Source organism: Cinclus cinclus, chromosome 14 (genome assembly GCF_963662255.1).
Source record: "Cinclus cinclus chromosome 14, bCinCin1.1, whole genome shotgun sequence".
Lineage (NCBI taxonomy): Eukaryota > Metazoa > Chordata > Aves > Passeriformes > Cinclidae > Cinclus > Cinclus cinclus.
Genome location: NC_085059.1, coordinates 21326960 through 21470234, shown reverse-complemented (window position 1 = coordinate 21470234; position 143275 = coordinate 21326960). Strand labels below are relative to the sequence as shown.

The 143275-nt window shown below is 43.9% G+C and overlaps 5 protein-coding genes and 2 long non-coding RNA genes across 13 annotated transcripts; 1 reads left to right on the top strand and 6 right to left on the bottom strand.

Moving 5' to 3' along the window:
• Positions 1-18343: 18343 nt before the first annotated feature.
• Positions 18344-24106, bottom strand: LOC134049572 (uncharacterized). Of its 3 annotated transcripts, XR_009933621.1 has the most exons (7): positions 23978-24106; positions 23319-23464; positions 22458-22592; positions 21852-21958; positions 19947-20165; positions 19100-19197; positions 18344-18673 (listed from the first exon to the last, which is right to left on the bottom strand). It is a non-coding gene; the product is annotated as an uncharacterized LOC134049572 (long non-coding RNA). The 3 variants fall into 3 exon arrangements; XR_009933622.1 differs by lacking the exon at positions 23978-24106 and having other exon boundaries at positions 22458-22585; positions 23319-23907; XR_009933620.1 differs by lacking the exons at positions 23319-23464; positions 23978-24106 and having other exon boundaries at positions 22458-23160.
• A 3170-nt stretch (positions 24107-27276) lies between these two features.
• On the bottom strand, positions 27277-30475 carry LOC134049583 (uncharacterized). The gene is made up of 3 exons (XR_009933623.1): positions 30343-30475; positions 29413-29557; positions 27277-27668 (listed from the first exon to the last, which is right to left on the bottom strand). It is a non-coding gene; the product is annotated as an uncharacterized LOC134049583 (long non-coding RNA).
• Positions 30476-32159: 1684 nt separating this feature from the next.
• On the bottom strand, positions 32160-35084 carry EGR1 (early growth response 1). The gene is made up of 2 exons (XM_062502049.1): positions 34800-35084; positions 32160-34492 (listed from the first exon to the last, which is right to left on the bottom strand). Exons 1-2 carry the CDS (start codon positions 35032-35034, stop codon positions 33195-33197), a joined length of 1533 nt encoding a protein of 510 aa, XP_062358033.1. The 5' UTR covers positions 35035-35084; the 3' UTR covers positions 32160-33194.
• An 8329-nt stretch (positions 35085-43413) lies between these two features.
• Positions 43414-62147, bottom strand: REEP2 (receptor accessory protein 2). 3 transcript variants are annotated; one of them, XM_062502590.1, is made up of 8 exons: positions 62116-62147; positions 61582-61654; positions 57525-57601; positions 55948-56068; positions 55276-55389; positions 54782-54929; positions 54339-54478; positions 43414-52390 (listed from the first exon to the last, which is right to left on the bottom strand). In XM_062502590.1, the coding sequence occupies exons 1-8, from the start codon at positions 62145-62147 to the stop codon at positions 52316-52318; spliced, it is 780 nt and encodes a 259-aa protein (XP_062358574.1). In that variant the 3' UTR covers positions 43414-52315. The 3 variants fall into 3 exon arrangements, with proteins under 3 accessions (XP_062358574.1, XP_062358575.1, XP_062358576.1); XM_062502591.1 differs by having other exon boundaries at positions 54782-54923; XM_062502592.1 differs by lacking the exons at positions 54339-54478; positions 54782-54929.
• A 4953-nt stretch (positions 62148-67100) lies between these two features.
• On the bottom strand, positions 67101-114323 carry KDM3B (lysine demethylase 3B). 2 transcript variants are annotated; one of them, XM_062502588.1, is made up of 24 exons: positions 114153-114323; positions 110454-110621; positions 107939-108052; positions 107379-107484; positions 105813-105937; positions 104397-104465; positions 102908-103486; positions 99234-100473; positions 98678-98879; positions 97151-97365; positions 95961-96113; positions 95434-95541; positions 90953-91080; positions 90024-90303; positions 88817-89073; positions 84992-85258; positions 76941-77112; positions 73798-73888; positions 73581-73711; positions 72184-72303; positions 71539-71678; positions 71028-71204; positions 70353-70487; positions 67101-68451 (listed from the first exon to the last, which is right to left on the bottom strand). In XM_062502588.1, exons 1-24 carry the CDS (start codon positions 114321-114323, stop codon positions 68371-68373), a joined length of 5229 nt encoding a protein of 1742 aa, XP_062358572.1. In that variant the 3' UTR covers positions 67101-68370. The 2 variants fall into 2 exon arrangements, with proteins under 2 accessions (XP_062358572.1, XP_062358573.1); XM_062502589.1 differs by lacking the exons at positions 95961-96113; positions 114153-114323 and having other exon boundaries at positions 110454-110828.
• A 1951-nt stretch (positions 114324-116274) lies between these two features.
• Positions 116275-127425, bottom strand: LOC134049446 (C-terminal-binding protein 2-like). Of its 2 annotated transcripts, XM_062501894.1 has the most exons (9): positions 127290-127425; positions 126582-126736; positions 126347-126491; positions 123736-123942; positions 122915-123129; positions 121960-122090; positions 121660-121787; positions 120936-121056; positions 116275-119921 (listed from the first exon to the last, which is right to left on the bottom strand). In XM_062501894.1, the coding sequence occupies exons 1-9, from the start codon at positions 127336-127338 to the stop codon at positions 119750-119752; spliced, it is 1323 nt and encodes a 440-aa protein (XP_062357878.1). In that variant the 5' UTR covers positions 127339-127425; the 3' UTR covers positions 116275-119749. The 2 variants fall into 2 exon arrangements, 1 of the variants encoding a protein (XP_062357878.1); XR_009933614.1 differs by lacking the exon at positions 116275-119921 and having other exon boundaries at positions 120948-121056; positions 121137-121787; positions 127290-127409.
• Positions 127426-134423: 6998 nt separating this feature from the next.
• Positions 134424-142699, top strand: GFRA3 (GDNF family receptor alpha 3). The gene is made up of 8 exons (XM_062502538.1): positions 134424-134466; positions 137889-138164; positions 138846-138938; positions 139366-139711; positions 139785-139894; positions 141030-141164; positions 142129-142259; positions 142565-142699. The coding sequence occupies exons 1-8, from the start codon at positions 134424-134426 to the stop codon at positions 142697-142699; spliced, it is 1269 nt and encodes a 422-aa protein (XP_062358522.1).
• The last annotated feature ends 576 nt before the right edge of the window (positions 142700-143275 follow it).

Genomic DNA, 143275 nt, shown 5'->3' with positions numbered 1-143275 from the left:
GGGTGCAGGATGAAATAAAAAAAAAAAAAAACAAAACAAACAAAAAGAAACAAAACCAGAAAACAAAAACACGGCCAGCGGGACAGAGGCTCACCAAGAGAGGGTACAGTCAGGGAGCAGCACTGGGCAGCAGTCAGACTGGACAGGGCTCCTTTTGGGCAAATATATTTACACGTAGGAGCCATTCCCTCCCTGGCATCTCATTTGTATTTAACCCCCACCCCGACCCCCCCCAGAAAAACCTGAATTCCTATCACAAGGAATGTGCAGTCCTGGCTTCTGCCCGCCCAGGATTTTGGACAGGGGACCTGGGCACAGCACCCACTAGTGAGTCAGTGGAACACATCCCAGGTGACACTTCAAGGGTTCTCCTTCTGGCACTGCATGTTTGCAGATCTGGACGGGCACGTTCAACTCCCCTCATGGCCACATTCAAGGACAAGTGACCACATTTGGCAGAGAATTCCCAAGAAAACTCACGTGCCATCAGTGAGCAGAAAATCCTTTGGGGTTTAGTTCCATCTCTCACCTGTTCCCAGTGGAGGGAAGATGGCCTTTTGTCACACATCACAGCAGCAGTGAGGGAGCGGGGCTTTTTTTCTTTTAATTAAATGAAGGGGTAACACATTCAAACCAGGTCTGATGGAAATACCTTTAACAATTTGTCTGGCACACCAACATAAACATAAGGAATCATCAACCCCCAAAGAAAGCAGAGGCAGAAGTATCCAGCTCCAGGCCAGCAGGCACCTGTAACTTTGAACACCACAACACCACGCTCACTGGAAACAAACTGGGGCTTCAGTAACCTCCCCCTCACTGCAGTTCACTCTCGGATCTGCTCCCCACCAAGATTCACACGAGTGAACGACATGGAGTTATTCCCTTTTGACTTTCTTAGACACCTGTTAACCCACAGACTGGTACGGCACGCAAGGTCTGATGGAAAAACAATCCTGCTTTTACACAGAACAGTCACTAGGACTGTAAGTCGCTGAACACTTTTTCCTTTGACGCTGATGTGAAGAGAGTGCCTCTCTCTCTCTCTCTCTCTCATCTGAGTCCTGCTGAATAAAAAGTACACTTAGGAAGAATGCAGGTGGGGAGAGATGAAAGATTAAACATTTTTTTCCAAGTACCTCTGCATCAACTAAGACCAGTTACAGACATCACACCTATATGCTGCATGCTGCAGACAAATGATTGATTTTCCAAGGTGTACTTTGAAACCTACTGTATCCTGCTTTGGAATCTCTACCGAAACTCAGAGTAGCTGTTCTGGATCCGGGAATTTTGACGTAACTGTAAAAAAAAAAAAAAAAAAAAAAAAAAAAAAAAAAAAAAAGCAGACACAAGAGAAATGAAACTGTTTTCCCTCTGGGAATGACACTGCTTTTATACCTTTTGTTCCACTTCAGTCCTTGAAAGGCAGCTTCTGGGCGAATATCATGCAGAGGCCCAGTGTAGGAATCGGACTGACTGACATGCCAAGCCAGACCAGTGTTTTGGGTGAGGAGTTGGCCCATGGCCCCAGACCTTGGAGGGCATTTGTTTAAGTTGAGAATAGCTCCTAAGAAGGTTGTCAAAGGTTTTAAAAATTCTTTATGGTAAAGCTTTAAGGTAAAGCTTTATAACCCTCATTACCCATTGGTTGCCTCTATTCCCAGTTATGTCATCCCTTGTCTCCTCCCAGCTCTGGAAAGTTCTTGTATCCCTGTACCCCCCCACATTGGTTTATGTTCACTGCACTGTTCCACCCGTCCTACCTTATCGGCCCCTGCCCTGTATTACTCCTCCCTTACACCACTTTTCCCTTTACCCACTGGATTCTCACCCTGGACCCACCTCTCATCATCCCTTATAAATACCCTGGATTTTCCCTCAGCCTTGTCTTGGACCCTGAACTCACACAGTGTATGCTCTCGCTGCAGGGGACTGTCAGGCCTGAATGGCTGGGAGTTCGTCCTCTTCTCCCTGGGCAAGCAGAAATTGGCATTCAGTACACCACAGAAATGCTTTCTGAAACCTTTCCCCTCCCCTGCCCTTGGCTGCTACATCTTCTCTCTCTGCCTCGGAACTGACAGCTGTATCCCTGATGTCATTTCCCCTGCCTGACTTCTGCGCAGCTCCAAGCTGGGACAAACTGGGATAACTTAGGGGGGACAGAGGTGAGACACTTATTTAGCAGGATTTTTCTCCGACTTCTAATTACAGCCAAAACCTTCTCCAATCCCCCACTGAGAAGAGCACAAACTCACAGCCATTCCGGGCTGAGGGAAATGTGACACAGTATCAATAAATAAGTGACCTTTCCTGGGAGCAGCCATCACCCCAGTCCTCCAGCCTCGGCGAGCTGCTGCAGTCAATGGACCCAACTTCCAAGGCTTAACCTACATTTCCGTCAGCTCTCGTTCGAAAGCTCCCGGACAGTAAATCACACGACAGAATTTTAAAATGGCACCAAGAATAACAGAGCCCAGGCCAAACCCAACCACCCCCATCGCTGCTCCACCCCGCTCTTGGCAGAAACAGTCATATCCTTTAGAAATCCTCTCCTTCCCCTGCTACTCAGTCCTTCGCTGCCCATCCCCAGAGAGGATTTATTCTGCCTTTGGCTCCCCGCAGCACCTCTCTCCCCAGCACAAATCCCACTTGGCACAGACACAGACGGAGCAGACCTAAGGCAATGGATCCAGCAGCAGCTGCGATTCCGAGCTCCCCGTTCCCCGCACGGCTCATCCATCCAAGCACTCCCGGCAATCTCACCTCAGCCCGGACTCTCTGTTCCTCAGAGGCAAACACGGCCTGATGGGGCACGGCTCTGGCACCCCATTTCCTCCGGCTCCTGCCGACCTGGAAAGCCACAGGGAAACGCAGTCCCCCGGAACCTCACGTCCCTGGATACCAGCAGAGCTGCAGTTTCACCCAGACCCCAGATTCCATAGACACTTCATCCCAGCGGGGAGGAAAAGGGGACCCCTGTGCGGTCAGGACCTGGAGCCCTCCAGTGCAGAGCCCTGGTGCTGAAGGCACCTTGGCTCTGGCTCCTCAAACACCACAGCTTTTGGCAAAGATGGGAGGTGTGGAACCATTTCTCCGGTCCTGGAAGAGAAGAAGAGGAAAAGAAAATGAAGTCCCTTGCAGAAATCAAAGGATCCCAGCTTTCACACTTCTGCTCCGGACTGCTCGCTGTGGGGCTGCATCCGAGACAGGCGACGGCTGCAGTACCGCGCTGTGCCCACAAGGCGGCAGCACTGCCGCCGAGCTCAGCCCGGGGCTGCGGCGCTTTGGGGACGGACGGACGGACAGACAGACAGACAGACAGACAAGGGATGGGGGGGGGGGGGGGGGGGGGGATGAAACAACGAGATCCATCCCTTCAGGAAATCCCCCTAAATGAATGCACCAAAATAAACCCCAGCCAAAACTAAAGAAAGCCTTCCTCTAACGAAATGAAAACAAACAAAAATTTTTCATGTATTCTACGGCCACCCCTCCCTGGGAATGTCCTGGCACCCGTGGGTCCCTCTGGGGAAGGGCACCCAGCACGGCCCCCCAACCCCCCCATTCGCCACTCCCCTGCTCCTGCCCCGCAGTGTGGCTCCCTCTGCCGGGGACCTCGGGCTGCCCCGAAACACATCGGAGCCCCCCGAGTCTCCACCCCGTCCCCCCCTCAGCCTTCTTTCCTCACCCCCAAAATGAAGGCACAGAACCGCTCCAGCTGCCCTGGACGGCAGCACGGCCCTTGATGGGAACCCTCCCCACGGGTCCATGCCCCCAAAAAGGGACCCTGCTGGCACAAGGAAAAGGGGGGGGGGGCAGCCCCCAGGAGGGCTGAAGTTCCTCCCCAGCCCCGCAGACACAGAGGACACGAGGCAGAGAGTGGCAGCAGAGAGGACACAGGAAAGAAAATGAAGATCGGGGTGCAGGATGAAATGGAGGAAAAAAAAATAGAAAACAAAACCACAAAAAAGGGATGCTAGATGGGCAGCACGAGAGAGGGATTAAAAAAGAACAGGGGCAGCGAACGGGACACAAGGATCCCGGGGGAAACAATGGCACGGGGAGCACCACAGAGCCACAGGGAACAGAACGGGAACACGAGTGAGGCACGGAGAAGGACAGACAAAAAGACGGAGTCCCAAACACACAGCAAGGACGTAGGGACACAGAGACAAAAAGGGAAACCAGGACCGGGAGACAGGAATCGACCACGCCACGTGCTCGGGAGGGTAAAGACGGGCACGGAGCGGCACGGGGACAGAAAAGGCACGGCCAGCAGGACAGAGGCTCACCAAGAGAGCGTGCAGTCAGGGAGCAGCACTGGGCAGCAGTCAGACTGGGCAGGGCTCCTCTAGGACAAAAATATTTACAGTTAGAAGCCATTCCCTCCCTGGCATCTCATTTGTGTTTAACCTCCCCAGAAGTGAATCCATATCACGAGCAATGTGCAGTCCTGGCTTCTGCCCGCCCAGGATTTGGACAGGGGACCTGGGCACAACACCCACTTGTGAGTCAGTGGAACACATCCCAGGTGACATTTCAAAGGTTCTCCTTCTGGCACTGCATGTTTGCAGATCTGGGCTGGCACGTTCGACTCCCCTCATGGCCACATTCAAGGACAAGTGACCACATTTGGCAGAGAATTCCCAAGAAAACTCACGTGCCATCAGTGAGCAGAAAATCCTTTGGGGTTTAGTTCCATCTCTCACCTGTTCCCAGTGGAGGGAAGATGGGCTTTAGTCACACATCACAGCCGCAGCGATGGAGCGGGGCTTTTTTATTCTAAAATGTAATGAGAGGTAATAAAAATAAACCAGGTCTGATAGAAATGCCCTTGAAAGCCATTAAAGCTTTTTAAAGCCAAGGAGACCATCCCCATGCCCGAGTTCAGTCTCCTATTCCTACTGGTTTTGGTATCAGCAAATCCATCAGGCTCTTTTCAGAACTAGTGCTTCATATCAACTAAACCTCTGGCTCCTCTTTATTTGCACTTACAGCCCCTTGTAGGAAGCTCTGCAGCCCTTCCCCCCCCCCATCCTGCATTGGAGAGAGGAGGGATATTAGTGACACACGTATGCACAAACAATCCTTCTGGCTCTTCAAAAAGTTCCAAACGCCTGTAATAAAATTGATATCAAGTAATATTGGGTCTCAGGCTGTTCAAGAAAAGGGAAAGTGGAGCTTTCATGTCCCACTGAGAGCTGTTGAATAAAATCTTCCCCATGAGCTTGCACACAGTAATAACATGTTTTGGACCAAAGCAAAGTAAGAATATTTTGACCAAACAACTTAGGTCTGTGTGAGCACACTTTTTCCTTTTATGCTGATGGGAACAGAGCTCCTCTCTCTCATCTGAATGCTGCTGAATAAAACGTACACCTAGGAAGAATGCAGGTGGGGAGGGATGAAAGAGTCAACTTGTTCCAAAGTACATCTAGCAGCACATAGGATAGAAGCACACACTACTGAAACACTGTATCCAGAATCACAGGAACAGCGGGCTCGGAATTCTCAGCAGCTGCTCCCTTTGGCTACTTCAAGGGCTCTCCCAGCCAGGGAACCCAGCCGGGGCACCCGGCTGGAAGGGGCACCTTTGCAACAAAATGCCATGGAAGCTTGCTCCAAACCAGCGCTGCAGCTGCTGCCACACGCAGAGGACACCGGGCTGCTGCCAGCTGCAAGGGGGGGGGAGCTGGAATTGTGCCTGGGAATTCTCCCGTGCCCGCTCTCCCACGCCGCCCCGTCCTTCCGCCCCTCTCACCTCTCCGGCAGAGAGAGCAGGTGCCTCCTCCTGCGGGCTGCTCCCGGCTGCGGGTAGGGCGATGGCTCCGGGAGCTGGGCGACCGTTCTTCCTTCGTCGATGCGTTCCCCGGGCGGGAGCGGACCCGGGCGGCGCGGAGACGTAGCGCGACGGGACGGGAGTCGCTCTCCGCGACGGCGGCCGTGGAAGGACCCCGGCAGAGAGAGGGGCGGACCCGCCGCTGCCTGTCGGCGCCCGCCGGGCTCCCGCGCGTCCGCGGCGCCGCTGAGCCCACAGCCCGTGTGGGCACGATGGGAAACGCCGCGCAAAATCGCGCCGGGGGGGGGGGGAATCGGCGTCGGCGTCGCGGGCAGGCAATGCAGTAGACACCCCGTGAGGGGTCCTCTTTTTCCCCGCCCCTTTTTTGCCGCCCTATGTAGAAGGTCGGGCGAGTGACGGTTGAGTCGCCATCTTGGGAAGGTCGAGACGCAATTTCCGCCCTCCCCTGCCGCCATCTTTGATACTGGCAGAAGCCATTTCCGGTGCCTCCGCCATCTTTGTTTCGGGAGGCAAAAAAGAAGGCCCCCTACATTGGCGACTATTGAACTCGCCTGCCTGAATCCGGCCCCGAAACCGATCCCGCGTTCTCGGCGCGATTTTCCGTCGCCTTTTACGCGGCGCGGACGGGCGCGGACTGGTCAGCGGTGCTGGAAATGGCTCGTGGAACAGGCGGCGGGAGAGCGCGCGATCGGCGTCGGGGGTCGGATTCAGGCAGGCGACTTCAACAGACACCATTATCTGGGGCTTTACAGTTACCACAACAACGGTGGCAACGCCACCGGAAGTGGCTTCTGCCAGGAACAAAGATGGCGCCAGGAAGGGCGGAAATTGCAGCGTGCCACTCCCAAGATGGCGACCTGGCCATCGCTCACCCGACCTTCTACATAGGACGGCAAAAAAAAGGGCGGGAAAAGAAGGACACACCCCCCCACACACACACACACACCCCAGCGTATCTCTGCCGGGGCCCTATTGCGTCCGCCGTCCCGAGCGTCGCATCAGTTCCAGTGGAACGGCATCGTCACCTTGGGCCATCCGCCATCTTGAGAAGGTCACACGCCCCCACCGCCCTGCCGCAGCAGCGCCGAGGAGGAGCCCGTCGCCGCTTCGGGGCACGGCTGCAGTACCGCGCTGTGTCCACAAGGCGGCAGCACTGCCCGGGCTCCGGCTCCGGGCACGGCTGCAGTACCGATCTCTTCCCACAAGGCGGCAGCACTGCGGCCGAGCTCAGCCCGGGGCTGCGGCTCTTTGAGGACACGGGGGACACAGACACAGAGACAGACACACACAGACACAGAGACAGACACACACAGACACAGAGACAGACACACACAGACACAGAGACAGACACACACAGACACAGAGACAGACACACACAGACACACACACACACACACAGACACACACACACACACACACAGACAAGGGGCCAAAAAACATCGAGGTCCCTCCCTTTAAAAAATCCTACTAAACGAATGCCCCCAAAAAAACCCCGACCCAAACTAAAAAATCCCTGCCATGAACAAATTAAAAAAACCCCAAACCCATTAGATATAGATATAAAAATATATGTTTGTTAATAATTAATTTATATTCATAACCAATACCTATTTTTGGATATTGAATTTAATGTATATTGGCATCAATTACAACATGGGTACAATATTATTTTTATTAAGAAATCTTTATATTACTAACATTTGTATTTTATGTGTGTGTATATATATGTATATACACACACACATTTATATATTCTATATCTTCACATTTTTATATCCTTTATGGAAAAGCCCGGCCTCTAACAAAACAGAAAATTAAAACCCCTTTATTTTAAAACTATATTTCAATTCATTTTTCTATTTATATTTGGCATACTTACGTGGAATTCATATATCCATATAGTCTACACATTATAAACCAGACACAGAGGACACGAGGCAGAAAGGGAGAGTGGCAGCAGAGACGACACGGGAAGAAAATGAAGATCGGGGTGCAGGATGAAATAAAAAAAAAAAAAAAAAAAAACAAACAAAAAGAAACAAAACCAGAAAACAAAAACACGGCCAGCGGGACAGAGGCTCACCAAGAGAGGGTACAGTCAGGGAGCAGCACTGGGCAGCAGTCAGACTGGACAGGGCTCCTTTTGGGCAAATATATTTACACGTAGGAGCCATTCCCTCCCTGGCATCTCATTTGTATTTAACCCCCACCCCGACCCCCCCCAGAACAACCTGAATTCCTATCACAAGGAATGTGCAGTCCTGGCTTCTGCCCGCCCAGGATTTTGGACAGGGGACCTGGGCACAGCACCCACTAGTGAGTCAGTGGAACACATCCCAGGTGACACTTCAAGGGTTCTCCTTCTGGCACTGCATGTTTGCAGATCTGGACGGGCACGTTCAACTCCCCTCATGGCCACATTCAAGGACAAGTGACCACATTTGGCAGAGAATTCCCAAGAAAACTCACGTGCCATCAGTGAGCAGAAAATCCTTTGGGGTTTAGTTCCATCTCTCACCTGTTCCCAGTGGAGGGAAGATGGCCTTTTGTCACACATCACAGCAGCAGTGAGGGAGCGGGGCTTTTTTTCTTTTAATTAAATGAAGGGGTAACACATTCAAACCAGGTCTGATGGAAATACCTTTAACAATTTGTCTGGCACACCAACATAAACATAAGGAATCATCAACCCCCAAAGAAAGCAGAGGCAGAAGTATCCAGCTCCAGGCCAGCAGGCACCTGTAACTTTGAACACCACAACACCACGCTCACTGGAAACAAACTGGGGCTTCAGTAACCTCCCCCTCACTGCAGTTCACTCTCGGATCTGCTCCCCACCAAGATTCACACGAGTGAACGACATGGAGTTATTCCCTTTTGACTTTCTTAGACACCTGTTAACCCACAGACTGGTACGGCACGCAAGGTCTGATGGAAAAACAATCCTGCTTTTACACAGAACAGTCACTAGGACTGTAAGTCGCTGAACACTTTTTCCTTTGACGCTGATGTGAAGAGAGTGCCTCTCTCTCTCTCTCTCTCTCATCTGAGTCCTGCTGAATAAAAAGTACACTTAGGAAGAATGCAGGTGGGGAGAGATGAAAGATTAAACATTTTTTTCCAAGTACCTCTGCATCAACTAAGACCAGTTACAGACATCACACCTATATGCTGCATGCTGCAGACAAATGATTGATTTTCCAAGGTGTACTTTGAAACCTACTGTATCCTGCTTTGGAATCTCTACCGAAACTCAGAGTAGCTGTTCTGGATCCGGGAATTTTGACGTAACTGTAAAAAAAAAAAAAAAAAAAAAAAAAAAAAAAAAAAAAAAAAGCAGACACAAGAGAAATGAAACTGTTTTCCCTCTGGGAATGACACTGCTTTTATACCTTTTGTTCCACTTCAGTCCTTGAAAGGCAGCTTCTGGGCGAATATCATGCAGAGGCCCAGTGTAGGAATCGGACTGACTGACATGCCAAGCCAGACCAGTGTTTTGGGTGAGGAGTTGGCCCATGGCCCCAGACCTTGGAGGGCATTTGTTTAAGTTGAGAATAGCTCCTAAGAAGGTTGTCAAAGGTTTTAAAAATTCTTTATGGTAAAGCTTTAAGGTAAAGCTTTATAACCCTCATTACCCATTGGTTGCCTCTATTCCCAGTTATGTCATCCCTTGTCTCCTCCCAGCTCTGGAAAGTTCTTGTATCCCTGTACCCCCCCACATTGGTTTATGTTCACTGCACTGTTCCACCCGTCCTACCTTATCGGCCCCTGCCCTGTATTACTCCTCCCTTACACCACTTTTCCCTTTACCCACTGGATTCTCACCCTGGACCCACCTCTCATCATCCCTTATAAATACCCTGGATTTTCCCTCAGCCTTGTCTTGGACCCTGAACTCACACAGTGTATGCTCTCGCTGCAGGGGACTGTCAGGCCTGAATGGCTGGGAGTTCGTCCTCTTCTCCCTGGGCAAGCAGAAATTGGCATTCAGTACACCACAGAAATGCTTTCTGAAACCTTTCCCCTCCCCTGCCCTTGGCTGCTACATCTTCTCTCTCTGCCTCGGAACTGACAGCTGTATCCCTGATGTCATTTCCCCTGCCTGACTTCTGCGCAGCTCCAAGCTGGGACAAACTGGGATAACTTAGGGGGGACAGAGGTGAGACACTTATTTAGCAGGATTTTTCTCCGACTTCTAATTACAGCCAAAACCTTCTCCAATCCCCCACTGAGAAGAGCACAAACTCACAGCCATTCCGGGCTGAGGGAAATGTGACACAGTATCAATAAATAAGTGACCTTTCCTGGGAGCAGCCATCACCCCAGTCCTCCAGCCTCGGCGAGCTGCTGCAGTCAATGGACCCAACTTCCAAGGCTTAACCTACATTTCCGTCAGCTCTCGTTCGAAAGCTCCCGGACAGTAAATCACACGACAGAATTTTAAAATGGCACCAAGAATAACAGAGCCCAGGCCAAACCCAACCACCCCCATCGCTGCTCCACCCCGCTCTTGGCAGAAACAGTCGTATCCTTTAGAAATCCTCTCCTTCCCCTGCTACTCAGTCCTTCGCTGCCCATCCCCAGAGAGGATTTATTCTGCCTTTGGCTCCCCGCAGCACCTCTCTCCCCAGCACAAATCCCACTTGGCACAGACACAGACGGAGCAGACCTAAGGCAATGGATCCAGCAGCAGCTGCGATTCCGAGCTCCCCGTTCCCCGCACGGCTCATCCATCCAAGCACTCCCGGCAATCTCACCTCAGCCCGGACTCTCTGTTCCTCAGAGGCAAACACGGCCTGATGGGGCACGGCTCTGGCACCCCATTTCCTCCGGCTCCTGCCGACCTGGAAAGCCACAGGGAAACGCAGTCCCCCGGAACCTCACGTCCCTGGATACCAGCAGAGCTGCAGTTTCACCCAGACCCCAGATTCCATAGACACTTCATCCCAGCAGGGAGGAAAAGGGGACCCCTGCGCGGTCAGGACCGGGAGCCCTCCAGTGCAGAGCCCTGGTGCTGAAGGCACCTTGGCTCTGGCTCCTCAAACACCACAGCTTTTGGCAAAGATGGGAGGTGTGGAACCATTTCTCCGGTCCTGGAAGAGAAGAAGAGGAAAAGAAAATGAAGTCCCTTGCAGAAATCAAAGGATCCCAGCTTTCACACTTCTGCTCCGGACTGCTCGCTGTGGGGCTGCATCCGAGACAGGCGACGGCTGCAGTACCGCGCTGTGCCCACAAGGCGGCAGCACTGCCGCCGAGCTCAGCCCGGGGCTGCGGCGCTTTGGGGACGGACGGACAGACAGACAGACAGACAAGGGATGGGGGGGGGGGGGGGGGAATGAAACAACGAGATCCATCCCTTCAGGAAATCCCCCTAAATGAATGCACCAAAATAAACCCCAGCCAAAACTAAAGAAAGCCTTCCTCTAACGAAATGAAAACAAACAAAAATTTTTCATGTATTCTACGGCCACCCCTCCCTGGGAATGTCCTGGCACCCGTGGGTCCCTCTGGGGAAGGGCACCCAGCACGGCCCCCCAACCCCCCCATTCGCCACTCCCCTGCTCCTGCCCCGCAGCGTGGCTCCCTCTGCCGGGGACCTCGGGCTGCCCCGAAACACATCGGAGCCCCCCGAGTCTCCACCCCGTCCCCCCCTCAGCCTTCTTTCCTCACCCCCAAAATGAAGGCACAGAACCGCTCCAGCTGCCCTGGACGGCAGCACGGCCCTTGATGGGAACCCTCCCCACGGGTCCATGCCCCCAAAAAGGGACCCTGCTGGCACAAGGAAAAGGGGGGGGGGGGGAGGGGGGGGGGGCAGCCCCCAGGAGGGCTGAAGTTCCTCCCCAGCCCCGCAGACACAGAGGACACGAGGCAGAGAGTGGCAGCAGAGAGGACACAGGAAAGAAAATGAAGATCGGGGTGCAGGATGAAATGGAGGAAAAAAAAATAGAAAACAAAACCACAAAAAAGGGATGCTAGATGGGCAGCACGAGAGAGGGATTAAAAAAGAACAGGGGCAGCGAACGGGACACAAGGATCCCGGGGGAAACAATGGCACGGGGAGCACCACAGAGCCACAGGGAACAGAACGGGAACACGAGTGAGGCACGGAGAAGGACAGACAAAAAGACGGAGTCCCAAACACACAGCAAGGACGTAGGGACACAGAGACAAAAAGGGAAACCAGGACCGGGAGACAGGAATCGACCACGCCACGTGCTCGGGAGGGTAAAGACGGGCACGGAGCGGCACGGGGACAGAAAAGGCACGGCCAGCAGGACAGAGGCTCACCAAGAGAGCGTGCAGTCAGGGAGCAGCACTGGGCAGCAGTCAGACTGGGCAGGGCTCCTCTAGGACAAAAATATTTACAGTTAGAAGCCATTCCCTCCCTGGCATCTCATTTGTGTTTAACCTCCCCAGAAGTGAATCCATATCACGAGCAATGTGCAGTCCTGGCTTCTGCCCGCCCAGGATTTGGACAGGGGACCTGGGCACAACACCCACTTGTGAGTCAGTGGAACACATCCCAGGTGACATTTCAAAGGTTCTCCTTCTGGCACTGCATGTTTGCAGATCTGGGCTGGCACGTTCGACTCCCCTCATGGCCACATTCAAGGACAAGTGACCACATTTGGCAGAGAATTCCCAAGAAAACTCACGTGCCATCAGTGAGCAGAAAATCCTTTGGGGTTTAGTTCCATCTCTCACCTGTTCCCAGTGGAGGGAAGATGGGCTTTAGTCACACATCACAGCCGCAGCGATGGAGCGGGGCTTTTTTATTCTAAAATGTAATGAGAGGTAATAAAAATAAACCAGGTCTGATAGAAATGCCCTTGAAAGCCATTAAAGCTTTTTAAAGCCAAGGAGACCATCCCCATGCCCGAGTTCAGTCTCCTATTCCTACTGGTTTTGGTATCAGCAAATCCATCAGGCTCTTTTCAGAACTAGTGCTTCATATCAACTAAACCTCTGGCTCCTCTTTATTTGCACTTACAGCCCCTTGTAGGAAGCTCTGCAGCCCTTCCCCCCCCCCATCCTGCATTGGAGAGAGGAGGGATATTAGTGACACACGTATGCACAAACAATCCTTCTGGCTCTTCAAAAAGTTCCAAACGCCTGTAATAAAATTGATATCAAGTAATATTGGGTCTCAGGCTGTTCAAGAAAAGGGAAAGTGGAGCTTTCATGTCCCACTGAGAGCTGTTGAATAAAATCTTCCCCATGAGCTTGCACACAGTAATAACATGTTTTGGACCAAAGCAAAGTAAGAATATTTTGACCAAACAACTTAGGTCTGTGTGAGCACACTTTTTCCTTTTATGCTGATGGGAACAGAGCTCCTCTCTCTCATCTGAATGCTGCTGAATAAAACGTACACCTAGGAAGAATGCAGGTGGGGAGGGATGAAAGAGTCAACTTGTTCCAAAGTACATCTAGCAGCACATAGGATAGAAGCACACACTACTGAAACACTGTATCCAGAATCACAGGAACAGCGGGCTCGGAATTCTCAGCAGCTGCTCCCTTTGGCTACTTCAAGGGCTCTCCCAGCCAGGGAACCCAGCCGGGGCACCCGGCTGGAAGGGGCACCTTTGCAACAAAATGCCATGGAAGCTTGCTCCAAACCAGCGCTGCAGCTGCTGCCACACGCAGAGGACACCGGGCTGCTGCCAGCTGCAAGGGGGGGGGAGCTGGAATTGTGCCTGGGAATTCTCCCGTGCCCGCTCTCCCACGCCGCCCCGTCCTTCCGCCCCTCTCACCTCTCCGGCAGAGAGAGCAGGTGCCTCCTCCTGCGGGCTGCTCCCGGCTGCGGGTAGGGCGATGGCTCCGGGAGCTGGGCGACCGTTCTTCCTTCGTCGATGCGTTCCCCGGGCGGGAGCGGACCCGGGCGGCGCGGAGACGTAGCGCGACGGGACGGGAGTCGCTCTCCGCGACGGCGGCCGTGGAAGGACCCCGGCAGAGAGAGGGGCGGACCCGCCGCTGCCTGTCGGCGCCCGCCGGGCTCCCGCGCGTCCGCGGCGCCGCTGAGCCCACAGCCCGTGTGGGCACGATGGGAAACGCCGCGCAAAATCGCGCCGGGGGGGGGGGGAATCGGCGTCGGCGTCGCGGGCAGGCAATGCAGTAGACACCCCGTGAGGGGTCCTCTTTTTCCCCGCCCCTTTTTTGCCGCCCTATGTAGAAGGTCGGGCGAGTGACGGTTGAGTCGCCATCTTGGGAAGGTCGAGACGCAATTTCCGCCCTCCCCTGCCGCCATCTTTGATACTGGCAGAAGCCATTTCCGGTGCCTCCGCCATCTTTGTTTCGGGAGGCAAAAAAGAAGGCCCCCTACATTGGCGACTATTGAACTCGCCTGCCTGAATCCGGCCCCGAAACCGATCCCGCGTTCTCGGCGCGATTTTCCGTCGCCTTTTACGCGGCGCGGACGGGCGCGGACTGGTCAGCGGTGCTGGAAATGGCTCGTGGAACAGGCGGCGGGAGAGCGCGCGATCGGCGTCGGGGGTCGGATTCAGGCAGGCGACTTCAACAGACACCATTATCTGGGGCTTTACAGTTACCACAGCAACGGTGGCAACGCCACCGGAAGTGGCTTCTGCCAGGAACAAAGATGGCGCCAGGAAGGGCGGAAATTGCAGCGTGCCACTCCCAAGATGGCGACCTGGCCATCGCTCACCCGACCTTCTACATAGGACGGCAAAAAAAAGGGCGGGAAAAGAAGGACACACCCCCCCACACACACACACACACCCCAGCGTATCTCTGCCGGGGCCCTATTGCGTCCGCCGTCCCGAGCGTCGCATCAGTTCCAGTGGAACGGCATCGTCACCTTGGGCCATCCGCCATCTTGAGAAGGTCACACGCCCCCACCGCCCTGCCGCAGCAGCGCCGAGGAGGAGCCCGTCGCCGCTTCGGGGCACGGCTGCAGTACCGCGCTGTGTCCACAAGGCGGCAGCACTGCCCGGGCTCCGGCTCCGGGCACGGCTGCAGTACCGATCTCTTCCCACAAGGCGGCAGCACTGCGGCCGAGCTCAGCCCGGGGCTGCGGCTCTTTGAGGACACGGGGGACACAGACACAGAGACAGACACACACAGACACAGAGACAGACACACACAGACACAGAGACAGACACACACAGACACAGAGACAGACACACACAGACACACACACACACACACAGACACACACACACACACACACAGACAAGGGGCCAAAAAACATCGAGGTCCCTCCCTTTAAAAAATCCTACTAAACGAATGCCCCCAAAAAAACCCCGACCCAAACTAAAAAATCCCTGCCATGAACAAATTAAAAAAACCCCAAACCCATTAGATATAGATATAAAAATATATGTTTGTTAATAATTAATTTATATTCATAACCAATACCTATTTTTGGATATTGAATTTAATGTATATTGGCATCAATTACAACATGGGTACAATATTATTTTTATTAAGAAATCTTTATATTACTAACATTTGTATTTTATGTGTGTGTATATATATGTATATACACACACACATTTATATATTCTATATCTTCACATTTTTATATCCTTTATGGAAAAGCCCGGCCTCTAACAAAACAGAAAATTAAAACCCCTTTATTTTAAAACTATATTTCAATTCATTTTTCTATTTATATTTGGCATACTTACGTGGAATTCATATATCCATATAGTCTACACATTATAAACCAGACACAGAGGACACGAGGCAGAAAGGGAGAGTGGCAGCAGAGACGACACGGGAAGAAAATGAAGATCGGGGTGCAGGATGAAATAAAAAAAAAAAAAAAAAAAACCAAACAAAAAGAAACAAAACCAGAAAACAAAAACACGGCCAGCGGGACAGAGGCTCACCAAGAGAGGGTACAGTCAGGGAGCAGGACTGGGCAGCAGTCAGACTGGACAGGGCTCCTTTTGGGCAAATATATTTACACGTAGGAGCCATTCCCTCCCTGGCATCTCATTTGTATTTAACCCCTACCCCGACCCCCCCCAGAACAACCTGAATTCCTATCACAAGGAATGTGCAGTCCTGGCTTCTGCCCGCCCAGGATTTTGGACAGGGGACCTGGGCACAGCACCCACTAGTGAGTCAGTGGAACACATCCCAGGTGACACTTCAAGGGTTCTCCTTCTGGCACTGCATGTTTGCAGATCTGGACGGGCACGTTCAACTCCCCTCATGGCCACATTCAAGGACAAGTGACCACATTTGGCAGAGAATTCCCAAGAAAACTCACGTGCCATCAGTGAGCAGAAAATCCTTTGGGGTTTAGTTCCATCTCTCACCTGTTCCCAGTGGAGGGAAGATGGCCTTTTGTCACACATCACAGCAGCAGTGAGGGAGCGGGGCTTTTTTTCTTTTAATTAAATGAAGGGGTAACACATTCAAACCAGGTCTGATGGAAATACCTTTAACAATTTGTCTGGCACACCAACATAAACATAAGGAATCATCAACCCCCAAAGAAAGCAGAGGCAGAAGTATCCAGCTCCAGGCCAGCAGGCACCTGTAACTTTGAACACCACAACACCACGCTCACTGGAAACAAACTGGGGCTTCAGTAACCTCCCCCTCACTGCAGTTCACTCTCGGATCTGCTCCCCACCAAGATTCACACGAGTGAACGACATGGAGTTATTCCCTTTTGACTTTCTTAGACACCTGTTAACCCACAGACTGGTACGGCACGCAAGGTCTGATGGAAAAACAATCCTGCTTTTACACAGAACAGTCACTAGGACTGTAAGTCGCTGAACACTTTTTCCTTTGACGCTGATGTGAAGAGAGTGCCTCTCTCTCTCTCTCTCTCTCATCTGAGTCCTGCTGAATAAAAAGTACACTTAGGAAGAATGCAGGTGGGGAGAGATGAAAGATTAAACATTTTTTTCCAAGTACCTCTGCATCAACTAAGACCAGTTACAGACATCACACCTATATGCTGCATGCTGCAGACAAATGATTGATTTTCCAAGGTGTACTTTGAAACCTACTGTATCCTGCTTTGGAATCTCTACCGAAACTCAGAGTAGCTGTTCTGGATCCGGGAATTTTGACGTAACTGTTAAAAAAAAAAAAAAAAAAAAAAAAAAAAAAAAAAAAAAAAAAAGCAGACACAAGAGAAATGAAACTGTTTTCCCTCTGGGAATGACACTGCTTTTATACCTTTTGTTCCACTTCAGTCCTTGAAAGGCAGCTTCTGGGCGAATATCATGCAGAGGCCCAGTGTAGGAATCGGACTGACTGACATGCCAAGCCAGACCAGTGTTTTGGGTGAGGAGTTGGCCCATGGCCCCAGACCTTGGAGGGCATTTGTTTAAGTTGAGAATAGCTCCTAAGAAGGTTGTCAAAGGTTTTAAAAATTCTTTATGGTAAAGCTTTAAGGTAAAGCTTTATAACCCTCATTACCCATTGGTTGCCTCTATTCCCAGTTATGTCATCCCTTGTCTCCTCCCAGCTCTGGAAAGTTCTTGTATCCCTGTACCCCCCCACATTGGTTTATGTTCACTGCACTGTTCCACCCGTCCTACCTTATCGGCCCCTGCCCTGTATTACTCCTCCCTTACACCACTTTTCCCTTTACCCACTGGATTCTCACCCTGGACCCACCTCTCATCATCCCTTATAAATACCCTGGATTTTCCCTCAGCCTTGTCTTGGACCCTGAACTCACACAGTGTATGCTCTCGCTGCAGGGGACTGTCAGGCCTGAATGGCTGGGAGTTCGTCCTCTTCTCCCTGGGCAAGCAGAAATTGGCATTCATTACACCACAGAAATGCTTTCTGAAACCTTTCCCCTCCCCTGCCCTTGGCTGCTACATCTTCTCTCTCTGCCTCGGAACTGACAGCTGTATCCCTGATGTCATTTCCCCTGCCTGACTTCTGCGCAGCTCCAAGCTGGGACAAACTGGGATAACTTAGGGGGGACAGAGGTGAGACACTTATTTAGCAGGATTTTTCTCCGACTTATAATTACAGCCAAAACCTTCTCCAATCCCCCACTGAGAAGAGCACAAACTCACAGCCATTCCGGGCTGAGGGAAATGTGACACAGTATCAATAAATAAGTGACCTTTCCTGGGAGCAGCCATCACCCCAGTCCTCCAGCCTCGGCGAGCTGCTGCAGTCAATGGACCCAACTTCCAAGGCTTAACCTACATTTCCGTCAGCTCTCGTTCGAAAGCTCCCGGACAGTAAATCACACGACAGAATTTTAAAATGGCACCAAGAATAACAGAGCCCAGGCCAAACCCAACCACCCCCATCGCTGCTCCACCCCGCTCTTGGCAGAAACAGTCGTATCCTTTAGAAATCCTCTCCTTCCCCTGCTACTCAGTCCTTCGCTGCCCATCCCCAGAGAGGATTTATTCTGCCTTTGGCTCCCCGCAGCACCTCTCTCCCCAGCACAAATCCCACTTGGCACAGACACAGACGGAGCAGACCTAAGGCAATGGATCCAGCAGCAGCTGCGATTCCGAGCTCCCCGTTCCCCGCACGGCTCATCCATCCAAGCACTCCCGGCAATCTCACCTCAGCCCGGACTCTCTGTTCCTCAGAGGCAAACACGGCCTGATGGGGCACGGCTCTGGCACCCCATTTCCTCCGGCTCCTGCCGACCTGGAAAGCCACAGGGAAACGCAGTCCCCCGGAACCTCACGTCCCTGGATACCAGCAGAGCTGCAGTTTCACCCAGACCCCAGATTCCATAGACACTTCATCCCAGCAGGGAGGAAAAGGGGACCCCTGCGCGGTCAGGACCGGGAGCCCTCCAGTGCAGAGCCCTGGTGCTGAAGGCACCTTGGCTCTGGCTCCTCAAACACCACAGCTTTTGGCAAAGATGGGAGGAGTGGAACCATTTCTCCGGTCCTGGAAGAGAAGAAGAGGAAAAGAAAATGAAGTCCCCTGCAGAAGTCAAAGGATCCCAGCTTTCACACTTCTGCTCTGATTGCTCACTGTGGGGCTTGATCCAAGACAGGTGACACCGATTCAAATATAAAAGTGCCCCTCTCCTGCATTCTTGCTCCTAACCCTTTCAGACATTACAAGGATGCTCGTTTTTCTTACTGCATTCTTTGCTCCATTTTAACAGATCCATTTTCATGCCAGACCCCACTTGTCACTCACTCAACCCTTCACCACTGGACTTTGCACAAAGGGACACCCAGGGTGCTGCATCACAAGAAATCCCAACGGAAACCCCTCCAAAACCTGACAGAGAAAGGTTTCAAGGCACTGCAGAACCCAGACAGCTGTTCATGCCTTCTCAGGGCACACCAATCCTGTCCCATCCACCTGAGCTGTGCAGGTGAGCTGTGCAAAGCCTCCCCTTCCTCCTAGGCAATCGCTGTCTGAGGCCACAGATGTCCATCCTGGGCAGCACCTGGAAACAACTTGGGAAAGACAAAATGAGAATGTTTTCTGTCAGAAAATGAGGAACAATGATAATAATAATCAGAACTTCTGGACAAATTTAGTAACATCATTTTCATATGATAAATACTGGCCATGCCCATCCTTCCAGCCCAGGTGAAAACAAGAAGGAGAACTACAGGAAAAGCACAGTCCCTTCTTTGGATGTCTTTCCTAAAGACTCTTCTGCACTGTATGCACTTTGTGTTCTTTAAATGAATGGATAGCTGCTAAAAAAATCTCAGGCCCATATTTTCTTGGCCACAGGCGGGACAAGGTGGGCTGCAGCTGCAGAGCCAGGGAGATGCAGGACCTTGGCACACCAGGGATAAGAGCAGGGGAAGCAGGGGGGAGAGCTGGACAAGTGAAGGAACAGGCATTTTGTTTACATTCATCCGTGCTGGGAACTTGGAAAACACGTGGTGCTGCGTGCATCCAGGACACAGTGCCCACGGTTTGGTTGTTTTCCCTCTGGTCATAATCCCTGCCTTCAGCCCCACTCCAGGAGAGCAGAGAATTCCTCCACGCTAAGGGTGAGTCTGGTCCCACACCAGGGATGGGTGCGGTAAAGGAGGGGAGCTGTTTACGGGAACTGACCGCAGAAATCAAACCCAACAAACACTGAAAGGGACTCTGTCGAGCTGCACCACCAAGTGCTGGCAGCAGGCAGAGACGTGAGGCGCACGCAGGACCAACAAGTACCACTTCACTTGTTTTTTTTTCTGCTTACCTGTATTGCAGTTCTGCTTCACTTCACAGCTGCTCTTCTGCCAAGGCCATTTCCATTTTCACAAGCCTGTGTCACGCGTGGTCAAGGCTGGAAATCCTCCCCTAGGATTTCCACGTCACATCTGGATTTGCGAGGAAGCATGCACACACACAGATGCCCGTTTCTGTGGCAGCTCAGTCAGAAATCACATAAGCCAGCAACTTGCTCCTCACTGCACCACTTGGAAATACATAAAAAAGCCAGAAGAAACAACAAGCAATCAACAACCCACAAATGACACAACTTAGTGCAGCTACATCCTAATATCCTTCGTGCCCAGTGATGGAGGGAAAGAAGGAGGAAAGCTGTTCTTCCAGTTCTCACAGTTCTGTACCAAGCAGCTGGAAACAGCCAACACTGCCCTCACCTGCAGCTGTGGCAGCTTCCCTCCTTCCTTCAGCCTCGCCCTGACTTGTGAGGGGCCAGAGGCACCACAGCACCCAAAAGTATGAGCACTCACAGCCTCTGCCAGTACGGACGTCGTCATGGTCAGTCTTTGGCCAAACAAACCTCGGGGATGGTTTTGCTTTCCTGACAGACTTGGCCAATCTCATTCCCATTTATCAAGGTAACGCACCTCTTGTCAGAGCCCCTCTGGAACAAGAACTCGAGAGAAGATTGGAGGGAAGAGTCCGACAGCAAAATGAACTCCCACATATGCAATGAAGGCCTGCTTCTGGCAGGTTCCTTGTGGCTTTTGGGACACAAGAAAAGCCTTCAGATCATAAAAGCATACGTGAAAACCCCACACCTTCATGTTACAGACACAGAATTGCTTTGGGATTTGGCATTTCCTGCACCCACACAAACACACTAAAAGAATTAAGCGCGGAGTCCTGAAGCTCGGTTCTTCCAATCTTATTTTGGTGGTGTCACTTGACGTACCAAAATCCAAAGCAATAATTCATAAAAATGAAAAGCAGCTCCCATCCCCTCCCCTCCCCATTCAGTTTTCCAGTTTAGGGCTCCTTTTAAGAACAAGTTAAAGAAAAGAAGAAAAGCCCAAGACCTACTATCAGCTAGTGTACCATCCCCCTGTTTTCCACAGATTCTCATTACGCCTGATGGCTTCTCTAAGAAAATCAATTTGTACATGTAAAAACCCGTCGAGCAGGGGCAGGGGTTTCTGAGCCCGCACTTCGCAGGTGAAGGATCGGGGGAAGAGCGGCACAGAGGGATCCCAAAGTGCCCAAGAGAGGGTCAAGTTCACTGTGTCGGGGCAGCAGTTTTTGAAACCAAAGTGCTCTGCAGCTGCCCCAAGCCTGGAGTTCACAGAAACAAAATGAGCTCCCCCTCCTGCCTCATTTTCTGCCTTCTCTCATCAAGTGACAATCACACCATGCGAAAGATAAGAGACAAGATGCTAACACCAGTCCAGTGCCCCCAGGATGGCCCCTGGCACCAGGGTTCATTCCCCCCTCTGGCTGACAGAACTTAAACCCAGCTGTTCTGGGATTTAAGGAGCAAAGCACAGCTTTGCCACTTGCTCTTCCACTCACTCCCACGTTTGCAGAGCGGGAAGATTGCTGGGTTCAGCACTGCATCTCAAAGCAGCAGCCCTGGGAGTGCTGCTGGAACCCAGAACATCCTCCCCATTCCCAGACACCAACCGAACCGGTCAGCCTCACAGTCCTCCAAAGGCAGAAGAACCACAAACCAGTAAAAAATGGCTATTTTACACAAAAATGGGACCCATTTCACGGGTCAAATATCCCACGCTGCGTCCCTGAGCGTTCCCAAAGCTTTGTGACAGGAAAGTGAAACTTCACACATGAAGCACCATTTCCCTTGGAACAACATCCTCCATAAAACTTGCCACATAAAAGCCCTGTGGAAACAGCACATCCCCTATGCCAACCGACTTACCTCAATCTCTGTGTTTGCTTTCCTTCAGATGCTCCTGGCAGACGGGTAAGGACAGGCTCCGCCTGTCCCCAGGGCACACCACTCACTTGATGCCTTTTTCCCTGGTCCTAGAAAGATGAGACAAACATGGTTAACCGATAAAAGGGATTGAACCGTGGTATTTAACAAGGATCCTCGGTGCAACAAGTGGTCAAGGAGGAATACACGAAATGCACACAGCCGGTGCACCGTGTGTACAACTGTACGGACCTTGCACGTCGGCACCACCGACCAAGATGGCCCAAAGAGAAGCTTCAGTGAGTGGCGTGACATCTCCCTATCTGAAAGTATTCCCCCCCAGGTGGGGCTTAATCCTGCTTTACAAAATACCCTCCCAAGGAGAGAACCTTGGTTTCTCAAGACAGTGTCAGGCTTTCCAGCCTCCAGCTGGGAGGCCTTTAGGATGCTTGATCTTCTTGCCTAGCAGAATACCAGGACTATGCTAATAGACCAGGTTTAAACAATTACAAGGATGCATGCTAAGGATACATAAAACGAATGTAAAGAGAAAAGGCAAAAAATCATCATGACATAGACTCCCAGCACGTACCACTGATAAAAACTCACCCAGTCCCTCACACTCCAAGCTCCAGCACCGCTTCCAACTGGGTGACTTGCACATCACAGGTTTCCCATCTGCTGTCACACCCGAACACCTTTGAGTCCTCAGGTACGGAGGGACTTGGAGCTCACACCTTGGAGCTTTAAAAGTTTTAGCTTTTATATTTTTCAGAATCTCTGCTGCTTAGTGTGTAACTTAGTGTGAACCTTCATATTAGGTGTTAGTAAGTTCTTTTTACAGGATAGTTAGACAAAACAATTCCTTTCTAGCTAGACAATCAAGGACAAGCGATACCCAAAAAAGCAAAAGCAACGGTGAGGGAAAGGGAGCAAGCCAGGGGGCTGAGAGTTCATAGCCTGAGGCTGTGGCTGGATAATAAACCCCAATATGGAGATGAACCAAAACTTATAAAAGTGTAAAGACTTGTTACTGGCATCCATGTGGAATCTGACTTGGGTGTAGTCCTGGCCGGGATGTCGCACTGCCCCAAAGTGTATCCTTTCAATAAATACCTCTTTTATTCCTTTTACTCTGTCAAGTCTCTGTTCCAGGTCGGCCTTTCCAGGCAACAGAGCAAAAACATTCCCAGCAATAACAGCAAAGGAACTTTACTTCGGGATTGTCTTGCTAAATCCTTGGTCAAAAAACAGTGTCAAATTGTTTAGGGCACAAAACCAAAATTAAAGAAACCGACTCTGGGAAAGCCGGCCGCAGCCATCCCTAAAACTCCCTTTGGAATCTTCCTTAGGCTGAGCCCTGAATACCTGCACCCCTGCTGACTGAAAAGCAAACCCTACACTAACAAGTCCCTTCCCTAACAAGGAAAATGCAGCAAAGATGCACATAACGGCACTGAATACAAATACCTGTGGGAAGGTCTCCCCTGAGCTACCATGTTCCAGTCCATCTTCTCCAGAAGATTAAAAGGTAAGCAGAAGATTTCTACAGAACTCACTGAATCCAATTTCTCTAAACATCTGCAAGCAGCACGGCTCCTGTGCCACAAGGACTTCTGTAATCATGTAATTAGAAAATATGTTACCATATGAAGGATAAGAAAGACGAATGAGCACACCAAGTAAAAAAAAAAAATGTATACAAGCCAGTACTGTGCAAAGAACGGACGAGTGAGTTTGTGGTGGAACAATCCCCCTCAATCGTGGCATTGAATAAACAAGTACCTGCGCTGTAAGCCTTACACTGCGGAGTAGTGTATTCTCACCTAGTTTTCAGGCATCAACCCAGCATAACTCTGATTTACAGAGATGCTTCCCAAGGCCACTGTGTCCCCAGGCAAGGAGCACCAACCACCACACTCCACCAGAACCACAGAAAATTCTGGCCAAGAGTGAAAACTGACACAGAATACCCAAAAAGCACAACCTCCCTATGAAAAACGGTCAGAAAGAAAAACTACAATTAGGGCAGCCCCTTGCTTTTAACTCTGCACAGAGAAAGGAAAGACTCTTCCATTCTGAGGCAAGCCCTGGGACAGCAAAGAGCAGCAGCCCCCCTGCAGGCTCACCTGGGGCGGCGGCGCGGGGGTGCGCGGCGATGCAGCCGGGCGGGCTGGGGCGGCGAGATGAGCCGGGGAAGCGGCCCTGGGTGGTGATGTGGAGCGGCAGCCCCGGATGATGATGCCGCGCGCCGGGTGGGCCGGGGCGATGATGCTGCCGGGCGGCGCGGGGCGATGACGCGGCACGGGGGGCGGTGGCCCGGGCGATGACGCGACACGGGGGGCGGTGGCCCGGGCGATGACGCGCACGGGGGGCGGTGGCCCGGGCGATGACGCGCACGGGTGGGCGGGCCGGGGCGATGACGCGGCACGGGTGGAGGGCGGACCGGCGCAGTCGGCACTGCCGCGAACTCGGGTTGAACGGAGGCTTGCCGAAAGAGGGTACAGTAAGTGACGAGCACTGGGCAGCAGGTGCACACAGCTACAGGCAAAGGGACAGAGAAAGGGACGAAAATACGGTCACGGTGCAGGACAAAGGGAAAAGGAGAGGAAGGAAGAATGAAAGAGAAATACACAGGCAGGCTGAGAGACAAGAAGCAGGATGGAACAGAGAGACACCAGAACTCAAAAACCCTCCTCCTCTGAAAACTGAAAAATCAACAAGAAAAAGCAGGCCTGCCGGGTCTGACAGGAAGTCCCCCCGAACCCCCCAGACCTGTCACCCGACAGCAGAGAGGAGGAAGGAGCAGGGCACGGGATCGGGGCACGGCTGCAGTACCGCGCTGTGCCCACAAGGCGGCAGCACTGCCGCCGAGCTCAGCCCGGGGTTGCGGCGCTTTGGGGACGGACAGACAGACAGACAAGGGATGGGGGGGAGGGGGGGGGAATGAAACAACGAGATCCATCCCTTCAGGAAATCCCCCTGAATGAATGCACCAAAAACAACAAAAAAAAAAAAAAAAAAAAACAACCAAAACTGAAAAAAGCTTTCCTCTAACGAAATGAAAACAAACAAAACCCTTTTGCTGTATATCTTAAAATTTAATTTATATTCATATTCATCATCTACACATTTTTATGTATACAACTTAATTTATATTGTAATACATTACAAAATATATACAATATAATTTTTTACTTTGTCTTATATATATCTTTATACTACTATTTCTTTTCCTTGCCAAATTCCCACTGTCAAAACCCAGCCTGAAGCTCAGCTCCCCATCCCCTCAATCTCTAAGGAATTGGGGTTGGATTTCCCAGTCCAGCAGAGCAGAAACGCTGTTGTCCTTATTGTATATCCTAAGTGCAGTAATTAATTAAAAATTAGCTGAAAGAAATTAAAGGAATGAGGAGAAATTCAGAGCTGCCTGCTTCAATCAAGGGATGCTCTTATGCAACCCCATATTAATGATTTGCTGAAATTAACCAACTCAAAGTAATTAATGCCACATTGACACAGTACAATTCTTTTTAATTGAATTATACATTGCAGGATGTAAAAACCTTTCTAAACCCAGGAACTCTTTTAAGAGATATACAGGGCACAGCTGCAGAGAGATTCTTGGGTTTCAGGAGAAAATACCCTAAGTTTTCAGTCGTTAGCATCTTGCACTGTGCAACCATTGACAGCAAACACAGCTTCAGCCCCAGGGAGACACAGACAGTCAGAGATTTTACAGATCCTGCTCTCACCTCAGCCTTTCAGCAGGTAGAATCCGCAGGGAGAGGAAAGAAAATGGAACAGGACAGCCTACTTACAGAAAACCATCATAATTCATAAAGCTTTAAGTAGAGCTGTAAGAACTTCCCCAAAGGTTAATTTCCCTGTGCACTGAGCCCCCCTGCTTCATCCTTTACCCCTTTTATAGCCACAGCCCCACCCAGGATACAAAAGGAATCTCCCAGGTGCCTCCTGATACCCAAATCATTCCAGGTGGGCTGGGAAGTTTTTCTCTTCAAGTTCTGAAATTCACGTGCTTGCCTGGAGAAAAGCAACCATTTCTCACATATGTACAGTTGTTTTTCCATGGACACAGGAGCTGTGTTGGGGACGCAGAACAGAGATGTCAGAAATGCACCCACACAAGTGTCAGAAGGAACTCAGCTGCTGAGTCTCTTTAGGGAGCCAGTTCTGAACCAGTCTGGTGCCCTCCATGTGCATGTTCACATCTAGAGGTGATGATTGTTGCCAGAAAATCTAGTCCTTCCTATCAAATGTAGAGTTAAACCATATATTTAATAACTGAACAAAGACAAGAACCCACCTTAAGACACCACCTCCGGCTTGATAAACATTGGGTTATTCAACCTCCCACCTAAAGCATGAGCCAATCTTAAACTAAAGGGCAGACCATGGCTCTCTCCTGCTATCCAGAATGAGGTCTATTGCTGTTGAGCAGCATTCAAAAACTTGTTACAGCAGAAACTGCCTCACAAATTACACTGGAGTAATGTGAGCTCCTGCGGCAGGTATGTCAAAGACAAAATGTTATAGTTACCTGAACAGAAAAAGATGAGAGACCCATCACTGCAGGCTAAACTGGAGCAGTACTTCAAAACGAGGCAGTGAGGGTGGAGGGTAGAAGCTTTGAAGCTTTTCTAAGAGTAACAGTGGCTACCAGTGTGGCAGAATGGGGAAATTAATTCCAAATTCTTGGAGAAAACTGTAACACTCACAGTTGTAAAGTTAAATACAGTAAAGTTAAATAGTGTTGGGAAAAACAAACAAAAAAGCCCCAACAAAACAAAACAAAAACAACAACAACAAAAGAAAAAAAACCACACCCAAAACCACCCACCAAACCCAAAATAAAACCCAAACCACTTTTTGGAAATATTCTTGCTTTATGCCACAATTGATTGCTTTTATTGAAAAAACACTAGGCAGAACACTCCTACTGTATGAGAAACACTGACAATTAGCCAAATGCACAGAAAACCCAACACAACTGAAATAGTAGCATTAACACAAAAAACCCATTCAGAATGAACTGCTCAAATATATGCCAAGCCTTCCTGAAAGGAGCGTCACCATCAGCCTGGTTTGGTTTCCTCCCCTTGAAATTGTAAAACAACTGACCTTCCACACTTCATGGAAAAGCATTTATCTAATGCTACAAAGAAAGCCTTTTCTTACACCATATTTTAGCCCTGAACTTGCAAAAAACCCCCACCAAAATAACAGTTCACCACATATAGCTATTGAGTCATTCCTGTCTTTGAGCAAAAGCAAAGATAAAGCTGTGGAGACAAGAAAAAGAAAAGTGACTTCATGCTGCTCCTCTGGAAATTACAGAATCACAGGCAGGTTTTTTATTAGCTTAGGAAGATGCACACCCAATTCAGTAGACAGTGAATGTCAGGGAGGACAGGAGATAAATGCTTTACTTTCAGAGACAAAAATTTAAATAAATATTGACATTAAACCATGAGTTTACAGATTGACTTGATCAGAAGTCCTTATTAGGAAAAAAGCCCCGGGGTGTCCTCTCGAGGCACGTAAGAAGAACTCCTCCTTGGCTGGGACACAGCCTGGGTCAGCACTGCTCCCCCACAGCTCAGGCCACCCGTGGCCTGCAGCCCTTGCACATCTTCGCAACGTCCCCACAGACCCCAGAGGATTCCAGGGCCAAGTTTCACCCCGGCCACTCTCCTGCAGTTCAACATGCATTTCCCGTCAGCCCAGCCTGTGCACAGCAGCCACACGTTGCTCAGTAGTGCTCAGTCTTGCCTCCAGAGCTCTGAGTATCGGATCAACCTGCAAAATAACCAGGGAAAGGTATTTGGTTACACACAGAATTTGACAACACAAAGAGCACGCGTGGACGTCCTGAGCTGGCAGGGTCCCACAGGGGCCATCCAGTCCAACCCCTGGCCCTGCACAGACACCCCGACAATCCCACCCTGGGCAGCCCCGGCAGCGCTGTCCAAACGCTCCTGGAGCTCTGCGGGGCCTTGCCCATTCCCTGGGGAGCCTGGGCAGTGCCCAGCACACTCTGGGGGAAGAGCCTTTCCCTGATATCCAACATAAGCCCCTCTAGACACAGCTCCAGCCGTCCCCTGGGTCCTGTCCCTGTCTCCCCCAGGGAGCAGAGTCTGGAGCTGCCTGTCGGGAGGAGCTGCAGCCCCGGGGAGCTCTGACCCCAGCCTCCCCTGGGCTCAACAGGCCAAGTGCCCTCAGCCATTCCTGCTGTGGCCCCTCCAGAGCCCAGTCCTTCCCATGCAGATACATTCAGGAATGTTTTTCAGCCCAGCTGTGCTCAGGAGTGCCCAGGAACAGTGCGCTGCTCTGAGAGAAGGGTTGGTGACCCAGCTGGCACTTATCCACCCTGTCCCTAGGGTACCGCACACCCATCTCAGTTTAAAACATGCTGAGGAGTAATGCAAGTGTCAGACAAGAACCGAGGATTCCATTTTTAGGGCTGTTCTTACATCTCTACCATACATTAATACTCACTGCCACTAGATGTTTTTAGTCCCAAGGCAATCCTTGAGCTTCTGGACTCCAGCATGATTGGCAGAGGCATCAACTGTGCAATTCTCTTTTTTCAGCTGGGACCCCCCCCAAACACCCTCACCTGAAAGGTCCCCCAGCATCTCAGCGAGCAGCCATCGGTCGATGTGCTGGTACATGATCCCACACACGTCCATGACCTATAAGGTCTCACTTGCCAAACTGGCAATGGAACTGAGCCTTAACTGGCTCTTCTCTCAAAAGCGAGTCCCTTCTAGATGGGAGTGGAAGGAAGCCAGGAAAAAATACACAGCCACTCTCATGCTGGGGTCATGGCTGCTCAGGGCAGCCACTGTGAGACCCAGGGCAAGGAAATGGCCTCATGTGATCCCAGGGGAAATTTAGGCTGGATATTAGGAAGTCTCATCATGGAAAGGCTGTCCATGCCTGGCACAGCTGCCCAGAAAAGTGGTGGAGGTCCCATCCCCAGAGGGACGGTAAGCCATGCAGACATGGCTCTCGGGGACAGGGGACAGCGGTGGCCTCACCACTGGGCACCATGAACTCAGAGGACTCCTCCCACCTGAAGGTTGCTCAGGATGCCCAGAGCCAGTGGTCGTTTCTCTTGGATTTCCTGCCAGCAGGCGTTTTAAGCCTGCTTTGCTTCACAGGTGCTTTTCTGCCAAGGCCATTCCCATCACTTCTGATCCTAATTCAAGGTTTGGAAAGCTGAATTTGATGAGAACTGGTTCATATTTTGATCTATCTTAACTTGGAGTTTCCCTTGGTGGCAAAATCAGGGGGTAAATTCAATGTGACCTTGAAGGGCCATAAGATCCCAGCTAGCCAATCCCCAGTTCCCTCAGGATTGGTTTGTCAAACCTTTTCAGGGCTCATTTAGCAAACTTAAGGGTTTGGTGATGTCATGATAAAAACAACAAGAAACCTGTGAAAAAGAAACTGAACTACAGCCAGCTAAAAGCAGTCCCTGCTGATGACTCAATTAAACAACTCAGCCAAAAGGAGGGAGGACTGATTTGATACTCACCAACCCATCTGGCCAAGGTCAGAGTTGTCCGCCCACTGAGGACACAGAAACCAGCAGGAACCTTTCTCACACTCTCCAGCACAGGCTTCCTCCCACAGCATGCAGGGAACCACGGCCACTCAGGGAACACCAACTTAGTCCTGGGCTGGCAACAGGAGAGGCACAAGAGATATTGGGAACTCATTCTGACCTCAATGTCATTCAAACCCCGGAGAAAGCACTTTCCACTACTCCTGGAATTGTCTTCCCTGTCCCTTCCAGCTTTGGAAGGATTCTGTGGGAGCTGCAATTATTGGTGCAGTTCAGAAGCTGCAGATCCCTAAAGCATTCCCATGGGAACACCAATCTTCCCTCGAGTATTTAATTTCTTTATCCCATATATTTTCCTCAATTTTCCACAATCGAGAAAGAAAATCCAATTAATTCTGACATAAGGAGTGTTGATTATCCCAACACACTTCCAGATGAAAAAATTTTTCTGCCCCTCTAACAGATCCACTTGATACTGTCAGAAATCAGTATTAATTATTTAGATTCTGTATGAAGAATCATAAGGACACAACGCTTGGAATTCTCAAAAAACGGCTCAGATTGGCTACTTCAAAGATGTTCCCACTCAGGGAACTTACGGGTCCCAGATTTGAACACCACATTTGATACAAATCTAACAGGAATTTGACTTGGCTGCCAGTATTAGAGCTGCTTCAAGTATGCTCGAACTTATTTTTAGCTCCTAATTTCTAAGGGGAAAGAAAATCGAAGAATCGTTTTTCTCTAGTGCAGTTAAAGCACAATTAAAGCCACCTAGTCGAGGACCATCCACACTTCCTCATGTGAACAGTCGCTTACGGAAAGAGTCTGCAGAGCAAAAGCCTGGTTGGACAAGGTCACTGGCCTCTGCAAAGTTCCCCAAGTTAGCCCGCATCCTACCTATTTCAGAGGCGTGTATAAAGAGCGACTCAGTCCCTATTAAAGAGAACAAGCAGTAACCAGCAGCGAGGAAGCGATTGTGGTCGGCCTGTGCTCTAGCGGCCTTCGGGACCCCACGGAGACCCGCGGCGGAGCTGAGCTTCGCTGCCCGGAGCCGCTGACCAACGGCGGGTGCGGGCCCGCGCTCCCGGTGAGCGCCTCCCGAGGGGCCGGGACGGGAGAGGCGGGGGAAAGAGGAGGGAGAGCGCGCTGCAGCACCCCGGCAGCTGCGCTACGCAACCCCGGAAGGTCTGAGCAGGAAATCCTTTTTTGGGCCACGGAAGTGCCAAAAAAGGTGTGGGGGAAATGCCAAATATGGTCGGCGCGGCTCCGGACTTGGCGGAGGCGGTGTTTGTGTTCAGCCGGGACCGCCCCCGCCGGCTGAGCTGGAGCCTGGGGGGGGGGGGGGGGGGGGTCTTTCTACAGTCGCTAGTGGCCAGATCTGAACCGGCCTTTAAATCACAAATGGCCGAAGTTTAGTTCCGAGAAAACGGGTCTTCTGCGCGTGAGCGAAAAGCGGGAAGTCTTCGCCTCCTTCCCCGCAGCTGCACCTCTTTCAGGGGGAGGGTTTTCCCGGCCAGTGACAACCCCGGCTGTTTCCTTGGGAACAACCTCCTTGAAATCGACTCATCCTACTAATTGGACTAGAATCAAACTTTTTAAGAATCATAAATCTTGTCTTCAGGACAACAGGAAATGAAAGATCTTGCAGAAAAAGTATGGGCAATGCTTTCTCATAAAGCATTTTTTCCCCCTGAAATCTGATTTTGATTTACGGGATGAAGGCCATGAAAATAGTGGATGCAGAAGACCTTATGCATTTGTTTATGTCACACTAGCAAGGGTGCACTGGCCTTCATTCCTGTATAGCTAAGCACTACTGCCTGACTTGAGCCACTTTTCACGCAAAGCACCAAAGAAAACCTATCACCTTTTGCCTTTGTAGGCAATGAAATTACCATCACTGCTCATTTCAAAGTGCTCTGGAGAATCTGGGGCATCCTCACGCTCATCAGGCATTGCTTGAGAGCCTACTCAGTCAGTTTTTAGCACTATCAAAATTCCGGAAATCTAGACCAGGAGTTAACAGAGATGAGCTTGAAAAGACATCAACATCTACATCTTTCTGAGGAAAAGTGGAGAGGATGGTGTGCTGATCTTCTCTGGGATATCCAGTGGCAGGATATAACACATAGAAGTAGCTCAAAGCTTCATTAGGAGATGTTCAGATTTCACGTTAGGGAACGTTTCTTTACTGAGGGGGCAGTCAAATGGAAAAGGGTTCCTAAAGAGGTGTTCAGTGGCTCAAGCCCATCTGTATTGAAGAGACATTTGTACATTGCATTTGTACAATATATATATCCTTAATAACAGTTGGACTTGATGTTCATTGCAGGCACCAAGTCCTTTTCAACTAAGCTACTCTATTCTATACATCTGAATAGAGCAGTTATTTTGTTCTTTGGGAAACAGATGTAGGCAAAAATTTTATCGTTGCCTGTACATAATGTTATTTGCCTCCTTCTTTGAAGCACCACATTTGGAGACCCTTCATTGTCTTGTCTCCCATAAGGGGAATTCTGTGACTTTTGATGTGAGTTATATAATCAGGTAGTCTGAAGCCATGTACTAAACTTGCCAGTCAACCTGCCTTGAACAGAGGCCTGGAAAAGCCCAGCACATGTGGCTTTGAAGCAACTGAAGGAGTCAGGATTACTGTGATGCAGTCTTTCTAAGCACTAATTTTAAGGAAAGTGTAAGCCTGCACAATTTGATGTTTTATTTATTTTTTTCTGAAGGGTATTGTACACCAAATATCCCAATGGCAGGAAAGCGCATTCAATGTGTTTAGAAGCCAAACAGTCACTTTCATTTTAACAAACACAATTACAAAGTAAAAATAAACCACAAAATAATGAACTGCATGTTCATAACATACAAAAATTGCTGCCTACTCAGTAGGTAACTACAACATTCCAACTCCTGAATATATATAAATTTACATTTTCGTAACAAAAATAGACTTTGAAAGGTGGGGGGGAGAGAGGATGGGGGGGTTTTTGTTTGGGTTTTGGGTTTTTTTGGTATTTTGTTTTGTGGGGTTTGATGTTTATTTTTTTGCTTACATTCCATCCCCTGGCCCTTTCTCTTGTTCCTCTCCCCACCCATTCCCTGTTCATCCTTACATTCTTTGAGTAACATCCCTTCCGCTTTAAGGCAAGATGCAAAGCATCCACTCACACAAACGCATGACGTCAGCAAGGCTTCACAAAAAGGCACCAAGACTTTAAACTTTTAAAACAAAACTTCTGCCACATGTGAGTGTCTCACCAGGTGATATTTACATAGCATCACTCCAACATGCTCAAATACAGTAAGTGCTGTTCCGAAAGAAGGTTGAAACGCATTATAGCATTGTCACTGAAATAGAATTAACACTTAAAAATATGGGCCTGCAAACTCCAAATTATACAATCTGAATATGCAAAGATTCTTTTCCCACATCAATAGTACCTAAAGGAAAGCAAAACCATGGCACATGTACAATTTACATCAGCTAGATACTTAATCAAAAGTCCTTTCTTCCTAATAAAAGACTACTGTTTACAGGGAAAATTATATTGAACTTATATCCACAGTCCATGCAAATTAAGTCATTCAATAGAGGTGGAAAACTTAAGCAGCAGTTGATTCAGGCAGCTGAAGTTTAAACTAAATTGCCTTGCAACGTATGGTGTTGTGGGAGTAATTGGAGACTCCATGTCTGATAATACCAATGGAAAAGGTGAATTCTCCTGTTCCAGAAGGTAGTCTCAGCAGATCTCAATTGTCCTTGGAGAAAAGGCTGAGTTCATGTCTGAAAGTGCTGAGGTCACCTGTGAACTGAAATTGTTGGCAACTCCTGGAGATGAGAAGGAGGTAGCCACTTGCGTCTGAAAAGTGGCAGTGCCAGAGGGGTAAGTGGTTGTTATAGAGGGTGATGGGAATGTGGTGTGTGCAGGGGAGGGATAGGAAGAGGGAGCAGGAGAAGAATACGCTGTGCGCACCGGGGAGGGATAAGTGGTGGTGATGGAGGAAGGGTAGGATGTAGTCACAGAGGATGAATAGGCAGGAACTGGGGAAGCAGTTGAGGCTGGAGCTGTCTTTTCCACTTTCTTGTCCTTCTGCCTAAGGTGGATTTTAGTGTGCCTCTTCCTTTCATCACTTCTGGCAAACTTTCTGCCACAAATGTCACAAGCAAATGGCTTCTCTCCTGTGTGTGTGCGGATGTGCGTAGTCAAGTGGTCACTCCTGCTGAAGTTCCGCATGCAAATGCGGCACTGGAAAGGTTTCTGTCCCGTGTGGATGCGTATGTGCCGCGTGAGCTCATCAGATCGTGAAAACCTCCGGTCACAGGACTCCACTGGGCAGGCATAGGGACGCTCATGAGGAGGCGTCTTGCTCGGACGGTTTGGGTATTTCCTCATCCTGCTGGGCTTGATCAGCTGGGACTGATAATTAGTGTTGAGGGTCTTCAACTCTTGGGAGCCAGTCTGCGTAGCAAATGCCTTAATAGTGGATAGTGGTGTGAGGGAAGGCTGCTGTGCTCTGGTCTCAAGGGCTGGGAAGGGCTTCTGATCGGCTGGAACAAGACTGAGCTCACCCTGTTGCTGAGGGAACAAGTAATCCGGGATCATTGGCACCTGAAAATTGGTTTTAGCAGTCGGATAAGCTGGAGGTGGGTACTGGATGGGGGCTCCAGAGGGGTTGGGGAAGGACTGGGTCTGGGATTCAGGGAAAATGTCAGAGCTGGAATTGGGAAATGTTGGTGCAGCTGAATAAATTGGATTGTTCTCGCTGGCTTGGACAGAACAACTCAGTGGGGAGCTCTGCGAGGAGGATGCTGGTGATGATGAAGTAGGCGTAGAGGTGGGAGGTGCATTAGCCATGCCCACCAGCCCACTGACGAGGCTGAAGAGGGGCTCTGGCCATAGGGGGTTGCTGCTGTTGGGGGCCGGCTCTAAGGAGAAGCGCCCCGTGTAGGTTATCGGTGGCAGTCGCGTCGTTTGGTTGGGATAGGTGGTTTCTGGCAGGGTTTTCTCGTTGTTCAGGGAGATTTCGGGAAAAGTGTCTGCAAAGAGATGAATAGCGATTAATTCCAGCAGCCACTGCAGCTACTGCCGCTGCTTCGCGAGCCATCCTCCCTCTCACAGCGCAGACCCAGATTCTGGTTAATTACTAATTGAACGTAGCATATTGCAGCGTCGCTGGCTGGTGTCCAGCCGCAGCTAGTCTGGAGCCGCTGACGCACACAGGAGAATCCCCCCGCGCGGCCGCCGGGACAGAGGCGACGCTGCAGCGCGGAATTCCCGCAGGCGTTGCTGCCCCCGCTGCAGACCGGGACTCCCCGCCCGCCTGGGCGAGGTCAGCGCTCTTACCTGCCGCGAGATGCTCGAAGTGCTGCTCTCCGGGCTCCCCGGCGGCGCCGAAGCCCGCACTCTCGGGTGCCCCGGGCGGGGCAAGGAACTGCGGGCCCCCGCCGCTGAGCAGCATCATCTCCTCCAGCTTGGGATAGTGAGTGTCCATGGCGGGGGGCGAGTGTGGGAAGGCGCCAAAGGGTTCGGAGATCTGCAGCGGGGGCAGGAGCTGCATCTCTGCCTTGGCCGCGGCCATGAGGGCGCCGGGCTCCGACTCTAACGGGTGATGGCGCTGCCGCCGCGGGCCCGGCGGACGGCCCGGCAGCGACGAGGCGGCCGTCGCCTGCTCTGCGCCGCTGTCGCCCTGGCGCTGCCCGCTGGAAGCGCTCGGCTCCCCGCCCGCCCGGGGCTCCCCCCGCCTCTGCCCGCTGGAAGCACTCGGCTCCCCGCCCGCTCCGGCACCGCCTCTATATATCGGGTCTCACCGGCCGCAGCCCGCCCCAGTCCTGACGTACATGGCCATATATGGAAAGCAGGAAGCCCTTATATGGATGCGGGCCGGAGGACCCCTCTTGGCGTCAGAGCCTGGCACCGGGGAAAGCCGGACCGGGGGTCCCCGCCCGCCCCAGGCTGAGGGTCCTACGCCCGGTGCAGGTCTGACCCCCGCCATGGGCAGCGCCGCCGCAGCGCTGCCGCCGCATCGCCGGTCCCGGGAGGTGGGGTCCCCGGCCCCTGTCGGCCCCGGCCAGCCCGCCGGAAGCGCCAGCCGCACTTTCCATATTAGGAAACAACCTTATAAGTCCCGATTCCGGCGGAGGCTTCCCGTTCCTTATATGGCGATTCCGGTCCCGGGTTGGGGGGGCGCAGAGCGAGCCTGCAGCCGGGCACGCGCCCGCCCCCAGGCAACAGGAGCGCGCGGAAGCCCCGGGCCGCGGGAGAGTGAGGCTGCTGCCCGAGCGGGTGGCGCAGGAACGTCGGAGAACTGCCGGCGGACCCCGGGGTCGCCGCCGTTTTCGCGGGCAGAGCTCGCCCCCACCCCGTTTGCTCAGCTCGCACTACTCGCCTCCCCTCCGTCTCCGCGGAGGAGTCAAGAGCCGGCGGCAGCCTCGATGTGGAGTTTTCTGGGTGGTGGCAGCGCGCCCAAGGCAGGAGCTGTCCGCTCCCGGAAAAGGGGGAATCTCCGGGATTCCAGCGGCCTGCCGGGATCGCCCTGCTCCGCCCGCTCTCGACGAGAGCGGCGGAGGTCTGCCCGTAGTGCCAGAGCGGGACAGACCCCGGCTCCGTGTGCCTCTTTCACGTAGCGGAGAACGGGACACTGACAGAGAGCCCCAGGTACTACATGGCCGCAGCCATCACTGACTTCAGCGCGATGGAAAGTGACAGCGCTCGGGACTCTGCTCTCGCGGACCTAGGACTGTCCCCTGACACGGCTACAGCTCTTTCCTGCCCTCCCCGTAAAGCGCTGGCTGCGCCCTGCACCGGTTCCGCATGGAACTCTCGGCTCGACACAAGGCGCACGCTGAGCAGCCGCAGAAGAACCCGTCTCCCCGGACCGGGGCAGCCTTCCGCGCTATAAATCGCCGCTCTCCGCGGCCGCCGCCCCGCCCCGCCCGGGAAGCGCCGCTCCCGGCGCGCGGGGCTCCCCTGGCGCCGGGCCAGAGGCTCCGGCGACGCAGTGCGTCCGCAGTGCGCGTGCGCGGCCGTGCAGGTCGGGGCTTCCCCGCAGTGTGCCGGGCTCCGGGGCCGGGGCGGGGCTGGCGCCTGCAGCTCGGTGCTTGGGCGGGCGCGGTGCCGGTGACAGGGCCTGAAGCTCAGCGGCGCACGCTCGCCCTATCGTCAGGTGCAGCGCCGGACTGAAGGCGGGGCCGGCTCGCCGCCGTCCGCGGCTCCGTGTTCTGCCGCGGCCGGCGCTCCCTCTTGTCGCACAGACGGAGCGTAACCGCAGGCGATGTCGCCACTCCTCTGGTCTAGGCTTGCCCGCTCGCTCAGGGCACCGCCCGCCTCCGGGAACGGCCCGCAACGCCACTCGAGGTCGGTTGCAGAGCTGGCTCTTCCTCGCGGAAATCCTGGCGGCGAGCCGGACCGGACCAGGCCACACAGCGCTTTATGCCAGGCGGCCTTTTGCCGTGCGAAGGCAGCTGCATAAACCACTAGGCTCTACCGCCTTTGTGATTCATATTCAAGTTGTGAACAACGGCAGGCCTCTGCCCGCTTTTATAGAATATTTAGACTTTTGCCATGTGTATGGCTATTAACTGAGTTGCTATATTTAGGATCGTGCCTTGCCAGTAACACTGTGCAAATGCCTCCCACACGGATCCCACACGGATGCATTTCCACCTTAAAATCAGTGATGGGCAGTAGCAACACAATGCCTCCAGGAAAAATGTAGTAGCTAGCTTCTGCTTATCTGCAGCTGGTATTACTTAATGACAGGTACTACACATCTGTTCTTTGGTACTTACTCTTTATGGAGAGAAATCATACTAGTTTTCAGTGCACCAGGTCAAACCTCTGTTTTGAAAATGTGATTTGGAATTTTTCCTTCTTTAACAGATACCTGTTGCAGATTTTGTGACGTCCCCTACATCATGATTTCAACTAGTCTTATTTTCCATCAGTAGGTCACAGTTCAGGGCTCTGTTAGAAACAGATGAGTAGCAGAACTTGACTGTTTCCACTAACACTGTTTGGCTTCTGAACATCTTACTGACATTGCATCTTCCTTGTCCTCCTTTTCAAGATCAGAAAGAGGTGCCTGATTCCTAGAGAATTTCATTCATACACTCTGTATGTTAGGCCCAATATTCCTTTACAGATATTGAAGCACATTATTCAGACAAATTTGGTTTTGTTTTTTTTTTTGTAAGAATCTGAAATCACATATGGAAAAATCTATTCCTATTTTTCTTTTTAACTACCTTCATTTTTATCGATGTAATTCTAATTTGATTTCTATAGAAGAAAAAGAGACTTGCTTTAAGACTTGCAGACAAAGCAGTATAATTAGCTAGCACTGCATATAACTTATAGTAATAAACACTATTATGCCATGCTACACCATTCTGGTGAGGCTTGGAAACTACCATCAGGGAACTACTGGAGAGGCCATGGATGACTAACAACCTGTGTACTGAGCTAGGCAATTGCCAGTTGTGATGAGTTTTCCAAACTTCTGTTCCGTGTTCCATTTTCTTTTTCTGAGTACAACACTAGGTATGTAGGAATTACATTAAAGGTGTTATATTTTTTACTATTGAGAACCAATATCTGTTTAGTTCATCTAGCCAGATATTTGGGTTTTTTTCCTAGGTAGTATGATTTGAATTTCCAAGGAATTTGCTACTACAGACCAGTATTTGAAATGTCTTTCAAAACTGGCAGTACTTTAATAAGTTTCTAACACTTCCTTCCCTTAATGTTCCTAGTGAAAGCACAGAAATATAAGACACTGCCACTGGATCAGTCACAATTTTACTTGAAAAATTTAACAGTTTTAGCTCTGATTGTCTGGTGAATAAACGTGTGCAGTACAGTGCGTCTCCTTGAAAGTCCATCATTATCAAATGTATTTGTTGCCTCTCAGCACATTTCAGTGAGAGGAATTCTATTCCCAGGACACAGAGTGTCCTTGAAATGCTATGGGGTCAGGGAATGAGAAGAGAGAATGGCTCCAAAGTTAAAAATTACCTGAGACAAATCCTTGGTTTTGTTTTACTTGCTTTATTAGCAGAGGCTGGTACAAACTATTTTATATTCAGCCTCAGCATAACTTTCAGTATTTAATTTTTTCACTGGTTTCTTTTTTTTTATTCTAACCAATCTGTTGTGCCAATAAAAGAATCACTGTGCCTTTATGAAATACGTTTCCACATGATTACAGCTTTATCTCTCAGTTTCTTTCTGTTTATTGCTGCTTTCATTGTGAGTTTACTTCCAGGTCTTTCCAAATTGTACTTTAAATTATGCAAGTCATTTGCGTTTGTTGTACACAATTTTCTAGGTAAGGAGACTGTATTTTTTGTCTGTAACTGTTCCTCAAATGTTCATGTGTCTTAAAACTTTTTATTTGAAAATACAGAACATGGGGGGGGGGGCAAAGAAATTCTCCTTAGGAAGGAAGCTATAGGGAAACTAAGCTTGCAATTGCTGTGAGTGTCAGTGCTGCTGCTGGCTCAGTATCCATGGATACTTGATTTCCCATCCTGCTGCAGGAATTAATTGAAGATCCCAACCCACTTGCTCAGGGAATCACTGTGATATTAACTCATCCTGCTGTAAGGCTCACATTATTATCTTAGATACTCTCTTCATCACAACAAAAAGGTTCAATTAACTTTCACCAACTTAAGGAGAAAAAAAAAAAAAAAAAAGGCCACCTAAATCTTTACTGCCTCAAAACCAGGGCAGAGAACATCTTGGAGATCTACATCTTTCAAACAGAACATGCCCGAAACGTCAATAGAAGAGGGAACAGTCAGGAATGCTCTATGCAAATCTCATGTCCAACATCATATAATTACCTCTATTTTTCATCTATGCCACTAGCTGTATTATGTTGGGGGGAAAAATTTACTGTCCATGCTTCAGTATCAGAACATAACTCTGTCTTCCACAGAACGTTCTTAAGATATAATGTGCAAAGCTCCAAAGAGAATAAGCCAAAAAGGACTTTTGCTAGGAAATTTTTTTTCCAGACTTCTCTTTCAAGCCTTTTCATTAATTACAAACATAAGTATGTCACGTTTCCTCAAGGTCTGCTTCTAGATCAAACCTCTCTGATTATCTATCTACCTACCTTTGAACTTTCTTTCCTCTTATTTCCTGTTGAATTCCCTAGTTACTAAAACCATTCTCTTTATTTTTTCCTGATCTCCAAGTCATCTTTTCTGCTCTGTGATCTCTTCTGTTTGGATCTTTTTGATACTTCCTCTTTGGCACCTGGTCCTTTTGTAACCATGACAACTACATCGTGATATCAACAAAGGATCTCACTATTATCTGAGGAACCAGATATTATTAAATGCCAGGGATGCTGCTTGAACTGATGGTTAGTGTCCTGTATGCAGGGGACAAGTTTTGTTTGGAGTTTTCTGCATTTTATATGTGAGCCAAGAAAGGCCAATTTCTTATGTTAACTGGTGTCCTTCACACAATTGTCTTCCATCTTTTTTTCCATGATTGAGACACAGAACCTTCCACAAATGTGGACCACTAAAGTAATGGTATCACAGGAAAGATGGCAAGGACATTATCATAGACTGAGCATAAAATCTTTGGATTAGATCAAAGAAGTTATGCTGTGTTGCTCTGTTATATCCCCAATGCTGACAGTTTATAAGAAACTGGTCACAAACTGTTAATTCCAGGTGCTGCAAAAATTGCATATACTTGTTACAGAATAGCTTAGGATGTGTGGACAACTAAACACTTCTTTTTTCTCTGAATGGTAAATGCAGGCAGGGGAAAAGTGAAAATAATATTTTGAACTGACTTGGTGGTAATTCAAGACATGTTAGATAAATAGTTAGGAGGATGAAGAAATTCCACAGACCAGAGAAGATTACTGAAGTACAAGGACTCCAGTATTCTTAAAGGAAATAATTTCCCATTTTAGCTGGACTTACAAATTACATTTTGTGTTGTATTGTTAATCATCCCCAAGACTGAGAACTCTATCTGTGGTTAATCACAATAACAATTCTATGAAATGCTGCAGAGTACAAATATGCAGCAATGCATCCATAGAGCACTATGCTGGATGCACGCTGCACCTGGCCCACAGCTCAGACCAGGTAATGTTGCTACTAGAAGTTTTGCATTTTCCAGGTAAGTAGAGATGGGAGGCAAGAGCAGTAGTTGCTGGGTTTTTTGGATTTTTTTTCTTTGTAATTTACTATAGTATTTTCAGTTACTGTGTACACTATGAAACAAATAAAATTGAATTGGAATCTAATAAACCCATTGATTTTAGACATCACAACAACGAATCCCACAAGCTAGCAATTACAGTGTTACAGACTTGTGTACTGGAGACAGACATTTGGCCCTTGCAATGAAAACAGGTCAATTCACTTTTTCTTATTCTCATACTAAGGAAGCCAAATGAATTGATTTTTATTAAATACAAGAATTTGACAACAAACACCTCCTCTTGTACTTCTTACATAAGAGGAAATACAATATGTCTATATTGAGCAAACTCTGTTAATGTTCCCATTTTCACTACCTTTTATTTTTAGATATTCAACTTCAGTGGTACATGAAGGTTTTTTTTTTGCATTATATTCAATAAACATTAAAACCTGTTACAAAAAAAAAAGTCCCAGTCACATTAACTACCTAATCTCCTGCCCCGCCTCTTCAGTAAGTCATTATTCCTGAATATATATATATATATTTTACCTTTTATTTTGCAAGGTTGATCTGTGACAAAAAATTCTAACTAAAGCACAGGTCTTGCTTCAAAGAAAATTTGAAGGCAAAATTTACTTCAGAGTATTGAAAGATAAACCAATGCTTAAGTATCTAGTAAGCTAAAATACACAATCTTCCAATAGGAAAAGTCTCATAGTAGTTACAATAGGGGTAGACTTACAAGGTTTTCTTCATCTTGACTGTAAAAGCTGAGGAAAGAAGTGTGATTGTAATAACACGATCACTAGAGGCAAGCTTCCACTTTGTGACTAAAATAGCCCAAATCTGGACTGTATCATTATCTTGATTTTGGATTTGCTTAAACAGTTCTATTATCGAATTCCAAGATTTTTTATTGGAAGCTGAGCAAGAACTTGAAAATCAGCATGACTGAAAACTCATTGCTACTTCCTCATTAATATGCCAGAACGACTGTCTGACATTTCTATGGAACGTCTGTGCTCTTGGGACTGATGATTCAGTGCAGAGCTGTTTGGAATTTATACAAAAATTCAGCCCTCCTCCCTTCTCAAATGGCTTCATTTTACCAATCTGTCAAGTAAAACTAAAAATAATGGATTTGTGTGCAATTACAAGGGGAAGGTTGGAAATTTCACTGCACAGTCTATTAGGTAACTCATGAGGAAGCAGAAGCTGCTTTTTCAAAAGCAGTGTGAAACATATCTCCCATGTTTATTTCTTTCTCCCCCTGTGGTTAGAAGAAACTATGCTAAAATTTTAAGGTTCATAGTAATACTCCAGCTGAAGCAGAATGAAATTAAGATTTCTGTGAGGTCAATTTAATGACGTGTTCTTTGCTTTTCTGAGTTTCATGAAAGATAAGGAAAAAACTGTTTAGGGCTAGCAACTCACAAATTCAGTGGTAATTTCCGCTGCAGACTGCTAGCCCAGGAGGAGAAAAGGCTCAGCTTCAAGGATTGCCCATGATTCTAATAAACAGGCAAACTCAAAGTCCAAACCCAGTGCAGCTCATTAACTGTTCCTGTAATCATTCTACGTACATCAACTGCTGTTGGAGAAAGTGGGGATATGAAGTGTCACAGACATATACAAAGACCTAACAAAATAACCACATCATTTTTACACATGCACAGAAATATAGTCCAACACTTCGCAATTACTATATAAACAGTCCAGCTTTCAACTGCTGAGTTTGGGAATGCCAATCTGAGCTGGCTGAAACATAAGAAAATCTGCTTCCTTCACGAGGACATCCACAGAGGTAGAAGGATGGCAGTAGGGGCTGTACTAGAAGATCTTTAAGGGTCTTTCCAACTCAGCCAATCTATGATTCTTTGATTCATCGCATTGGCAAAAAACTGACAGCAAGGGGCTAAAAAGAGAAAGGCTCCACCTACACAAGTGTACTTTTAGAGAGGAAAAAAAAAAAGAAAAGCTAGGCTGAATTTCAAAGCCAAAAAGGATATCAACTCAATCCAAAACAGAGGCTCAGTCCATTACTACTGTTACAAAGTTCCAGCTAAAGACCACAGTTCATCAGCTTCAGACTTGCGTTATCCAAAACACCAAGTGTAAGGATGCCACTAGAACCCTACTAGCTGACTTCCTCTCTTATCCCAGCCACTACAACTGCTAGCTCCCAGCTACCCACTTCACCTGCTAGCTGGGTCTGTGGAAAAGCAACTGTTACCGATAGCAACAGAAAATACTTCACAGTCCATTTTAACTTGTAATTTCATACACCCTCTGCCTGTTGCCAGTACCACAGGTTTTCCAGTAAGTAACTGAGTTCTTGCTACCTGCTCTGCAAGACAGTTATTTCCTGACCACTCTAATGTTTCATGCCTAGGTATAGTAGCTATGTAGTACTGGCTAAACATTTTTACTTCTGCACATGGACCCAGAAAAAGATAATCACCATTCCCTGGCTTTGCATATATGAATGCTTTCCAATCTCTGTGCTCCCCAAAAGTTACGTGCAATTACAATTCAGGTAGGTCTCCCAGATGCTTAACAGCCAGAGTATTTCATTCCAGGCAGAACAAAAGGGCCACCTAACAAACACACTTGTGATATGAATCCAAGCCCTCAGTTAACAACTGGGAAGCAGACACAACCTGAGAGTGAGGAACATTTACATGAGGAAACAATGCCAGTAAAAGCCAGATTCCCAAAAATTGCCGTATTTTGACATACCAGAAATAGCCGGACTCTGTATTCATTTTCATATCTTTATTCATTCAACAATGAAGAGGGGGAAAGGCAAAAGACTAAACATATAAGACATGAAGATAAACTAAAATGATTTAGGAGCACAGTTTGAGAAGATAACAAAACAGCATTTTTTAAAAATAATATCCACAGGCATCAGTATCAAGAAACTGGGGCATGAGGTGGGAGAAAGGTATGTAAACTCACTAGCAAAGAACAAAAAGCCATACCTTCAACTCATAAATCTATAAACGTATTCTAATGGCACATGTAGATTTAAATTCAAACTGAGACATTTATCTGTCAAAATAAACTGTAAGTAAGTGAATATATAATCTCCAGAACCTTTCCTCCCCACCCATATCAATAACCAAACCTTAACACAGCAACTTTTTCTTCAGAGGTGCCATCACGAACTTGTGATCAGTTGCGCTTGGAGCACCACTTACCAGAGAGACCCACATGAGACAGTAGCAGGAAGTAGTGTTCAAAATTTAGTCCTTACATGGTGCCTTTTTGGTCTCATCAGCAATCTTCAGCAAGTTGACACAGCCTGAATAGACATAGTATAATGAGCTTTTCCAAATACTCTTAACCCAAACTGAAGGGCTGTCTTTCCATGCTTACGACCCTGATGCCTCAGAAGGGAACTTAGCCAGGAAAACCACTTTTAGTGGAATTACCAAAGTAACTGAGAAGAGAAATAAGGCTTAGTTGCCATCCTGTGGAACAAGAGCACATCTGCATTGATATAACCTTTTGTATTACTCCAGATAGAAACGGAATATAAGCAATGGCCCCTTTAAAACAGATTCTTCAAAAAAGAGAATGTTAAAAGATACCTAAAATGAGTCTGGGTATTAAAGCAAGCACAACAAGAGACTTAGGTTTTGTACATTTAAGTAATTAGACTGTAGCAAGTGACCAAACTTAATGACTACAAAAAATTAGTGACAGAAATCAAACAACTCCCCCTCTCTGGAAAACTCCATTAATCCAGTCATTTAACACCAGTGTGCTTCAGCACACGGGTAAAAAAGTGATGGTGTCACAAGGAGGCGTTTTCCAATGTATGTTTAATTCCGAACTACCCTCTGGTCATCAAATAAACTGAGCAGCATCAGACAGGAGATTGCACTAACTGAACCAAGTCAGTTTGGCTTGGCCTTTTCTCTGCTTTCCCTTTTCAGAGGGAAACCTTCCCATGCTATGATGGCTCCATGCATCAGTTACCGTATTTTTGTGGTAAATACAGATTGGTCACAACAGCTGGCTTTTACAAAAATACTATTAAATGTTGCTTAACTCTACTTAATTCAATATATTCGTTGCCCCAAATAAGCAAGCAATAGCAGCCATGTTATAGTTTCTGTTCAGTTGCTAGATTTCCCAACAGAGCCTAGGGAAAAGGAAAAGCTTAGAAAAAACCTGTGATTTGGCTTTGGCTAAACTTACATCCACACACTTCCTATAAAAATGACATTAGTAGAGAGCCTTCATGTTAGCGCTATACTGGCAGAGATAAATACACTAAATACAAGGCTTAGCCACAAAAGCCCATTCCTACCTGGCTCAATAATAGTTAATTTCTTATAACTCTTTAAATCATTACTAAATGTTTCGCAGAATGTGGAACATGCTCTTGGGATGGGGCACGTCAGGGTAATCCACAACTCGTATCTGAAGTTTAGCACCTGCCCAAAAGCACTATGTTCTGATCAAATGATGGAAAAATAGAAATATATTAAATATATTTTATTCTTCTTGTTTTTTCCCCCTGAAGTCTGACATTGAAGAATCCCCAGGACTATTCTAGGTTCTATTTCTCTTTCCTACAAAAACCTTACATCCTGGATCCTCCTTCAGACTGCAAGTCCCCATCTATGCTGTTGCAAATAAAAGATTTAAAGAATCTCATACTGTTACATTATGTTCTAACATCAGCTTTTCTATGTAAGAATGGCAAAATCCCTTGGACCCGTATGATCTTGTACAGTTAACAAATATGAAACGTCAAGAGCTTTTTGTGAAATGCATGCACCATTAATTAGGTCGTTGACTTTAAAAACAAAAAGAAAAACCAACCAACCAGATCTGTCTATCTGTTCTTCAGAATGCTAATTCTCTGTTGCCATGGTCACAAATTACCATAGTAACGTTAGATAAATCTGTATTTTTAGATTAAAATTGCTTCTCTTTTCAGAGAAAATAGATCAAACTAAAATAAAATACTCATCCTTACCAGGAAATACCACTAAAATTCAGAGTATAAAGTCGAGCAACATACAGCGATCGGTTAATTACAAAAGCTGGGGGGAATCATAAATATTGCCATTTTCAGAGCTGCTTCCTACAGCTAGAAAATGGTTTGAATGTACCAACAACAGCAACAAAAAAGTGAGGACAGTTGTTCTATAATGCTACTGTCTCAGCAAGCCTCACTGGATAGTGGCTCAATTAGAATGCCCAGAATATTGCCTTTTCAGTCAGAGGTTAGCAGCGGTATTACTTCATATTTCTTCATTAGAGCCCCAGCTTGTTTTTCCCCTCATCCCCAAGGAGGACCTTCACTCACACCTAGGAAACATTGCTGTTCAACTGTCATAACTGAACTAACTGTTACGAGACGTGTCTCTGCTCATTCATGTTCAGTGATTTTGCTATTCTTATACCCTCTGGTGGACAAAAAGTAATTCACAATCCTCCCTGTGCCATACTGCCTTTAGATCAGCACTGTGCTAAGGGGGATTTTGACATTAAAATGATGAGTCAAACCCAAGCACCTCTAATTTGAGATTAATTTGAGAAATAATCCTACAGAGGAGCCAGAAATGAGGAGTCCATTAACGCAGTGCTTTCCCAAATAAGGCAACAGCATGAATACAGAATGTTTATATTCAATATTAGGTCTGATGATCAGGAAAATCTCTCTCCATTTTGTAGTCACCAAAATTTTTTGACTTCTTTTTGTTAAGTTACTAAGCATTACTTGTGATAAAAACTTAGTTCCCATAGTTCCCATATAAAGTTTATGTAAAACTTTATATGCTTGCCATCCAGACTGACTTTCCTCACAAACCTGCTACAAAGACCATGACTGGACTCCCTGCCTCTGTAAGTCAGTATAGCAATGCATTTCCACTGCTGCCAGAAATGCTTTAATGTTTTACATAGTCTCAGACAGTTATATATCACAGATGACTTGAACATTTGCTCCTTTTGTGTTCACTTATTTTTGCAGTATTCCCATAAATGTTACTTCTAACATTATCTGGTTAAATGCTGACAGAATGTTCTCCAAAGGGTCTGCAGTGAGCACACTTCAGCCAGAATCCAATGCAAGAAAAGTGAAATACATCAAACTACGCCATTTGTAATAGATGCTCATATTCCACCTGGGAATCCAGATTTAGGCCTTGTTGTACAAGTCACATGTATTAATCTAGGTCATAGGTTCATGATGAAAAAAGGCTAAATTGCAGCTCTAATACAGTATATTTCAAGTCTCCACAGTCAGTGAAATGGAAGCCAGCCCTTGCTTAATAAACAAAAAAACATTACCAATTCATAGAAAACCAGGAACTCTATGAAAGAGATCAAGAAAGTAGCAGATAGCTTGCAAGGGGCTTCAGGCAAAGATTTTAGGCATATAAATAGCAATGACCTAAATTTACCTGCAAAGTTAAAAAAAAAAAATCAACAAAAAAAACAACCAAACAAAACAACACAAAAAAACCCCAAAAAACCCCACAAACACAAAAAACTGAAACCACAAACCCAACTAAAAAACCCCACCAATTTGCCATTGTTTCTTTTCACTTAATATTCTTTTAATTCCTGTTATCATCAGAAATAGAGCACTGGAATTCTGACACTGAGTTTTGGGATTCCACAGGGAAATGCGTGTATGAGCATAGCTAAATCCAGAATTTGGTTCACCCAAAAATGCAGGCTTTGGCAAGGGGGCAGAGGGTAGAATTTCCCAGGCAAATATATCCTCTGAAGCTTCTTGCACAATACAGCTACAAAGTGATGAGAGATACTTGATATTCCTCTCTGCAGATAATTGCCTGCTGAGGTTAAAGTCAAACTTTATTATTCTGAAGGGATCAAAGTTTGAAGAATCTTGGTGAATGGAGCTCAAATCCAGTTTGGGGGGGGGGGGGGGGGGTGGGAGGGGGAAAGGAAAGGGTAAGGGAGAGAGGGAGACAGAGACTGACTCCAAGAGAGAAATCAGGCTCAAAAAAAAAAAAAAAAACCAAAAAAAAAACCCAAAAAAAACCCAAAAAAACAAAAACAAAAACACACAAACAAAACCCCCAACCTCTCATCTGTAAAATGCACAGTTTAAGTCTTGCTTGAGGCTCAGGAAGTTAGCAGTATTTACTGGACAACTCTGTACTATACACAGCTCATTTTCTACTCTAATTCTGTCTATCTCATGAGACAGATTCTTACCTGCTATGAAGTTATTTTGTCCATTTACTGTTAAGACCAACTGTTTTCACAACTTACTCTGCATACCTCTTAAGATCTTAAGAGCCAAATTCAAAATGAAATGTGACCAGGAAACATTTCTCCTCAGCAAAGCACATTCCCATACAGCACACACATTTCTACACATATTATCAGCTCTTAAACATTAAACTCAGTAGACTCCAGATGAGAAACAGCACACAGGAATCAGCAGTGGGTGGTCCAGACTGAGTTGCGAGGTTGAACCAGATGACCCCCAGAGACCCCTTTCCAACCCTGACACCTCTTTGGTTCTACAAGCTCATGCAACTTCAGAATACATTCCTGTTTTTTCACATATATGATTTCGCAAGCCAACTCCCAAAGCAGCACCACGAGATGCTTCAGCCAGACAGTGCATTACAAAATTCCTAGTGGCTAAAGCAAGAAAAGCTGTAGTACAGACCAGGTACATAAAGATGTCATTCAGCATCTTGCCAGCAAGCAGAAATGTGACAATACAGTGTCCCCATTAGAATACAACTTTTTTCCCTAGATTTCTCTCTTAGGGAACAATCCACACTTTCCAGCATTATATGCAACTTTGGAAGACAGAAAGGAAAAGTCAGCTCAATTCAACAGCTGCTCTCAAGCATACAATGACACTCCACAGTTTACTTGTGAGCCTCCTTAATACAACGCTATGTGTAGATCAGAGAACCAGCAGAGTTCTCCACAGATATCTTACTTTTCTCCTAAGGCACTAAATTTCCTGCTGATTAAGATGGCACAGAATAAATAACAATTTCTGAAAAGTTGTGGTTCTCTAGAGATCTTGCTTTCCAAGGAAGTATATTGTGAGCGAGTTGTATTTCCAAAAGGGATATATAAAAGAAAGCCCTGCACTGCAAAAGCACAATGAATGGAAATCAACTCACTAAAATGAGGGAAGGTAGAATTTCCCCAGGACAAGCTTTGCAATTTTAAGAACACCGGCATCCCTCTCTGTATATACGCTCTACCTATCAAGGAAATTTTCTAATCTAGAAGAAATCAGTCCCAGAAATGTAAAGCTGGAGAATCACAAACTTGAATTTTAAAAAGTAAATAATAAAGATGTTTAGATAAAGTGTAAGGGTTTAAAACCTGACAGTTATCTCCCCTATATTTTCCTATTTCTTACCCACCACAGAGGATTACTGCCAAACAAGAAAACAATTTTTCCCTTTTATGCAACAAAACATTAAGTTTCTCAGACAGGAAACCACATTTCACTATTTTCTTTTCCAACAGCAGAACACTGACTTATACCACTACAAAGCGTGAAAGTAAAACATTTCAAAAGGCAGTCATGGCTTCAACTTTGTATCTCATGGTACAGGTATTTTAGGATAACCTTTAGGCACATGAAGTTCAAAACACACATGCCACGCTCTTCAGGTATCATTTTCTCTCACTGCACTTTTCTCTGTGGCCAGGCTCTACACATTTACCAAACACAACAGGTTCTAATGCTAGGTGAAGATTTAACCATTCACTTAACTGCACAACGAAGCCCACAGATGATACTGAAAAGACACTACATTCCAGCATTTCCTGCTGAAAACACTGAACAGCAGTTGATAAAAGCATTTTATCAAAACAGCACATTCAGCATTCTCATTAACAAGAGAATTTCTATGCAAGACAGTGCCATCCAATGCACAACTGCATCTAGAAACTTGCTAAGAGGTCACGTGGGTGGTGGCAGATCTGCAGTGGCCTCGATCAAGCAAAGCACAATCCAGCAGTCACATTTGTACTAGAAGAAGAAAAGAGTATCCATGCTGAGACACTGCTCTTGCCCTGGGTGAGTTCTGCTGCTTGAGTTCTGCTTGCTGGGTGAGTTCTGCTTGCTCATCAGCTTCATACTGCACACCAGATAGTCCCTGACTCTACTGTAGACTCACTCTTGCAACCAAAAGCCAGTTCCCTTATATAAACAAAAGTCAGAGTAAAACTGACCCGTATTTACCCACAAGCTAATGACATCAAGTAGCAATGCTAAGTAAAAGCTATTTAGCACAGCTCAGGAGACAAAGGTAAATCCAAATACCAGAACAGAATCTTCAGAAATTCTTCCTGTGCTTCAAAGCAAAAAAGCCTCTACAAATAAACGGATTCTAGAGAAGATTCTGAGAAGTCACTCTATGGAAACATAATCGTAGACTATCACAGTACATGCACAAGCAAAGGACAAGATCAGCAAAAAGGGAGACTTGGCTTCCAAATGAAGTCCCTCACAATGATTTACATAAATAATTTGCTATGCAAAATTTTATTAAAAAAAAAAAAATCAAGTAACATGGTCATAGACATACTTGGTACATAGAGAACAATGGTTCTCTCTTGCTCAGAACAGGAAAGTTCTAGGGCAGCAACTCCTTACAACTGGATCTTCCACGTAACCATGAAAGATTTTTATCTATCTGGAGAGAGGAATTTCCTTTGGAAACAGAAAGTATTCCTGCTTCAGGACATGCATTTGAATGTGTAGTAAGACATGAAGTTTGCTAATAAACTAACAAAGAACAAAATAATTGGCGTTTTTTTCTGAAATTCAAAACCAAATCAAGAATTTTCTACTGACTTCTGAATAAAGTCTTGTGGATTATTTAGGACAAATATTTCTGACAAGATCCAAGTTTCTAACATGGTCAGTAAAGTTTAAATTTTTAAAAGCTACAAAAAATAGCAAACCCAACTTAAGTGGCTCCCTGAAATAACTGGTAAATTCAACAGCAAATAACTTGCCACCAAGACAATGGGAAACAAGAAAAAAATTCAGTCTTAGTCTTCAACTTCATAAATTTTTGAAAGGCTGTGCTCTAGAATACTGGGCCCTGTGAAGAATTCACTCTAATTTCAGAAATGTGACACCAGAAGTATGGGACACACCTGCATGTAGGAGCCAGGTTCTGTTGATAACTAATTTCAGTGAAAATTAAGACCACCAAGTATTCATTCAGACACCCATATCCATAATGGTGCACCTTCATTATGGATCTTGATAACAAGAACCCTACTCATAAATTTCAAAATTTTCACTGACTCAGCTACCATGTGTACAAGGGATCGCCCCTTAACAACCTTCAAGAGATTAGTATGGCTTGGCATGATGCAATTTTTCTCTGCAGCACTGCAATTTCACTCTCACAATATTCTACACTGCTTGTAGTTTTCTGTCCCATATATTAAGTGTTGCTCATGTCTCAGGACATTGATAAACATGACACATGTCAGACAGAAAATCTGTGCAAGAGCTGCACCAGGATAAAGCAAGAGGACTGATTAATCACAGTATTGTGCCCTAGTCCCTGCTTTTTATCCCCAACAAATGAAATTCTGAAGTTAGCAGAACTCAGCTGTTAATAAACCAACTGTTTCAGTTCTCATGTCCTGAGGATTGACTCTCACAAAGCTGAGAGGTAAGGGCTTCTGAAATTCTCAAGTATGCCCACAGACTATTTTGAGACAGATTTTCCCCAGACATCTACTAGAATAAAAGAATTTGTCTGAAGTAACAAGCAACACAACAACACCAGTTCAAACACTAAATGGCAAAGCAAGTACACTTGCCATGGAACTGCATGGAACCTACTGCATGGGACTCACCCCGTTCTGATGCTCTCATAGGAGTCAAAGTGGGCATTAGAACCTGAAATAAAACTCCAGCAGTTTCAAGAGGAGCCAAAATCTTAGAGATGCCAAACTTTCCTTCTCAACACTAACTCTTGCCTACTCCATCATATAACGTGCACATAATAGCACATTTTCTTTATTCGTTTTTCCAGTCATCTCCCTTTACCTTCCAGAAAAAATAAAATAAAAACCAATCTCTTCAGGTTCCAGTATGAGTAATGGGAATCCAGCATATACCTCCCATAAGCTAGTCCTTTATGCTCAACAGCACTCAGCATATATCACTTCAGTTACTTTCTCAAAGGCGATGGATATACCAGGTATGGTCCATTCTTAAGGAATACAATTCATGGTGGGCACTTCTTAACAACACACAGCTGCAGGAGAATACCCAGAGCAAGATAAGACATTTTAAAGAGCCACCCGCCCCATGGAACTCCTGTGCCTAGTATTTTTCCAGCTTCTGTGCAATGGATGTCTCTAACCCTAGTCAGTTTTTCCACCAGAGATTCTCAACTAGAGTTACACAGTGGGAATTCCAAAGCAAGTGGCTATGTACAGACATATCAGCATTCCCTCCAACAGAGAGATGAAAAGGAGAAAATTCCTGAGGATTTGTATCCTCTACTCCGCTTTCTGAATCCCAGCTTCCCCCTTGCCTTGGAATGAGCTCTGTAAAGCAGTATCGGTTATTTACAAGAATCTCAGCTCCCTTCCTTTGGAGAGTTTCCCCATGAAAGCAAAAGGCAAATCCCAGGACAGAAAAAGGTGCTGGGGGTGGGGAGGTTGCCTTAGGATGACTCGCCAGAAGCAAGAGAGCCAGTAGCTTTCTTCTTAGGACGGGCTTTTACACTTCTCACTGGAAGCTGAGGAGAAATAAAAAGAGGCATCTTAGGCTAGTTTATTTTAATACCTAAATGTCTAACAGACAGATGTAAGAATGCAGAGTGAAAATAGGACAAAACAACTACAACGTGACCCTATTAATGTCAATGTAATAATGTCATTATTACGTTGTCTCGAAAGTCTAGTTAGTCATTCTTTTTTTCATATAAACAAATCACTCAACATATCCATCAAATAGCAACCAGGAGAAGACTTTCTAAAACACGATATGTACACTAGTAAATTCAAAGCCAGCTGTCCAAACAAAAGGTTAAACACAGATATTTCTAACTGGTAACATCCATGTAACAGTTCACTGCTCTAACTTTTCTGCTTCTTAACTTCCATCACCAGTGCAGTTCTCCGAAAGCTGTAAAAACATCCTGAACAAATATCAGCACACTTTACTTCTGTGATTTTAATTCTAGATATTGGCAAGAAGGGCACATTTTTTCATCTGTGATGCATTCAGCCCTGGCTGGCAACCTCTGTGATCTCAGTCAAAGATCTACAAGTCCTGAATCTGACCCAAAGATCCAACAATCTGAGAACAAAAACCAATGTGCCTGCAAAGGGCTTTATTGGTATTTCTGTATTCACAATAAACAGCATAGAAGAGTTCTGTCTTTTCACAATTTCATTTTGAAAAATCCTCACTAGGAAGCTTTGACTCTAATGCTGAGCCTCTTATTTCCCTGCTCCTGTCTAATACAGTAGACAAGAAAGAAGAGGGGACAACTCATAAATAAGCCATAGAAAGATCCAAGTTAAATTAAAACACATCTTTGGACACAGATGTCCATCCCTGGAGAAAATCAAAAGCCACCTGGACCTTGTCCTGGGAACTAGCTCTACACGAGCAGTCAGTTTGAACCAGATGAATTCAGAGATCCCCTCCAACCTCAATTATTCTGTGATTCAATTACAAGGAGAATGTAAGCACATGCAATGGTTTCCCATACACTGTAAAATCAGGTTAATAGTACAACTTAAAAAAATCATGCTCTAAGCAATTACTTTCCTTCAAACTAATAAAAATTTAGCCTGAACAGCTTGACAATGTGAGTCAGTTATACAGCATTGTTTATCTTAGATAAAAACAGTAACAGAAGTCCCAGTCAAATCAAGCAAATAGGACACCAACTTCACAAAAAGGGAGAAGCGTTTTATCACGTATAAATGAAACCCTAAGAAACACTCAAGTAAGAGTCAAGACCTAGAAAGCTGCACCTCAAAAAGCATTTTCTACAAAACACACCTGAAAACACCTGAAAAAAAGACTGCTAAGCTTCAATTATTCTTGCACACAACTGCATCTACTTTCCTGTACAGTTTATTTTAATAGTAAGAAATCAGGCATCTCATGTCCCATTCTGAATGGCTGTAAATACCCTGGATCACCACGTGAACACAAGAAGACAACTGGACAATCACTAGTTATTCAAACTTTTAAAAAAATTTCCAGAAATGGGGTAGGTGGGGAGAGGTGTAATTCCCCATACCTAATATGTAAAAGTCAAGGGAGGCCTAAGATGGTACACAACTGCTGCATTTAGATGGAGAGAGAATGGCTGTCCAAGGCATAAACATCACTATTATATATTCAGACTGTAGCAGACAGGAGAGAGGGTAGCGACAACAAAACACGTTAAAAATACCTAATGCTCCACACTTCAACACAAAGCCCAAATGAAAGAAAAGCTGGGTTCTGGCTTATGACAGAGGCTTACAGGCATGATAAAAATGCAAAAGCTAGAGACAAGTATAGCAAGAAGATGATAAGTTCTCTGATGTAGGACTCAACTAGCAAAGCCAGTCCAACAAAATTTATATATACACCTTCTAAATGCTGAGACTATAAAGCTGGAGTCTTCCAAACAAGCTCACAAACCAATGTCAGTGCTGGAAATTATCTATACACCAACTCACTTCAGCTTTCATCACCTTTTTAGGAGTTTTGAGACTCTGGGTACGTTTAGGAAGTTTGTCTCCTGCATCTTCATCTGATGGATCTGTTCTGGTATCTGACGGAGTTCCATTAGACCGATGTGCCACACTGCTCTCCTCTCCTGAGGAATAACAGGAAGCTAAGAAACAAGAGCAAAAGTTTTAGCAAATACCTTTAAAGAATCTCATGAGGCTTAAAATGGCCCATCCTCAAAGAACACATGACAGAGAGATGTCAACCATTCTGAATAACGATAATGGGATAAGTACAGGGATATATTAAATGAGAAGGCTCTAGGGAAGACAATGCAACTTCTCCCAGGTAATTTACGATCTTGTACTCCTTTCTGAGACCCAAGGCTCAGGGAAGCCCTCCCGGCTCACCATCCAAGATCTCACACAGTGGCCCAGCAGGTGCTCTGTACCTGAGTCTTCAATAGTTTCCAGCAGACTCCCACCAGAGGGGTGCAGCTGTGGATCACAGGTTCGCATATGCACAGTATCTTCATCTCGGATCAGAGTGAGATCCTGCATGCTGAAACTTCGAAGTTTCTCAGACAAAACTCCCTGGCCCTATGAGGACATAAAATTAGGTTGAAAGGCTCATCACCAAGATCATCTCACATGGGATCATTCATTCAGAAGAGGAGCAAAGCTTTCCTATTCCCCACTACAGTACTCCAAAAAAAAAAAAAAAGGAAAGGGAAAATTCATGCTCCCAAGAACAACAACTAAGAGGTTAAAGCAAAATCCACTCGACTCCCCTCTACTTTTTTTAAGAGGAAGGCAGGATTCCAGGACGGAAGGATTGGTGCCAAACAAGTACTAGTATCCCTAACAGACCCACAGCACCTAATTTCTGGTACACAAAAATAAACTGCTGGAGAATTCTTGGATGTTACAGAAGGTATTGCATTACCTTTGCAGCTGCAGTAACTGCTGCATTGGCAGCAAGGTTTAGCCCTCTCTTGCCAACTCGCATCATAGTTTCATAGCTCTTGTCACAAGCCTGAGTAATGTATTCATCAATTTCCTAGGAATGCAACATGGAACATGGCAATTAGGTGCTTGTTACAAATATGATCAAAGTTTCCCCATCATCACCCTTAAAAACACAAAGCTCATCTGAACACTCTTTTTTCAGGCTGCTAGCATCAGGTGTCACTGATCACATAACTCAAGTTTCTCTGCTAATTACATGAAAGCATGTAAACACAACTTTAAATTACAGTACCCTATTTTCAAATTATAGCAACTGAAACAAAGCAGTTGCTTATATCAACAATGCTAAACAACAGACTGGCTACAGAACATGCTGCTCCTACTGTGATTCAAAAAGCTTAACTACTGACAGTGACTGTAAAGGCTCATGACACTGGGTTAGCCAAACATGCTTTCTAAGCATTAGGCAAACGACTGGCTACACTGCAATCTTCAGTAAGCTGCAGTGTGACATCATTGTCAGATGCAGAATCATTTTACATTCACTAAGGTCAGCACAAGCAAGATTCTAGTTTTTACTGTGACATAACTGAATTAGAAGTCGGTCAGTTCCCAGACAGGTCAGTATCTTCCATCAACAAGCAGGTACCTTCTCCTTATTGGAGAGCGTTGGGTGCACAAACTTCCTGTAGAGGACACTGGAGCCTTTCGTGTAAGGGGAGAGCAGCCAAATCACAAATGCGATTTTCAGCTCAAAATAAAAGGGAAACCTGAGAGAAAGAGGAAAGGAAAAAAAAAAAAAAAGAAGAGAGAGAAAGATGGAGAAATGGAATCAAGATCAGCACAGAGACAGATGGAAATAACTAGTAGAGAGCAGCACAGGCAGAAAGAGTGTAGGCAAAGTAAAGGCTCAGACACAAGAGAATCAATTATTCAGGTCAGAAAAGCAGAACCCTTTTTAGAATCCTAGGACATACCTTCTTGGAGTATCATTTAGTCTTTCATCCATAGCCATGAAAACTCCATAAACAGGGCATCTCTCAGCCCTGCAAACACACCAAATTACAGTCTGACAGCTACTCTCATCATTCTGACGTTTCTTCAGAGAGCATCCAGTGGATGTTAATATTACATTAGTTTTCCTTCTCAATTTCCAAAATTTTCAACTACCTAGCTTAAGAATGTCACAATCCTACTAAAGCTGATGGCTGTTTCTGAAACTTCCAACAGGTACTCCTCAGGTCAGACACATAAGCAGGGCCAGGGTAAATGAAAAAGAGCAGGCTGAACCTAAGCCTGTCATTTCTAACGCTTACCCAATAAAGTCTGGTAAGATACAATAGCAGAGATTGAAACAAATGAATGCAAATTCTCTAATGACTCAATTAGTAGAAAGGAAATTCTGTTTTCAGAAATACTTTATGAAAAAGTATAACAACTTTAGCTTATTCACAATCTTTGTCTGCTTTTTAGATTTCATGCAGGTAGAAACAAAGCTGCTGAGCACTTTTATACGGCATGTGTAGTAAATACTTCACAATTCCTTAGAAGATGAAACTTTTTGACTAACATTGTTTCAGAGATGTAGGCAAAGCTCAAACACTAAAGCAATGAGGCAACTGAAGATATCCTGCTTCAAATGTTCAGCTGAAGCCCTGTAACAATGAATTGTCATTTTTGGAGGCCTCCATATTGGCAAGCATGACACAGAGCACTGAAAACAATAACAATCTGCTTCCCTCTACTCCAGTCTGTCCCACTCTCCCTAGTGGAAGAGAAGTTCATCATGCAAATCCCTCAGAGCACAGACATGTATGTGATCTGCTCTTCCACATAAATGACTATCAAAGCAAAATAGGTCACTTCCTTCTACCATTTTTGTAAGGTGTCTTTTAGACTATCATTTTTCAAACTGTACCAGTTCACATTAACAGCTTCTCAAAAATATTTCAAGTTATGAATGGATGAAGATCCTTTTATAGATACTGTGCATGTACCCTAATTTTGCAAGCAAAGGAGTTGAAACAGCTAAGATGGCAGCTACTACCCGCAGTATCTAGAATCCTGCTGACTCTTCACACAGGTTGAAAACTCCAAAAGGAGAGACAACTTATTCTTAGCATCCTAATACTTCGCTTCAAAAAAGGAAAAAAAAAAAAAAACAAAACAACAAAGACATAGCAATAACAAAGAAAAACACCCACTATGAGCCACCAAGGAACTCACCAAGAAAGAACAATGTCCGTGAGTGTTTCTGCAGTGGTGAAAAAGGCAAACACAATCCAGTACATCATCCACTTCACCTGCAAAAGAGCATTCACTCAATGCATATACATCAGAATCGAGAAAAAAAGTGCAGTGTCTTCTCATTATAAATGACTCATCTCCACATATTAAAACAGATTCAAAAAGAAGGCATATGTAATCTGTAATGGAGAGGGACACAAACTAAATGGTACATTTTAATCTGAGAAAGCATGTAGGATTACTGTGCTCTAAATAGATAAACACATACAGGTTCACTGATGAATGCATGCCCTGGAACAATGTTATGATGCAACAGTATTAAGGTCCCAAATGACCTATCCAAAAAAGATTCATCAGTTCACTTTAAGAAGTTACACTCCTCCATAGATCATGAATGCTGAAAAAAAAAAAAAAAAATATATATATATACATGCACATGTGTAAAAGTTTAACTTTCAGCTGCAGCCCTGTATTTTCCTGATGTAAAGTTTTTCATTAGGAAAAACGAAAAACAAAAAAAAAAACAAGAAAGAGATTATTTTCTCTAACTCATTAATAAGCATTCTTTGCCTTAATCATTACTCCCAGAAATCACACAAGCAATTAATTTTTCTTTTTAAATAAAAGCTCACTGAGAGAGGTAAACAAGCAAAGAACATACCACATCAACCTAATCCTCTTCTTTAAGGTTTAGAGTATATGAAGGTACTATTATGACACATTTGGATGCCTATCATCTATTTCTCTACTTTCTCACACCCTTATCTGGGGCAGTATTTCTTTCAAAGCACAAAGTAATTCCTCCCTAACAAATAGAGAAGCACACTGCTGTTTTTGTAACTGGTTTCTCAGCTACAAACCAATTACTCCTCAAGAGGAGTCAGCTGAATTATAAGGGAAATTGCTAGTTTTCTATCCTGTTGAGAACTAAAAAAGAGCAAAAGTAGCAGATAAATAAAGAGGACACCTTAATTCAAAGCAATTTAACATTCTTAGTGTCATCAAAAATGGGAAAAGAGAACTGAACTGAATCAGGGAAATGCCACATATTAAATCCACACATTAATCCATAAATTAAACTTATATGAACAATTACATTCATATAATAATGACACGTTGACAACCCTTGTTACAGCAAATAATTTAAAAGCAGGTATTTCCCAAACTTGTATGTGCTGGAAAATCTGGTGATTTGTTCTTGAAAGACCCTCTACAAGTTTCTCATAAAAGAAAATTCGTCTGCCTCCAGCTGCTCTAACACAGTGAATGGCTTAGAAGACAGTGGTTAGTAATCCAAATTATTTCCACTTTACTGTAAATGTTCTTTTTCAGAACAGAAAATAGCAAAACTTGTATTGTATGGCTCTCTCCTGCATTTTTTTTTGTACCATCAGTCTGGACGAGACCACGTGCTGTTCAGCTGATCTAAAGCAACTTTTCAAAATGAATGATTAAGTCCTCAGTGCAGCAACATGAATCAGGTCTTGTATGAGTAAGTGTGTGAATAGTAGTAGATCCAAGTTCGCAAAAAGGGATCCAAAAGGGTGAGAGATTTCAGGAAACCTATACACCTATACCCAGTAAATCTTCAGCATTAGGCAAAATGAAGGCAATAATAGTAATAAAAGCAACTGGCAAATACCTACATATATGTAACAAAACGAAGATTATGGGGTTTTTTCAGAAAAAAAAAAATAAATTCACAAGTGTAGCAGAACTCTTAGATTTCCATAAGGCTGTGCTAGCTATAGTGCTTTCCTTACAGGGTGAGGGTATATGAAGTTTCTAAATAATTTCTAACAGGTCTATACAAATACTTAAAGAAACAAAATCATCAAGGATAAAAGTGAAGGGACTATTGAGGATTAACAGTTGGTTAAAAAAAGGGAAACAAAGGATAAGAGTAAATGGCCAATTTTCACAATGAGAAAGTTACCAGTGGAATCCCACAGGAATCAGTGTTGAGATCTGTGCTGCTCATCTTCATGAAACATCTGGAAAAGGTTGTGAATAGTAAGATGACAAACTGTGCAGAAGATACTTTTCTATCCAAGAGATCAGGTAGGAGTTGGTTAAAGAATTCAAAAAAGGATTCTAATTCATCTCCAGCTGACATTTTGTCTCTAAATAGGATTAAATACAAAGCAAAGAACTTAGTGTCTGCTTTTTCTCAGTGAAAACTACTGCATTTACATATATTAGCAGATGTCACTTAAAAACGGATCACTTTAGGTAGCCTGAGTGTAAGCCTAGTGCTTAATTTCACTCTAACAGAATGCTCAGCAGTATGAACTGAGAACAGAAAACATTGTTTTGTTACTCTTCAAATAAACTTCACGTTCACATCTTTGATACTGGACGCAGGTCTCCTCGCCTCTCTCTCCTTCTGTCACCCTTCACCCCATGCTCTAAAGCTAAAGAAAAATAAGAAGTATAGCTCCTAAACAAACTAGAAGGATCCAACTTCTAGTTCTAGAAGTCCCTGCAGATGACCAGAAACTAAAAGGGCAGAAAGCAGATGGGAAGAAATCCTATTTTTTTTCTTATGACAGATTACAAACACCTTCCAAAACTGAGGGTTGAATGAGGCTGCATTTTTTTTTTTTTTTTCAGTCTACTAAAAGGAGCCATTTGCTGCTCACCCTGATGATGACCAGCTTCAGGCACATATACAGTCTCCCCAGCTTGCACCAAGAGCCGAAACGAATTCAGCAAATGCAAATGCATACTTGAAATGTAGACTTGACCAATGCTGAAGATGACATGTGAAAATAAAAAAAAAACCCCTGCTTTTATGACAATCTGAGCTACTAGAAGCAGTTTTCCACAACTGCTCAACAATTTATCCTGAATTTCTATCATGGTGGTAGAGAAGAGTAAATTCGCACTGTACTCTGATGTCACTGATTGACTGTTTGTGGCAACTTGGTCTGTATCAATTCAAGTTTCAATACACCACTTTAGCAGAGATACACCTCTAAGACCTTTCTCCACCACCAAACCCTAACCAATGTCGGTTTTTAAGCACTATGAACAAGCAGTAGCACATAAAACAGCTGGATTTGAAAATCGGCAGCACAGCATTCAAGTTTTCTGCTGAATTTTCACATGAAGAACAGTTTGAACAGATATTGCCCCTTCTGCTATCTTTTCCCCCATCTTTCCACTTGTGTTGGAAGGAAGAAGCGCTTCAAATGAAGTGAATTAGGCAGAGGGCAGTCCAACATCTAACTGCCTATTTCTGATGCAGTCCTCTCAAGGAAGAATAATTAATATGTAAGTTTTAGCAGTTCAAATACATTTTCTTGAACAACTCCAGCATTTTCACTGAAACTAAAAACAAGATTATATTCTCTGCTGCAGCAATCAGACTATCTACTTGAGGAAACCTATACCACTGAATCACTAAACAAAACCCAAAAATTAATGCCGTACTTTTCCACATCATAGGACTTGTCTCAAGTGATCCACTTAGAACATCCCTTCTGTAAGAAGGCAAGACACTAAATCATAAAAAAAAAAAAAAATCTGGTGTTTTATTTATGGTAATTGTAGCAATAGTGTAGACTGAGAGAGGGAAACGGTTCCAGACGGAAAAGAGAATGAAGTCTTGACCAACATAAAACACTGATCACAAGCAAAGTTGACAGGAAGCCACAAACCAAACAGGAGTATTCAACCCTTCGGAAGAAAACAAAAGCAGTACTGAAAAAGCAGTAAAAGAAACAAGGATAAAGTTACACGGAAGAACTTGTCCTGGACTTTCATATGCTTCCGGATTACAGTGTTTACCCCGCTTTCCCTTCCTCACTCAGCATCTCCTGAGAAAGTACAGCCCACGTCTACGGGTTGAAACCTCCCATTTCAGTAAGCACCCCTCCTTGGCAGCTTTTCCAGAGAGGACTGGAGCTGCTGCTCGGGCGGCCGGGCCCCTGCGGAGCCGGGGTGCCATGGTCCCGGGGACAGGCCGGGGGCTTGCGAGGCGGCCGCTAAGGACGAGGCGGGCGCTGCGCCGGCAAGGCGAGCCCGTACTCACATATTCCTTTACGTTTTTCGTCTTCACGGCTTTGTAGGAGGAGTACGCGGGGTAGAGGGTGCCGAAGATCAGCCTACGAGAAGAACAGACCCCCTCAGCACCTCGCGGAGCCGCGCACCGCCCCCGGCCGCAGGGGCGGGCACTCCCCCCGCGATGCCGGAGCCGGCGCGATGCCGGAGCCGGCGCGATGCCGGAGCCGGCGCGATGCCGGAGCCGGCGCGATGCCGGAGCCGGCGCGATGCCGGAGCCGGCGCGATGCCGGAGCCGGCGCGATGCCGGAGCCGGCGCGATGCCGGTCTCCGGGCGGGGCTCAGCCACCCTCACCGCGGCACCGCCCGGGGGCCGCTGCAGCCCGCGCGGGCCCGCCCGTCTGTAGCCGCAGCCACCCCCGAGGGCGCCCGCCCCCCCCCCCAACCGCCCCTTCCCGGGGCGCGGGGTCCCGCGGGGCAGCACCGGCGCCAGAGCCCCGCTCCGGGCCGCGGCCCTCGGGGGACCAGCGGCGAAGGGCTCCGCGCAGCGGCCGCACGCACTCACACCACGAGGCGGGAGATAATCCAGGAGACCATGGCGGCACCGGGCGCGGCTCGGGGCTGAGCAGCGGCGGGAGGCGGCTCTTACAGGGCAGGTTCCTGCAGCAAGCGCAGCTCCGCCCCCTGTGCTCGCATGGGAGGAGCCGAGGCGGCGGAGGGAAGAGGCCGCCGGGCTCCGAGCGTCGCAGCCCCGCGTCCGCTCGTACCAGGTGCGACGGCAACCCAGGAGCAGAACCCCGCCAGCGGAACGGCAGCAGCGAGGTATTAAAGCGACGTTTCCGGAAGGATGGCAGACAAGCAACGTGCGCAACGTGAAGAAAATTACAGGAGCGAGCTGAAGTGAGATCACGGGCGCTGGGGAAGACGGAGTAGGAGAGACCACAGGAGAAGCCATCTTGCCTCCATTTGCCTCCTCCAGGGAAATCAAAACAGCTATTACATGCTGCAACACGGTAATTTATTGTAAAAACTTTTCAGAGTTCCACGGCTCCAAGTTTCACCCAAAACCGGATGCCAAACAAAACTCAACTAGCCGATACCGACGTTTGCGTTACCAAACCAGAAGAATAACGGCTGTTACTTGTAGTTTCCAGGTAATTTCAGTGTTGCCAGATACTCTTCCTCGAAAGCTGAGAGGTCAAGGATTACTTTGTTAACTACAAAAACAAGGCTGAACAGTGTGTGTGTGTGTGTGTGTGTGTGTGTGTGTGTGTGTGTGTGTGTGTGAATATCCGTAGTGCAGGGTGGGAAATGTGTATGCTTAAGCATACTGGAGTACAGGAAACTGTAGTATCAACAGCTCAGCAAGGAATACTGTTAAAAGAAGCTTCCTTCTCAGTCAATGCCAGAGTTCATTACTGGGTCCCTGGGAACCTGTATGTATATTACAGCCAAGGTCTGATTAGGCCCCGTACACAGATCTCTGAATCACACTGAGATTATGAAACGTGTTTTTAAACAAACAAAAAAAAAATTAAAAAACATCGCTAGAAATCTATGGTTCTTCAGCTACCAAAAATCCTGCAAAACAACACAACACCACAAAAAAAAAAACAAACAAAAAACCCAAAACACAAAACCCAAAAGCCAACAAAAAACAAAACAAACCCAAAAACCCCCAAAGAAACAAACAAAAATGTGAAGGAAGGCACTATTGCAAAGTCTCATTCATTGCTGTTAGGCTTAAGAGCCTTTATTAAAAGGAATGAGACCAAGGAAAGAGAACAAAAACAAAGAGCTGTTTGAGAAGAATTTTCTAATGAATGCATGAAATTCAGTATAATGAGCAGTGATGACAAATACAAAACACTTGACAACTTCCCATTACATGCAAGAGATGAAAACACAAATGTCTCCACAGACAGTGACAAAGAACATTTTGTCACAGTCTGGTTTTGGATATGAATGGCCACAAAATGACTGTATAAAGGGCTGGACAATTTACACCACTGATGGCATAACTGACCTACTAACAGGATAAAAGGAATCTGCTTTCACACGTCCAAGTAACACCAACACGCAAAAAACTTCAAGAAAATATCTGTGTTTCTAACTGCATCAGTTTCCTATCGGTGACCAGCACAGCAAAAGGTCTGTTATCTGAGTAATTTGTTAGTGCTCAGGTGAGCGGAGGATGCAAACAAAAGAGGGAAAATGCAGAGATCTGGTGAGTAACACATATGACAGTGTGAGAACGCTGAATAACTGCAGCATGGGTGACACCTAAATAAAATGTGCCTTAGTGTTCTAAACTATTTAATGTGCCAAGGGGCAGTATAAACATCTTCAGTGCATTAGACACAACTGGTGGTAAAAACAACAGAATCTCAACACCAGTAGAAAAGGTGGTGTTGTAAATGTAAGTGGAAGCTCACTGTTAAGTAGCATGTTGAGCTTTAGAATCACTTCAGAAAAGGTATTTTAAGCTAGCAATTTACATTTAGCAATAAGAAGTTCATTTTTTTTCCATATCATAAATAAAAATGAAAGATTAATTAACTTACCTTTCCACAAATAGAAACTACTGGTAGTTTAAGGGCTATTTTTGGAAAAAGTCAGCTGCAGGTTAAGTGAAAATAAAAATATTTATTAGTAGTATTCTTTTTATTAAGCTAGTAGTAATATTGTATAATGCTGTGTAATTAGGACCTACCCAGGAAAGCAATTAATCAATTGTTTTCAAGTTAAGGCTCTATGAGTTTTTTTGCAGATATGCTGCTGCTGAAACAACTCATGATAAACTCGTGGTTTATCTACAAATGGTCCAAACAAGTCACCAAATATCTGTCAATCTGCTATGGCTAAACAATAAAGCATGGAAATCACACAAGCTGTTCCTTGAACAGAGCAGCTTAAGCAAAGCTACATTAAGAAAAATGCCAGGTCAGATCCAGAGATCCTGCTGAAGCTGAGGTTCAGGCAGAAGCTGCTATGGTTAAGAGGAACAGCAATTCATCAGGGCTCAAGAATATAGGATTCCCTCTGGAAAAGTTTAGCAGACAAAATATGGGTCTTAGGAATAAAGGTGAAGTGGAAGAGCACAATGGGAACCCTCTCTGATGCACAAAGGTGCAGACTGTAGTGGAAGAGTATCAAAAACTGAAAGAAGTAAGGAAAACGGAAAAAGTGCAAGCTGACAGCAAAAAACCCCAAACATTGTAATGGCTAGGGCCCTAGAACTGGAAATTGTTCCGAGAACATTTCTGTACCAGTTTTGCTCTGCAATTGAAAGCTGTTCTCTTAGAAGTCACCTTCCTAGAGGAAACAGCAGTATTTTGTTGTATCCAGCTCTTGAAACTTACATTACCATACTCCGATTAGACTATATAAAGGCAGAGATAAATCAAAAGCTCCCTGCAAGGCAGGAGAATGAGGGAGACAAGAGAGAAAAGGAAGATGATTTCTGCCTGGTTATTTTTCATATGCCTGGTGGGAACATGCAGCTCTTTTTCAAAAGCTGAGAATAGGAATCTCAAAGACACTGCCAACTGAGAGGAAAGAAGCTGTGGGCTGATTTCAGACTCTGAGATGCACTGGAAGAGAGTGACTACAAGCAGGAATTGGCATGCATACTAGCTATCAGGGTGAGTTTGGGGAAACACTGAAGCTGACAATCAGATTTCTTACCAGTAACCAGAAGTGGGAAGATGCATTGTCAACGGGTCCTTCTACGCTACGTTTCACTCACATGCTGTGTAGTTTCACAATAATTTCTCACTGAATCAATGCTTACAAGGTGTGCTTGATGCATGAATAAATCACTGGTGTGTCATACACTTCAACGAATACCTCTTGACTGTAGAAGCTCAGAGTTATCAAAGGGCTACCAGGAGTGAGGAAGAAGGAAATCATACATACAGGGAAGCAACAGTTTTAAATAATATCCATGCCTCGCAACTTCTTTCATCTTATTTGGATTGTAGGTAAATTCAAGTTATTGCTTAGCATCTAACTTTGCTGCTCCAATTCTGATTCCACATCCTCAGGTTTTACAAAAGGCTGTGTAAGAATCTTTCAGAGAAACAACACATAGAATGTAACTTTCAATGCATTAGGTACTTATTTTTTTCCTACATTTATGTTGCTGGGTACAGTTGCCTCATAGTAAAGATTTTGTAAAAGTAAACCTTGCACACTGTTACATTTTTATTCAGTATCAAGAAAAGGAAGTTTTTTTGTTTGAAAAGGAGCGAAATCTGCAGAGTGGGGACATTATACTCTTGCATGGCTGAGCACACACCAACCTTCAGTATTGTGAATACAATCTAAATTCACGTGGGCAGGCCAACACACATATATTCCTGAATTCTTGCTTCATCTTGTCTGTAGTTACACAGGACACTGGCTAAAAGCCAGAGTTTAAAGTCCATATTCAAAAATGGTGCTGCCCACTGTCTCGTGCACCTCCATTTAGAAATTGCAAGAGAGCATTAGGTAGAACAAGTATGATGACTGCAGCAAACTATATTAAGATACGTAGCTCAAGTTTTTTATTCTCCCTCTGCTAAAGCCCCTCTGATATATGATGTCTGCTTTAATCTGCTTACATTCCACATAACATACCAGTTGCCCCTTAAAAACTTGAACTAGATAACACTGTGATAAAAACCATTGATTATATATTATAAATCAATTTTATAATCACTTTGGCTGGCTACTTGTGGTATAAGCTCTATATGATATATGTCAGAAAAATCTGATGATCTTTAAGATATCTTCCAACATAGGCCATTTTATGATTCTATGGTATTTCCTAATTTTAATGATACCTCTGATTTTGGCTGAATATTGCTTCAGGTTGATTGTACTCCATGATTAATAAAAAAGCAAATTCAAGAGACAGAAGCAGTACTTGATAGACTCAAACTAAACAAAGGTTTAGAATGAGATGCAAAACTCTTACTGTAGATCACTACATTCAAAATTACTCAAGCTACTGTATTAGATATAGCCAAGTCTCTGCCTTCTTGATCTTTATCCAATTCTAATGCTTATACACACACATACACACACAAATGAGGGAAACATTGCAGCTATAATTAATCTGTATGCATGGAGTACAACAGAAGTTCACAAGAAATTGTACAAGCAGGATACAGTGAAGCTGAATGATTCATGAGTCTGGAATAACCCTTTTTATCTCTAGCAGATAAACTAACCCATATTCACAGGACAGCTGCAGTTGGAGAGGGCATCTCTGGACCCACACCTGTTAAGACGACAGGGATGGGGAGCATAGTACAAGAGACATTTTTTATGACAAGACAGATCCTCTACCCAAAGTACCTCAAAGAATCAAGAATTGGCAGGCAGTTTGGTGTGCTCCCAGCACATACTTGGGATGCCAGGCTAAGCCACATGAGCCTTCTGGTCAAACACAGCAGGTCAAAATTGGCAGGCAGCCTACACTACAAGGGGCAGAGGCTGAGACAACCTCAAGGCAGGAAGATCAGTGTACACTTATGAAAGAAATTGCCCAGGCTGTTACAGTAAATGACTTTTATTTTTTAAAAAATGAAATAACCGTGAATATATTAACAGGCCTGCAAGTGGCACTACAGTACAGCTGGAGATAAGGTCAATACATTTCCCCATGTACCCAGACAATTAAATCCATTGCATCAATGCTGACATTAGTAAATTCCGAATACAGTTCTATCAAGCAGGAACGTTTTACGCAAAATAGTTCTGGACAAAGCTGACACCAAAAGTTAACTTTTCCTTCACTTTGGAAAGGATAGATGTTTTATAGATGTTTTCAGGTAGCACTGGTATTGGGTGAATATTGCCTGCATCACCAGTGCCGGGAGAGATGTACAACATCTCCATGTGAGAACAGAGTTTATACTCCTTTTTACTTCTCGTTTTGAGGAAGCAGGGTGGCGTAGAGAGAGGGGAGAAGATAGGTGAGGTAATATGGGCAAGGGAGGTGGGATGTCAATTTCTATTCAATTCTCCTTTGGCTGGTTTTGTGCTATTTTAGACTGCTTTCTAAAAATCACTTCTTGATTTTATTGAAAGGAAGACTAAACGTAATACACCTTTCCTTGAAAATCCAGGAACAATTGTGGTACTTCAAAAATACTAAAAATATCTACTTTCATGAAATATTAACTGTTTCACTACAAACCTATTTTTTTCACTAAATACACAATTCTTTTATTTCTGGAGTCTCCCAGGGGAAAAAAAAAAAGTGGGTTCTCCCTTTAGTTCTGCGACTCTACAGTGTATAGAGAAACGGCTAGAAGAAGGGAGTGCAGAGAATAGCTTTATCTTTTTCCTTGGCCTGTATCTCACACGGGAAGTTTGTTTGAATTTCTGTGGTTGGGCTACTGCTGGTCACATTCTTTCAGCAGTTATCAACCAAGTCTGCAGTAGGACAACCCACCTCCAGCCCGTTCTAACTTTGTGGAGACTAACTAGGCATGAGGGAAAAAAAATATCCACACTCTTTATACCATTTCTAATTGTAATATGCAGGAACACCAAGTGGTTTCCATGTTCTTTCACTTTGCAAAAGGCCACAGGAAAGGAATATGGCACCTTTTAGAATCTGTAATTCTGCATTTAACAGTGCGACCTTCCATTAGACCTTCAGTGTTGAGGCAGTGTAGAAAACGGTGGCTGAAGAGTGTGTGTAATACTGACCACACCAGCTCCCAGTGAGAAGCTTCTGCTCCTGCAGAGGCAGTCGTGTATAGTCCCTGGATAAACCATGAGCAAAAGGCCTACTTGACAGGGCATTTGGAATTAGCAACTCCTACGATCTAGCTAGTTTGGATTCATGAGCTTTCAGTGTGCCAACAGCATCTTTCACTGCATGGTAGATAATGTTCTTCACCTGCAACAGGAAAAAGAAATTAACTTCTACAGACTAACAAGGAGAGTCTTACATAGCTATGCAATCAACTTTGACAGCTAAATTTGTAATAGTTGGCAAGTCTACACAAAATATATATATTCTTTTTGCTTCAGGACACCAACAGATTTTAACTGTCACAGATGACAACTACTTTAGACACCTGCATTGAGTTATTAACTCCTTTTCTGGTCATCCAGCAACATATATTTACTCATGTTATTTTAAGATAACTCCTCCTCTTGTGAGAGCTAGGAGAAAGTGCACTACATGTTTTACATGTATGAGTTTATTTTGAAAAAGTCCTTGTGATCCAAGTCACTCAAGAGATTCATGTGAATCAAATCTAAAAGATGCAAGGAAATAATATAGTTTAATCCTATGAAAATTAAGATGATGCAATGAATCATCCTGTTGTCTTTGCATAGAAGCTAGAAATTCTTCAAATTTTGAATCTTCGAGAAAGACGAGCACAAGATGAGAAATTCACTAGTATTCACTGCTTTTTCGCAGTTACCTATTTAAGAATCAAAGTTCTATCTTGTTTCTGATTTTTTCTGATCTAAGTTTATTTGAATTCAATTTCCAGATGTTCAATGGAACAGTTTCACCTCCTAAGTGAGTGGCTCAGTTGCACTGCTCAACTAACTGCCAAGCTCAACTAACTACCATTGTCTTTTTCTGATGTACATGTGACTTCAACGTTTGGTATCATTTATGCTGCTGTTATTGTCTCTGTGTATTTTAATATATAAAAATATAGACAGAGGTTTATATAAAAGGACACATTAAAAATTACAAAATAAAAGATGTCTGAGACAAATACGACCAGTATTCCTTTTCTCAGGAATACTGAGTTGCACTTAGTGCTTTTTGTTTGTTTGGTTGGGTTTGTTTTTTTTTTTTTCTTTTAAATAATAAGCATTATTTATTTGCAACCTCTTGATTTACAGAAACACTTCTGTATTTGTATCATCACAGCTGAAGGGGTACAGCGTTAGACACCAGAATGAGAGTTGATCCTATTTCTGCTTTCCTATATAATCTCATGAAAATCCATGTAAAATTTATAGCAAACTTCCACTGAATTGGTATAAGAGAATAAGCATGGTAGATTGTGACATCCTTGGGTGACATCCTGGAGAGTGACTATATATTATGTACTTAGTTTGATGAGGACAGCCATTCTGCAGATCTCCACTCTCCTTCCTTTTACATACATGTGATTACTGATACACAAAAAACGCTGACAACAAAATTTGCAAACTGAGCAGATAGTAATGCTTCAGATGTGCTAGACAAAATCCAACAAGATCTCCTATGGTCTTACCTCACTGTCTTATATCCAGTGTACTTGTGTACCTATTATGTTCTGTGCATAATTATTAGCTGAGGCAGTCATGCTTCCTCAAAAAAACCCCCCCACACTTAATTTTAGGACTAACATATGTTGGATAAGACCTTTAAGATCATCAAATCCAACCAGAAACCTAACAGAGGAGCTTTCCTTTAGGCAACAAAGAAACCAACATAAGTGTACTTGGTCAAACATCTCTCTTCAAAATAAAGCACTGCTCTTCCCTTTTTAAGAATTTTTTTTTTCTCCTGGTCTCCTCTGCTGCCATTAGGATTCAGCCATTCAAAAACCTGTTAATACCAATGCATGCATTAGTCTACTAGGGGGAAAAGTTCTCTGGAAATGCAGAAGTCTCTTACTAATTTCTGTTTACGTAATACTGTAGACAGAAATACTTAAAAATTAGGTAACATACATGTCACATGAGAACTTCTAGATTTCTGGGAAGTTGTTACTCATTTCTAGTACTGAACTAAGCTGGCAAAACACAGGATGTATTTAGTGTTTACGGACATAAAATGTGTACCTGCAGTTTATCCTCATGGTTTGTATGAGTATTAGACAGGTGCCTGAACTCCTGGGTCAGACGGAAGCAGTGCTTCACATGTTCTGGAGATACAAAATCTTCTGCCACTTTAATGCAGCTGTATAAATTATGGACCTAAAAACAAGTATTAAATGACTGATACATCAAGATAATGAACATACAAAACAAGACCCCAAAACCCAAAAAGAAGCAACAACAACAAAAAACAAATCCCCAAAACCCCCAATACCCCACCACATATTTAGGCTCTGCCACATTTACTCATCAAAACCAGAAACTGACAAAATTCCGTCTCACAGTAAAACCAGTACAAAATACATGACATCTAACAGGTTTACTGTTCTCCCATATACATTAGTGTTCCCTAAAGCAAGTTCTCTTAACCTTTTAATTTGGTTTATTTGGCTGAAGTTTCACTACATAGAAATGTTTTCCCTCCATTCACCCCAGCTTTTTTTTTCTCCCCTGTAACTTCATCACAGTTATGTACACGATTCAGATATTTACATAACTTTTAGTAATATAAGAACTGCAAACATAGAAAAAGAAACCTTAAGTGCGCAATATTAATTACCAGTTATTTTAAAGCTGCAGCTCTGTTGTGCCTCAAATTCAATTCTATTTGTCAACATAGCCTAGAATTGGTATAGTTACCTGATGGGGAGCACCTGCAGGAATGAACACAGCATCGCCAAGGAACTGCACTATTGCCCAGCCTTGAACACCATACTCATCATATAGTCTCTTACGTAAGGTCTGGTCCAAGTACCAACTTTGGTCATGAATGGGGTCATGATCTGGAGGATTTTCTTGGCCTTGTTCTTCTCCAACCTAGGGCCAAGATATGGGGTGGAGGGAAACCATGACACAGCACATTGATATTGCTGGGTAACAAAATGGTCTGTACCAAAAACCATAACAAACTATTTCAAGGTAAAACATTACTTTCATTAAGATCATTTAGGTCTTAAATAGCAACATGCATTAGTATGAAGATTCCAGACCAGGCTGAAAACCTGTGAACATAGTAACTATCAATGTCCTCAAAGACAGAAGTACAATACCTATGCACTTGATGTTGATGGCAATTTGTATTGTTCAGCTGCTACAAGCAAGCTAGTCAAGGAAACCCTGTAAGCTCAAGCTTTCTTGGTAACCAGCATACCTTCCGGAGAAGTTCCCGTATCTTTTCAGCATCCTTGGCAGCATAGATGTGCCACAATGCTCCAGGTTTCTCTCTTCCTTCATGGATTCGCTGCTTTGTTACATCATCAGCATCTCCCTCATCAATTGTTTTCAGAACCTCTGAAAGGGGAAACCATGTAAAAGCAATATGATTACAAAGATGCTCATTTGTGACATAGAGAAGAGGAAGGAGCATTTTGAGATACTAAATTCGGTCACACTGCAACTGCTGCATCATACAGTGCCATTTCTAAGCCCATTAAGCTTCCTTTTAACAGAATTCAGGGAACGTGTCAATTGACAGGTAATCACAAAGCTCAATCGTGAATTTCAACTAAGCTACAATTACTCAAATACAAGGAAAAGAAAGGGTAGTGAGTTACTCTTTCTCCTCCTTTCTTCAGGAATGTACCTAATTTCTAGCAAAACTGTTGCTCCCACAGCTGGGAACTAATGAAGCATTAGTGCACTTCTAATTCAATTATGTGCTGCAAATGTAGCAAACTACCTTGTATACTAGAATTATATATCATAGATATGACAAGCTTAAACAATAAAAGAAACTGTCTTCTTACACACACAATTGATTTTTAGTGTACAGAAAACAGCTTTCCTTAAGCATTACCATCATCATGGGTCCCTTCCCCAATGGGAATCCCAACATACACCATGACGTTAACAGCATCGGACACATCCAAGTGCAGGTTTGTGGTACCAACTCGTCTGTCTTCTGCAGTAATTAAGCCTATAACAGTGTGCAAAATAAAATCAAATTCTGTGACTAATCTCTTGTCTGGAAAACTAACTTTGCACAGCAATGAGAGCAGAAACCAAAGTCAAACAGCAACTGAAATAGGTAGATTCATGTCATGTGCAGCGTAAGTAAAAAGTTTACTGATAACAAGTATTTTAATTTTACAGGAAAGAGAAGCAGCAAACCTAGTTTACTCAAGTAATGAGAAAACTCTTTAAGCATTTTAACACCAAAGCCAGAACTTGTACTTTACAATTTTGTCTCTCTGAGAGTAATTTATACAGTCTGTACAAGAGAACTTAGCTATCATAAGCACAAAGCAAGCCTTCCGTTGCTTGAAGGCATGAGAGAACTGCTTTAGGTTGCATAAGCATCCTACTGTGTGCAGCAAGTCAATGGACTGTTAAAAGTATAAGCCCCTAGCTGTGTTTTATTTTCTCATACTAAGCTGTAAAATCCATGACCAGTTGAATTCAGAGCAGTTAGCGATCAACTCATCATTAACCATTCAGATTACAATTCAGTAAGGAAAAACACCTGCAGACTCAAGTGCTTGTACCTTTGCATGCTGAAGGAACTTACACCTCTCAAGTGACTGTAAGTAATGGATAAAGATTTCAAATGTTTGCTTAATTCTTTGATCTTCTTATAAACGTGTTCCTTTTTTTTTTTTTTCCTCTGACCCTTCAATAGCACCCTCTCTTTCTACTTCTACTTAACCATCTCTGACGAGTAACATGGCAGGGAATTAGAACATTTAAAAAAACATCTTTGTATCAGCAAACACTAACAGAAGTGTGCCCACAAGAGCTTTTAGGATCACCATCGTGTTTATCTGTTTTCTGCTTAAAATACAAGCTTCTGAAGTTAGGAACTCAACTCACTAAACAGTACCTATCACAACAGACCAGAAACAGGTCAAAGTACCCAGAAGGTGATTAATTTTCCTCTTAACACTCCTCAGTTGCTCTCGAAAAGATACTAACTTTTCCTTGAATCCTGTGTTGGTATTATGCCTGTTCAATGTATTAATAATTGTTTGAATAACTAACTTATTGTATGTACACCTATTGGACACACAAGGCAGAAAAGGGCACATCTGACAGAGAGAGTGCTAATGTAAGAATAGATTTCCAGGACTAAATGAAAAATAAAGTATCAGCAGGCTCGATAAGCACTGAGTTTTGACCAATGCCACAGCCTTGTATTTGCCCTAAGTGTAATAAAGAGTCACAAAACCCAGTATGTGCAGAACTATACTCACATACCATATGCATTGTACATTTTAGGACCCAAGTCAGGACGGACAAAGTAGCTTGGAAGCCTAGAAGCCAAATTCAGTCTACCATCTCTCTTGGTATATTCAGGAAGAGGAAGATTTTCCATCAAGTCCTCAAACCTAGAGAGCAAAGGCAGACAAAGGTGGGTTATCCTCCTGCAGCACCTACAGCAGTCCTGTCAGCACTGATACTAAAGGTAACTTACCTCGTGGGCATCATGTCTCTAAAGTCCTCCCCTGGAGGCCAATCCTTTAACTTTAGTACCATTGGCTGACCATCATCTGACCTGAGCCGTTCTGCAAGAAACAAATTAAGATTTCTCCATGTAATATCTTTTTACCACAGCCCACTACCTTGTTAAAGCTGTCAGGCTTTGTGTACCTCTTACAGTGCACAGCAAAATGGATCCTGGTTTTGTTTTGGGCTTCCAAGCAAACAGTATGACCAACAATAGTTTAACAACCATAGCTAGATAAAGATATAATCACCTACCACAGAAGTTTGACAGATCTTGCACAGCTGCTAGGTTTTAGAATAGTTTTTATTCAGCTTCAAAAACAAGCCTTTCCAAAGCACTCTTCCTTACTCCTTTTACCAAAGTCTAAGGGAGTTTTATCTTTAATTTCCAGAGAAGTGGTACTTCTACAAAATTGAAGTTATTGGTTCTTGTTCTGATATCAACCCTAACTTCACTGTAAAGCAAGAAACCATAGTACACCACATTAAACAGCTAAAGGGCAGGTGGTCACAAAGGAGGACAGCTTTTAGGTTTTTTAATTCTTTGCAGGAGGCGCTCAAATTAGCAAAGTGCCAAAAGCAAACATTTATTCCTCACTTAGGAGTTTTACACAAGTCCTGACTGGGAACAGAAAGCAGGCAGCTTAGAAAGACAGCATTACACATGGAATGGTGGATGTATGCTATGACAGCACTGACCATATCAGCTGCTGTCTTACTTCAGATCTTGGAGCTACCTTAGGTCTCAGGGCTAAGAGAGTCTATCTGGAAGTGGTACGTGAGTAGCTTAGACCTCACTGTAACAATTAGAGAAAAACAAAGTTCACTCTTCTAACCAGATTTTTCACAACTCTACATGAGGCCACTAACTGAACTAGGTGTACAGAAGTCTTAACACTTTAGCATCCCCATTTCCCCATAGAGTAACACCCTTCACTACTTCCTACCTTACCAAGGATTGTCAGACAAACTGACCTAGCAGACATCCTGACAGCACTGGAAGGGAAAGTATATCTAAGAAATTAGGACTTGGAGACCTGTAAATCATATCAACAGGCTACAGAGGACAGCCTGAGTTTGCAATATAAAAAAATATTTTATTGAAATTAAAAGCAATTAAGAACTGCAGATACATAAACCAAAGTGACTGATTTAAACATAACAAACTTGGATAAGCTACACATTTTACAAAGGCGAGTGAACTGAAAAGCTCAAAGACTTGTATTTAAAGATGTTTCACAACTTCCTATATTCAAGATTTTGAACTTATCAAGGATCTTTGCTCTAAACAAGAAGCAGCTTGTAGGCAGGCTACTCAGAAAGGACAGAGTGAAGAACTACCTGGATGAAAACATACAGATCTGACAAATTACATGAAACTGGACAAACCCCAGAAAACAGCTCATCAGCAAAGAAAAGCAGGTGTAAGAAGGATCAAAATAAAAAGACCTTCCAAAAGTCCCCTTAGAGCCCAAAAGTATGAAAAGAAACAGCAAAAGATTAAAATTAATTAAAAGTATCGTATAGAATAATCTCAAGAACACCTCCAAAGTCAATGGCTGTTCTGCATCTCTGGTAACTTAATGTGAGGGTGGAAGCTAGCCACATATTTCAACAATTTAAAATTCATGTAATGCAGAAAAGTCAGAGACATTAGGTAATTTGCCAACAGTTTTCATAAGAATTCGCATGAAAAATCTCTAGACTAGTCACAAATAATATTCCTCTGTATGAGGGATTGAACACGGCTGAAGAAACTCTAAATAAAATGTAATCAACATAAACTATCAAGAGTGATAAGGTTTTCCAACCTAAGTCACTAATATGTCTCATGTACAGACTGCTACAGGCTTTGTCTAGAAGAATAACCAAAGCTGACTTTGCTAAAAGAAGCATATCTGTCTGGAGACAAACTACAAGTAACATTTGCCAAAGACAGCTTGACCCACAGAAAATCACCATTTTCATGAATGACCACGGCACAACAGTGAAGACTTTCTAAACTTTCCCAATTACTGGCAATACACAAAGACCACACCATTATCTCCTCTAAGGCCATTTACTTCTGTATAATAACAAAAAAATGAATGAAATTTAACAGTACACAATACAGTACTCTTTACTAACCATATTAAAAAAAAAGTCAAAAGCTGGGAGTTCTTTGACTGAAAAATGACTAGGAAGGGAATACTCTTGGTCTGCAAATCTATCATTTCATTGACTGCTGAACAAACACTCCATTACATCATCCAGCAGTTCACTGTTTCTGCAATATGCACCATAGCAATAAATACAGAAAACACTTTATACACGACTCTAAAATCAGAAACACTTCAATGAACTTTTACAGCTCTAACACCTGTAACTGTAAGGCCACTCAGATCTAGGTATACACAGTCCAAAATGGAGCACTCTGCTTTTCAGAAGCTCTTTAACCTGACCTGTTATGTCCCTATAAATTTTAGCCGGTTAGTTTCCCCATCCATACAAAAAAGTTTTGTCAAATATCTTGAATATTAAATTATGTGTTATCATGTGAGGCATGCATATAGCATTGCTATTCATAATAGATATAAATTTGCATTTGTACTCACAGATGATCAGCTACAAAAAGTAATTTGCAATGTCATATTTACTTGACTGATTATTCCACCAAATTCAAGTTTCAGTACCAAAAGTGTCTGTTTTAGCTCTGCAGGTTCCCTTTAGTTTTACAATTAAAATTGAGGTTGCAAGGAGAGCAAAGGTAGACACATTACTTACTGACTTTAAAATGGTAACTGAGGATTAATTTCACTGGGAAAAGTTTTTTGGGTTGTTTTTTTTTAAGTAGTTTCCCATGAAATGGATTGTTTTTTGACACATAAAAGTAACACACACCAACACATTCCAGTACACACAGCTCTCTTGGACAGTCGTGCCCTAATCTTCACCAACAAAGCATTTTATAGGGTGTGCTACATGTAAGGAGAAATGGCTTCTCTGGATGAGACTGATAGGTATTTGGATTTTTTCATAATTTAGCTTTTAGGAAGATAGGTGGAAAATGAAGAATTGAAGATAGCAAGACAGACTGCTCAGTTAAACTAGTCAGCCATAAATATTACTTACTAGATATTATCTCAAAGCCATCCCAGAAGTCACGCACTTTCACGTCTGAAATTATGGCACAGTTCCTGCAGTTCACCAAATCTACATCTTGATCTCCAAATTCCAGGCTGAAAGCTTCTGGTTTCCAAAGCTCTGACTTCAACTTCTTATGGACACCAGATACCAGCACGGGCTGAGAATACAAAGATGAATGCTTACTCCACCATAACCAATTTTCTTACACATGCAGCCAAACTTTCTTAAGAGAGCCAAGACTCCTGGCTACTACCATGCAAAAGACACCACAAATCTATTTTCATCCATGTCTGGTTTTTGTGCATCGAGCAAATAACTAGAGTCAAAGGAAACTTTAGTTCCACGCCATGTGCAGTTGCCTTAGAAGTGGCATTGGACTAGACTTGCCAAGGCAAGTGCATTAGGTCTCCAAGGCAAGGTGTTGGAAGCAGGTGTAGGCTCTGAGAGGAAGATGGGATCTGCCCCAGGGTGGACACAGATGATTCCACCTGGCTGAACAGACCCATCACTGGCCAAAGCTGAGCCCATAATTGATGTTGGTGGCATATCTGTGACAACGAGAAAGGGTAAAAAGTTCTCCACAGCTGATGCATGTGTGTGTGTGACAGAGAGAGAGACAGAGAGAGAGACAGAGAGAGAGACAGAGAGAGAGACAGAGAGAGAGACAGAGAGAGAGACAGAGAGAGAGACAGAGAGAGAGACAGAGAGAGAGACAGAGAGAGAGACAGAGAGAGAGAGAGAGAGGGAGAGAGAGGGAGGACACACAACACACGGGCAGGAAAGTAGAGGGAAGGGAGAAAAAACAGCTCTGCATACACCAAGGTCAGCAATGGAGGAGGTACTCGCAGCCCATCAAAGAGCATGGTGAGGCAGGCTTTCCCCTGCAACCTGTGGAGGACCATGGTGAAGTAGAGATCCACCTGCAGTCCACAGAGGATCCTGCACTGCAGCAGAGGGATATTTGCTGGAGGAAGTCCATAGTGAGCCCATGCTGGAGCAGGCTCTGGCAGAAGCTGTAGGGAAAATCCCACTAATAAGCAAACTTTTCTGTCAAAATCTGCCCACTGGGGACCCACACTGGAGCAGCTCATAGAGAGGACTCATCTCAGAGCCATTAGTGAAGGATAGTATCCTGTGAGAGGTACTCCACACTGAAGCAGCGGGAAAGTGTGAGGAGGAAAGGGCAGCAGACACAGTGTTCTGTCTCACAGACCGCAATCCTCATCATTCCCCCTGTGTCACCTCAGGGGCTGTGGTAGAAAGGAGGTAGAGTAGTCAGAGATGAGAGAGTCAAGTTGAGCCTTTAGGAAAAAGGCGAAGCAGGGGAGAGAGGTAAGGTGTTTACTGACTTGTCTATCTTCTCTACCATCCTACTCTATTTTTAATTGGCAATGAATTCAACTCATCAATCACACATTAAACCTGTTTTGCCCATGACAGCTATCACTAAGGGACCTCCCTGGTTTTATCATGACCCAGAAACTACTTCACCTGATTTTCTTCCACTGTTCTGTCCAGAAAGGGGAGTGAGAAAGCAGCTGGGTAGAGGGTTCTGGCAGCCAGCCAGAGTCAATCCACCTGTGGCAGTAGAGTAGGTGTAGAATCCCACCACGTGTCCTTTATCTTAAGCACACCTGCAACTACGACTAGAAACAGCATTTGTACTAAAGCCTTCTCATGTGAAATTTTCATATTTGGATATCAATTATTTAACTATTCCACTCGTTATTTATGTATACCCACAGATCAACATTAATTCTGTAGGACAAAACCAAGTAGTAGAAAAAAGGCTGTTTATTTGCAAAAGGGGTTTTCAGATGTTTAGGCTAATGATGTACATATATTTCACACAGGTATTTCAGTGGCCTCTCCCCAGGAACACTCAAAGCATTTGCTAAACTGGCAAAATTTGGGAAAGGTATACCAGACAATCCTCCCAACACTGCCAAAACCTTTTCAGTTCCTCTCACCCTGCCATCTCAAAACAGAGTTACCAAACTTGAGAGAAAACAAGAGGGTATGAAGTGAACTTGCACATGGAGTATTCCCACCTGAAAAGCTTTAGCTTTAGTAACTGCTACCTACGTTCAAATGGCAGTTCCCATGGCTACGCAAGTTTGAATTAATTCCAAGCTGTGTCCTGTACATCAAAAATGATCTGATGGTGGGTCTTGGCTTTTATTCACATGAAGAGCTCAGCACAACCCTGAGAAGCACAGATGTCCCAAAATACAGTATCAGTGTGTTAGGCAAAGATACCTACATAGCTATATACAAGCAACTTCAAAATTATGCTGCTTAAAAACAGTCCAGTAACCAAATTCTGCTTCCTTTGTATTGTGTAATGGCCTCTAAAAGGCCTAGTTTCAATTTTAGTTCCTAAGTGAGGACAACTATTGATTCAGAAATGAATGGGAAAAATCCCAACACTGGGGATAACAGAAACAGCTTTGGCTTTCAAATACAATACAACACAGCCAATAAGTTCTAGAAGGCAGCAATGAAACCTCACCTCCAGAAGAATGAGATTTAAGAAGACAAAAAGGGGTTGTTCCTTTATTCCTGTGAATTTCAGGGGAATGAAAACAGCAAACCCCACAAAAACATTTAGGTTGGAAATAACTATGCTCACACCAAAAAAAGAGTATTTTTTGTGTTGAGACTGAACTTCCAGCAGCCACTCCCACTTGTTCTGTCAGTGAGCACTAACAAGAGCCTGGCTCCCTCTTCTTAAGATTTCCTCCCCACACTCTCCTGAACCTTCTTTTCTCTAGGCTGAACAGTTTCAGCTTGCTCAGCCTCTCTTAATCTAAGTGATGCTCAAGTCCCTTCATCATCTTTGTGACCCTTTGCTGGGCTTCCTCTATTAAGTCCACAACTCTCTTGAATTGTGGAGCGCAGAACTGAACACAGTAAGGGACACCATCGCTTCCTTTGACTTGCTGACAACTCTGTTGTGAGGACATGTTCTTGGCTCAGGATCACTCCCTCGCCCAAGATCCTTCTAGGCAAAGCTGCTTTCCAAATGGTTGCTTCTCAGCAACTGCTGTAGGATGTTATTCTTCCTTGATGTACAGGACACTACATTTTCCCTTGCTGAACACCACCAGATTTTTCTCAGTCCAACTCTCCAGCCTGTTCAGACACTCTGAATAGCAGCACAACCATCTGCTATATCTGTCATTCCTTCTAGTTTTGTATTGTCTGTAAACTTGCTAAGGGTCTATGAACCCTATCCCATCTAGGTCGCTAATGACATGGCAAGTACTACTCACCCCAAAAGTGACCCTCTATGATATACCAGTAGTGACAGTGCAATGGCATGTCAGACAGTTTTAAGTCCATCACAGTGCTAACTTATCATGTCTGTGCTTCACTTGTCTGATGGCATTGTGACAGTGTAAAAGGCCTTTATAAAAGTTAAGATAAAAAACATCCAGTACTTTCCTTTCATATACCAAGCCACTCATTACAGAAGGCTGCAAGTCAGGTTAAGCATGATTCAACCAGTATTCCTGAGCCCCTCTCCTTTTCATGACAATATCCCCATGGGATTCTTCCAAGCAAGTATCTGAAAAGGTGAAAGCCTGCTCTCCCAAAGCCCTGATTTGTGATCATGACTTCTTGCTTTGCTCCCTCCTCTCAGAATCCTGATCCAAATGCCACCATCTAATAGTCACTGCAGCCTGTATCTCCAATAAAGATGTCCTGTATCTCCACATCAACAACCAGTTCTTCCTTGTACAACATCCAGAACAAGCACCCTTCCCCAGCTGTTTCCTTGATCAGCTGTCTCAGGACATTGACATCAATGCACTTTAGAAAACTTCAGGACTGCTTTCAATCTTTTGCACTGTTCCTCCAGCAGGTATCAGGGTGGTCCCACGAAGCCCAAGAAATGTGAACATGGGGCTTCCTCCAGTTTTCTGAAGACAGCCTTATCACGGTTTTATGGTCAGTTGCTCTGTAGCAGATACTTGCCATAACGTTGTCCATGTTAGTCTGCTCACTAATCCTGGCCCATAAGTTCTTGGATGGCTCATCATCATTCCTACATAATTTCAAGCATTCTAGCTTCTTCCTCACAAAAACAGCCACATTCCCTCCTCATCCTCCTGGCCTGTCATTCCTGTGTTGTCCTTCCTGAACAGCCTCTACCTATTCCTTCCCATACTACAGCTGCATGACCTATCCCACCACTTTGTCATACCACTGAGACCACGGCTGTGCAATTGCACACTAATTCCTCCTGTTTGTTCAATGTATGCATTAGTGTACGGGTACTTCAGAAAGACACCTGGTCATGTTGATTTCCCAGAAATGGTGTGAAACCATTCTTCACAATGCTGTGATGCACACAGATCCTTACTTACATGCATGTACTTGAGATGGACAGCTTTCATCCTTGGTTTGTTGAGTATGGGATTATTCCTGTTCACATCACCTCACACTGCTTGCTTGCCAAACCAATCGACTAATTCCTTCCTTGATCAGTGGTCATACTCTCCCTTCCTTGTTCCTGCTTATAGCTCTCATAAGGTTGCCCAGCCTGTTGGCAAAGATGCTTTTTTTTTTTTCTTTTTTTTTTTTTTGCTTGGATGGATCCTATCTATTGCAAGCAGCCCTCAATCCTCAAAGAGGCTCCCATGATCATAAAACCCTCTTGGTTAAACCCAGCTGTGCAAACTGTGGTTGACATGCAGGATCTGTCCACTCCCCTACCCCTCACTGGCAGGAGTAAGAAAACCATGAGGGCTCTATGGCCTTAATACTCCCAGAGCCATACAGTCACTCGTGATAATGTCCTGGTCTCCCCAGTAGTACTGTGTGTGCCAATATGGAAAAGCAGAAGAGGGCACATGTTTGAGGGACAGATAAGCTTTGGTAGTCTTTCCACTATGTCCCAAATGTGACACCCTGACCAGCAGCAAGCCTCCCCAAGATAAAGCAAATACAGCAATCTCAAATCTTAATATACTCCCTCATCCCAGCAAAAATGTTAACATAAAGGCAATAAAAAAGTTTAAGCATATTCTGCAACAAACATTAGGGATCATGTATGAGTAAAATAACAATGCCTTTCACAGGATGTGTAGAAAGCATTGCCTGGTAGACTTTAAGCTGATGGCTGTCTTCAGTACAGAAAAATAATGACATTTTGATCCCTGCTATATTCACTCAACCACTTGTAAATAGCACTTAAAAGAAACCCCAAAACAATCAAACGACTTACTCAGTAGAACTCTTCTGGCTATTAAAAGCAGCAAAGTTGCCAGGGAATAAAAAAATATTCTTTCTAGCGAAGAACACAGATAGGGCTCTGAGATAAAATGACAGTGGACTTGCCTGGTAGACATCTCCTGCCAAATCTGCTCTTAAACTACAGGGAGATAACAACAACAAAAAAGCTCCAGTACCATACCAAATTTTCAGTGTCTCAAAAAAGACAAAACCTAGCATGAAAATTCAGAAAATACCAGGCTGCTATAGGATGAGAATCCTAACAGTATCCCCAGATGAGCAACAACCATTTTCAGGAGAGCAAGATGCTCTTGGAAAACAACTTCAACAAGAATTACTCTTACAGTCTCAGTGAATTCTGGGATAGACAGAGTTTCATTTATTTCTGACAATTTCTAAGCCAAAGGACTCAAAAAATGTTGCTCTTTTTGAGTCACACCGAAAGAGTGCCATTTATTGTCTAAGCATTAGGGAAAAGAATTTTCTCTTTTAACAGTTTGGGATGCCACCATAGCCAAGACCTTCATATGGCACAGATCTAGTGTCCAGTGTGCATTTATGTGCCAGAGAGGGTGGATAAGGGTTTTTTTCCAAATAACCTTTTCCAAACCACAAAGCAGGAAGAGGATTTGGGGAATGGTGGTAGAATTAACGTTCTTTCATTTCACTTTTAAAGGTGCAGCTGGGATGCACAGGAGGATGCAAGCCAAGGAAGAACTGTGACAGAGCACAGTTTCTTGAGAGAGTCCATGCTTGAAGAAATTCTATTTAAAATAACCTTGTTGAGACAGTAGCGCCTGCCTGGGTCTCTCTTTTGCAGGAACAAGGGAGGTTGTTTGATTCCTTTCCACATTTCAACAGGAAACTCCAAGAAGACTGCAACACCTCAAGGACTGCTGAACGAGCAAAGGACTTGCCCAGTCTGCTCCAGTTCAAGGGGTCCTCTGAGTAATAAAATGATCCAAAAGCATCAATAGCATGCCTTGGGGCAAAGCCTAAAACAGCAGGTCACAAAGAATACACAAGCATGGCAGTTGTAGCCAGAGCCTCAGGGTGTGTACCAACTTGGATGGCAATGCACACTGCAAGCTACACATCAGACACAAGATCTGTAATCACATCTCTAAACTCCATAAGCAGTGTCTCAAGACTCATTACCAGTCAAGAACCCCACAGTCACAAGCAACATCTTGCACACGGTGATTAACCAGTCTCATTGGCAAAGAAATGGACAAGCACATTTTTTGTAGGCATTCCCAAGATGTTTAGGATCCTCCTAGGAGAGACAGTAGTATTTCCTGACAGAAGGTGTTGAGAAAATTATCAAAGTATACTAACCAGAAACTATGGAGCTCTTTGCAAAGAAAAGGAGATGATGGACACCACAGCACTGCAGAAGAATGATCTGAAATCCCTTATAAATCACAAAAATATAACAGGATGAAAAATAAAAAATAATAAAAGGAGATTCCTGTGCACCCCAAAAAAGTCAGGACAGGAAGGCAACTGCACTTAGTGGGAAGCTGTCAATAAAGTTTGTAGTCAGTTAAGTGAAGGTGTGCTGCACAGTACCTTCCTCCAACTATTAGGAGCTGGCCAGAGGAATCATGAACAGGAATGTGTCTGGTGGCACAACAGTCATCTTTGCAGCTCTCATGGCTATGTACTAGTCATGCTTGTGCCCAGGGAATACAGAGAATGTGCAGTTCCATGGGACAGATAGACTTAAATGAAAAGTACTCTCCCTCTTTCAGGAATAGACCCTGAATGCCAAAACAGGTACATGCTGTTCCTCCACCACATCTCAGCATCTTGTGAACGACCACAAATGAGTATGGAATGCGATTGCCAAGCACATTAGCACTGTAACAACAAACTAGCTGGTGACAAACACTTCAGAAAAGATGATGACGGACCTAATGGTCTAGCACAAATGGTCTCAGTTCTGAGTACTTAGTGAAGATAATTGTGTCAGAGGCAGCTGCAGAACCAAGTGCCAAGAATAGAGTTTGAACAGCAATGGACACTATCCTCTGTTAAGAGTTGTGGGTGCACTTCCTTTGCAGCAGCAATTATTCACCCATTTTTTAAGATTCAGGTTCTCTGACAAGGCTGATCTTACTGACTCTCTTGAGAGGTCTAAGCTACAGCACTACAGACTGACATCTGAAAAAGGGGCTATGTTGAGAGCAGGTCTAAGGTACAGCCTGCTGTCTGAAGGCCCAAGTGCTTAATGGCACCTCAGACTAGAGTGCTCCATACATGAGTTGCGGAGTCCAGAACAACACTTGGGCTCCCACTGACTGTAGGGCTCAGGGTGAGCTACTGTATCAAGTACATCCAAAATTCGGTAGACTACTGCACGAAGCATTTTCACTCTTGCACAGGCTACAGCTGGAAGGAATGGATCTTCCCCTGAGGCTATAATGCATCAAGTGTGGGGTAAATGCTAAGGTGCACACAGGAAATCAGAGTGGATTTACTACTGGGCTGTAGTAGAGTAGAGCAGGTTCAGCACAAAGCACACTACAACTAGAAGGGCTGTCACAGCAAACACACTCATGATGGTAAGCTGAGAAAAGTTCAATATGCAAGAGCACAAGGGCTCAAGTCAATACAGCATTGAGTGAACAGGGCTGCTGTGTCCCCTGTTTATAAAGCTACAGCTGAAATATTCATTCACTATATTCACTCAGGAGCAACTGGCCAAAGTTTGAATTGAGTCTTTTTACCAAGGTACAGATTGCAATTTCAAGACACTTATAAACAGCAAGGGTTGGATACTTATCACCCACCTGGCCTTGTTTCCAGCATTCCCTGAAGATCTTCCAGTTGTTTTTGTTGCTGGGATCATGAAGGCAAAGAAGTCTACCATCACATAGCCAAGAGTGGGAAGTGTGTGGATCCAGCACATTTAATCCCATTACCATTTCCTTCACCTCTCTCTGTGTGTCAGCTAAATTACTAGCTCGTTTTGCAGCATCAGACGTCTTCTTATTTTCCACCACAGAAGCAATGATATGGTCCAAGAAGTTTGGCAGGCTGGCTTTACCTTTCACCCCCTAGAAGACGTAAATCCAGAGACAAGTTTAGTCTTGCAACAGTATAAGTATTAACAGGTATCTGTTCTCTTTCAGACTTTAGTCACAGACACCTTGCTATCAGGAAAACATGCATCAGAAACAAACTGGCTCAGAGACAGACATGTATCCAAGAGAAATGGCTATGGCTCTGTTTTACAATGGTAGAAGTTAAAATAACCAACTAAAGGCTACCTAGAAAAATATTATGCAGACATAAAACAGAAAACTTTAATTATCTAAATTCAGCTACTTTGATATTAAAAATAGTGCTTATTTTTCCTAACTTCACTAATATCTCAACTTTATTTCCCCATTTTCCTCATCCCATTACTAAGGAAATGAATACAACCTTGGGACACAAACTGATGGATAGGTGAACACTAAGTAAACACTGACAGAGAGAGAAGAAAGTGCTTCCTGTATGTCAACGGAACCACTAGGAGACAGACTCTGGTTCTGGCTGCCATGATCCTCAAGGGACATTTAAAACTCAAGGGGTGTTTAAAATTCATAACAGGTTAGCAACACAATCTTAAATTTTGTTTCAAAGAAAAAAAAAAAAGCCTGCCTATAGGCCTTGTATATAGTGAAATACTTAAGATACTAAATATATTTTACAGATTCAACAGAAGATAAACACTTACTGAATCTTTATTCACCCATTTGTGGAAGGGGGAAGAAGTGTGATAGAGTTCTGGTAGCAAAAACCTCATTCAATTGGAAAAAAAACAAAAAAAAACCCATAACAAACCAATCAACATCACTCCCTCCCCTCTCCCAAAAATTCCCATCTTCTTAAAAAAGTGAAGTTCAACAGATAAAAATTTACCATATATAGAGCTATCAATCTAAAACATAAAATTATTCATTACTGAATATATTAATTCAGTAAAAAATACTTATGGAATTGTAGAAGAATCTAGGTCCAATAGAAGATCTAGAGATCATCTGGTATAAATTTCTGTTGAAATTCAGTTTTGTTCCCTTGGGCTGGGTCATGCCAAACTTGAACTTCACAGGGAAGGAGATTAATTCACTTCTCAGGGCAGCCTATTCCACTGTTTGAATGTAAAGGGATAATTTTTTCTTATATCCAGACAGAATTTCTCCTGAAGCAACTGGTACTGCCCCTTGCCCTGTTAACCATGCATCCTTATGAAAGGAGTACCTCCATATTCCCTACAACCACCTTTTAGATATGGTAAGATTGATCAGATCCCCAAAGCATTCTCATCTCTAGGAAGAAGAGACGCAGTTTCTAGAACTTTTCCAAATGGGTCAAGCTCTCCAACACTTTAATCACTCTTTATGGCCCTTCACTGGATCCTATGCAATTTTTCACTGTCATTCTTCACCTAGTGAAATCAAAACTGGAAACAGTGTTCCAGATGTAGCCCATCAGGGGCTGAATTAAATAATGACACTCCTTGATGTGCTCCAGCTGTATGCCTCCTCATACAGCCCAGGACTGTTTACTTTTGCAGCTGCAGGTGTGCATTGCTGGCCGGGGTGCAGCTTGCTGTCCTCCAGGACCCTGGGCTCCTTCAAGAGGCACTGCCCCACTGCTAGTCTGATTCCACTCTACTGTTGGCTGGAATTATGCTAAGTTTTCTACAGTCCATCTTACCCAAATAATACTAGACCATAGTATCATCTGCTTCAGATGGTCTTAAAAATGTACCATTACTCTGACTCTCCAGAGAATAAGAGTCTATAAGAGAGATAATACGCAGCTTAACTATTAAAGACAATGCTTATTATTCTTCACAACAGACTACCAATACTCCAGAAAGATCAAGATGATTCTCTCCATGAGCAGCAGTCTTGCTTCTCTCAAGTTGAGTAACACAACTGTTTCTCAGATATGTTTTGTTCATTCTATATGAAGCATCCAGACATTCAAGTCAGGAGCTGGACCAGAGTTCTCCGTAAGTTCTTTCAATCTAAATTACTCAGTGAAGATCAGAAGTCAGGAAAGTGACAAAACACCTCACACAATAGATCTGATTAGATGTGGTGAGAGAATGCATGGAGTTGCCGGGACAAGGATACAAGTTCAGACAGTCCTTGAAGGAATAATTTGCTTTAAAACAAGTGACCACAATTTCTTCACCTGTACTCAGTGATGAGAGGCAGAAGTATTCTTGGATTCACCTTCCTGTAGCAGCATATTTTCATGTACAGTTCCCTCTACCAAAACCAACCAACATGAACTATCATCAAGGCTCCAGCCAGCCAGCCAGCCAGCCTGGCAGAGAGTTACAAAAAAAAAAATAAATCTGCTGAGACAAGCCATTTCATCTTCCTCTTTACTCTGCCTAAGCTTTTGGAGAAAATATTAACTAAAAAAAGAGCTAAACATTGATAAATTCCACAGAATCTATCCTTCTCCTTAAACTAAATGCTTCTAACCACTTCAAACAGCATGGATTTGTTCAGGCTTTTTTCAAAGTTATTTCTTCCAAAATGGATTAAAGTATCCTTATTCCAGAAAAGGCATTCAGAAATAGCAACTACATCTTAAACTCACAGAATCACAGAACCATAGAATATGATGAGTTGGAAGCGACCCATCAGGATCAAGTCCAACTCCTCGCCCTGCACAGGACACACCAAGAATCCCACCCTCTGCCAGAGCACATTGTCCAAACATGGCTATTCAGCTGTCTGCTGGACATTTTGTCCAGAAGGATACTGAGAGAGACATAATCAAAAATTTACTTCCAGAAAGATTACATCTACTGGCTTTCGTAAATGAATGCAGTGGCCCTGTCATAGAAGGAAATCACGTTCAACAAGTAGGACTTTCACCCACATGAAGCCATGCTGGCAGTGAGTGGTGACTGCATTGTACTCCAGATGTTCTCCAATACTTCCCAAATTAATATTTTCCATGATTTTACTGGACACTTAAGAGACCGACACACCTGTGGTTTCCAGGGTACTGCTCTTTGCCCTTTCAGAAAATTGGGACAATGTTTGCCAGCTTCCAGTCAGCTGGGACCTCTCCAGATTCCCAAGATCGGATGAAAGTCTGAGAGAGGCTCTGCGATGACATCAGCAGCTCTCTGAAGATGCTCAGATGGATCCCATCAGGCCCCATAGATTTGTAGCAATCCAGCCGGAGCAGCAGATCCCACCCAAGTATATTCTAGCTCAAATGCCTTCAAGCATACATAAATTTAAGGAACTGGTTCACTCTTAAGTTTTTCTCTTCTTTTCTGTGGTATGCTTTTACAATATTTTCAAAGATGAGAATTTTAAAGTGAGCTTTTGTAGGGATGCTGATTATCAACTAAACAATTTATAAGCTGTATTTAACCCACTTCTTGCTCTCTTGAAGAGAACAGCTTTTCCTCAGTAGCAGTAAACTAAAACTAAAAATCAGCATGAAAATTCTCTACAAATCTGTGGGGTGGTGAGTTTTGGTGAGGTATTACATTTGTTCCAACATTCAAGAGTAGAATATTATAAAAACATTTAGATTAAAATTCTTCCCTAGAACAGATATCATTGAAGGAATACAAAATTATTTACCGTAGAAGCTGCAGAGAAGACTGGAGGAAAGGGGATTCCTGTGTCTGATGGGACCTGAGGAAGCTTTCCTGGCCCTGTGTGTAGCAGATCTCTGAGGCTGGAGCCTTCAGCTTTGTTGCTAGATGTCACTGGGCCCAACAGGAGGCTATTAAACAGCTTTGGGGTTAGAGGGGAAACCTTTGTACTGGAGTTGAAGGAATCTAATCCAAAGGGTGAATGGGATTCTTTATTAAGCACTGATCTCAGTGATCCTGATTCTGCAAGATAAATATAAACATTACAGGGAGGGGAGAGAAAAAAATCCCCAAGAGGCAAAGTTAAAACAATCACAAAGTTCTCTGAAATTACTTCCTCTTGCATTAAAAAGGATATTAACAGAACCTTGTGGTAATGATAAATTAACACTAACAATGAAGGCGGCACCTCAACGACAATCAAAGACATTAGATACTTCACAGAGATTTTGCCCTTCATATGCTGCTACAGTTTTGAATAGCACAATAGATCTGATCCAAAAAGATCTGATACATGCAAACACACAATGTTTTAATAAATTCAATTAAAAAACGTTTCTTTGACTTTCTGAATTAATGTTTTGATATTAAATATTTCAAATTTTAATGGCAGTCAAAACATTACAGTGACTAAGACCTGCAAAACTTGCGAATGAGTCACCAACATTTAACATCAACAAGTAGTCCTTTCTAGGTGTAAGAACAGGAATAAATCCTGTGTTAGTCATGCTACCTCTGACATCTAGGACGTGTATTCACTCCAACTACTGAGTATTTAAGATGCTCTAAGCTTTCATCTAACTCTCCAACAGGACTCTACTGCCTCAGTTCCTTGGAAATGCACTCTTCACATACACAGAAGAGCTGTATTTACTTCAACAGTTATAAAAAGCAACATAGCTGCATCTAAAGTTAATGACTATAATTTTACATCAGGATATCAGCTTCCGAGAAAATAAGTAAACTAACTGGCACAGAAATAAAGTGAGTGACAAGACAGTATTATCTTCAGCTGTATCATCCTTCCAGCTTTGCATTTTTCTAAGCCTGTAGAACAAAACTGGTTCTAAGAGGCAAATGAAAACTTACCTTTTTCTTTTCTACTTAGGGCTAGATACTCTCGTCACATAAATGATAACATACTGTTCGACGTATCTTTTAATTCTTACTCCAGAGGGCATTTCTTTGCTTACCTTTTGTTTCCTCTTTTGCTTTCTGTGTTGCTAAATCTGCAAGCCAGTGTAAAGCTGACGATGGAGCTGTTTCTGGACAAAGTGGTCTGTTAGTCTTCACTTCTCCAGTGTTATTGGCTGGCAATGTCTCTGCTTTTGCAGATTCTTCTATCCTACTATCAGCTGCTTCAGATTTTGGTACAGAGTCCATTTCTACTTGCCCCACTCCTGCTGTCCCTGCTCCAGTGGAAAAAGCGTTCTCGTTTCCAGAGACTGATACACTAGGATTTAGAGTTGGAAGCTAAAGCAAAAAAAATAAACAACTGCTAAATGTTGAATAAAGGGAAGAGTTCAACTTGGAAGACATTTTCGATATCCAATGCATTTGGTTTTGTTTATTGTTTTTCCATTTGCTGTAAGTACACAGTAAAATTCATTTACGCTTAGGCAGCACCAGTAGACAGGAGCTTAACTGTGTGTATTCACCTTTGCACTGTGGTGTGAATTCTTACCACATCATCTTTTAACATAGGTAAAATCTTTTTGATTTCTTTCCTTTTCTTTCTGTTTGGGTTTTTTTTTTTATTACAGGAAGATTTTTTTGTGTCGATAGTTACAGCACAGCTCTAGATTCCTTCAGAAACTACAACAAAAGCACATGTTGCAAGCTACTCATTGTGGTTTGTTTTAAAATACACCATCAATATGAATGGCTCCTTACCCATTTTCTACATTTGAGTATCAGCCCAAATAACCACTTGGTAGGTAACGAATGCAGTTCATGTCCCTGAAAAATGACCTGGAAGACTTTTGCTAAACTAAAACTCAGAGAACATATGGAGAAAGTAAAACTCCCGTCTCACAACAGATTCATTTAAAGGATCTAACATCTTAATAGAACTTAAGAATGTAAATGTCAAACAAGGTAATTTCAGCTTCAAATTACATACCTGTGATATCCCATTAGTGACAGCTGGTCTCAACACTGATTTGTTCTGTCTGTTAATACATGGACAATTGGCTTTAATACCCCATTTGCCTCGTGCTGCATGAACCATGTCTCCAATATTGTAAAGCGCTGTAAATAAAGTTAAGTCTTTAATATCACATGCAAAGAAATATAAAAAGGCCTAAACTACATCTTCAAAGGGGTGGGGTTTTTTAGTATTACTGAGTAGTATCTTTAAGGCCGCATGCTATATAACAAGACATTGTCCCTGAACAGAATAGTGTGGTGAACAGTGCTAACTCTACCTTCATGATGTCACTGAGAGGCTGTCAAACCTGGCCAAACCTACAGATTATCAACTGCTTCTACTATTCCATGAAGGGTCCAACGACACTACAGTGAGATGACTTTGAACCACCACAAAAAGCTATATAACCCTTGAAGCAATGCTGAAAGGATCTACAGTGCAGGTGTTCACCTCTATCCTCCCGGTACAGACAGATGTAATAAATTGACCAGGTGAATACCTGGCTGCATGGCTGGTGCCATACTGAACAGTTTTGCCTTCTATGACCACGAATCTACTTCTGAGAAGTCAGGTCTCTTGCGAGCAGATGGGATTCACCTGCCCGAGCAGAGCAAGAGAGCCTCTGCCAACAAGTTGACCAGACCTACACGGAGAACTTTAAAACTAGATTTAGTAGGGAAAAGAGATGCAGATTTGAGCAACAGACAAGAGCCAGGGGCTACCGAAATATTAGGAAGCAAGAGGGAAACATCTGTGAAATAACTCAGAGGAATTTGTTCCTGTCAAGAGGGGTAAGGTTGCTAGCCCAGCTGGAGGGCCTCTTCATACTAACGCACACAGCCTGGGTGATGAGCAGGAGGAGCCAGAAGCCATTGTGCAACCAGAAAGTGACAATCTAATCTTTATCGCTGAAACATGACAGAATGAATTGTAGAATTAGTGCACTGTGGGGTGGTACTCTCCATGTAGAACAACCTACCAACACGTAGAATGACATACACTGTCTTTGAAAAACAGTGATGAACAGGTTGAGAACTTATGGGTAAAAACGAGGGACCAAACCAACAAAGAAAACCTCGCTGCTGGGGTTTACTCCAGGCTGCACCCAGCCCAAGAGAGCCTGTTGACAAAGTAGTTCTTACTTCAACTACAGGAAGCATCACGCTCACATGATGATTAGGGAAATTCAATCACCTTGACATCTGCTGGAAAAGCAACATAGCCAGCTGCAAGCAATCAAGGACAGTTCTGGAGTGCTTTGAGGATATTTAATCCATGACATAGAGAGACCGACCACAAGAGAAGCGTTACTGGACATGTTGTATACCACCAACATGAAAGAATTTATCAGACATATCAAGACTGGTGGCACCCTGGGCTGCATTGATCAGGCCTTGGTGGAATTCACAATCTAGAGGGATGCAGGCCAGATCAAGACTAGAGTCAGGACATTGAATTTTAGGAGAGCCAACTTTCACTTGCGTAAGGATTTAGTGCATGGGATGCTCTGGGAAACCTCCCTCAGGGTCAAAGGAACAGAACAGAGCTTGCAGTTCTTTAAGAACATTTTTCTTGGAGTGGGAGCACTCTCAATTCCCCCATGTAAAAAAATCAAATAAGGAAGGCAGGGAAAGAACATGGGTAAAGAAGGACCTCCTGATCAAACTAAATTCTAAGAATGAAACACAGATGCAGAAGAACCAGGGACACATAATCCTGGATGCTGCCGGGATGTGGAGAGATGAAGAAACCTAAGATCAGGAAACCTAAGGCTCAGATGAAAATGGATTTGACATGGGATGCAGAGAATAATAAGGGTTTCAACAGTTATCCTGGCCAGAAAAAGAAGATTAAAGAAAATGTATTCAATACGCACAATCTGCACTAAACAAGACTTCTGACCAAGTGACAGCTGACATGGAGAAAGCTGACATACTCTTCTTTCTCCCCACCCCCCCAATCAGTTTTCAGTTGTATTCCCTCTTCCCACCTCTCTCAAGTCCCTGACGCTCAAAAAGCAGAAACTGGGGGAATACAGTTCCTCCTCTTGCTGGAGAACCATAGAGAATCTCAAGCAGGAAGAGGACCATGAGGATCACTGAGAACAACTCCCTGCTCCTCATGGGACCACCTAAACCACATGACTAAGAACATCATCCAGACACTCCTTGAACCTGACAGGCTCCGTGCCCTGACCACTTCTCTGGAAAGTCTGTTACAGTGCCCAACCACCCTCTCAGTGAAGCAGAGTCTGAACCTCCCCTGATGCAGCTTCACTCCATCTCCTTGTGTCCTACTGCTGGTCACCAGAGAGAGGAGATCAGCACCTCCCCCTCTGCTGACCCCCTTGAGGAAGCTGTAGACTGTGATAGGCTCACCCCTCAGCCTTCTCTTCTCCAAGCTGAAGAAAGTGACCTCAACTGCTCTTCCTAAGCCTCGACCTTGATGCTCATCCCCATTTGATCACCCTATTCTGGACACACTCACAGTTTGACATCCTTCTTGTACTGAGGTGTCCAAAACTGCACACAGTATTTGAGGTGGGGCTGCACCTGAGGAACAGGAACATATAAAAGTCTGTGAAACCTGGTAAGATGCATCCCAGGGTCTTGAGGGATTGGGCTGATATAGTTGCCAAGTCACTCTCCATCATACTTGGAAAGTCCTGGCAGTCTGATGAAGTCCCCAGGAACTGGGAACAGGAAAACATCACACCCATTTTTAAAATGGGTCAAAATGAGGACCCTGAGCATTATTGACCCATCAGCCTCACCACAGTACCCATCATGTAAGATCACGTAGCAGATTCTCCTGGAAGTCATGCCAAAACATATGGAAGTCAGAGGAGATCAGAGACAGCCAGCACAGCTTCACCAAGAGCAAATCACACTTGACCAATCTAGTGGCTTTCTTCAATGGAGCGACTGCATCACTAAACAATGGAAGATAAATAGCTGTAATCTCCTATACTTCTGTAAGGCCTTCAGTGTAGTACCCCACAATGTTCTTATCACTAAACTGGACAGATACACTTTAATGAATGGATTATTCAGTGGGTAAGGAAGTGGCTGGATGACCACATCCAAAAGAGTTACAGTCAGTGTCTTCATACCCAAATGGAGAACAGTAACAGGAGGTGTCCCTCAAAAAGGGCCTTACTTGGTCCTTACCAACACTGTTTTATGCCTTCATCAATGACATTGACAATGGGATTGAGCACACCCTCAACAAAATTGTGGATGACACCAAGCAGAGCTGTGCAGCTGATTCTAGAGGGAAGGGACTGACACTCAGCGCAATCTTGACAAGCCTAAGGAATGGGCCCACCCAAGCCTCATTTAGTGGAACAAATCCAAGTGAAAGGTCCCACTCCTGGTTTGGGACAACCCCCATCAGTACAGAGTGGGAGAATGAATGGATTGAGAGCAGCCCTGCAGGAAGGGACTCGGATACATGGCTAGATGGAAAACTAGACATGAGTCAGTAAAATGCACCTGCAGCCCAGAAAGCCATCCTGCAGCCTGGGCTACATAAAAAGAAGCATGGCCAGAAGGCTGAGAGGCAATTCTTCCCCTCTGCCCTGCCCCACCTCCCCACCTGGAGCTCAGCCTTCAACTCCGGGGTGCCCAGTACATGACAGACATGGACCTGTTCAAGCAGGTTCAGATGAGGCCACAAAAATTATGAGAGGGCTGGAACTGCTCTCCTATGAAGAAAGGCTGAGACAGTTCATGTGGTTTGGCCTGGAGAAGAGAAGGCTCTGTGGAGGCCTTGTTGTGGCTTTTCAACACACAGGGGGCACGGTAAGCACAGAGAGACACTTTTGACCAGGGCCTCTAGGGACAGGATATGGAACAACAATTTCACACTGAGAGAGGGTACGTTTAGATTTAACATTAGGAAAAAATTATTCCCTGTGAGGGTGGTGAGGCACTGGCATGGATTGTCCAGACGAAGTTGTGCTTGCCCTATCCCTTCAAGGCCAGGTTGAATGGAAGGTGGTCCCTGCCCATAGCATGGGGTTGGAGCTAAATGATTTTGTAAGGTCCCTTCAAACCCGAACCATTCAATGATTGTACGCCTGAGAAGGAGCTCCAGACGATGAGGTGGTCGGATACACTGTCAGGTCATCCCTACAGTCAGAAACCAAACCCTGCACAAGCTCTGAAAGGAATTTTTCTTGCTAGTTAAACAAATTTACTTAAAATACAACTTAAAAACAGCTAAGCCAAGTCACAGCTAATAGTAGAAGGATCCATACTTCAAATCCACAGCTTGATCTTACTTGGGTTACCTTCTCTTCAACCCTTCTGCTCTAGCAATTGGAAGCGTCCTCTAAATCCATGTTATAAGAGCTATCAGCTACAATATCACCATCTTTATCTTTTTTTCCACTTGCTTGCTCTGAATTAATACAAAATCTGCTATTTTTCCTTTCATGTTTCAAGTGTTACCTGTACCAGGGATGATCTGTGTTGGCATGAGATTCTCTGGTTCATGAGACTGACCCTTTGCACACTTCAGCCAGGAGAAAACTTCTTCATCACCAATCTCCTCTGTCTCTGGAATAAAGAAAAAAACAAATAGATTTTGTACTAAAACTTTAGAAAACAGAATATCTGCACGTGGTTTATTTAGATTCTTTATAGTGAAGGAAATTAACCTGGTGATCTCAGAAATAAACTACAAACACAGGCCATTAGGGCTGGATATACAGCAACTTCTGCCTCTTCAGATTATACAGCTACCACAGTGATTCTCCCTGCATTTTTTCCCCCCCAAAACCCTTTCCCCATGAAGTGGAAAGCTGGGAAATGGAAGAATGGAACAGCAGCATGTAAGACAAGTTCCAAACACACAGCCTTCCAAGCTGATACTCAATAACTCTCCCAACAAAACCTTCTGCAACTTCCCAGAAACTATTTCCTGACTACAGTCAGTGCAAAGATTACAGAGGGGGCAAAAAATGCCCAGTACTCACCACTACGTGGACGGTTCTTCCTCAGCCGGTAACAGTCCAGACAGACCCCAAAACCACACTTCCGACAAACCCAATGAATATTGAAGAGTGTTGTCTCACATACATCACACATCTCCCTCACACCACGTACTGCTCGCTTCCATGCCACCTTCTCTATAGAGAGAAGGCACACTATGAATTATTGCTTTGACATTTGGCATTTCTCCCACCTAATTTGAGAATATCACAGCAACACTGATAAATTCACAGCAGCATGATCTGAAGGCAGAGTATAGAAACACGTACTTTTTATATTCATAGCCCCCTTCTTTGAGCTGCTAGTCCAGTGACATTATTAAAATTCCCATTTCTAAGAATAGGTATGGTCAGGTATCAAAATGCATACTACAAGGAAATGCAGCACCTTAGAGTGTTCTGTAATAACTGAATCTAATGGAGCACTAATGGAACTTACAGCAAAATTACAGATCTTCTGCTGGTTTCATGAACCAGTGACATCAGTATATATACAACTATAAAGAATGTGTATTTTGTTTTACTAATCAGATCTCTGTCAACTATATCAACATATTCACCAAGGAAGGGGATCTCCAAATGGCTGCCCTTGTACATTGCAGAAACTAAAGGGGAAAAATCAGATAGTCACTTATCCATGTGACAAACTAAACTGGCTACCTTTTTTTTTGTTTTTCCCCTAAACCCTTTCCCCCTGAAGTGGAAAGCTGGCAAATTGCTCAGCTAAGTCCTTGTAGGCTGGATTACGCTACTGCTCCCTCCTTAGAAAACTCGGAGCTTGTACGTGATGTCCCTGGAGCATAAAAGGACAGGAATATATAAAAAAATCTGTCCATTAAAGCATATCTGGTGAGCGTGGTACGTGCTCTGGCTTATTTCTTATTTTCTTAGGAGCATGAGCCAGCTGATTTCTGCATTTAGTTATTGAAAAAACAATTCAATGTCTGGGAAAGTTACCACTAGCTTCCTTGGAGGTAATGTTGCACTGATCCAAAAGAAAGTCTCAAATGCCAGTCCCTCAATTACACCCTCAAGAGGTGAATATAGCCTCTCTTTGGAAGAGCAGGAGAAGCATTTCAACAAGAAATTATAAGACATTTTCAATTCCATTCCACTGTATTGTACATGCATTATATAGAAAGTGTGGGAAAAAAAATGACAAAAGCCCAACTTACGATGTGGCTCCACCATCATCATTGCCTCTTTCTCTGACATAACAAGCTGGCAGAACTGGTCCCCAACATTGGCCAGGATATATTTGGAAGTTTCCAGATCGATCCCCTCTGCAGGGGAAGAAGAAGGAATCCATAGGCTCATGGCATCAGGGTCACTCTGTTGTGGACTCAAGAAACCTTCTACTCGTAGTATACCTTTCCGGGTAAATACCAGCCTGCAGGAAATAGGATGGAGTAATTGAGAAACTGTTCAAACACCTTTAAATAACTTACAATGACATCTCTATCAGAACATAAACCCAGAAGTGGGGGTGGGTGGGGAAGATTTCAGCTAGAATGCTCTAGTCTACAGACAGTACACTTATGCAAATCCCAGTAACACGGAGAATAAGGAATACAAAGCTGTGGCTACAACACCCATTAGAAGGAATCCCAAGGTCCTAGTAAACATTGGTGGGAAAATCCACCTAAAAGAAATGGCTACAGCTTGCTAAATCCCACTTCTCTATCTTATTAATAGAAAGAGTTGGCAAAATTCAATTTCACATGCTGCATGATGCTGTTTGAAAATTTTGTATGGCTGTCATTCTTAATTTTAATTAATAAAACAGTTTTTCCCAGCTTTTGAGAAAACAGTGCTTCAGTTCTGGCTAGAGTTACCAGCACTTGGCAACTCTTCTAACAGCTCACATTACAATATATGCAAAAATCCTTGTTTCACTGGTCTCCACATAGATTAATCACTACTGTTTTACCAGTAGTTCACCCTCCTAATCCTTGTGCGGTAAAAGGTATAAAAATGTATGACAGAACCCTAAATATCTCCTGTCAATAGCAAAGGCAACTTCATTTTTAAGCAGAAACTATCTTATCTTTAATATCAAGCTAGATTTATTTTTAACAAGTTCAGGAAAAGCAGCATGCTTACTGGATGAGTGGCACATACTAAAAACTCACTTCATCCATTACATGCTAGAAAGTCAACTAACTACTTTTGGAAAAAGATGCATAGCACTTCCTAGAATAGCAGTTAAGGAAGACAAAGAGAAAAACACAACAGGTCGAGGAAGTGTAAGACATGTACGCCACACAGAGGGAACACAGACATAGTGTTCTACTCCTTGCACTCAACAGAATAAGGAGAAACCTTTATCTCATGCTGGCAATGTCTAGTTACTTGTTGAGTGGATTAAAATTTTACCTTTGTTCTGAATGCCTTATAAAGGAGGGAGCGTTACTGCATACAAATTGCTACCCAGAAGTAAGTCTACCCAATAAAGCAAATTCAGTTTCCTCAGGCTGTACTTGGAGACCCACTTAGGATCCTATAGCTTTATCTTTAAAAAGCAGCTTATTCTGGCCCAGTGAGGGAATTCCTGTCAGGTGATGCAGGGAAATGCAAGACACTCAAAACCTTCATTATTGTACCCAAGCATATTTAATAAGTAAAACATAATTACTTTGTGCTTGGACACGGCCCAAGCTCTGCACATAGACTACATATGAAGAAAGGAAGAATTTGAGCACCTCCGGAAATGGAAGAAGCGACATGCCACAGTTGAGTCATCCTGCTCTTGCTCCTTAAATTTGCGGTACCGCTCCAGACGGCACTCCCGACACTTGTGCAGATGTGGAGCTACATTGATGCAAGAGCCATCCTGGAGAAAAGGCTCACCTGACTGCTTCAGCTTCCTCACCTTACTCATATCTTTCAGCACAGACTGGCCAACTGAGTGAGGCAAAGTAGAAGCAAAAATCTATTAGTTAACTGCAACAGCGAAAGGATACTGGCTTCAATAATATTTTCAGAGATCTGTATGTTCACACATGTAAATCCAGTAAGTCTGTTCAAGCCTACAACATACTGCACTTCTGCCCTGACACATATGCATAAAGATTTACCAAAGTGAACACCAAATTCACATACAAGAAGCATTACGCTTCAGCCTTGTAAGCATCCTGCGTGCTGACTACTGAGCACGAATGAGGTTTACAACTGCGGTTAGTTTATGCAGTTCATTACACAGGAGATAACCCAGTATCCCACCTCCTTCCAAAACATCATCTGCATTCAAGTCATCACCTTTTAGAGGAGCTGTGCGGGGTCGGCCCTTCGGGGCTTGCTTCCCCTTTCCTTTACCCAGCAGCAATTCTGCATTGCGCTCCGCATTGGGGCCTAGCTTCGCCATCAAGTGGTCTGGGATACCCTTCATACAAGCCTTAGCCTGCAACTGGTCTTCGGAGTCACTCAAATCTGACAGATCACTATTTGTACTGGAGTCAGAGTCCTGTTTGGATGTTAAGCTCCGCTCATCTAGAGAGAACCTTTTCACAGCTTCAAAAGGGGCTTTCTTCTCCTGTGGAAACTCTGCCTGTGAAGAGAAAAGGGTAGGTGGATGTCTGCCAAACACATTAGAAAAAGTTTTCAGAAGAGGATTGTCCTGCTGCCCAGGCCCGACAGCTGGTTTTTCTTCTGTTGGGCTGGAGGAGAGCGTGGGCATCTCGATAGGCTGCGTCAGGCTGCTGCTCGGTGAGCTGGAACGGCCATTCCCTATCGTAGAAGGGCTTTGAACACCAGCAGCAGCTGCTGAACCAGAAGCACTGGAGATCATCTTTGAGGAGTCAGTTGTTATAAACAAGGTTTTCTTCTTAGCTAAAGAGTCTGTAGTAGTGAGTGATTCTGGCCAGCCAGAAGTGGCCTTATGACCCACAGGTGTAGTGGGAGCACAAACCCCAGTCTGAGATGAAGATGCAAAGCCACTGAAAGGACTAAGTTCTGCTTTCTCAGCAAACGCCAAGAAAGGGTTTGAGGGTTCTTCTCGTGATAGCTTTGGGGGCTGTAAAAATAGGTTTTCGTGACTATCAGGGGGACGAGTATTTAACAGACTTCGTGAAAAGGCTGGAGTAAGGGTAGGCATAGATTCCACAGGCAACTTCCGCTCTACAGAACCACCAGGCTGGGCTCCTGGCTTACTGTCCACTGAAAGAATTTTACTTTTACAAGTCCCAGCACCGACACTCTCTGGACACTGCTTGAATGAGTCCCGACTAGAGACATCTTCAGTCAAGCTCTCTGAAATGACTGTGAAATAATTACTGGAAGGAAGATTCTGGGACATGCACTGAAAAAACAAGTTCTTGGACGAATCAGAATCTTTCTGAGCCTCCTGTCCAGTACCACAGCCAAAAGGAAATCCAGAAGGTCTGCTTTCTGGAGCCATCACTCCATTTGATTGGCTCCTTCCAGCCCCGAATACCAAGGACTGGGAAGCACCTGGGAGAGAGACTCCAAATCCAGAAGCCAAAAGTGAATTTCGGGAATTCTGAAACAAAATTAATAAGCATTAGTCTATTATAAGATTGTTATTTGATTCAAGAATACTTTAGTTCACCTCATTGTATCATTAGCATTCTCCTTACCCATCAGGAATAGAAATTTCCAGCAGACTGACTTATTACGAAGAAACTTCTTTAAAGATTCCTACCCACAAGCTATTGAAATTGAAGAGACACAGAGAAAATGAATACTTAATGTCTTATCACACTTTAAAACAAAGGTGAGACACCAGACAGGTGAACTAATTAATAGAAAAGCAAGTTAGTAAAACTGCTGATCATTTGAATTCAAATCCACAAAAAGGTAACCTTAACTGGAACTGCTTTTGAATACCCTCCAATCTTTCACCCTTCCCCAAGAGCATTCTGATAAGCTTCACCTATTTAAGTAGCACCACTGAAATAAGTAACTTAGTTTGCAAGTCAATTAAACAAAGCAAGTCCCCTAGCAGTTAGCAGACAAACTATTCCTGGTCCCTGTAACCCAGGTCTGCTGACAGATAGGTAGATGCATGCCTAGGATGTGGTGCCTCTCAGGGAATAACTCAGTAGAGATCAAGCACAAAAGGCTTAATTTTTATGACGATTAAATACGGGAAAGTTTTGTGAATGAAAGATTTCTACTAGAACCATAACTGTGATATGGAATAGTCACTTGCTCCCTTTTCAACTGGTAGTTGTTCAGATTCTCCAATTCTGACAGTACTACTGTAACTAATTATATACTGTGACTAGTTCCTCATAGAATCATTTAGGTCAGCTGTACTCCTTTCCTTTGAGTTTCCACTTAGAAATCTGCTCATTATTAACACAATTTTATTTCAAGGTCATGTTAAATACAACCACAGACTCTGTGCAACATATCCTACTGGTCACTAGTGTCCCTTGCACACCTACACTACTGCATACTAATGTTTATCTTGTTCCTCATTACCCATCTCCAGCAGTAATAACTTTAATAACCTAAACATTTAATAATATTAACAGTTCTTCTGGATATTAGAATTTCAGATATTTCTTTTTAGAGATACAAATTATTTTAGAAAACTGTGTTCTAACAGATTTTAAAAGAATATGAGTTTTAATGGAAACCAAGGTTGTGAAGTCACCTCAAGGACCAAGTCACACTATGACATAAGGGAGAGTATGAAACAACAACATATGTGAACTGTCTGCAACCCTCTTTCTAATTTATGTCAGGTTCCCTCCTGCAAAAAAATTGTTTAGAATGGACTAATGGTCTGCCTGCCAACTCTGAAGCCAAATTAATAATATTTTTAAAAAGTGATGTGGGGTTGGAGCGAGGGAAAGGAGGAGAGGCGGTACCAAAATTTCTCAGTACAATTACACAGTCTGTAGTTGCTCCCAACTCCGAATTTATTTATTGGGGGTGGGGGATAGAAGACTTCATATTACATCATATTACATTATAAGAGTTCATATTATATTACATGATCATTATGCAACACTCCTGTTTTCAATAATTCTGTTTCTCCTTTACAGCTTACCATCTAGAAATCTTTATCCAAAGGTAAACATCTAACCTTTCTACCTGTACCATGATCTAATACAAAAGACAGGGATAATAACAATGCCTTTAATTTCCTAGCAATCACACTGGACTTACAACGTATCTTCAATTTTCTTCACTTTGTTTATACACTAGACAGTGAGATTCTTTATTTTTGTTGTACTTACTGAGGTGGGTTTCATTTTTGTTTTGTTTTTACAAACCTTCATTTGATTTATTTATTAAGTCTTATATTTTGTTTTTAGCAGGGTTTCCATTCTATTTCTACACTCTTTCCCTTGTAAACAAAGACATAAGTAAAATATTTCCAAGCTGTTTCCAGACTGAGCTCTCGTCTCAAATATTTTAATTATTTCTTTGGTTTTAGTCCTAGACAGTATACAATGCAACATTTTTATATATATAACACAGCTCTAACACACAAGACAGGCATCTGTTAAAGGTCCTCTAAATGTAGGCTCATTGTTTTTCCGGTTTTGAGGCTTTTTTCCAAGTAACTTCCACGTTCAACTCTGTACACATTTTCATGCAGACTTGTTTACATAAAGGCAAGAGATTTTAAGTAGGTACTCTTCTGTATGACACAACAAAATTAAGTGCAGTGCTTAGTGTTATTTTAAAGCTGCATTTCTCAGATTAAGGCTGAATAAGCATAGGAGTGCTACACAGTTATCTCTTACTACTCCTTCACCAATTATCTTAATTTTCTTTTCAGTCATTTCTTAGGTCAGATAACAGATTTTCTTTGGGAGGAGACAGACTTATGAGAGAAAAAGTAGTTTTTTCAATTCCATGGACACACATTTTAACCGGAGTATGTTGCAGAACATCTGTTGCAAACATCTAAATCTTTCTAGAATATGTTGAATCAACATGATTGAGCTACTCACCTCTCCCTGGGCTTGCGATCGGGCCGTTTTCGTTTTCTCCTGTCCAGTAATAGCTGACAAACTGGTATCAGAGATTCTCACAGTTGTTGGCGTCAAAGCAGTTGTAGTAACTGCAGTTGCAGAAGTCACTGTGCCTTGGCTAACCTGTTCCAGTGATATTCCTGTCTCTTTACATCCAGATCCAACTAGTAATGGTTGTCCAGCCACAGAAGAAAATGGAGTGAAGGGCAATGGTGTGTCACCAACTGGGTCATCTTGGACTACTAGTGTTCGGCCATTCTCTTTGGTGTAAGTAGCAAAACGAATATTGCGATTAATCTGAGGAACAAATGAAGGCAACTGCTTGGCCCTTGGATCCAGTCCTGTTTCACTGCTGGAGACTCCTTTCCAGGAACCTCTGTTTGCCTCACCTCCATCACTACCATTGCTATCTGCCTCACCCTTTTCCTTTAGCTTCTTTGTTGCAGGATCACAACCAGGATCTGACACATTTTTCCTTCTCCTTCCATCCTTTCCCTCCAGGCTTTCTTTCTTCTTTTTCCCTTTAGATGATGATTTAGCTGCTTTTAGGCCCCCTCCCTATAACAGACAAAGCCATGCAATCACTAAACTGAATAATCCAGATACCTGTTCAAAGAACTTTTTTCTGTTAGAACAGAATGTATTACACTGCTCTGAAGTTTAGGAACACTTTACCACAAATTGAGACATCTAAAGAGAGAGGCTCTGTGAGCACAGAACACAAGCATTAAGCACAGTCTTACCTTTGTTGTACTAGACTAAGATCTGCACAAGAAATGTTTTAGCTGAGCTACCTTGCTGTATCATGAACCACATCCTGGCAAATTTTGAAAAATACCCAACAAAGCTCTTCATAATGTATGAACACCATCTGCACTCTAATTTTTGCTCCAAATATAATATGATTCTTTTGAAGGGGACACTTTCTGTCCACTACACAAAGCCTACAATATTTAACTACAGGAGATAGCTTGCCCTTTAGCCTAAGGTAAAAATTCAGATTCAAAGGTTATCATGGAACATCTCAACTGAAGCAGTGAAATGCCACAAACACACATGCCTGCTAACATGGCAGACCAGGCAGATGGCAATTTTCAAAAATGCCCTAAAAGGTAGGTGAAGCAGCACAGAGTGGTCCTGTTAGAAAAAGGCAGCAACGCTACACCTTAAAATGGAGTACAACCACCATGGTTATACCATTACTGATCCCCCCTCCAAGATCCATGCTAAACTTAATAAACAGGCCTGAACAAAAAGAGAAGATTGTTTAAAAAAAGCTATGACTATCAAAATGGCAAACAAAATTTTCCTGTTCCAACTTTTAAGAGGAAAATTGTTAAAATTATCTGAAGTCCACAGTCAATACTGCATCATTTTTTAGTCTTTTCCAGATTTTACTTATTTCACATAAAAAAATTTATGACATTTCACAATGTATATAGAAGACTTGAATGTACTGCTGTAGTACCTCACTTGGAGATGTGTTATCCATCACCACATGAATCAGACGAGGATCCACCGACTTTATCTCGCCACTCTAATTTTTATACAGATTGATAATTAGGAGGTAGGAGAAAGAAAAGTAGAGGTTAATTTGTAATTCAAAGTATATAGTATCAACATAAAAGACCTAAACACACAGTTACTGTGCAGGCCCTCTCCCATTTACCTTTTCTTACTATTTCACTTCCTTATTAATACTACAGCCTTCTAGTTCACCTTCTATCCTTATGCTCCTTCGCTATTGCAAAACCTTTCGGATTTGATTCCTACTACTGTCTCCTTGGATACTTGTTCTATTAAACATTTCTAAAGGTATTCATTGCATTAAGCACAGCCCTTGAATTTGATTGTTACATGCATGTTCACTCCGCTAGATGTAGAAAGGACTACTGGAAGAAGCACATCAGTTCAGCCTGTGTCTCCCCAAAAGGAGCAATGAATATCCAATCTCTCTTAACTGCTCTTGGAGGTTACTTTTTATTTCACACTAAGTACACAGGAAGCTCTGTGCTTCCTAGCATGCATCTGCTGAATGCACATAACTTCACAACTTCTACGCCTCTCCAAAGTACTATGCTGATTCATGTATATAGTATACTTTTTCCCCTGTGTGCCAGCAATAGCAGTAGCCAGAGTTCAGGATTACTGCTCATTCAGTGCATTCAATTTACACATGGAAGAGGCTACAGGGGCAGTGTGCACGAGAGACAGGACGGGACCCAAAAACCAAGATGACTGTTGCTGCTACATAGCACCATGGACCCGTTCCTAGCTGTGCTTGAAAAAGGAAGCCATCAGGAGCAGGCCACTGGCAAGACTGAACTACTGGTAGGACCATACAGAAGCACACAATAAGTATCAGTAACTCTAGCAGTGCAGATTCTCTGTGCTGTACACAGGTTTACTGATAGGAACAGGGCAAAAGTAAATAGTCTGAGCTAAAATACATAAATCAAATTATTTATACTAAGACTTAATCTGCTTTGCTGCAACTGTTTCAAACCACTTGTACAGTCTGTCAGACGGAAACCAAGAGAAGGCATAGGAAGGCCACCACGTAAGAGACCCAAAAGGTAACTTTCTATGCATCAGCATACTTTCCCTTCTGGAAAGTAACTTCCAATATTTTTTCTTACAGCACTCATTTCCAATGAAACTCTTACAGCTTTTTTTTTTTTAATAGAAGAGTGGTCTGTGTGACATCATTTATTCCATCATCATAACAGGAAAAAATACTGTGAATCTCAACACAAATAATTACTCATCTTTTAAAGCAAAAAACAACCCAAAATAACAAATTTTGGCAAAGCTGTCATTCTGCACATATAGATATCGAGGAATGGCACTTTAAGAACACCAAAGCAGCACTTTCTATTTTTACCTCTGTCACAGACACTTCCATAAGACGAGTTATTGGGTCTTGGTGGCTCACAACACCACAGAGCCAGCTATTTTCATCCTCTGGTTGATAAACTTTAACTCTTTGGCCTTGGACACTGTAAGGACCTGGAAAAGAAGGACTTTGAGTACATTTTCCAAACAAGCTTTGTGTCATACTAGTTAAGAGTCATACAACAAAATGGTTCTGTGCACCTAATGAGCGCTTGAAGTGTCATCTTCCAGGTGGAAAGGAATTAAAACACTAGGGCATCTGCTGCAAATGCTGTGGCAGACATTTTATCCTACCCAGGCATTTTATCCTAAAAAGTCAATCGGTCCTCATTACTGTAACTCAAAGCTATTGTGAAGACAAAATGAATACAGTTTACACATTAAAAAAACAAATGTATAAGACCAAAATTAACTCACTCACTTGACAAAAATCAAGCTACATGGGGGCTCCTTGCTAAGTAAATTATTTTGCTTTCTAACCTACAGGTTAGTAATTATGCAGCATCAATCCAGTGAACAGTCCCAGTATTCTGACTTGGTCCAGATGTGTCAAATCCCAGAAGAAAAGCCATGCATTTCAGAGTAGAAACCTGTGTTTGGATATCCAACATCCCTAAACCAATGAGTCTTAGTTCTTTCACATAGATAACAGATCATCTACAGAAAGGGTTCCTCCCACCCTGCCCTTGCTCTCCAGATCAGCATGCTGAGCTTTTCTCCTACCCTAAATCCAGACAAAATAAATCCCTGCTAATCTTGGATCATCAAAATCCACATGATCCAACAACCTGTATGTGACACAGCCAGAATTAGGCACTTCAGAAGAAAGTATCAAACTGGACAATTTTTAAGCTACTTGCTCATGTGAGAAGTATTGTCCTCAGAATTTCTATGAACACACATTTTATTTGACCAAAAGGCACCCAATTCCTATTAAGAATTACATCGTCCTTCAAATGTAAGACAGTGGTCTGTCTCTAGCGTGGCTCCCTGGCACATGAACTCTGGACAGAAATAATTTTAGCACTTGACCAAGATGACCCAAATCTGACAACAAAAGTCACAATCAGGCATAACCCTAATACACAGTCCAAACAACAGATATGTTGTCTATGCTGACCAGCCACATCCACGCATATATTTAACTTAACTGATGCATTAATTATCAAAACATCAAAATTTGAATCGCCATTACAAGGAAAGTTTCTGAGGATCAGCAACTACAAAGAAACTTCACTTCTAAACTTCCACAGTTAAAGAACAGAACCACAGAAAAGAACCAATACTTTAAAAAAATTCCAAGCCAAAACTTAAAATAGAGAAGTTGTAAATGCATGGACTACACCTTAAACAACCATTCCCAGTAGGTATTTCTGGTTGTATCTCAGGCTGTATCTGTGATAATGTTACTTTGTAAAGGACTTACAAAATGCAGAAAACTGACCTTCCAAATGAAACAGTAACAGATACTATTACTATCCTCTTCCACAAACTCCAGCACAGTCTTACCTCTGTTGCACAACAAAGAAGCTCTGAGAAAGAAAACACACCTCACCTCTACTAAATATCTCCTGAAGCTTCTGGTCGCTGATCAGTGCATTGATAGATTCTCTTAGTGAAGGCTGTTCCTGCAGAATCTGATTTTGACTCTCTGTTCCCATCTGCCAAAAACAAACAGTTTTAACAAAGTATAGTCTTCTAGGGTAATAGAAACATTAGGTTTTACAAGACAGCTCTTCTTGGACTGCAGTCAGAGACTCACAAACAAGAAAAAAAAAGTAAAATTAAGAAAAATATTACTGAACAATGTGCCAGGAGGAGTAAAAGAATTAACTATGCAAAAGCTGTTGCAAAACTTCCACTGTAGTTATCAGCTACTCAATTACAGCTAGTTCTCCAGCTGAACAATGTAGAGAGTATCAGTACTTTTCACATGCAAACGGAGCTCAGTGTAAGGATCTGGAAATGCAGGGAAACAAACACAAATACATAACAGGGCAGTGAAAGGACAAAGATGGGTATATTGATGGAACAGTAAAAAAAAACAAACAAACCCCTAATTTGATAAGAACAGCAAGGCTGAATTTACATTTCAATTGAACACAGTTCAAATACCTGAAATAAGCGTAATCCACTGGCATCAGACAGGAAACGTAAATGTCTGTCTATAAGAAACTCCACTGGGACCACAGAGCCTAACCCCAGCTTGTCTACCAGAGGAGTGAAGGTCTGTGATGAAGAAAAAAACAGAAGTTGCCAAAATGACTGAGCACGCATACAGGCCAACAACAGACAATTTCACATGCTATTTAGACTTTCAAAAATTAAACACTTTAATTTCTCAACTTGTACCACACAGTGCTTGAATTCTAATGTAAAATATTAGTCATTATGTCTAAGCCAATAATTCTTGCATTACAAGCAGGAATTACAGACAACTGGATCAACTTTTTCATTAGATCTTAAAATAAAAATGAAAACACCTAAGGTGGTATTTGGTTTATCATAGGTAAGCATCTTCTGATGCTCAGGTTAAACAAAAAAAGCTCTGGTTAAGGTTAAAAAAAAGCTTTGGTTAATAACATATTTCAAATACAGCCGCATGAAAGGAGTGGTTTTTATTCTTCTACAGAAGTTAGCTGTAAGGAATTTATATGCTTATTATTAAATGAGAGCATTTCTGACTAGTGTTTTTTGAAAAATTAAAGCTCATAGCAAATGCAGTATTGATGTTCAAGATGCAGAGCAAATCACTAAAAATATCTAGTGAATTCAGAAACCTTGTAATAGTAGAATCAGACAACCTCGTAACATAACTTACTGAAGAGGAAGTTGCCAACAAGAGTCACTGAAATGTTACTTGTCTCATGCTCACACTTACATAACTTTAACACAAGTATTAATGACATTTTTCCCTCAACAGCTCTCATCCAGTTAGTTTACACTTCATTTTCCCATACACAACAGCATAAATATAAAATTCTATTTTCTCAGTTTATGCAAAGCTATCCCCTGAAACCAAACAGGACTACAAAAAAGAGACAATTAAGAATGAAAACATATGCATAAGTGATATATCTTAAACAAATAAAAAAATCCCAACAAAACCCACCAGCCCCCAGACCCCTGAAACACACCATCCCCTCCGCAATGCTAAGTGCTAAGTAGTTGGCTTCCCATTGCAAATATGTACTCTGGTGCTTTGACTAACTCCAGTCTGCATTCCCAGGCAGTTATCTGGGTAGGCCTGTAGTACCTAGAGAAAACTTCAATGCTCACGTGGCTATCCAGAGTACAGAGGATAGAAACATTTTTTTCAGCAAACCTACAGATAAAGCTTGAGTTGTAGTGGAAACAGTCTGGAATCATTACACGATCAGCACGCAGACCACGGTAACACCCCCAAATCAGTCAGATTTTGACCGACTTGGAAATCAACTGAAAGATGCTGATCACGTGTAAAAACAGTTTCCCAGATAAAACTAACTGGAGCTCATTCTTGGAGACAAGATGGAAATACACTGAAAGGAAAACTTCGCCTATGGAAAAAACACTCTCAACAGAGTCTCTGCTGTAAAAGACTTGTTTTACTCTTCCTTAAGCCAGGTGCAATAAAGAAATTGTCAGAGAAAGATGCAGTGATGTATTTGCTGCTTTGAGTCCAAGTGCCCATTTAAAACACAAAATTCAAATTCTACCAAGACACACGATCCTTGACAGGAAAAAACGTTTCAATGTACCTATGCACAAACAGTATTAAAAAGCAGAGACCAGGATCCCAAGCAGTCCAAGGACTGTGGGAGGAGAAAAGAAACAAAAGAAGGGGCAAATAACAAAAATTAAACAGCATAAAAATGAGGGAAGGATCCTCACATATAATAATCTTTCCTCTTCAGAAGCCACTAAGAGAAGAAATATATAAAGAATGTTCTTCACTATATACTACTACTCATCAGGATGTTTGCAGAATGGGTATATTCAGATACACTAGCTAAAATATACTGGCTTTGTTTTCAAGTGTCATGACACATAACTGCCATGGAAACAGCAATACGGTTAACCACATCAAGAAACATGAGAAAATTTTGCATGACAACAAAATTGGAATAAAATCTTTAGATTAGGAGTGGCCAATTTATGGTTTATATGCCAGGCACAGCACACAGTCAATTCTCTTCCCAAAAATGCTTTCTGGTATACCTATTTAAATGATGCAACAGCCTTTACCATACAGAGCTCTGGAGAGTCCATCATAAGACCATAAGGCTTATTCTCACAATTCAAAAAAGCCTAGGACATACAAAGTTTTAATATGGGGAAAAAATAATCTTTTCCCATATATAACACTTTTCTTCAGAAATTAACTTGTAAGTCACATAAGAAAATATCACTTTTCTGTACAATATGTCACAGAAAATTCTGGGGCAGGAACTGGAAGCATACTGCCTCTCCAATGCCTTCTCAAAGGCACTATGAAGTGCCAGTTAAGGAACTCCTATTAGTAAAAGTTGATCCCTAAGCAATTTTTGAACCTGCAAAATGGTGTCCTGCACAATATCCAAGCCTTGAGCTTCACAGGGGAGCTGATGAAAACCTCTGAGTATCTGAGGGATTCTAGTCAAATACTCACCAGTGCAGGCCACTGTGCCTGCGAGATTCGAGTCCCCTGAAGCATAACTGGATCATTTCGAGGTGCCCAAACCAATGATCCTTCCAGCAGCAACACTATAACTTCTTCAGCATGGACTTTCACCCATGCATGTTGGTTCCAGTTACAGCCATCAAATTCCACAAAGATCTGATTAAAAAAAAAAATCATCTCTTTTCAGACACTTAAAAATAAAATTCCTACGATCCTTAAAGAAAATGAGACAACAGCTTTAGTAAGAAAAGTCAGGTTAAGTATTGCAATGTTAATACTGAGAATACATCTACACAGCTATGGGAATCAAATTAACAATTACTAATCTGTGAAAAATTATTTATCCCTGAACCATGCATCACTGGCTCCAAATGCTGTGTTCTCCTACACAAAATTAAAGACATTAATATTGTTCATCCCAAAATAAAGATGATGACCCAATTCAAGCCTCTTTCACAGTAGGATTGTTTAGAGAATTTCAACACTCTTACTTGGCACTTGAGCAGACAGTTTGTATCAGTATGGTTAACTGACATTCACAGAACTAAATGCTTCAGCCTGTAAGGTTTGTGTTTGCAACACCCACTCTAAATCAGAAGTTTTATCTTGTCTTGTACATTATTAAACTCCCTGAACAAATGCAAATATTTTGGATGACATACTTGCTAGAATGACAGAATGACATACTTGCTAGATCTTTAATAACCTTATTTACAAGTGTAACAATATAAACCACACTACACACACTACAGATCTAAATCACTACTCTGAGAGATCATCCTCTTTTTTTCCTATCACAAAGGACAACTTTTAAAGCCATTTGAAATTACATGGCAAGAATGCTAAGACTACAAATCTCATTCCATGTCCTATCAACTGGAGCTATTAAGTGTTAGAAAAGTCACATTCCAATCTCTCATCTACAGAACTTACACATTTGCCAAATATAATCAAACATGTCAGATGAGCAGCAAAACATTACTAATCAGTTAAGGAACACCTTAAGCCGGATATCAAAACGGTTTTGTAACCATTACAGGATCATTGGGAAGCGACAAGGCACTAACTGGAGACAGACACCTCTCTGCTTTATGAATAAATCCTATCAAAAGAAGTATTAGAGACCACTTACTCCTCTACCCCACTCCTTCCCCCAGACTCAAAAGCTCAAACCTCAATGAAAGAATATGAAATAAACCTCTTGATGAATTCTTGAACTCCATTACTTCTTAAGGTGCCCTGCTGAGAAACAGTACCAGACCTTTCAAGATATCCTTCCACTAACTCAACAATTTTGAGCAATATAAACAAGACTAAACACTTTTCCATTCCCAGTGGGCCTATAGCTTTCTTAATATTATATTTGTGCTACTTTGCCAGTAGTCCCTACTCAAAACACTTTGTGTCCCGGGCCTCCTAACTTTCATGGTACTGTAGAGCTTGCCTATCCATTAAAACTATTATCTCACACTTCTATTCCACATAAGAAAAGCAGTACAGTCCTTCATGTGACACACTGAGTTATTTTGCCACTAGCATGTACCATGTACTTTTACAATATTAGAAACAGACTGAGATAAAGCTCAACAGGTCTTTAATAATCCTGTTCTAGTAAACATTTTGAAAAAGAGATGATAATACCTGTTTCCATTTAGAAGATGCAAAGCTGTTTGCTAATTGCAGCATAATTTTTCCTCAGGATTTCTTCTAAATGCTCTGAAAATGGGACAACAACTAGGACTGACCTATATATATTCTTTTTGTGGACTAACCACAATTAGATTATGCCACAATATATCAAAGTAAGAATGTCTAAGAGCTACTCTCTATAACCAAAATTTTACAGGGGAAAAAAATCCAAAAATCATTCAGAGGCTTTACTCTACCAGGAACAAAACAAAACAGAAAAAAACCCAAAACCCATGCTTTTAAATTTTATACTTCTTGTCTATTCCAAAGATTTCTGCCCTAGAAAGGTGCAAATATCCAACTGCACTTTTTTATTTCTATAAGCCCAACATGAGATTACAGGCTAGTAATTGAAACCATCCTTACAGCATACTATGAGAAAGGACAGACTTAGGTAGACCAAAGAGTAGAAAATAATTTTTTCCTAGCCTTTATCACACCTAGGCCACATTATTACCTTAAAAGAGTATTTCCTAAACAGTGGTTGACTGCTTGGTGCCAACTCACTGCTTCTGACAGAATGAATTTAAAAAGAACTCTTTTCTTCTGATAGTATATCATTGCTATTGTCACAGCAGCATTCATTATGCATGGAAGAGTGCATGAAAGCACTGAATGTCCCACATTACTCTAAATTCTGCCTCAACTATTTTACACAGTTCACATTTTACAGGTCTTGCATAAATTTTTGAGAACACACTGTTTAGAGACAACTACACCCCTGAAACAGTATTAAGTGAAAGGTTATTGATGAAAGGAACTGGGGAGAGAACTGCTGAATGAAGGTAATGAATTCACACTGCAATGAAAATGCAAGGGTACTGATGACATACATGTCCAATGTGTCCGCTACTACAGTGAGTGACTCTTCACTAGATCTTAGCCTTGACACACTTTCACAGTTCAGACAGTTTCAAACACTTGACATATTTCCCTTTTGAAGAAATCCTTTCTGCATGGGTTTTTCTTTCCTCCTCTTTGAACAAGTTAGGCAGCAGCTAGAGTACATAACCACAGCTCTCAACTGCAGAAACAGGGTGCCAGGCCCCCCAGATTTGCTAAGCCAAACCCAGCACACTGCTTTCTGCTGACAGCTGTACGTGCAGTTCTAGAACAAGCCAAAGAAAGCAGTATCACTACAGGATGGATGTTAAGGAAACAGCTCAAAGTTGGAACTCTCCAAACAAGCCCAAAGAACTTATGCTAATTACTAATTTTAAAGAAAATAATCATAAAAAGAACTCTTCACAAACATAGAACTTCATTCCTGCTACCATGGGTCACTAAATCAGACACAGTTCTCCAAAGTGTGACAGCACATAAAGCAAGTGCCTGCAGAACTGACCACATGCAAGAAGAAACTCCACCAATACATTTCAAGAGCTCTTTTTAGGGTCTCCATCCAAGCGTTTCACTGAGCTATACTAGAAATAAACCAGACAAATGCTAAAGAGTGCTCAAATGCTTTACATGAAGCTCAAATTCCTACAAATAAAAACAAAATCTGAGACAAACTCAAATGGATGAGCCTCGCTCAAAACTCAGCCCTCAATACATATTTTCATATATAATTCACGCTGATCGAGAATATTTAAAATTTTCCCGGCGGAGAAACAAAACATACCCCCCCCAAAAAAACCTCCCAAAACACTTTGAGGTTATATACATACAGATACATCAGCAGCAGAAATGTCCCAGACATATTTGTTTCACATGCACGTTACTTCCAAACACCGCTACAGCGGTGCCGGACCCCTCACATACCCCCTGCCCGGTCGCTCTGCCGTTGCGCTCGTCGCAGGCTGGGCCCGCCGCTTCCAGCCCCGGAGTACGTACGGCGGGCCCGGCGCTGCACAAGGGCTCGGGCCGCCGGCACAGTTCGGCCACGGCACCCCGCCCGCCCTCAGTCCAGCCCGGCCCGTCCGCGGCCCTCGCGGGAGGCTCGATTCGCCACCCTGCCCACGGTACTGTGCGCACCACTCCCGCCCCGGGCCTCACCGCCAGGTCCTGGGGCACCGCTCCGCTCATGGCCCTCACTGTGCCGCTCCGCCAGGCCCGTGTGGGCAACGCAGGCCCCAGCTCCGACCCCGCCGTCTCGCCCTCGCCCGGCCCCGCCGCCAGCAGCAGCAGAAGCCGCTTCCCCACGGGAGAGGCCGCCGCGTCCGCCATCCCCACCGGGCAGAGCTGCCGCCGTCGCCCGAGCGCTCCGGCCGCAGCCGCCGCCCGAGGCACCGAGAGGCTCCTGCCCCGCGCTGGGCCCGAGCGCCGCCCGCCGCCGTCCCGGCGTGCACTGCGCGATCGACTCGGCCCCACAACGCCCCGCGCGGGACGGGCGGGACCCGGGCGGTCTGAGGGGCCGTCGGGAGGGACGGGCCCTGTGTCGGAGCGGAAGGGCCGGTCCGTGGGTATGGGTCTTACCTCGGCGGAATTGCTCACGACCGCAAAGTTCAAAACTTGGGATTATCGCAGAAATTAAGGAGTTTTACCCTAAATTCTGAGGTAGACACAGAAGAAACAGTGCTCGCGTCTCAGGCTGGATCCCACAGGCAGCATGACGAACTGCTGCCGGCTCCAGAGGGGAGGACCGGCAGCGCCGCACAGGATGGGTACTTCGCTTTCCAGTGAGGCAGATTTTGGAAAGGGGGTGCATTTAGGGAGTAATTAATATACAAATCAGTATGGGAATGAACTCAGCTTTCATGATTAGCTAATACATCTGAACAGTTATAATGTAGCACAGCACAATGTCCTAAACCTGCCCCTTTTCAACATGAACCACAAAATACTTAAGCATCCTACAGTTAGAAAAATGACATGCGATTTTATATCTGTTTCTGGTTGTGCAGTAAAGGCACAGTAGCAGTGACAAACTGGAATGAGGAGGAGCATATACTATACTCCACGTTCTTTTGCACATATCGTTTCTTCATTCTTGCAGAGTCCCATTTGACGCTGAATTAGCAACAGCAAAGGCAAGTTGCTTGCTTTCACTTCCATTTATTCAAATGACTGTGCCCGGTTGTTTTAAGTAGATGACATTTCCTCTTTGTTACTTCCTAGTTAGAGAGATGCAATGTAGTGACTGGAACATGGGTAAAGCATTGGCAATGCCAGTTGAACAGCTACACAGAACTTGAGAGTATCAGCAGCATCAGCACTCAGTGCTCTCATCGTGTGCTGTACAGGATCTCTGAGTTTTGATTTACTACACACAGCTATTTGCTAACACCCCCATTTTTTTTAAGTACAATACCCACATGAAACATTACTTGAATGGTAGCAGACCCATTGTATCTTGCATCTGAGTGCCACGGTAAATCCAAGATCAGTACTACATTCTTGAAGACCAGTCTTTGCCCTCATGTCTTAAGTTTCCTTACTGAAACAGTAAGATCATCAGCTGTGCACCAGAAACAGTACCACCATGTGAAAGAGTCCAAGTGCTCCTATGCCTCTTCCACCAGTGCAGACTCCCATTGCCTTGATAAAGCAGACCAGCATTTCCTATCTCCCAAGCGTGGTGCTGGATATTCCAATGGCATATAGCACCAGATGGGCCAACAGTGATAAAATCCACCAATACTAGGGGTTTCCTAAGTGTCATTAATGATTGACCCAGACAGCATAGGCCATAAAGCATGAATTATATTCAATTTATGAAATACCTAACAACTTTTCTATGCTAATTCTGTTGCACCAACCCCTGTAACAAGTTAGAAAAATTAGTTTCATGACCTGCATGTTAATTTCAAATACTATTTTACTGTGAAAGTGTAAAGACAGCTACTGCTGTTAAACTACATGCTGAAATGGCTGCAAAACCAGACATCACAATTTTAGCTTGTGAGAAATCAGGTAACTAACCACCAGCCTACATCCAAAGGTGTCCCTTAAGCACTGAAGATGACTTCTCCAGACTGCCACCTGCACAGCCTTGACTGATGGTCAGTGCTACAGCATACAAAAAAAGTAATTTGCCAGAGTGGCTGATCCAGGGACATATTTTGTGGAATTTACATAATTTGAGAAAAGTGGGACTAATACAGACACTCGCTTGTACAGGTTTTCAACCTTCCCTTTCAATACTGTATCTAAGGCTACCCTTTCCATAGACAGCAGCCATGTTCTTTGGAGAACTTTATTAAAATATATCCAAGAAGTAATCAAACATTTTCTAATGAGCCAGGAGACAACTTTAGTGAGGAAAACATCTGTACAGAGGACAGTGCTGTAAGGTTTTGTTTACATGCTTTATTTCAGTGTTTCACAGTTTAATCATTGTCTATAAAAATATATTTCTGAAACTCTGAGTCCTCTATAAAAAAGGCTGGTCAGCAGCAGTGACCCTGACATACAGAATGTACCTTGGGGTAGTGTGAGGACCTCCTGTAAGCAGATTAGTGCAGCTAGGGGAACTCCTGCCTCACCCTATGAGACTTCTGTTCTTTGGGATTAAAGCTCTGCACTACCGCTGAAGGAAGGCATTAAAAAAGTCATTCCAGTTCTGTGTACTGCACTAAGCTTGGGAAGAAGAGCTGCAAGTTCAGTGTATCACACAACACAGAGTGCTAACAAAGCACTTGGCACTCAGGGAAAGAGGACATCAGGATGCTTTAGTACCAGTAATTTTTTCTTTTGAGTTATCCACTCGGAACAGCCTTTGTCTGGTGATAACAGGCTCAGGCTGTCAGCAGAGGAATAAACGGCACACAAGCAGAATAATCCTATAAATGCAAAGAGAGTCCTTCTTTGAGGACAAGATGAGGGTTCTGTTCATTTTTACCACAACATTTTCTGCTGTGGCTTTAATAAAAGGGAAAATTACTCTCATATCCATAACAAGCCTATATTGTGTTGGATAGAACAGAGTCACTATCAATGCTGTCAGCTTCAACTCCTTGGTACCCATAACTGGAAATATTTCTTACATCATCAGTCATTTAACTCCTATGCTTACTAGTTACTAGTGTAGCTAGCCACCAAAAGTATGAACTGAGAAACTCAGGTTCCCCCAAATGAAATCTTTCTACTCTTCTGCTCAGTTATTCGACTGTCTATAGAGTTACTTGCAGTTAAGAAGAAAAAAAAATAAATTGTCTCTTCTAAAAAAATAAATCTATCTTGCATTGTGCTCTAGAAAAGACAAGGTCAATGTACCCTGATCCTCAATGCTTGTAACTAGAAGCCCCTTACCACAAAAAATTCTCAGACCTGAACCCCTGGAATTATCAGCAACAAATAAAGAGTAGTTATCTACAGACTGCTTCCCTAATGTGGTAATAGAAGATGAGCTCTGAAAACTTTTCCACACCTGCCTGTCAGAAGATCTTTCTGAGCCAGCATCTTGTGAAATCTCTATTTCCTAGAGATTAGAGAATTCAGGAAAGTGCTGATGGTAATTTTAGGTACATCTGCAATCAACGGGCTTCTGAGCTCCAGGCTTTTGTTCAGAAAAAGTTCTCCTGTAACTCATGCCTACCATCAATCTGTCTGATCTGCTAAACCTGAGCAGCCAAGGAGGTATATTAATTTGAAGTAGAATCAGAATCATCCACAAAAACACAGAAGCCAAGAAACTTCACTGAGACGAATACCTTATCAAAAAAAGACACTCAGCACTAGAAAACTAGTATTATCTCACTAATACTAAACAGCTAAAGTGTAAAATTTGTAAGAAAACACCTGAAGTTTACTTCTTAACTATTTTCCTTTCTTGAATTGCTGAGGGGTGTGGAGAAGGGGAGGAGAAAAGAATGAATCACTGTATTAGTAGTAAACCACTATAAAGAAGGCAATATTGGAGAAAAAATTGAACCCAGAAAAAAAATCTGAGAACTTAGTTATTCCGAAAGCTTTCATTACTTTCATAAATTAAACAGCCTAACTAGAGGATTTTGTCTGTACTTTGTTTTTCCAGTCTGTTCCCATCTGTTTAGCTTCCAGTCAGACACACAACAGAGAGAATAACCAAGAGAGGCAGAGAAACCCACACATAAGTTATGCCTCCCATATAGCACCTACTTTAATATATCCAAACATGAACAAATCAATCAGATATTGTTATATCTCATGCATGGAAAGGCTATAACTGAAGTATAGTAAGATGAAATTAAAAGAAGACGTGGAATTAAAGAAAAATCTTCTCCTGTGTAACCTCTTTCACTGAAGACTCCACACCCCTCAAAGAAGGGATTCGTATTCAATCATTTGTGAAATGGAGAAGACTTGCCAACAACAAACCTGCCTTGGGTTCAGATGAAAAACTGAGATATTAATTCTCCTTTTAGTATCACAAAGCCTACTAATGTAAAACAAACTGCTGTCTCATGTTGCCCTGCTGCCCTGCCCTGAAATAGAGATGCAGTAGATCATCAAATCATATGATGTGCTGAGTTGGAAGGGACCCATCAGAATCATGTAGTCCAACTCCTGGCCTTACACAGGACACCCCAAGAATCCCACCATGTACCCAAAAGCATTGTCCAAACGCTTCTTGAACTCAGATAGGCTTGGTGCTGTGCCAGTCTCCCTGGGGAGTCTAATCCAGTACTCAGCCACCTTCTGGGTGACTTTTTTTTTTTTTTCCCTGACTGTTAAAAGCTGCCTTCTCCACCAGCACAGACAAGTGGGACATTACTTCTAGCTGATGCAATTATGCAAAAAGGAAAACAAAAATCTGTATCTTAAAGCTTAGAATTCTAGTGTAATGGATCCCATGTGGATAAATACTGCCATAGGCTACGAGGTACTTGTGTGTGAGGAACCAGCAACTGCAGCTGCACATTATTGCTACTTGCTGTATCTCAGTGCATGCTTTGCCTATTTCTGCATTTTCGTACCTTCTCCAAGTTATAGACTCCAGGGTGAGCAATTCTGAAGCCTCACAAACATGGTGGCCACCAAAATATATTTGATGACATTTTACTCCATTCCAACTATTTAAAAGGCTGGCTATGACACTGTTAGTTTTAACTTCAGGCCCAGAACTGCATAGAGAAAACTTTGTATGGTCAAGAACTAAGAGTGCCTGTGCTACACCTGCTCTCACAGGAAACAATAATTAAAACAAGCAAAGTAACACACAGAGCTTAGCCTGGCTGCCTTCTATCAAGGTTATAATGAAGACAATAGTCACAACTTCTCCAATTCACTAATATTTCTTCTAATAGTCCCCCTGGCTACACTTAAAAGAGGTTCAGCCAAATTAAATTTAAGCTACAAGTCACAACTGAAAAGTGTAACTTAAGTTCAGAACACCGAGGACCATCCCTGACCAGGTGGCTTCACTTCCATTTTCAAGCACACAAAGACAGTTCCCTGTCACAGACAACTGAAGCAGATACATGGGAGAACTTATTCATTAAGCCAAGGGGAGGCAAGGTCACTGCTGCCATGCCCCAGAGAAGGAGAAAGATTCATTAAGAAATTATAACTAAAAGGTTACAAAATAAAGGCAAGAGCTAAAGTCTGTGGGCAATGAAATGCTTTCTCCTGTCCCTTGTGAACAGGAAACAGTGTCTGTAGGGTGTTAAAGAAGGTCCTAGGAGGAGATGCCCTCCTACTCTTTTCTGCTGCCAAAGGAGAGAAACACGCTGCTATTGGTCAGCAGGAATCTCTCTGTCTGCATCCAGTTTGCTTGTCTCTCCTGGGGAAGGGGTGCGTGGTGCAGAGTGAGAAACAGGAGGGATCCCGTGAGCTACAATCCCTTCCACTACTGGTGGTTCTGGTAGCCCAGGGTTGGCTACTCCCACTACTCCTGGAGGAAACCTAAAACCAACAGAAACATAGAAATTACAAACTTGTCCAACAGAATTATTCAAAGGAAAAGGAGCCAGGCCCTCAGATGTGCTGAAAACAAATCCTTCTTACTAACAGAAACACTCTGAGAACAAAGGAAAAGTCTCCAGAGCTGAAGAGTAGTAGTGGTATCCTAATACCGAATGACACCTGTTTGCAGACAGACCCAGACAGTCTGAGGTCACATACTAAGCATTTGGAAACAGATACAAAATTTATCTCCAGTTGAAAAAATCATGAATTATTAACTCTGTGAAGGCATCTGGAGGGCTAGGAATTCCCTCCCCAACAGCAGGCGGGGTATAAGTTATTCTTCACTGGGCTTCAACACAGAAAAAGTAAGAAGCTGAACTAATGATGAAAAATAGGAGAGTGACAGTCACGAACTGTTAATGAACTATTCTTGCATCACTTCCATTCTGCTTCCCTATGCCCTCTCCATAAATACATCTCAACTTCTGTAGATCTCTCATAGAAGGAAAGAAAATATATTCCCTACTTTGCAGATGGGAGACAAACAGAAGAGAAGCAACCTGCCCAACTTAGGTTTGTAACAGATAAATTCAAACACACTCTCTTTAGACTACTGAAAAAATCCACTGGACAATGTCTCAGTAATAGTCCATATCTGGGCTACCTGTAAGAACTGTGCTTTGTTTATGTAGCCCTAATGATGTGCACAACTCCTAATGTAGAGTTGCAGTCCTTTTTTGGGACATTCATCAGGCTTTCTTATATTAAGGTGTCTCTTGTGCATGACTTCCAATGATTTGGAAATACCGACTGGTATGCAGCTGGAACTAAATATGACCAAGTACATGTTAAATACTCGTACAGCTTTAGAAGTGCTGCTATTAAGTTTTGGGAAAGAGCTCCTATAGAGTATATAGGAACAGAGACATACCTGTTTGCAGGTACAAGCAGTTCTCAAACCCCTGGCCTACTTCAGCAGGAAGATATGCTTGGATAACCTGTGTATCTCACCTGTAAGCTGCAGCTCCGTTGAGTTCTGGGTGGACAGTTGCAGGATCAATATTGGACCACTGAGCTGCTAACAGCAAGTACTCCTTATTAACACAGTTTCTCAAAGCATCAGGTATGTGACCTGCAAGGGCACCAAAAATGACCAAAAAAAAAAACCAAACAAAAACAAACAAACAAACAAACAAACAAAAAAAAACCCACCGGAAAACAGGTAGGAGAGACTTGTTCCCTGCAGCATTTACAAATGAAAGTGGAAAGGAAAAATGCAAAATCTTTTCATCCACCTCCACGGGATAACAGTGGGTATGGGAGACTCTCCTCTGAGCATTTGGTGTCTGGGGACAGCAAGAAACTCATCTTTTCTTCCCACATTTATGATTGTGTGAAAATTATTGCCACAAACTGCAATTGCCAAGCCTCACCTTTTTCAAGAGACAACATGTACTGTTCAAGGAGAAAAGCATACAGTGAAAGTGTCAAAGGAATTTTTGCACAGGATTTGGAAGATGTAGGTAAAAAGGCTTTTCCGAGGGAAAGAGCCCACTCTGGCATTAGGCACAAGAATTCTCAGAATTACCTCAGAAGGCAAAGATACAATTCAACTTACACTCCAGTTGCAGAAATCAGTTAATAAGCCTAAGCTTTCAGAACAATTAGCATAGTCCTTGCAGTGAACTACCAAAAAAACACTAATTCAGCAGCAGTGGCAAATCTTCTTCATTACCTGTAATAGCTCTGCGGATCTCTTTAGCTGCATCTTCTCTGGATTCAATGGAAGCCTGTTCACTGTACCAGGCAGTGTGAGGGGTGCAGATAACATTGGGTGCATCTTTTAACGGCCCCTGAGCAAAACTGGGGGGGGGGGGGGGGAAGAAGGAGGTTTTTTTCCAGAAGTGATTACCCCATCTGTCCTCTTGTGCATCACTATAACCCAAATAACAACAACAACAACAAAACCCACCAAAAGAACCATCCAGTTTAGGTAAACCACCAGAAAGCAGCAGGCATGCAGGTACAACATTACCTGAAAGGCTCAGATTCATGCACATCCAATGCTGTTCCTCTGATTCTCCCCTCTTTCAAGGCTTGTGCTAAGGCTTTCTCATCTACCAGTCCTCCCCGGGCTGTGTTCACTAAGAAACAGCCCTGACGCATCTGGAAGAAAAATAGTATGTGCATTGAGAATGAGACTTTTCATGGAAGCTAAGTGAATATTGGGAATTCTACTGGAAATGAGCAGGAGTCTGCAGTGATTAGATGAGGCCTGGAGGAACTAGGAGTGCTTTCACTGCAAAGCTTACCATAGGGGAAATGCCTGCAAGCAATGCTTGAGAAATTTGCTTTAAAAATCGACAAACAAAACCACAGGACAACAAGGGCAAAAGTGGAACTCTCAAGTTCTGCACTCCATGTTCATCCTACTACATTAAAAAAAAAAAAAAAACAAAACAAAAAACAAACAAACAAAAAAAAAACCAACGAGGGCAGGAATCATGAATCAAGTATCCAGCTATACAAAACTGGACTACAGTATCCAAATATCTCTCATAATAGCACTGGAAAGCATTCACAGACTATTGGAGTTTAGCCCAAGACTGGTTTTGCAGTGGGCTTGGGCAGAGAGGCTTTGGCAGTGCTGTGTAAAACAATGTACACAGTCCCAGCCACACCACATCTAGCTCGAACCAGTGCAGTAAATTATTTTTTTAAAAAATTAAAATTATGGAATCACCTGAAATATTCTTTATAAAGGAAACTACTTTGTAAGAAGAGCCAATTCTATTCTTCTCTTGACATAAAATTCTATACAGCACAAAGCACAGGCACCCAGATCCACACACTCCCAGCTTCCAAAGGCAGCAGGAGGCACACAACAGAGGCAGCAGGATTCACATGCTCTCAGCCTCTATGAAAGCAGCAGTTTCGGTTTGCATTCATTTCCACAGTGCTCTGTGGGGGAAATCAAGCTCCTGCTGCACCTGTTTAATAGTGAAGTCATTGATGAGGTGATGGTTATGTTCATTCAGGCTGCAGTGCAATGTGATGCAATCGCTGTGCATTAGTAGATCCTGCAGGGTTCCTACTCGTTGTAAACCCAAGGATCGCTCCACTCCATCCGGCAGATAGGGATCATAGAAAATCACGTTGAAGCCAAAGGACTTGGCTCGCAGAGCCACTGCCTGTCCAACTCGGCCTTCATAAAAGAAAACCCACAATCATCAAGGAAAGGTAAAACAAACTTTAAAGACAAGATACTGGGGTAGACTGGGAGCCTGCACTGAAGTTTACTGCCAGGGCCCAAGGTACTGCAGCCCTGGAAATCCCTAGGATTGCCATAGGGATCCAGAAGAGGCTATTCAGTGCTGCTTCCTATGTAGCTAATTCTAATTCTTCCCCATGCAATAACCAGAGCTTAGTCAAGAAGCTCTTCTGTTTTCAAACCAAATCTAGACTCTGAGTCAGATAATAATCTGGCTACAAGAGCTTGGAGAAGGAATTGGTAGCCACCATTCAGGCAACTTTGTTACTGATACAGAACTTAGCACAGAGGGAAACAGTCACCAAGAAGAGCTGTATGAATGTTCCAATTCTTCTAATGATTTGAAATTGAAAAAAGAACACCCAATCCCCTAACACCCAACTCTTGAAGATATCCAGAATAAGGCACTAGCTGTCCTTGGGAGTCAGTGTGTTGCACAAAGAACGGCTGTAGTATTATCACTTTTTCTCAGTATGTGACTCTTAGCTTCCCAAAAACATTCACAGTTCTCTTTTCAGTATAACAATTCCCATCACTTACCTAGTCCAATAATGCCCAGTGTCTCCCCACGGATACGCACAGCACCTCCAGCCACCTCTCGAATCTGTTCTACACTTGAGGCTCGATTCCCTTCCCGCAGAGCCTGATGTAGCCAAGTAACACGGCGATAGAGGTTCAAGATGTGGCAGAGGGTAGAGTCAGCAGTCTCCTCTACTGAGGAGGAAGGGATGTTGCAAACTGCAATGCCTACAAAAACATAGAGGTCATATAAGATTTTTAGCATCACTATTCTAAGCCAACATAAAGCTCTTTAAGCACAAATGCTGAAAGACAATTCAGTACTCCAGAACTCAAGAAACACACAATTCATTTCAGAACCTCATTCTACAACACAGATGTGACCAGCCATCTTTTCAATCCCCCAGGAAATACCATTCTTTCCTTATAAATATCTATTTGATTGACACACTCACCAGAAAAACAAATGAACAAACAAGCTGAAAAGAGAAAACTGGGCCATACAAGTGATACAAGCAACTGATTGTTTTAAGAGATTGGCATTCAAAAATATGCACTCCTTCCACAGATAGTCCTGACAAATTAATTAAGGTAGACTGTAGAAGAATTGAGACAGATGGCTGAGCTCCTCACGCCTCATGGTCCAGATGCTCACTGCAAGCATCAGCCTCTCCAAGAGCAACAATAAGTAACTAACTCATTCAATGCAGACAGAAGCCCCAGGAGCTTCTCTAAATCCATTTGAAGTTAAACTTAAAAATAACAACACATAACACTCCCACTCTAGAAGAACATACAACCAGAAGGACCATAAAACCCATGGCTACAACTATCGGGTAAATTAGTAAGGCAAACAGAGTTGAAGTCCTAGAAGCATAAATTACTGTCAGAAAAGGGAAAGATGGAACACTGTATCAAAATCTGCTAAGTCTTGAGAAGCCTGTGAAAAAAAAAATAGGAGGAGGGAGGCTGGAAACATACCATATCATTCCTGCTACCCTTCATTCAACAAACCAGCCAAGAAATAAAAATAATTAGATGGAAATATGGTCTCTTTCCAAACATAACCTTAGTCACTTGCCAAACCAAGGCAACTGATCCTCCTCAAAAGTCCACCACCTAGCTAAAAACTGGAAATAAAAGCTAGGCAATGGTTGAAGGCATCAGTGTTCTGTAAGCCTAGTCAGAGGAGACATTTGGCTAAACTCAGACCATGCTTTCCCATGAGAATTAGGAGAGCAATGGCAACAGACAATCCAAGATACCCGACTGTTTTTTCTCTACCAAATTATTTCCAATTTTGCCATAATGCCACACAGACAGCTCAGAGGACATGAGCAGGGGTGACAGAAAAACCCAATTTCTCTTAATCTCACTGGTTACTATCTCATTCAACTCTAGACAAGCCCCATGCATACATCTGTTACACAGCCAGACACAGATTTGCGTTCACACACAGTATTATACACCTAAATGTAAAAAACCACAAACACAGACAACAGCCCTTTGGTCTGAAGATTTAGAACGCACAAAGAACAGTATCTTGCCTCTGAATGAATTACAAAGCCTGGCTAAGCATGAAAATAACCATTAATTATCCATGAGAAAGCAAATCTGGCCATGTGTAAGGGTCATCACACTGTCGCTTCAAAGCAAAAGTGGCAAGCAAGTCTGATGGTGAAAGAACTTTGATTCATTTCACCTTGGATTAATGAGTGTGCAGTGGGGGGAAAGGGAAATCTTTGGATCTGAATGAATAAAAGATATGGATGTATGACCTTAAGTAGAGAAATGTAAGACTAGTTTAGGTTCCAAATTCAGCGCAAATATGTAAAGGCAGGATGAAAGCCAAGGACCTTGTCAGGAACTCTTGAGACTGTTCCTTTGAATCATCCAAATGAAAAGGCTCTTTTGAGCTAATTCAAGCACTAGCCCAATATACACTTTCTGTTTATTAGAAATTCACCTGTTCTTACAAATCTGAAAATTGCAATGCTTGCCTATTTCAATTTTATATACTAATTTGATTTAAGTTTAACAAGACCTGCATTACATTAAGGAAGCATTTGGATCCATTACACTTATAAAACTTATAAAAGAAGGGGAAGGGTAAGTGATCCATTTCACCTAGGAGACAAAAAAGGTCCACAAGTCTTACTGCCATCTTTTTAATAAACAACACCTTTTTGTCACCTGATCCAGACACTTTTCACATGCCTAGGGTTCTAAAGGGATAACAAAGTTTTGTATCATGAAGCATTTACAGTGAGTTTATCCTGCATCAGCATTTGCAGGTGGCTTTCAGATATCAGTTTGCTCAGCAGTCACAAAAAGACCAAAGTGACATCACCAAAAATTTCCTAGACACCATATTCAGGTTCCTGAATCCCAAACAACAAAAAAGACACCAACATCCATAGCAGAGCAATCTGAAGACTGAGAATCTTTATTTTAAGTCACTTACCAGCTCCTCTATTGGTCAGCTTCCTAAAGACACCTGATACTGAGCAGCTCCAAATCTTTGTACATAAAAGTTTTTAAATGCACTCAGTTATAAAGCACAAAAACATGTGCAGTCCTCCATTTCACATTCAGTTCTGACCACAACAGACACCTAATGGTGTCATCATACCTAATTCTGCAGCAGATTTGATGTCAACATTGTCATAGCCACTGCCAATACGCACAATGACCCTGAGGGCTTTGAATTTCTCCAGATCCTGACGAGAAAGGGTAATGGTGTGATACATCAGAGCTCCTACTGCCTCATTCAGCACCTATAACAAAAACCAGTTCAGATCAATACCTGGTTTGGTTACCTAAGAGGCAATGCTCTATTTCTGAATCTTGCACATCTTCTTTCCCACCTTTTCATGGATTTCCTGAGTTGACTGAGCATCACAAAATGCCACTGTAGCAACATCCTTCAAGATGGGCATCTCCACAGTGCAATCTCGTCCATCCAGGAGTGCAACCAGTGGCCGTGCTGGCATTGGGCCATTCACAATAGGAGGCCGTATGCCTATTAAGAAAGTCAGTGGGAGTCATTACATGACAGACAAGAATTCTGGAACTCTCATCTGCTAGTCCAATAAGTTGCTATTAGTATTTAGGAACAGATTAGGCAAAGCAAAAGACATTAATAGGAAACAAACACAGGGAAAAGACACTGGGAAAAAAAAAAACCACAACCACCTCTGCCACTACTTAGATGAAGGAAAATAAAGCATGTATGATCAATAATAATAATAATAGTAGGTGATCTACTCAGCAGTCCTACTCCAGGCTCCTGAAAGGAGTGACAAAGTCTCTTCGTGCCTCCTCCCAGTGACCTGCCCCGCCTCCATCCCAGCACGCCCAGTATTTCCCCCTTTAGTGAGCAGAATTTGTAGATCCACAGAGCCTCCGACAGTCACTAGCATCCGGCCCTTTCCAGAAGGCCGTAGGCAGCGCCTCCGCGGGCTCAGCCCCACAGGCGCGCAGCGGCTGCGTCGGGTCCCCGCGGCACGGGGCAGGTGCCGCCTCTCGCCGCCCGCTGCTGCCGCCGCTGCCGAGGGGCGCCCGCCCCGCCTCACCTTCGCAGATGCGGTCCAGACGCTGCCGCTTCACTTTGTGCCGGTCCATGGGCCGGGCGGGGCCGCGCCGCCCTCGGCGCAACGGAAGGACCCGGGACCCGTCACTCGCCACCCGCGCCGCTCCGGCGGAACCGGAAAGACGCGGCTGAGGCTCACGCGAGCGGCATCGCCGCCATCGAGGCGCCCCGCACTTCCGCTTCCGGTCCGCGGAGCTTGCGCGGGGCGGGGAGGCAGCAGAGAGGGGCCGGGTGCCTCCCGGCTCGTTCGGTGCTGCCGAGTTACGGCCGGCTTCGGGCCGGCTGGGGCTGCAGAAAGCTGGGAGGTGTATCCTGGGATGTATCTTCAGGTCTTCCTAGAAAGCTCTCTGTGCATGTGACGAAACAGGGAGCTATTCAAATCGGTTCTGCTTCTGGTTTTGCCACGTTTGCAGCCAGTTTCCCCCACCTGTCCCGTGCTTTGGGGAGTGGATCCGCGCTGCAATACTTGCTCGTCCTGAGATTCTAGTAGAAAAATCACGACAAGCACATCACTAAGCAAGTTCTGTACAGTTTATTGACAAAGCTATTTGTTACACAAACGTTCTTGATGTGAAGCCCAGACTGTTAATACACGGCCCTTTTCTTCAATACCTCCCACATTCCACTCAGTTAGACCACGGTATCTTTTAACAGACCGGTGTGTGTTCCTCCTGCTCTATGTTGGAGTTAGGTGGGCAAAAAGCAACGTGATAATTGGAACTGCCAGCTGGTGACTACGTGTTGGGAGGGAATGGGTTAAAAGTAGATGACTGCTTGTTGAGGAGGATTGTAAACAGGAAGCTGGGAATAACCCTTGCTAAACCAATGTGAACACTCCGGTGATCCTCTGGCATGAGCCCAGTTTAAAGGTGCCTCTATTTCCCCTTGTGTGCCTCTGCCAAGGGGTTGCTGTGGGGATCCCCCAGTTAGCAAGGGAAGGGAAATAAATTATTCTTTGGAGTGTAGCCACGGGTTTGTGGTTGTCCTGGCTACTGCCTGCCTGTGCTGACACTCACTCCGGCAGTTAAACAATAGCAAAGTTAGAATGTTTGGCAAAGATAGAATGCTTAGAAAAACGTGTTTCAAGGCACATTGGGTTTGATGACCCTTAAATATCTCAGATGATTTCATGAACTGGTTGAAATAGTGATAAAACCATGAAGAGTGACTCTGATACCAGAAACCTGGATGAGGCAAAAACCCATCTGTGTGGAAAGAGACAAGAGGATAGGCTAAGGAATATGAATTAATGAATTTGCCTGTAATTAAATAATAATCTGGTGCATGTAAGCTGTTTGTAGCAATCAATGAGACTACAACTCATTTCTAAGTTTGTCAAGAATTAATCCAGTGTCTATGCTATATGCAGCTACTAAAAAGAAGTTGGGTAGTTTTATCCATTTGGTTTGCATGCCAAACCTCAGAAGCAAGCCCTCTAACACATTACCCAAACAGCCCTAGTCTTCTGGAGCACAATTGCGTATGGCCCAGTGAGTCTCCCTTTACATTTATGCTGGCTGACCTTCATCTCTGTATAAAAAACCTCACTCAAAATCTCCCTGAGTGCATTCAGGTATCCTCCTCACAAGACAACACTCTTGCTGATAGCTCTTCAGGCAAGTACTTTGTTGGATACTTTAAAAAACCCATAAGGGATAGTAAGCAAGTGAGGATTTTTCTGAGGACAGACAAAGAAATTTGAAATCCTGGAAACCTCCAGAATCCCCACCCCAAATCTCCCAAAATACCCAAACCCCTCCAAAACTCCAAATCGATTGATCAATGATTCGGCGGTGGATTGCTTACGCCTGGATCGATTGGTGATTTGGCAATTGATTCCAGATTTCCAATTTGGGGAATTTTGGGGGGATTTGAAGGAATTTTGGGGGGATTTAATGGAATTTTGAGGAGGAATTCGATGGAATTTTGAGAGGATTTGTGGGAATTTTGGGGGGATTTTTGTAAATTTGAGGGAATTTTTTGGGGAAATTTGGGGGAAATTTGAGGGATTTTTTTTTTTTTGGAAATTGGGGGGAATTTTGGGGGATTTTGAGGGGATTTGGGGGGAGATTTTGGGGGAGTTTGAGGGAATTTTGGGGATATTTGATGGAATTTTGAGGAGGAATTAGATGGAAATTTGGGGGGAAATTAGGGGATTTTGGGGGGGTTTGAGGGGATTTGGGAGATTTTGGGGGTGATTATGGGAATTTGGGGAGGAATTTTGGATTTTAGGGGGCTTTGCGAGAATTTTGGAAATTTGAGGAGGAATTTGGGAGGGCTTCGATGTGGATTTAGGTGTGAATTTTGGGCAGATTTTGGGGCAATTTTAGGTGAGATTTTGGGGAGATTTTGGAGCAGATTTTGGGATAATTTTGTGGAGATTTTAGGATGATTTTGGGATGATTTTGTGCAGATTTTGGGGTGGATTCATTGGGGCAGACTGTGAGCTGGATTTGGGAGGAATTTTAGGAGAATTTTTGGGAGGAATTTGGGGAAATCCTAAAATAATTTTGTGGCCTCCAGGGTTAATCCAGGGCAATTGAAGGCGTTGAACGCCATTAATTAGCATTAATTGATCAGGGTTTAATGGGGGTTAATTAATCTGCGGTTGTTAAAAACCAAAATCTCCCAAATTCCTCCTAAAACCCCCAAAATTGCTCCCCAAAATCCCCTCAGAATTCCCCCAAATTTTGCCCTAAATCCCCCCAAATATGTCCCAAATTCCCCCCAACATTCCTGAAATTCCTCACAAATCCCCTCAAAGTTCCCCAAAAATCCCTCAAACTCCCCCAAATGCCTTCCCAAATTTCCCCCAATCACCCCCAAAATCTCTTCAAATTCCCCCCATAACTCCCTAAATTCCCGCAGTATCTCCCAAATTTCCCCAATTTCCCGCCAAAATCTTAAAAATTCTCCCAATTTTCCCCTAAAACCTCCACATATTCCTTCCCAAATTCCCCAAATCTCCCCAAAATTCCCAAAATTCTCCTGAAATCCCCCCCCAGATTCCCCCAAATCCAGGACCACTGATCTTTCTGGCCTATTGTGGCTTTGAGTCCTCTGTCTCACGGCTTGAATGAAGACAAGTCCGGTCCATTTAACTGTAGAAAGCAACTGCAGGACTGCTGCTGAAAAAAGGGGAAATCATCTAATCCATGTTCTTTAACTTGATTGCTTTAATACCTGTTTAAGTATCTTCCCAGCCTACAGGAAAGTAAAATCTTTGTTTTGGTTCCTGTGCTGATTTTGGCACAGGTCACTGGGAGGAGGCATGTCCAATACCCTAATAGTATTTCATACCAGCTCACATCATTCCTGGGCTCAGAGAAAGGAACTCTCACTTCTGAGGAGAAGGGGTTCCTTCTGGCCAGGGAAAGCATGGTTGGGAAGAGCCAGTCAATATTGCCGGACGTTCCATGCAAGTAATTTCTTTTTGTTACTAATATTGTTGCTGTTACTGTTCCTTATCTCATTCCTGTTTCTTATCTCCACCCGTGAGCACAGTTTTAGTGGGAGAACTAAATTGGGAAATACTCTTCCAAAACCATAACAGTTCCATTATTTTTCTGACTACATGGAACAGCTACAGCCCCCAAGGCCTGGGTCTGTCTTGCTACTGCCAGATCCACTGTCCTGCACACTAATTAAGCTTCACTTGAGACAAGGAGAGACAATATGCATCATAGATATACCTGAGTCAGAAAAATGGGCTCACACTACATTTTTAAAATGTCTTTGACTCAAAATATAGTGTAATGCACTATTAAAACTACTTTGTCTGTATTCTTGCCTCTGAAAAAATTCAGACTTAAGGTAGTAAAGCAGCGCGGTTCTAAGGTACTTCTCCTTTCTTCTCTTGAAAAAGTATTTTTGCTTTCCCTCTACAAGTAATTTTTCTTCTGAGCTGGTCATGCCTTAAAATTGCTTCTGTCATCCAAGCATGTGCACACTAAGCATTGTCTTAACTAATTGGTAGGGGGTCTCTGATCCAACATCTTTGTGCTAGTCAGTGCAGACTCAAATACATCCATAGATAACCTGTTCTAGCATTGCATGAACTTCTTAGTGAAACAGTTTTTCATAGCACCCAGCCTGAACAACCCAAGATGAAATTTATGGCTGTCATAATTTCTTGTATCACCTGCCATTTGGGCTTATCGCCTTTGCAGCTCACCTTTAAATAGATGCGTGGTGGTAGCAGATGGTCCTCTTTGCCAAGAAAACAAGTCTCGGTCTGATAATCAAATCATGGTCATGTACATGGTAGGTCATGTGCTACCATCCTGGTAGCCCTCCACTGGACCCTCTCTAGTACCTCCATATGCCTCTTGAACTTCAGGGGCAGGAAGCTGCACACAGCAATCTAGGTGTGGCCACACCACTGCCAAGCAGACATTAATAACTTCTTTTAGTCTCTGGCCATGTTCTTCCTAATACAGTGTGGTGTGTGGGTTGTTTTAGTCACAATCACATCTTACTGGTATCCATGGCAACTTCCAGGTCCTTCCAGCAGGACTGCTTCTCATCCACTCAGTCCTCAGCCAGGAAAGATGCATGGGGTCACTGTGCCCTGTTTCAGAACTCAACTCTCCTTCCTAAGTGTCATAAGGCACCTGTTGACCCAGTTCTTTCATTTCTCAAAGTCCCTCTGGACTGCAGCTATGTTGTTCAGCATGTCCATTGCTTACCCTGAATTTTTATCATCATAAATTTCTTAGTACCCTTTCCCTGTAGAATGCCTTGAAATTATTCTCACCGAAGATATAGTCTACCCATTGAGCTGTATGACTCTACTTAACCAGACAGACACCTAAGCATCTCTGACCTTACTGCTGTGAACCACACTGAGGCTAAAATACAAGAGCATCCTTGAAATCTTTACTTATAGGAACAAAGGAATAAAATTGTCTGAGCCAGAAGTGGCCAAGTATCTCAGGAACTGAAACACAAAACTGTGGGTAGCTGCTACGGATGTCAAGCACCTGAACCTTCTCTGGTAATGAGCAGCCAGAGCTGTTTAGGGCACTAGCACTCATGCTAGGAAATGGAGGAGGTTTTTATTTGGTTTTCCATAAATGCAGACATCAACTTCTGCTGGGTTGTTTGCATTAGGTTAATATTTCCGTAGCGTACAGGTGTTACTATTAGCTGTGAATGTCTGCTGTCTGTCTCTAACCCTGGAAAGAGCAGAGTGTGGTGCTGTAAATATTAAACCAGGCAGAGAAGTGTTTGCTCAGCCCTCCTCTGTGCTACCTCCCCCAGTAGTTCTCTGATACTACTCCTGACAAATGGCCAAGACTCAGCATCTTTTACATGTCCCAGAAATGTGCTCTGGTTTTGACTCAAGAAGTGTTGTAGTAGTCAAATCCTGAAAAAGAGCAGCAGAAGCACCAGTGTGCTATAATCTTCATAAGGTAAGTACTGTACAAAATAAGGGACGACTAAGTAACTCGGCACCTACAGCAAACAAAATACTTCCTTGGTCAAACCCACTTGTCACTGGTTATGGCAGTCATGCATGCAGACATGAAATGTCTAGGATATCACTGGAACTGCTACTTACTTTAATATGGTGATATACAGTAATTTCCATGCAGAAGAATTCTTTCACAGCAGTCCCCTGCAGTAAGCAGGACTAATCTTTCTTAAAAACTCAAGAAGAGGAGGGCACCACTGAATTTAATTGTGAATACTTAATGTATTTGCACAGTTATAACCCTTTATGTTGGGGTTTTCAGAGAGATGAGGTGGGTCTCTCTACTTATGCAAACAATTGACTTGCAAAACATTTGCCTCATTTTTGTCAGGAAAATTAATTCCACAAACGCCAGAGGTTTAAGTCCAAAAAGGAGACAGAGGAGTCCTTTTTGCTTTATTCAAATAAAGGGAGAGGCCATGGGGCATTCCCCTGGGATCTCTCAAATTTTTGGAGGACACAGCCTCCTTTTTATCCTGTTTTCCCGGCCGCATTTCCCTCTCTCTTTCCCCATTGGCTGAGGTACTTAAGAGGCACAGACTGAGATTCCCCTCTAATGTATAACCCTCCCTTTTAATTTTTAATTCTTACAGAATTCATGGTTTTTCCCCGTTGCTTCTTTCATCTTTCAATATCCAATTTCACTTATCAGCAAACCTACAGTTTGTTTGTAAAGACAAATATCTTTTTCCATTCATCAGTCAGTGGAATCCTTCCCATTGTTTCTTTTATCTCTCAGTGCCAGTCTTCTACCAGCAGATCCACAGCTCGTTTGTAAAGACAAATCCGACATTCCTCTCATTTTCATATACTAATGTTTGACATGCATGTGTTGGACTGTAACTTTTTCACACTGCTTAATTTGATCTTAGGATGCATATTAAAATGAACTATCTGCCCAAAACAAGCACAGCTGCCTAAATGCCATGTGTGCTGATAGAAATGCCATCTTTCGAGTGGATGCAGACAAGCAGCTCAATCAAGACAGAGCCAGCAACAGGTGAGAAACTGAAATAACAGCCTTCAGAACAAAGACGAAACGAAGAAGCCACAAGCTCAGTCATCCCTTCCACAGACCCAAGAATCACTTGGGGAATCTACTTAAAAGCCAGTCAGCCTCTGTATCCTCCTAGAACACTCCTTCCAGAGTGAAGGAGACCCTTCTGAGTTGGAGACTCACTGTCACCCAGGTACGCCCCGGAGGGTACGCAGTCACAGCTCTGCTCTCTGTACATTTCTAGAAATGCACTTTCTTAGAAACAATAACTGAGGTGTGCTATGAATAATATGAATATAAACAAACGCCTTGCGCAGCCCCTTTCCCAATGCCCCTTTTGAAGCGTCTCGACACTGCCCAGCCCCGGCCCGGGCCCAGCGGCCGCTGGATGACCACCGCCACCCGGCCCACATCGCAGCACGCTGACAGCCGCCCGGCCCCTCCGCCCGCCGCGGCCCCCACGGGCGGGTCCGGGCCCGGGCCCGCGGTGGGTCGGGCCGGGCCGGGCCGGGCCGGGCCGGGGGCGGCGCTCGCACCTCGACGGGGCGGGCCGGGTTCAGCAGCACCGAGGCGGGGCTGCCCGCAGCATGCGAGCTGCAGCATGCGAGCTACAGCCGCGGCGCTCGCAGCCACCGACCGCCAGCATGGGGCCGGCGCTGCTCCTGGGGCTGCTTCTCTCCCGAGCCGGTAACAGCGCCCGGGGCGCGGGGCGGGCAGGGTAGGGCAGGGCAGGGCAGGGCAGGGCGGCACGGCCCCGTCCCTCTCCCGGCGGGCAGACAGCGGCACCGTCCGCACCGGTCCCGCCGCGGGGCGGCCGCGGCTTGCAGGGGTCGCGGTCGCTGGGGTTGACCGCTGCTCCCCCCCGATGCCGGGCGGGCGCGGAGCGCATCCCGAGCGCGGCGCTCGCAGCCGCTGCCGGCTCGCCCCGCCACCGGCTCCGGCTACCCTGGGCGCAGGGTAGAAATTGGCGATTCCAACCGGGAAAGGCGGCAGCTGCTGTGGCCCGAACGGGCAACCTCCGGTGTGGTTGTGGCCGAACATAGAGAGAACTGTCACTCTGGGGAGAGGACCGTCTGCCCTGACGGCAAGGCGTGAGGAGATGCCGGGAGCCGATCCCTGAATGCGGCCGGACGGGCACAACTTGGGGGGTTCATTCTCCTGAGCTGGTCCCGGCTGCGCCACGCTCTCGCTGGCTTCGCCCAGAGCAGTTTTTGATCATTACCCCCCATGCATTCGCCCTCGGGAATGCTTAAGGCCCGCAATTTTCCGAGACTAAGCTCAGTTTGCCAAGACCAGTCCAAGGAACTCCTGCAGAGATGCAGCTGATTGTTCTACTCTGCCTCCTACTATTGCCAAATCACAAGAACTGAGGATTGAATGTTTTCCTTTTTCTAGTTAATCTCTTGTTCAGTCTTCAGGGCCGATGTGACTAGGAATGAGGAAATTAGAAACTGCACTAAAGCATTCCTAATTTCTGTCTAGGGATGCTTTGCACCCAGAAAAAGCTGAAGCTTTTTGACTGCTAAAAGATGGGTCGCTGCACTTGGACCACAGTAGCAACTGGCAGCCATACGATTGCAATAGATTTCCCACAATGCTAATCCTTCTTTGGTAACTGTGTTTAATAAAGGAAGGGTTCCCTTGTGTAACTGTTGTCTCTTTAAATAGCGTGGTGCACCAGGGTCAGCAAGATAGACATACCTATAGGGCAGGACATTGAAAAACGAGAATAAAGGTGTATTGTATTACCTAATTTTTTTTTCTAAGGTATAAATAATCATAATGTGTTAATTGGTTATTACCTTTTAACTTTTTTTTTTGTAAACTACAGATGGGATTCCCATGCACATACATCTTTAACACGTTCTGCAGCCTAGACCACCGATCTAGGAAAGAGTTAGCTTTCCCATTCTTTCACATTTTTACTGGACTACTAAGACAAGATTTAAAAAAAATGAAATAACGTGTCAAACTTCAGGGCTTACAAGAATGCACAGCGAGTAAATTATGTCTATAGAGGAGGACTGTTTTAAAGTTGAGGTTTAGAGCAGCTTCACCTGAACCCACTGAATGCTGGATACAAAGCGTTCCTGATGAGAGATTTTTCAGGGAGTTTGAGAAGTTCATCAAGTCTCTGTAAGAGCCAGGTGAACTACAAAGTAAAGTAAGTTGCTAGAAGAACAAAGAAACTTGTACAAGTGAGATAGAGGCTGTAGGGGAAGTAGAAACTTTGAGAAGCAGGCTGGCATGCATTCTACTGCTTACAGCAAATAAACTGATGAAGCTAGCAAAAATGAAATAAGTGAGAGAACAGATTACACGGGGAAGATGGTACACTGGGCAATATGAGTTGTACCAAGATTTCCCCCTAATCTATAGTGATGACAGACTGAAATAGTATTACTGCACCTGCTGAACAAGAGAATTATAGGTAATATGATGTAACCAAAGAATACTAAAGGTAGATGTAAGGTTCAGCACAGTCATTTCCTAAAGCCAGCCAAGGAATATTGACCTGAAGGGAAGAAACATACCAACCTATATATAAATTTTATTAAGAAACTGTCTTGTTTCAAGACTTCATTGTACTTGTACTGTAAACATAGATTCATATACTGCAGAAATGAAGGAAGATTACAGACTAAATTCACCTACCCATGACACCAAAATCACAGAAAGACTTGGGCAGGAAGGGACTTTACATATTACCTTGATCTACACCCCTGCCATGGGCAGGGACACCTTCCACTAGACCAGGTAGTTCCAACCCCCATCCAACCTGGCCTTGGACACTTCCGGGGTGGGGCAGCCATAGCTGCTCTGGGCAACCTGTTCCAGGACCTTACCACCTTCTGAGTAAAGAGCTTCTTCCTAACATCTAATCTAAATATTGCCTTTTTATTTTAAAACTGTTCCCCCTTGTCTGCCTGTATAAAAAGTTGCTGTCCCTCCTTTTTTGTAAGTCACCTTTAAGTACTGGAAGGGGTTCCATTGGAGGTCTCCCTGAAGCCTTCTCCAGGCTGAGTAACACCAACTCTCTCAACCTGTCTCATAGTGGGAGGTGCTACAGCCCTCGGAGCATCTTTGGGCCTCCTCTGGACCCACATTAATGTCCTTCGGGTTAATGTCCTTCCTGTGCTGAGGGCCCCAGGGCTGGATGCAGCAGGTAGGCTCTCACGAGGGCAGAACCTACCCCCTTTATCTGCTGGCCATGCTGATTTTGATGCAACTCAGGACATAATTGCTTTTTGGGCGGCAAGTGCACAAGACCAGCTCACCCCTGAGAATCCCCAAGTCCTTCTCTGGAGGGATGCTCTCAATTGGTTCATCTCTCAGTCTGGACTTGGGTCTGGGATTGCCCTGACCCAGGTGCAGCACCTGTACTTGGACTTGTTGAGCTTCATGAGTTCTTATGGGCCAAGCCTTCATCTGCATTTTTGGCAGGGATTTTAGGGACTGGGTTCTATGTACTTTAGTTGACTGCATATCAGTCCTTCCAATATGAAGGTACTTGCATCCTTTGCTAAGGATTCATTTTATTATGCAAAGAATGCACATTCTTAAGTCTTCAGACTCATTAAAGTAGTTGTTTTTATACCCTATAAATGGTTTTCTCAGTACCTCTCTTAATGACCAGCATATACTTTAGAAATTGCAGCAGTACTGACTCACAGTACACAGTATGGTGTTACTATGTGCTTATTGCACTGTGATTTACAGTGCCCAGATAAAAGAGCCTCTTCAAAGCAGGCCTCAGCAACCCCAACGTTTCAGAGGCATTTACTAGTCCCTAAAATACAGAGCAATCCCTGATCCTGGCCAAGTTAAAGAAAATTATTTTTGAGGCTTTTATTTAACCTTTTGTTCCCTCTTTCATTCGTAGTCATTGTTTTGGGGTGTTTTTTTTTTTTTTTAATTTTTATTTTGTTCTGTTTTCTAAATGGAAACAGCTCTTGTTCCTAAACTAGTCCACATGAAAGATCCCAACAACTTTTGTTTCTTGCAAGGAGTCCTTGTTGAAGACAGGATGCCTGCAGAACAGTGACAAGGTGCTTATGTGGCATTCATCTTGACTGGGGCCCTAACAGTTTTTTTCTCTACCTGATCAGGGGACCTCATGGCTCTGCCCAGCAGTGACTGTGTCATGGCAGAGCAGCTGTGCCTCTCTGACTCCACCTGCAATGCCACATACAGGACCCTGGAAAACTGTGTCCTGGCCAAGACTCGCCTCCTTTCCCTGGATCACGATAGCAGGGTCAGATGTCTGAATGCAGAGCTTGACCTTGGGAACAGCTCTTTGCTGCACTGCAGGTGTCACCGGCGCATGAAGAGACAGGAGCACTGCTTACGCATTTTCTGGACTGTTCACTCCAGCATGACAGATGGTGAGATGCAGTAATAAAAGTTTACAAGCCACTAGTAAGGCTTACCCCCACCCCCTAGCTGAAAACAACAATGAAAGTCCACTTCCCAGCACTGTAGGTAATTGTTCTGGAACCCCTATCTCGTAGTAAAGAGAATTCATTACTGCTCTGTTTGATAAGCAGAGAAAACTGATCTGGTATGGGACCAGTCTTTCAAATGCACCAGCAACCCTAAGAGAAAAAGACAGCTACACTGAGACAGTTACATTTAGTGCTGTGAAAAATACCTCAAAATGGTCCTGTATGTCCATCACTGAAAACACATGTGATTATTGCCATGGCATCCCTAAGTGTTCTGCTGTTTTCTTTTGTGGGATGTTCCTATTTGACCTCCCACTAGAGCCTGCCTATGCTGCTCAGCTCCTCGCGTTTACTGAAGCTGAAAAATGCAAATGACAACATAGACCAAATTCCAGCTGGACAAAATGTAATGAGGGTTTTACACAGCAATAGCTTTGCATTTCCAGGAGAACCATTCTTGGCATTTGGCTTTGAGTGAGACAGAGCATTTCTGAACTCCAGCCTGGAGCAGGCATAAATAAGACAAATATCCATTTAAGAATAAACAAACAAATAAATAAAGCTGGTCACAAAGCATTTCTCCCATCTCCCACTGCATTAAATATCTTGTACCTTGCCTAGGTTATTTCAATTTGGAGACCTCTCCCTATGAGAATCCAGCAAATGAAGAACACTGGAAGACAGATTATAATAAACTGGCAGCTCTGGTATCAGGTAAGAATTGCAATGGTTACATGATATAATGCTGCCCCCTCCTATCTTTTCATGGGTTGAAGATTATTAAGAATAATTTGGGATAATGGCCCCTTTAATTAGGGGAATGCCTGCTCTGGCTACTAGCCTATATTTTTCACTCCTACCAAGTGTAAATATAGCCACAGATCCAGGCCTATGAAACCAGTAATAAACCCACAACGATCCATTTTCTGAAACAAGCACCCTACTATGAACCAATAAAAAATACTCTTTTGTAACTGGTATAAAATTACAGTGTCATACTGCAGGCACATAGAAGGACTGGTTTGCTTTGTTCTTTTTGATTTTTTGAATCTGACCATCAAGAAAGGAGTACTCTTGCTTTTATACAGAATCTCTTCTGGAGATTTGCTTCATGTTTTTTGAGTTTATTTTGTCTTTATAGGCTCACAGTTAGCAGGAGATGCAACAAATCCATGTCTGAGAGCAACACACGTCTGTAATCTGAGCAAGAAGTGTTTTCGTCTGCGCACAGACTATGCCTCCATCTGCACCAAGGGAGCAGGAAGTGAGGATGTCTGTGACCGGCGCAAGTGCCACAGAGGGCTAAGGAATTTCTTTGAGAAAGTTCCTGAGGATTTCACCAAAAGGATCCTGTTCTGTCCATGTCAAGATGAGTTTTGTGGAGAAAGACGCCGTAAAACTATTGTCCCTGATTGCTCCTTCCAGTATAACACCAAACCAAATTGCCTCTGGCTTCTGGACTCCTGCTTAGAAGACCATATCTGCAAGTAGGTCAGGCAACAGAGGATGTTATCCAAGAGAACAACATCGACCCTGATGGTCTCATTTTCCTTCCCACAGATCCCGACTGGCTGACTTCCAACAAAATTGTCAACCTGTAGACATGTCTCAAGATGGCTGCTCTCTGCACAACCATGCTGCATGCCTGCAGGCTTACATGGGGATGATTGGTAAGTGACATTCACAGGAACACAGAGTAGGCACTTTCAGGCCACAAACTTACAGGCACTCTCTGATGCTGTGAAGGACCATCCTGGTCTCCTGCAAGAGGTGACACTCTGTACCGGTGAATACACCTTACTTACTGTTGCTAGTGCTCTCCCTTGCCTAGGAGGTAAATGCAGTCCAAGGAGAGCTCTTCCATGGCATTTTTTTTGCTGTACTTTGCCTCATCCTTGCCTGAGATTTCTGGAAGCCTCTCTGCATCATCAGCTGGTGCAAAGCACTTTAAGTGCCTCATCAAAAGTGCTCAGTGGCCTTGTGTGAACTAAGTCATTGTCATTCCTAATGCAGGCTACATCCCATCACAGCAGTGATTAAACACGCCATTTCATCACTGCTTGACTTTTAGACTCCTGATGGCTAGTTAGTATTGTGTGCACTATGTTCTCAGGACCAGCCAGAACATAGGACTACCAGCTGTTAGAAGGAAGGTCGTATTTGGTTTTAGTTATTTCCTATCTACCAAACTACTAAAACGTTTTCAGAGTGGCTCAAAAGAGAATGTAAAGAGCAGCAGTACCTTAGCACCTATAAAACTCAACTATACCTTCCATTTTTCAGATGGCTCTGCTGGTTTTGTGCTAAATGAACACTGAGTGGCACACTACATGTATGCAGTATTTGTTTGTCAAAAAGCACCTGGCTACACAAGAGTACCTTTTGGTGCCATATCTCAGTACCACAGCTGAGTCCACACAAGTCCTTCACATCCTAAAATAAAAGTCCTTTACGATTTAATGCTTGCACCATTAAATTGCTTCCCCCCCCATCAGTTTGCACTGAGCTCTGCAGGTATAATTCTCACCATTGCTTCTGCTGTGTACACATCACAATTTAATGCTTATACCAGTTTCAGTTCTCAATACATCTCAGAGTGCCTGAGTCAGGGGTAGCAATCTCAACACTTTCTCATATCTCAGCAGACTTCAGGTAGGTTCATCAAGCCTGGGCCACCTAGCTGGCACTCCTGACCTTGCCTGGGTAACATGCTTATTACAGTGGAAGGCTTCTGCCTCCAGAGCAGCATTTCCTTTAGTATAACATGATTCATAATACTTCTTTCATCTGGGGGGTTTGGGACAGGCACACCCATGACACCCAACTATGTCAGTAACTCCAGTGTGGAGGTCTCCTTGTGGTGTACGTGTGAGAACAGTGGCAACCAGAAGGAGAAGTGTGACCAGATACTCGGCATGTTTGAGAGCAACAAATGCCTTGGTAAGCATCAGTCACATCACAAACAGCTCAGCAGAGAGCAGTTTAAATCTTGGGGTTTCAAGATCCTGTGTTGCACTGCTCTTGTGTATAGTTCTATCTTCTTCTGCAATGTCTCGGTGTTCTCCTCTGCAACCTATGGGACCAGCCTGAATCTGCTCTACAAACTGTTTCTGTATCTTTTGGCAACATTTCTGTTCATCTCAAACACCCTTGAAGCTATTTCCAAACATCATTCAAATGCAGGGCACTGAAAAAACATCACCAAGGTGAGGTCAGACGTGCTGTATCCATAGGTTGCTGAGTAACTACATCTGTGCACCAGGATTATGGGTCAAGATTCCCCTCGTCCTCTGTTTCTGTACTCACCCCCAGCCCTCATTTACTCAGTCAAGATAAGTAGCTCCTGATGCAGCCTGTTACTAGATTCAGCAAAGCAGTTGCAAAAGTCCTGTTACATCCAACAGTGTAATCCTAAGTCTTTATTCCTTTTATCTCCCTAGCATTTTAGCAACATACCTTAATGAGATTTAAATATTTTATGTTTGTAAAAGTTTTAAAAGGATATAAAACAGCATAATTACATAAGTGATTAATATTTAAACCTACCTCCTGCAATATATAAAAGCCTTACACCCAGCAGACACATCTATATAATAGACACATCTACAATTTAATCATCTCATCTGAGATACTACAAACCTGCCCCTTACAAAAGACAGAGTTGGGAAAGTCACAGAGAGACTCAAAAGTCTTCAAGTACAGTTTTTGCAGTCTGCTCAATCTCACAAGTAAACCTACAAACTGACAAGCCATTCACAAAACAAAGAATATGTATTTTCTAAATCAAGGCCACACAGCCTGTGAGTGCCTTTCCTAAAATAGTTTCTGTAGACTTCTGTTCACTAGACACCAAGGTGTGCCCAACAAAAGCACAGTAAGACTCTTACTTTACTTCTGTTTGCAGAAAATACCATTTGGTCTCAAATGCACCTGAAGCAGAGAGCTCTAGACAGACAGGAAGACTTAATTTATTCATCTTCCCTAAGCTTCCAAGGAGACAGTGCCAGCACATCTCTCTCTTCAGCAATGTCCCAGGTATGCAATGCTTTGTTGCCTTCACAAAGCAGTGAGTCAAGTAGCCTAGAGACAGTAATTGAAAAACCTTGGATCTGGAAATATGTGACTTGGACATCAAACAAAGGGATACCACGTGCATGCAGAAAACTGGACGCCTCAACTCAAGTTACTCCTTCCACAGACAAGCAGAAATAGGAGGCTGTATGTCTGGCCACAGGAGTTTCAGTAGTCTCACATTAGTGCTCAGAACTAGAGGTTCTGCAGCCAGAAGTCTGAGCATAAATGTGTCTAATTGGGATTCATCCCTCCTTTTTATTTCCTAGGTGGCTGAAGGGAAGACACAGCTAGACGCCTCCAAACAGAGCAGTATGCCTATGGCCTCCTCTGTGTATTCTCGAGCTACTACTTCCTGGCCTTCTCTGGCTCTGTTCCTGCCCCTGTTGCTGAGCCCACATTAATGTGGCAGAGATGGAATATTTCCACATTATTAATATTATTCCATATCCAGGCATGTCCCAATACAGATTTACCTTTGGGAAACAGAAGGCTTTGAGACAAGAGTAATGGCCTTAACCCAGAATGGCAATCACTGGAAACCTCCCACATACTCACACCCCGCTTTGCCCCCGTCACTCTGTGCTGAGCTCTGCAGGTACGGTTCTCACCATTGCTTGTGCTGTGTACACATTCTGAGTAACGGGATAATCTTCCAGCTTCATAGGTTCAATCAAAGGTCTGATTCCTTTCAGAGCTTGTGCAGGGTTTGGTTTCTGACTGTAGGGATGACCTGACAGTGTATCCGACCACCTCATCGTCTGGAGCTCCTTCTCAGGCATACAATCATTGAATGGTTCGGGTTTGAAGGGACCTTACAAAATCATTTAGCTCCAACCCCATGCTATGGGCAGGGACCACCTTCCATTCAACCTGGCCTTGAAGGGATAGGGCAAGCACAACTTCGTCTGGACAATCCATGCCAGTGCCTCACCACCCTCACAGGGAATAATTTTTTCCTAATGTTAAATCTAAACGTA

What these genes read in the sequence shown, in the direction of transcription:
- EGR1 (XM_062502049.1), bottom strand. Translation starts at nt 35,034, where the DNA reads ATGGCCGCGGCCAAGGCAGAGATGCAGCTCCTGCCCCCGCTGCAGATC. An exon ending in CTTCGAGCATCTCGCGGCAG is followed by an intron (nt 34,493 to 34,799) that starts GTAAGAGCGCTG and finishes ATCTCTTTGCAG; the next exon opens with ACACTTTTCCCGAAATCTCC.
- REEP2 (XM_062502590.1), bottom strand. Translation starts at nt 62,147, where the DNA reads ATGGTCTCCTGGATTATCTCCCGCCTCGTGGT. An exon ending in GGAAACTATTGAAGACTCAG is followed by an intron (nt 54,479 to 54,781) that starts GTACAGAGCACC and finishes GTTATTCCTCAG; the next exon opens with GAGAGGAGAGCAGTGTGGCA. An exon ending in AAAAGGTGATGAAAGCTGAA is followed by an intron (nt 52,391 to 54,338) that starts GTGAGTTGGTGT and finishes ATTTCTCCTCAG; the next exon opens with CTTCCAGTGAGAAGTGTAAA.
- KDM3B (XM_062502588.1), bottom strand. Translation starts at nt 114,323, where the DNA reads ATGGCGGACGCGGCGGCCTCTCCCGTGGGGAAGCGGCTTCTGCTGCTG. An exon ending in ATAACACATCTCCAAGTGAG is followed by an intron (nt 103,487 to 104,396) that starts GTACTACAGCAG and finishes TGTCTGTTATAG; the next exon opens with GGAGGGGGCCTAAAAGCAGC. An exon ending in GATCGCAAGCCCAGGGAGAG is followed by an intron (nt 100,474 to 102,907) that starts GTGAGTAGCTCA and finishes ATTTTGTTTCAG; the next exon opens with AATTCCCGAAATTCACTTTT.
- LOC134049446 (XM_062501894.1), bottom strand. Translation starts at nt 127,338, where the DNA reads ATGGACCGGCACAAAGTGAAGCGGCAGCGTCTGGACCGCATCTGCGAA. An exon ending in CTCAGGAAATCCATGAAAAG is followed by an intron (nt 126,492 to 126,581) that starts GTGGGAAAGAAG and finishes TTTTTGTTATAG; the next exon opens with GTGCTGAATGAGGCAGTAGG. An exon ending in ACTGGGCATTATTGGACTAG is followed by an intron (nt 123,130 to 123,735) that starts GTAAGTGATGGG and finishes TCTTTTATGAAG; the next exon opens with GCCGAGTTGGACAGGCAGTG.
- GFRA3 (XM_062502538.1), top strand. Translation starts at nt 134,424, where the DNA reads ATGGGGCCGGCGCTGCTCCTGGGGCTGCTTCTCTCCCGAGCCG. An exon ending in GGCTTACATGGGGATGATTG is followed by an intron (nt 139,895 to 141,029) that starts GTAAGTGACATT and finishes GGTTTGGGACAG; the next exon opens with GCACACCCATGACACCCAAC. An exon ending in TGAGAGCAACAAATGCCTTG is followed by an intron (nt 141,165 to 142,128) that starts GTAAGCATCAGT and finishes TTCTGTTTGCAG; the next exon opens with AAAATACCATTTGGTCTCAA.